Source organism: Globicephala melas, chromosome 10, assembly GCF_963455315.2.
Source record: "Globicephala melas chromosome 10, mGloMel1.2, whole genome shotgun sequence".
NCBI classification, from domain to species: domain Eukaryota; kingdom Metazoa; phylum Chordata; class Mammalia; order Artiodactyla; family Delphinidae; genus Globicephala; species Globicephala melas.
The window spans coordinates 48,979,123-49,101,340 of NC_083323.1; the positions used below are offsets into that span (position 1 = coordinate 48,979,123).

The following is a 122,218-nucleotide window of genomic DNA, read 5'->3' on the forward strand; positions in this document are numbered from 1 at the left end:
ATCATACTAACCAGACTTCCAATCTTTGCCCTGTGATTGAGAAGACTAGGCTAGAGTGTGTGTCACATTAATGTCAAAGCACAAACAATAAAAAAGCCTCCCCCCACATCACTTGGGAGGGAGATTTAATTTCTGCTTTCAAACATGGTATCAGATGAGTGGCAAGACATGCAAACATAATCAGCGTGTGTCTTCCTGATTCCACTCCCAGCCTGAGCTGCAGTGACAGGGCTGAACAGCTGCTGTTCCATGGCATGATTGGAAAGTCCCAGCAGAACCTTCTACTCCTAAAACAGCTCCCTTTCTTTTCTGCCTCAGAGTGCTCTTCCCTGCTGACTCCCTGTTAGGGGTTGAATTGTGTGCCCCCAAAATTCATATGTTGAAGTCCTAACCCCTGGAACCTCAGAATGTGTCCTTATTTGACAATGGGGTTGTTGTAGATGTAATGAAGTTAACATGAAGTCATACTGGAGTAGGATGGGCCCCTAATCCAATATGACTGGTGTCCTTATAGAAAGGGAAATTTGGACATAGACAAGCACATAGGAAGAACACCAAGTGAAGAGAGATCAGGGTGATGCTTCTACAAGCCAAGGAATGCCAAAGACTGTCAGCAAACCACCAGAAGCTATGAGGGAGGCCTGGAACATATCTCCCTCACAGACCCCAGAGGGAACCAGCCCTGCCAACACCTTGATCTCAGACTTCTAGCCTCCAGAAGTGTGAGACAATAAATTTTTGTCATCTAAGCTACCCAGTCTGTGATAATTTGTTAGAGCAGCCCTAAAAAATTAACACGTTCCCTCAGTCTAAATCAGAGTCCCAGTTCTTTTTCATACCACTTCTTTCATGGTACTTATTAAATCTGTATATTTTTATTCCCATGTGTCTGTTTGGGTAATGTTCATGTCCCATTTTTCTCCAAGCTCAATGAGCTGTTTTGTCCACCACTGTATACCCAACATCCAGAAATGAAGAGTTACTCCATAAACATGTTTTAATGACTACATGGGCTGTCCTTCCATTGGAACCAGAAATGCAGCTCTTACAGGACCACACACATGACTCCTTAGGAAGAAAAGTCGGGATGCCTGAGGACACACGCTAACAGGCTGTCTCAGCAGCCCCCCTAACCAGGTAAAATGTGACATTTACCATGACCTCTTCAGCACAGTCTAGTCTCAGATTAGTGGGATGGTGTCTGGCAGGGATCAGGAGCCTGAGATAAGTTCTAGAAATAGAGCCACTGCCCTGGAGACAGCAGGCTAGAGGAAGCATCATAGCATGCATGCATTTTTGAAGAGGCTGAGGGGGGATGTTGCCCTAGGACCACAGCAACAAGTAAGCAAAGGCCACCAAGCCCTTGGCAGTGGGAGGGGAGCCAACTAAAGAGAGACAAGCTGCAATGATCACATTAAATAGATTCACCAGTTAGCCTTATTCCCATTTTACAGGACAAAACTGAAGTTGAGGGAGTTTAATAATTTGCCCAAGGTCACAAAGTTAATGAGTGATAAGCCAGAATTTAAAACCAGGGATTTGCTGTTAGTATACTTTCCCAGCAACCAGGTCTTGCATACAGCTGGCCTGGATGACTTTCTTTCAGTGCTGTGATCATGACAAGCTGAAAAATTCATGTATTTTAGAAAGCATTATTTACCAATTTTTGTTTTCTTGTCTGTCTCCATCTACTAGACAGCACACATCTTGAGAGAGCAGGACCGTCTGTCTCCTTTATATCTGCATACCCAAACTTAATTAGGTTCTGCATTCCTATTACCTAACACAGGACCCAGCATCCAATAGGAACTCAAAAATGTTTGCATATGAATTAAATAAGCACTTGTTGATCACCTAAATGTACTTTTTTATTGAAATATAGTTGACGTGCAAAATTATGTTAGTTTCAGGTGTACTACATAGGGGATCTGACATTTGCATACATTATGAAATGATCACCATGGTAAGTCACCTGTCCCTATATGAAATTATTACAATATTATTGCCCATGTTCCATATGCTGTGTATTATATCCCTGTGACTTATGTAACTGGAGGTTTGTAACTCAATCCCCTTCACCTATTTCCAGCCCCACCCTAACTGCCTTCTGGCTACCACCCTTTGCTCTCTGTATCTATGAGTCTTGTTTCATTTTGTTATTTGTTTGCTTTGTTTCTTAGATTCCACGTGTGAGATCATGCGGTGTTTGTCTCTCTCTGTCGGACTCATTTTGCTTGGCATAATATCCTCTAGATCCAATTTGTGTTGTCATAAATACCAAGAGTCCTTTTTTTTTTTTTTTTTACAGCTGAATAATATCCCATTGTATGTATATATACCATATCTTCTTTATCCATTTATCTATCAATGGACACTTAGGTTTCTTTAATATCTTGGTTATTGTAAATAATGCTGCAATGAACATTGGAGTTCATATATCTTTCTGAATTAGTGTTTTCACATTCTTTGGGTAAATACCCAGAAGTGAAATTGCTGGATCACATGGCAGTTCTATTTTTAATTTTTTGAGGAAACTCCATACTGTTTTGCATAGTGACTGCACCAATTTACAATCCCGCCAACAGTACATGAGGGTTTTCTTTTCTGCACATCCTCACCAACACTTGTTATTCCTTGCTTTTTTGATAATAGGCATTTTAACAGGTGTGACGTGGTAGTTCACTGTGGTTTTAATTTTTCCCTGATGATTAGTGATGTTGAGCATCTTTTCATGTGTCTGTGGGCCATCTGTATGTCTTTGGAAAACTGCCAAGGAAATGGAAAATTTTTTAATAAAATGGAAAAAAAATTTAATCAGGTTTTTTTTTGGTTTTCATGTTGAATCATATGAGTTCTTAGTATATTTTGAGTATCAACTCTTATTGGATATATTGTTTGCAAATATCTTCCCCCATTCAGTAGCACACCTTTTCATTTTGTTGATAGTTTCCTTCACTGTGCAAAAGCTTTGTAGTTTGATATAGTTCCATTTGTTTATTTTTGCTTTTGGTTCCCTTGCCTGAGGAGACAGATCCAAAATACATTGCTAGACTGATGTCAAAAAGTATACTACCTATGTTTTCTTCTAGGAGTTTTATAGTTTCAGATCTTACATTCAAATCTTTGATCCATTTGAGTTTATTTTTTTGTATGGTGTGAGAAAGTAGTCCAGTTTGATTCTTTTACATGTAGCTGTCCAGTTTTTCCAACACCATTTATTTGTTTATTTTAATAAATTTATTTTATTTATTTATTTATTTTTGGCTGCGTTTGGTCTTCATTGCTGTGCATGGGCTTTCTCTAGTTGCTGCAAGCGGGAGCTACTCTTCATTGTGGTGCACAGGCTTCTCATTGAGGTGGCTTCTCTTGTTGAAGAGCACAGGATCTAGGTGCATGGGCTTCAGTAGTTGTGGCACATGGGCTCAGTAGTTGTGGCTTGCGGGCTTTGTTGCTCCACAGCATGTGGGATCTTTCTGGACCAGGGCTCAAACCCATGTACCCTGTATTGGCAGGCGATTCTTAAGCACTGCACCACCAGGGAAGTCCCCAGCACCATTTATCGAAGAGGCTGGCTTTCAACATGGTATTTTTTTGCCTCCTATGTCATAGATTAATTGACCATATGAGCATGGGTTTATTTCTGGGCTCTCTGTTCTGTTCCATTGATCTATGTGTTTGTTTTTGTGACAGCATCATACTGTTTTGATTTCTGTAGCTTTGCAGTACAGTTCAAAATCAGGGAGTGTGATACTTCTAGTTTTGTTCTTCTTTCTCAAGATGGATCTTGCTATTAGGGCTCTTTTTGTGTTTTCACACAAAGTTTAGAATTATGTCTTCTAGTTCTGTGAAAAATGCCATTGGTATTTTGATAAGGATTACACTGAATATGTAGGTTGCCCTGAGTAGTATGGTCATTTTTAACAGTATTAACTCTTCCAATCCCTGAGCAATGTATACCTTTCCATCTGTTTGTGTCATCTTCAGTGTCTTATAGTTTTCAGAGTACAAGTCATTTACCTCTTTGGTTAGATTTATTCCTAGGTATTTTATTCTTTTTGATGCAATTGTAAATGGGATTGTTTTCTTAATTTTACTTTATGATAGTTCATTGTTAGTATGTGAAAATGCAACACAATTTCTGTATATTAAATTGGTATCATTACTGGAACATTACTGAATTCATTTGTTAGTTCTAATATTTTTGGTAGCATCTTTGGGTTTTTCTACTGTTGACTTTTAAAAAAGGCACAATGTGAGAGTTGCCCCAAAGTTTTATTTGGGGCAAAATGTGGACTGCAGCCTGGGAGACAGCGTTTCAGATAGCTCTGAGAAAACTGCTCTGAGGAAGCAAGGGGAGGAGCCAGGATATGCAGGAGATTTGCAACAAAGGGCAGGTAGTCAGGAAAGTCAAAGGATTATTGTTAATTAAAGAAAACCAGATATCTCAAGTTAAGGAAGTTAGCGCTTTTCTATGTATGGGAAGATGCAAGAGTCTGGGCTCACTGAAATCATTCCTTTGATATGCACCTCAGCTATCTGGGACCAGTATCCTGTGTTTTCACATCTTGAGTTTCCTCAGGGCTCACCGGCTCTTGTTGGAGGGCTGCAATTGTTGATGACTGCAACATCTTTGTTTACTGATAGGGCAGGAAATATTCCATTTATAAATATTCCATTCCAATTTATAAATATTCCATTCATCACTATGTATAATATGTCAACTGGAAACAGTGACAGTTTTACTTCTTCATTTCCTATTTGAATTCCTTTTATTTATTTATTTTTTCTTGTCTGATTGGTGTATCTAGGACTTATAGTACTATGGTGAATAAAAGCAGTGAGCGGGGCATCCTTGTCTTATCCTTGATCTCTGATCTTAGAGGAAGTGCTTTCAGCTTTTCACCATTGAGTATGATGTTGGCTGTGGGCTTGTCACTTATGGCCTTTATTATTTTGAAGTATGTTCCCTCTATACCCACTTTGCTGAGAATTTTTAACATAACTGTTGAATTTTTTCAAAAGCCTTTTCTGTATCTCTTGAGATCGTCATACAATTTTTACTCTTCAGTTTGTTAATGTGGTATATCACATTGATTGATTTGTGGATACTGACCCATCCTTGCGTCCCTGGGATAAATCCCACATGATCATGGTATATGACCCTTTTAATGTATTGTTGAATTCTGTTTGCTATTATTTTGTTGAGGATTTTTTCATATATGTTCACTAGTGATTTTGGCCTGTAATTTTCTACTACTTTTACTGTATGTTTGCCTTTACCAGTGACATTTTTTCCTTTTATAATTTTCATATTTCTAGTTGTGACTTTTTCTTCTCTGCTTAGAGAAGTTTCTTTAGCATTTCTCATAAAGCTGGTTTGGTGGTGCTGAACTCTTTTAGCTTTTTCTTGTCTATAAAACTCTTTATCTTTTCTTCAAATATGAATGATAGCTTTGCTGAGTAGAGTATTCTTGGTTGTAGGTATTTTCCTTTCATCACTTTGAATATATCATGCCTCTCCCTTCTGGCCTGCAAAGTTTCTTCTGAGAAGTCAGTTGATAGTCTTATGGGAGTTCCTATAACTAGTTGCTTTTCTCTTTCTGCTTTTAAGATTTTCTCTGTATCTTTAATTTTTCCATTTTAATTATAATGTTTCTTGGTATGAACATCTTTGGGTTGATCCTGTTTAGGACTCTCTTTGCTTCCTGGACCTGGATGTCTGTTTCTTTCCCCAGGTTAGGGAAGTTTTCAGCTATTATTTCTTCAACTAAGTTTTCTGCCCCTTTTATCCTTCTGGGCCCTCTGTAATGCAAATATTTTTTTGCTTGATGTTGTCCCATAGGTCCCTTAAGTTACCTTAAATTTTTAAAATTCCTTTTTCTTTTTGCTCCTCTGTTTGGGTGAGTTTCACTGCCCTGTCTTCCCAGTCATTGATTTGTTCTTCTACTCCATCCAGTCTGCTATTGAGCCCTTCTACTGTATTTTTCAATTTCGTTATTGTATTCTTCAGCTCTGTTTGGTTTCTCTTTATATTTTCTTACTCTTTGTTAAAATTCTCACTGTGTTCATCCATTCTTCTTCTGAATTTGGTGAGCATCTTTATGATGATTACCTTGAACTCTTTATTGGGTAGATTGCTTATCTATTTTGAGGTTAACCTCAAAAAAGGAATATGTTCCTTCATTTGGCCTGATTCTCTGTGTTTATGTCTATTTGTTAGTTAGATCAGTTATGTTTCCTGCTCTTGGCCTTATGTAGGAGACGTCCTATGGGGCCCAGCAGCATGCTCCCTTGGTCAGCAGAGCTGTATGCTCTAGGGGTACCCCCTATGTGGGCTCTTCTGTTGTGACAGGGCTGGCTACTGTGAGCATACTGGCAGGGAAGGCTGGTCCTCAGCCAAGTTGGCTAAGAGGTCATGACTCATGCAGTAACTGCAGGCCCACTGGAAGGTGGGGTAGGCTTCCCAAGTGGCTGTCTATGCAGTTTGGGCAGGGTGTGCAGCTCAGGGCTGGTCCCAGCTCACTCTTGGTTGGGGCCAGGTCCTCAGTGCTTATAGGCTAGAGGGAGGGTTCCAAACTGGTGCTGCCAGTGCCAGTGTTATAGTGGTAGAGTAAGCTCTCCCAAATAGTTGATGCCAGTGTCTCCATCCCTAGAGGTGGTCCCAGTTGCTTCCTGCCTCTCTGGAAGGCTCTCCAAGATCAGCAAGTGGGTCTGACCCAGACTTCTTTCAAACTACTGCCTCTGTGCTGGGATTCAGAGCATAAGAGATTTTGCAGATACCGTTTAAGAGCAGAGTCTCTTTTTCCTATAGTCCTTCAGCTCTCCCAAAGATGAGCCCTACTGGTTTTCAAAGCCAAATGTTTTGGGGGCTCATCTGCCTGATGCAAGACCCCCAGGTGGGGTGCCCAATATGGGGTTCAGACCCTTGCTCCTTGGGGAGAACCTCTATGGTCGTGATATTCCTCCCATTTATGGATCACCAACCCAGGGGTGTGGATCCTGACTATATCACATCTCCACCCCTTCTACCTGTCTTGTTGCAGTTCCTTCTTTATGTCTTTAGTTGTAGATCTTTTCTGCTAGTCTTTAGTTTATTCTCATAGATAGTTGCTCTGTAAGTAGTTGTAATTTTGGTGTGCCCATGGGAGGAGGTGCGTTCAGGGTCTTTCTACTCCACTTTCTTGGCTGCCACTCTACCTATACATATTTTAAAAGAAATCAATATTAAAAATTTCATCAGTGTAAAAGTTTCAGTGAAAGAACATCTACAAAAGCACTGGCCTGGAGTTAAGCATTTCTCTTTTCCACTTTGCAATTGTGGAGTACTGGAGTATAGTTATATTTTTTGTGAATAAAAAAGTATTCAGTGCCACCCTATGGAAATTTCCCATTCTGGGCTGCCAAGCTGCCCTTCTCTAGATATGCATTCTCTCTCTTATTCTAGCTCCTTACGCACAACTCTCCATTGAGTTCCCTTTTGCATACCAATTCTAATTTTGTTTGGAATTGTTTTTGCTAAATCAAGAACTTTTTATTGTAGCAAAATCTCCAAGGTAATCAAACAATGGATATTTTCAAATTAGATTACTGTGAAAGGTAGCTAATTTTAGACAGGCAGCTATTGGTGACAACTTGGGGATAACATCTTCTTTCTCCTTATAAGGATACCAGAAGTCAACTGGTAGATAGACAAGCAGAATACGAAAATTTTCCATTATCCAACCAAGGTCATGTGAAATTGTTCCTTGGCAAACATCTTTTTGTTTCCTTTACTTGCCCTCAAATGGGGGAAGGAGGACTGCCAAATACCATCTTGAAGAACACTACCCAAAATGCTAAACATAAAGAGTGAGGAATACCAGGAGTATTGTAAAAATTTGTTTCTAATAGGGCCTGTTGTATCTTCATATTTCTATGCTGCCATTTCACTGCTGCCATATTGGTTTACTACAAAAGCAATCATTCTAGGTTCAAAAGCCCCACTCACAACAGAGCTAGTAAAACCCAGCACCTTTCAACTGGAGGCCATCCTATTTGTTTTCTCCACTCAAAAACACAAACTCTGAAAATGAGAAGATGTGGAAAAAGAAGTGAGCACCTGAGCTGAAAGTATTTCTGTCCTCTCTTTACATATGACATTGAAATTAAATATTGCAGTGAAATAGCTCACACATAACTCAAATCCTGAATAGTAATCCACACTGGTCATAGGCCAGACAATGGAAGACCTCAAGGGGCAAAACTCTTGCAGATTGTAATTTGATATTTATGGTGTTCTATCGCCATCTCCTGGAAGAAAAGACCAAGAACAGAAAAAGGGGTGCTAGGATTTCAGGTTTTAATGGAGATAATTTTCTTTAATTCTCAAGAAAGGTAAAGACTCTGCAGTCACTGAAGATACATACTTGCATCCCCTTCCAAATGAATTAACGTAATGTTAAGCAACCGAGAAAGCTCAAAGGTAAATTTTCAGAACTCTAGTGTCAGTTATTTGAGAACAAGAGATAACATCAAACCAACGAGTAATGAGCCTTCAGACTTGTCAGTCCCCAGAGAAGATCTGAATTCTCATTAGTAAAGAGACATGAGATCCAATTTTGCAAGAGTCAGTAGTGCTGCAGGAACACAGAGAGACACTAAATGAATAATTTCCACACTCAGCTTTGAAAGTCATCATCCTTATTGCTTCTTAAGTCTTAGAATTTGACGAAAGAATTCTAAGGGTTTTAAAACATTATTAACGAGATTAAGCATTTTTTCCAGATTAACTCTTATTCCCCAGGCTAGCTTGTGTTGGAGTTATTTACACATATGGCACAAACACAACCAAATGAATTGGCATGATTGACTTTCTCTACACTGGGTCCCGTCAGTATTTATTTCTCAAGGTTTGGTTTACATAACAACAAAGGATCGTTGTGCAACATTTAAAAATATTATTTTAAAACACTTTTATTTTGATCATTATGTCTTCTCCATCAATATCCTCATGCAATGAGTGAAAAAAAAAAAAAAAACCCACAACACTTTAACGTAGAAAGTATTTTAGTCCAACCACTTCACAGTCCCAAACCACAAGCTATATTCAAAGTGAGGGCAAAATCCTAAGGTCAACTCCCACTAATCATCATGAAGGACAATTTAAACCATCTGTTCTTTCTAAACATTTGGCCCCCATCCTGCCCCACTGTCCTGACTTTGCGGGAACTTTACAGCTTATACAACGTACCAGTGTCCTGAAGTAACCAGAGATTGCTGATTTCCTTTCTGAATACTGATTATGCTTATTCATAAAACACAGAAAATGGAACACAGATTTAGTATTTTAGAGCTGGAAGAGACTTTTTTTAAGTGATACCTGGTGGCCTATTTTGGAAGATGGCAGGTTTGAACTAAGCACTGAAATATGTCAGGCTTTTTTTTTTTTTTTCTTAATTCAGCTTCTCTTGAGGGCCTCTCCTGTAAAAAGCACTGTGAGGAACATAGATATAGATATAACTTAGATATAACTTAGATAACTTAGATAACTTAGTTATATCTAAGTTAGATATAACTTCTATTTCCAAAAAGCTGACTATGTTGTCTGCTTCTATGTTCCCAAGCTACCCATAAACTGAAAGGAAACTGAAAGGAAAAGTACCATGGTTCAATAGAAAAGTTGATGTCTTACAAAGAAGCGTCATCCTACCCTGCAGCTCCGCCTCTTTACAATGTATCTCATGTAACATGATACTTACTAGGGTTACTTGATAGAGTTAATCACCACATGGCAATTCTTTCCAAAACTGATGGCTAAGAGGAGAAATAACACTTGTTACTGCCAAACATCTTTGGGCAGGAACTCTGCCCACATAACATCAACAATAAAATTACAGCATCCCAACCTCCCAGTGAATCTACATTTGGGGTCAGAAGTCCAGTCTTCATAAATATCCAGAAATTGGAAATGCTTCATGGCCCACAACCAAATCTTGGGATCTTTTAAGTCCATCCTTTCCTCCTCTTCATTCCTCTTCCTCCCTCACTGTTGGAGTCTTGGTTGCTTTGATGTTCAAGCAGTTTGGGATACCTTCGTGTTTATCTTTCTGCTATTTTTCCAGCTGGACACTTGTATAGTTTGTGTTCAATGACAAATCTGTAGAGCTCCAACACTTGATCAAGATATACAAGGTTTTGATTCTATCAGTTCAGCAGTTATCTTTCAATGTCCTGCAATCTCTCATCAAAATGAGATAGCCATGCTCTAACTTGTAAGATGATACCAAATGAAACTGAGAGGCTGGTCACCTTCATAAAATTCTTTTCAAAATTTCAAAAATACGTCTCAACTGCCACTGATCTTTCCCTGTAGATTTTACCAGTCTCTAATGAGTTGATTTTAGGCAATTTCTCATCTCCCACTCTCCCACCACAAACTCAACTTTCAGAATGCAGAACTACTTGTAAGTTTCCCTAAACGCACCAAGCTCCCTCGAGTGACCAGCCTTCATATATGCTTCTATTCCATATGCCTTCCCTTTGACAGTCTGGATAATACCTACTTATCCTTTAAACTTCAGCCTAGGAGTTGTCTTCTCCTATCCCCTCCAGGTAGTCTGGATTCCCTGACAATTCTGTGCTCCTCAAAGACCCTGTTTATACCTCCATCACAGCATCATCACATGTTAGTAAAATTATTTCCCCCTATACATTCATTCTGGGAAGTGATTAAGAGTTTGACACTGTACCCAGCACTCAGGGTTGAGTCTAACACATAGCAAGCACTCCACAAATGTTTGCCAGATGGATGGCCATTCCTGATGGTTGAGACACTAAGGAAGGGGCTGATTTCCAGTAGCACACAGCACTGCAGACAGACAGGAGAGTGGCTTCCTGGCCAGTTCAGACAGGCAGAAAGACATGAGCACTTCCTTTCTTCCCTCCCCCTCTTGTCATCTGTCTCGTGTTCTAAACAGCTCCATTTCCCATTAGCCAAAATTTCAGATCCATCAAGAATAAACCTTTAAGTGAACTGGGTACAAAAGTGGTCTAGGCTGCTGACATGTGGCTTGCGGTCAGTGCTTCACTCATGGTAAAAAAATACCTCTCTAGTAAGGCGGCTACAAGAATTAAAAGGGTCATTTTGGTAATCTTCAGCAAACACCTTGTTCTCCGAAACTGATATAGAAAGAAGAGAGAAGAGAAAAAACAAACAAACACTGGAACCTACCAAAACAAGATACCCTACATCCAAAGACAAAGGAGAAGCCACAGTGAGATGGTAGAAGGGGTGCAATCACAATAAAATCAAATCCCTACCCACTGGGTGGGCAACCCACAAACTGGAAAACAATTATACCACAGAAGTTCTCCCACTGGAGAGAAAGTTCTGAGCCCCACATCAGGCTTCCTAGCCTGGGGGTCCAGCAATGGGAGGAGGAGTCCCCAGAGAGTCTGGCTTTGAGGGCCAGTGGGGTTTGATTGCAGGACTTCCAGAGGACTGGGGAAAACAGAAACTCCACTCTTGGAGGGCACACTCCACTCTTGTATGCACCAGGACCCAGAGGAAAAAAAGCAGTGAACCCATAAGAGAATGGGCCAGACCTAGATGCTAGTATTGGAGGGTCTCCTGCAGAGGCAGGGGGCAGCTGTGGCTCACTAAAGGGACAAAGATACTGGCAGCAGCCATTCTGGGAAGTACTCATTGGTGTGAGCCCTCCCAGAGGCCACCATTAACCCCACCAAACAGCCAGTTGGCTCCAGTGTTGGGTCGCCTCAGGCCAAACAACCAACAGGGAGAGAACACAGCCCCACTCATCAGCAGACAAGCAGATTAAAGTTTTACTGAGAATGGTCCTACCTAACAGAGGGACAACACCCAGCTCTACCCAGCACCAGTCCCTCCCATCAGGGAGCTTGCACAAGGCCTCTTAGATGGCCTCATCTGCCATCTGCCAGCAGAAGCAAGAAGAACTACAACCCTGCAGCCTACAGAATGAAAACCACAATCACAGAAAGTTAGACAAAATGAAATGGCAGAAGATTATGTCCCAGATGAAGGAACAAGATAAAACCCCAGAAAAACAACTAAACGAAGTAGAGATAGGCAACCTTCCAGAAAAATAATTCAGAATAATGATAGTGAAGATGATCCAGGACCTCAGAAAAGGAATGGAAGCAAAGATCAAGAAGATGCAAGAAATGTTTAACAAACACCTGGAAGAACTAAAGAACAAACAAACAGAGAAGAATGATATAATAACGGAAATGAAAAATACACTAGAAGGAATCAATAGCAGAATAACTGAGGCAGAAGAACGGATAAGTGACCTGGAAGACAGAATGCTGGAAATCACTGCTGGAGAACAGAATAAAGAAAAAAGAATGAAAAGAAATGAACACAGTCTAAGAGACCTCTGAGACAACATTAAATGCATTAACATTCACATTATAGGGGTCCCAGAAGGAGAAGAGAGAGAGAAAGGACCCTAGAAAATATTTGAAGAGATTATAGTCAAAAACTTCCCTAACATGGGAAAAGAAATAGCCACCTAAGTCCAGGAAGTCCAGAGAGTCCCAGGCAGGATAAACCCACAGAGAAACATGCCAAGACACATAGTAATGAAATTGGCAAAAATTAAAGACAAATAAAAATTATTCAAAGCAACATGGGAAAAATGACAAATAACATACAAGAGAACTCCCATAAGGTTATCAGCTAATTTCTCAACAGAAACTCTGCAGGCCAGAAGAGAGTGGCACGATATACTTAAAGTGATGAAAGGGAGGAACCCACAACCAAGAATACTCTACCCAGCAAGGCTGTCATTCAGATTTGATGAAGGAATCAAAAGCTTTACAGGCAAGCAAAAGCTAAGAGAATTCAGCACCACCAGACCAGCTTTGCAACAAATGCGAAAGGAACTCCTCTGGGCGGGAAAGAGACCCACAACTTAAAACAATCTTGTACGTAAATAGAGTGCTATATCAAAACTTCATGGGAACAGCAAACCCAAAAACTACAATAGATACAAACACAAAAAAGAAAAAGTAACGAAAACACAACACTAAAGATTTTCATCAAACCACAAGAGAAGAGAACAAAAGAGGAAAGGAAGAAAAAAGACCTACAAAAACAAACCCAAAAGAATTAGGAAAATGGCAATAGGAACATACATATCGATAATTACCTTAAATGTAAGTGGGTTAAATGCTCCAACCAAAAGACACAGACTGAATGGATACAAAAACAAGACCCCCATATACACTGTCTACAAGAGATCCACTTCAGACCTAGCAACACATACAGACTGAAGGTGAGGGGATGGAGGAAGGTATTCCATGCGAGTGGAAATCAAAAGAAAGCTGGAGTAGCAGTATTCATATCAGACAAAATAGACTTTAAAATAAAGACTGTTGTGAGAGACAAAGAAGGACACTACATAATGATCAAGGGATCAATCCAAGAAGAAGATATAACAACTGTAAATATATATGCACCCAACATAGGAGAACCTCAATATATAAGGCAAATACTAACAGCCATAAAAGGAGAAATTGACAGTAATACAATAATAGTGGGGACTTCAACACCCCACTTTTATCAATGAACAGATCATTCAGACAGAAAATCAATAAGGAAACACAGGCCTTAAATGACATTAGACCAGATGGACTGAATTGATATTTATAGAGCATTCCATCCAAAAGCAGCAGAATACACATTCTCTCAAGTGCACATGGAACATTCTCCAGGATTGACCACATGCTGGGCCACAAAGTGAGCCTTGGTAAACTTAAGAAAATTGAAATCATATCAAGCATCTTTTCCAACCACAATGCTAGGAGATTAGAAATAAACTACAAGAAAAAAACAAACATGTAAAAAACACAAACACATGGAGGCTAAACAATATGCTACTGAACAACCAGTGGATCACTGAAGAAATCAAAGAGGAAATCAAAAAATACCTAGAGACAAATAAGAATGAAAGCACAACAATCCAAAACCTATGGCATGCAGCAGAAGCAGTTCTAAGAGGGAAGTTTATAGCAATAAAATCTTACCTCAGGAAACAAGAAAAATCTCAAAATACCTAACCTTACACCTAAAGCAACTAGAGAAAGAAGAACAAACAAAATCTAAAGTTAGTAGAAGGAAAGAAATCATAAATATCAGAGCAGAAATAAATGAAATAGAGACAAAGAAAACAATAGCAAAGATCAATGGAACTAAAAGCTGGTTCTTTGAAAACATAAACAAAATTGATAAAACTTTAGACAGATTCATCAAGAAAAAAGGGAGAGGACTCAAATCAATAAAATTAGAAATGGAAAAGGAGAAGTTACAACTGACACCACAGAAATACAAAGGATCATAAGAGACTACTACAAGCAACTGTATGAAAATAACATGGACAACCTGGAAGAAATGGACAAATTCTTAGAAAGGCACAATCTCCCAAGACTGACCCCGGAAGAAATAGAAAATATGAGCAGACCAATTACAAACACTGAAATTGAAACTGTGATTAAAATAATCCCAACAAACAAAAGTCCAGGACCTGATGGGTTCACAGGCAAATTCTATCAAACATTTAGAGAAGAGCTAACACCTATCCTTGTGAAACTGTTCCAAAAAATTGCAGAGGAAGGAAAACTCCCAAACTCATTCTATAAGGCCACCATCACCACGATACCCAAACCAGACAAATATACAACAAAAAAAGAAAATTACAGGCCAATATCACTAATGAACATAGACACAAAAATCCTCAACAAAATACTAGCAATCCAAATCCAACAATACATTAGAAGGATCGTACACCATGATCAAGTGGGATTTATCCCAGGGATGCAAACATTTTTCAATATTCACAAATCAATCAGTGTGATACACCACATCAACAAGTTGAAAAATTAAAACCATATGATCATCCCAATAGATGCAGAAAAAGCTTTTGACAAAATTCAGCACCCATTTATGATTAAAAGCTCTCCAGAAAGTGGGCATAGAGGGAACATACCTCAACATAATAAAGGCCATATATGACAAACCTACAGCTAAAGTCATATTCAATGGTGAAAAGATGAAAGCATTTCCTCTAAGATCAGGAACAAGACAAGGATGTCCACTCTCACCACTTTTATTCAACATAGTTTTGGAAGTCCTAGCTATGACAATCAGAGAAGAAAAAGAAATAAAAGGAATCCAAATTGGAAAAGAAGAAGTTAAATTGTCACTGTTTGCAGTTGATACTATACATAGAAAATTCTAAAGATGCTACCAGAAAACTACTAGAGCTCATCAATGAATTTGGTAAAGTTGCAGGTTACATAATTAATACACAGAAATCTGTTGCATTTCTATACACTAACAATGAACAATCAGAAAGAGAAATTAAAGAAACAATCCCATTTACCATAGCATCAAAAAGAATAAAATACCTAGGAATAAACCTACCTAAGGAGACAAAATACCTGTATGCAGAAAACTATAAGACACTGATGAAAGAACTCAAAGACAACACAAACAAATGGAAAGACATACCATGTTCTTGGATTGGAAGAATCAATATTGTCAAAATGACTATAGTACCCAAGACAATCTACAGATTCAGTACAATCCCTATCAAATTAACAAGGGCATTTTTCACAGAACTAGAACAAAAAAAATCTTAAAATTGGTATGGAGACACAAAAGACCCCAAATAGCTAAAGCAATCTTGAGAAAGGAAAACAGAGCTGGAGGAGTCAGGCTCCCTGACTTCAGACTCTAGTACAAAGCTATAGTCATCAGAACAGTATGGTACTGGCACAAAAATAGAAATATAGATCAATGGAACAGGATAGGAAGCCCAGAAATAAACTCACACATCTATGGTCAATTAATCTACAACAAAGGAGCCAAAAATATACAATGGTGGGGTGGATATACAGTATCTTCAATAAATCGTGCTGGGAAAACTGGACAGCTACTTGTAAAAAAATGAAGTTAGAACATTCTTTAACACCATATAAAAAAACAAGCTCAAAATGGATTAAAGACCTAAATGTAAGACTGGACACTATAAAACTCTGAGAGGAAAACATAAGCAGAACACTCTCTGACATAAGTCGCAGCAATATCTTTTTCTATCTGTCTCCCAGAGTAATGGAAATAAAAACAAAAATAAACAAATGGGACCTCATTAAACTCAAAAGCTTTTGCACAGGAAAGGAAACCATAAACAAAATGAAAAGACAACCCACAGATTGAGAGAAAATATTTGCAAATAATGTGACCGACAAGGGATTAGTATCCAAAATTTGCTAACAGCCCATGTGGCTCAATATCATCAAAATAAACAACCCAATCAAAAAATAGGCAGAATACCTAAATAGACATTTCTCCAAAGAAGTCATACATATGGCCAAGAGACACATGAAAAGATGTTAAACATTGCTAATTATTAGAGAAATGCAAATCAAAACTACAATGAGATATCAGTTCACACCAGTCAAAATGGCTATTTTCAAAGTATCCACAAGCAATAAATGCTGGAGCGGGTGTGGAGAGAAGGGAACCCTCATGCATTGTTGGTGGTAGCATAAATTGGTACAGCCTCTATGGAAAACAGTATGGAGGTTCCTTAAAAAACTAAAAGTAGAGCTACTATATGATCCTACAATCCCAATCCTGGGCATAAATCTGGACAAAAATATGGTCTGAAAGGATACATGCACCCCAATGTTCATTGCAGCACTATTTACGATAGTCAAGACATGGAAACCACCTAAATGTCCAACAACAGAGGAATGGAGAAAGAAGATGTAGTACATATATACAATGGAATATTACTCAGCCATTAAAAAGAATGAAATAATGCCATTTGCGGCAACATGGATGGACCTAGAGATTGTCATACTGAGTGAAGTAAGTCAGACAGAGAAAAAGAAATATTGTATATCACTTATATGCAGAATCTAAAAGAAATGATACAAATGAACTTATTTACAAAACAGAAACAGAGTCACAGACTTAGAGAGTGAACTTATGGTTACCAGGGGGGGAGGGTGGTGGGGAAGGGATAGCCAGGGAGTTTGGGATTGATGTGTACACACTGCTATATTTAAAATGGATAACCAACAAGGACCTACTGTACTGCACAGGGAACTCTGCTCAATATTATGTAACAACCTAAGTGGGAAAAGAATTTGAAAAAGAATAGATACATGTATATATGAAAAAATAAAATAGAAATTTTAAATAAAAATAAATAAACCTTTAATTGAAGCAGGTTACAACTCCTCAGCTTTCCCAGGCCTCCCTGGAGAACTCTATGAAGTCCAGCAACAAATGCGCCACCTGGACCCACATGACCAGTCTCCCCAAACATGTGGTCATGTAGCACTGTGCCAGGCGAACAATTGACACTTGGATATTGTATGGGTCTGAATTTTTCAGTCATGGCCTCAGCATGGTTGTCAGAACTTGCCCTTTTCTCCAAACTCAACTTAAAAACCTTTATAAGGCTTTGTTATTTTTTCTCCTGAAGTCATCTTTGTTATAAAGGGAGTTCTGTTTGTTTCCAGGCTAGCAATTAATCAATCACTTGATATTTTAAATTTCTCGCTGATTCTATGAAGGCGCCATTATTTTGTCCAAGGAAAAAGAATACTCAGGCAGATCCCTTAACTTCTGAAGACCATGTAACAGAGAGCAACTCCATCTTCTAAATAAGGTGCTTTGGTATCAATGTCAGAAAGAATATTGGGCTGGTTAGAATAAGGACTTGATATATAGTTTCCAATATTACTTATGGTCTCAATATTCTAGATTAGGAAGTATCCGCTTACTCCTTTGACCAATTTTGACGATCTGCAGAGACATGACATATATAAAGATCAGAAGGTGTATATGTATCGTACTTTAAAATGTTAATTTCTGTCTATTCATCACTAACACTTGGTTCAAATATCCCCTCTTTCAGAAAAGTCTTTTTTAAGTCCCCAACTAATTATTTTACTTTGTAGTCTCTTAATATTATACTTTTGCTGTATTATATAATTATTGAGTAATATTTTAATATCAAACTATATATTTTTTCATTTCCTCTCGTCCCCACCACTGCTCCCAATCTCACATGCCAACACTCAAGCAGCAGCTGGAGTTTTCTGTATGTACTGCCCTTAGTCGTAAAAACCATGCCTTCCAATTATAAAGGCCAGGAAATTGAGGAAGAATGGCTTTGTGTTTTGGTTTTCTGGAGGAGGGGAGTTGATTTTTTGGTCTTTTTTTTTTTTTAGTTCTAAGAAACTGAGCCTTAACTATCACAAGCTGAATCCTGGCAGACCTAGGGCACAGACTTTACAGTAAACCCTACAGTGTGACGATAGGAGTTGCTATCTTGCTCCCCAAATAAAATAAGAGTTTGACTAAAGAGTAGAAAAGGGAGAATCAGAGAGGCTGAGACAGCATAAATAAGCTGGAAGATCCCTGAGAACAGGTCTGGCCCTCGAGGTCACAGATCTGGGAGTCCTGGGAGCACAGGGGCAGCTAGACTATAGAACCTGCAATAGTGACCCCAGGAAAGTTGGAGGGGATCCCAGAGTAGAAGGGACAGTGCCCAGCTTCTCCGAGTATTGTCCAGAAATGTACCAATCTTACGGAGACATTCACATTTAATCTGCAGCAATATATACAGAAGATGTGTAGGCTGTTGGCCTGAGGGAAGTACCACAAAGTCTCATTCTCTGCATTCCCAAGCTTCCCGAGAAGTGTGCAGAGTGGCTGAGAACCAGCCAGCAGCTGCTGAGAGCCTGTGCAGAGTGAAGGGAGTGGTTGTGATGACCCGTTGCCTCAGCGGGATCACTGTTAAGGGAAGGAATGGCTGTTAAGAGCTGAAGTCCAAGGGCCAGGCAGAGAGTGCCACACTTCTATGAGGCCACAGAAGGGACTGACTTCCAATGCCGGCAGGATGTATGATCCCTGCCATAATCTCTTCAGTCTGCTATAATAAAATGCCATAGACTAGGCAGCTTATAAACAACAGAAATTTATTTCTCACAGTTCTGGAGGTTGGGAAGTCCAAGGTCAAGGCTCCAGCAGATTTGGTGTCTGGTGAGGACTCACTTCCTGATGGATGGCTGTCTTCTCACTATGTCCTCACGTGGCAGAATGGGTGAGAGAGCTTTCTGGGGTCTCTTTTTTTTTTTTTTTTTTTTTTGCAGTACGCGGGCCTCTCACTGTTGTGGCCTTTCCCGCTGCGGAGCACAGGCTCCGGACGCGCAGGCTCAGCGTCCATGGCTCATGGGCCCAGCCACTCCGCGGCATGTGGGATCTTCCTGGACCGGGGCACGAACCCGTGTCCCCTGCATCGGCAGGCGGACTCTCAACCACTGCGCCACCAGGGAAGCCCTGGGGTCTCTTTTATAAGGAGACTAATCCCATTCCATGAGTGCTCCATCCTTATGACCTAATCGCTTCCCAAAGACCCCACCTCCTAACACCATGCATTGGAGATTAGGTTTCAACATATGATTTTTGTGGAGACACAAACACTCAATATATTGCAGGCCCCTAGGTACGTGGGCCCCCTGAGCTACCTCTGAGGAAATGGGTAGAGAATTCTGAATGAGATGGAGACTTAAACCTGAACAGACTAAGATACTTTGAATTAGAAGGACTGAGTTTACCATTACCCAGTGGACATGAAGGCTTACAAGCTGCATTAATTTTTTGTTTGTTTTGTTTTGTTTTTTGTTGCTTTCGGCCATGCTGCGGGGCATGTGGGATCTTAGTTCCCCAACCAGGGATCGAACCCATGCCCCCTGCAATGGAAACACGGAGTCCTGACCACTGGACCACCAGGGAAGTGCCTAAGCTACATTAATTTTAATGAAAGAAATTTATACTTTTTCAAGAACATATTTAAAAGTATATTTATAATTTTCTAAGTCCTTATTCTATAAAAATGAAAACCTAATGCATTAACATCATTTATTCATTCAAATAAAAATCGAATGTTTATTCCAAGCGCTACGCTGAAAACTGGAGATACAAAGATAAATAAGCTGTCTGTAAGAAAGTTATGGTTTAGTGCAGGAGACCCTACGGTCACATGTGATAAGTACTATTGGAAAGATATATGTATTTGTTTTCTGAGGCTGCTGTAACAAATTACCATAAACTTTGTGACTTAAAACTACAGGAATTTATTCTCTCACAGCTCTGGAGACCAGAAGTCCAAAATCAAAATTGTAGTAAAAACAATATGTGTTAAATTAAGAAATCCATGGAGCACTCACATGTAATTCACATATAATATGTAAATCTGTCCAAAATACACTTCCATAATCTGCCAATGAAAGTAGAGTGACTTTTACATACGCTATATAACTACAGTCATACCTCAGAGCTATTGTGGGTTCAGTTCCAGACCACTGCAATAAAGTGAATATCGCAGTAAGGGAGTCACACAATTTTTTTTATTTCCTTGTGAATATAAAAGTTATATTTACACTATACTGTAGCCTCTTAAGTGTGCAATAGCATTATATTTTAAAAAAACAATGTACATACCTTAATTTAAAAATACTTTATTGCTGAAAAATGCTAACCATCACCTGAGCCTTCAGTGAGTCATAATCTTTTTGCAATAGTAACATCGAAGACCACTGATCAGAGATGACCCTGACAAATATATTAATAATGAAAATGTTTGAAATATTGTGAAATCACCAAAATGTGACACAGAGACATAAAGTGAGCAAATGCTCTTAGAAAAATGGTGATGACACAGAGTTGCCACAAACCTTCAACTTGTAAAATATGCAGTATCTGCAAAGCACAATAAAGTGAAGCACAGTAGATGAGCTCTGCCTGTTTACGTAATTAAAAAACTGAACTAGAAAACTGTTGTGATGAAGCTGGTGTTGAATAAAAATAGTATTTCAGCGTGGCACTGTTTTCTCTGTTTGCTGCTTGTTATCAGTTGAATTTTTTAAATGCTCTTCTCTTTACATAAGTCACTTTTTAAATCAACTTGAGCAGCCGACAATGGTATTAGATGTTTTTGTAAACAAATTCTCTACATTTTGGTTGCATTTTACTCTAAAATATTAGAATCAAGGCATTTGACAAATGGAAGGCCATAAAAACTTCAGCTTGTGAAACGCTTTAGGGAATTCAAGTTTTTTAAAACAAACTCTATAAACAGAGAAGCAATGATATTTGTCCCTACAAAAGCAAGGAAGTTAACAAATGTAGCAATAAGAATTTAAACGGTATACAGGATTTAATTTTAAAAGTCCATAATTGCAATTTGGAAAATCTCAATTTGGGGAAGATTTTTAATGGGGTCCCTACTTTTAATTGGATAAACTGGCATTCTGTTTCAGAATAGAATGGAATAGAGTTGAGAAGCCTACACTTTTGCAACATTTAAATTTGGTAAAACGTTTCAAATAAAGACAACCTTTTTGACAAGTTTTGTCTTATAAAAATTCATGTCAAAAAAAGATACTCTAGATTGAAGCAAAAATATCTGGGCCAAAATTTTTACTCATTTTAATATATAAAAAAAAGAATTAAGGACATCCTCCCTTTAGCAGAATTTGCTCAGACCTTACTTCGTACTTCAACTCTGCAGAGAGAATAAATATATTCTCATTAAAAATAGGGTCTTCAGAGAAAAGTCAATTAAAGGTGTCAAAAATCTCCAATTTACACATCAGAAAATCCAATTTTGAATATAATAAGCAATTTTATTAAAAAATTTAGGACCGTATTGGGAAAAATGCATTATTTATTCAAAGAAAAAGAAGGAGCAAGAGAGGAGGAGAAACAAAATGTCATAGAGTTAAGAACGGAGCCAAATAAGAAACTACAATGGGCTCTCAATATCCAAGAGTTGTGCATCTGTGGATTCAACCAACTGAAATTTCAAAATTTTGAGCCAATGGTTCATTGAATCTACAGATGCAAAACCCATGGATAAGGAGGGCAGCCAGTACTATCACCATTCATCGGACTTGACTATCCCTGGATTTTGGTATCCACGGGGCCTCCTGGAACCAATCCCCACGTGGATACCGAGGGAACAACTGTAATTAAAGTATAGTAATATGGTTCAAGAATAATTATCATGCTCATATTTTTTTAACATTCAGATAATCAATATATCTGCTTTAGTATTTTTAGACTTTTAAAGTTTATTTTATTGAAGTATAGTTATTTACAATGTTGTGTTAATTTCTGCTGTACAGCAAAGTGATTCAGTTCTAAATATATATATACATTCTTTTTATATTCTTTTCCATTATGGTTTATCATAAGATATTGAATATAGTTCCCTATGCTATACAGTAGGGCCTTGTTGTTTATCCATTAGGGAGACTTTTAAAAAGAATTTTTAATGGAATTGTTTTATGTCCAAAAATAACATAAACCAGTTTGTTCATTAACAAGTATATATTTAAAATTCATATGATTTTAGTTATTTTTAACAAGTCTTACTTCAAAAATAGTTGGGTTGATAAACTAGATTCTCATCTAAGTTCAGCCAAAGTGCAGACTGTGTGGCAACATACGAGGGTGGAACAGGGGCCTTTAAGGCCACACTGAGGGGTACTGATTCCATCCAGAGGGTTCAGAGGATGGGACAGCGTGTACGAGGAGAGAGGTGGGTGCAGCCAGGCAGGCAGGCTGTCGGGTTCCCACCCCCACTCCATCCAGAGCAGCTCAGCTTGTATCTGTCTTACCTATTGGTTTTCCATGTAAGCTCTAATTTGAAGGAATGGTTCTCTGGCTAAAAATAAGCTTGAAAACACTGCTGTAGGCAATGGAGTGTCAGGGATGAATTTTAAGCAGTGGAGTAACACGATCAGGTTTACGTTTTTAAAAGTCACTCTGGCAACGGAGAGGGAGGATGGACGCTAATGAAAAGTCAACACTGGGATTTATGCTAAATCCACATTTCCAAGTGTGTATTTTTCATAAGTGTCCATTCTCCCTCTTACAAATGACTAGAAAATCATGTTTCCAAAGCCCCTCCTGTGAGGATCTGCACAATGAGTTATGATTATAATTCCATGAAAAGGTCTGTTCCTTTTACTTTCTTTTTTTGGAAAGAGGTCAAAGTAACTGTATTTTTAATAATATTTTGAAATGGTAAAACAATTTTACATTACAGTCCAAGGGTGGTAAGGTGAGGACGAGGGGCCATGGGACAGTCCAACAAATAAAAAGGGAAACTGAGAAACACATGGCGAAAAGTTCTGTTTCTTTCGACAACCTAATATGATTTAAATTACAAATCAACAAGAACTACATTACATAATCTTTTTTTTGATCTAGCTGCCTGGATGCTCAGAACTAAATTAAATGTTTGACTGTAGCAACTGATTCTAGCTACTTGCAGAACAAAATTTTCCTCTGCTTTATTTCCTTATTTTGTTTTGCTTTTTTCTAAATTGCTATTTCGAGTACCATTTGGAGGTACTGGATCTAAATCATAAATAATAACTGTAATGACTGCTAACATTATACAGGCCCACAATGTTCTAGACTCTTTATATATATTAACTCATTTAATCCTTGCTGAAACTGAATATGGAACTCTCTCTGGCTTTGGAATTAGTGAACTTATTTATAAAACATTGGTAACATCAAAGGACATCTGTCTCCTTTTGTCACTGGTGTAAGCTTACTCATCATTTCTGTGCTTAAAATCCATCAAAGCATTGAAATAGCCAATTTCAAAAAATAATTCTAATGCACTAAAAATCAAATCATTAGAAATCACCTCTCTGAGCCTCAACTCTCTCTTACATAAAACGAGTCTAAAAATAATGATACATAACAAGCTTGTAGGCAGTTCTAATGCAAAAATTCATGTAAAATCATGTAGAACATTTTGATATGGTAAACAAATGTTAGTTATTGTTATTCTGAAAAAGAGACAAGGAGGAGTTCTTTGTTATCATCTTACACCTCTCGTGCATTCCACTGGCAAGTCACTCTTCACAATAAGGCCAGAATTTGACCACTTCTCAGCACCTCTGCCCTGGTGCAGGTCACCATCATCTCTCACTAGGACCATTGCCACAGCTTCCCAGTGGGTCTCCCACCTCACATTTTTTCCTCCTCCACACAGCAGGCAGAGTGACTCTTTTACAATACAATGCAGCTCATACCACTTCCCTGCTCCAAACCCTCTGAGGTAGGCAGAATACTGACCTTGCAAAAATATCTGTGAATATGTTCCCTCATGAATATGTTCCCTTACAGGGCCAAAGGGTCTTTGCAGATGTGATTAAGTAAAGGATCTTGAGGTGGAGGAAGATTATTCCTGATTTCCCAGATGTAATCACAAGGGTCCTTATAAGAAGGAGGCAGCAGTCAGAGATGTGACAACAGAAGGAGAGGTTGGAGGGGTGCCGTTGCTGGAAGGGGGCAATAAGCCAAGGAATGTGGGCAGCCTCTAGAAGGTGGAAAATTCAAGGAACGGACTCTCCCCTAAGGTCCCCAGAAGGAAAGCAGCCCTGCTTGCCATCACTTTGATTTTAGCCCCATGTTACAGATTGAATTGGGTCTCCCCGTCAAAATATTTTGTACTCCAGAATGTGCCCTATTTAGACAAAGGGTCCTTACAGAGGTAATCAACTTAAACTGAGGTCATTAGGAGAGGTCCTATTCCAGTATGACTTGTACGTCTATAAAAAGGAGAAATTCGGACACAGACATGCACGCAAGGAGAACACCAGGTAAAGAAGAAGGCAGATATCAGGGTGGTGCTTCTACAAACCGAGGAATGCCAAAGATTGCCAGCAAACCACCAGAAGCTAGGGGAGAGGCTTGGAACAATTCTTCCTCGCAGCACTCAGAAGAAACAAGCCTGCTGACACCTTGATCTCAGACTTTTAGCCTCCAGAAGTGTAAGACAATACACTTCTATTGTTTAAGGCACCTCGTTGCGGTACTTTGTTTTGGCAGCCCCAGCGAGCTAGTTGACCCCGTAAGACCCACTTGGGATGTCTGACATCTAGAACTGTAAAATAATTAATTTGTATTGCTCTAATCCACTAAGTTTGTGGTAATGTGTCATAGCAGCAATAGGGAACTAATACATTCTCCAAAGTCTCCCCATCAGAAGTCCTAAAATCTGAAGTCCTCGCCATAGCTTAGCATCTTCCAACCTGACACTTCCTCTCTGACTTAATCTCCCACTATTCTTCCCTCGTTCCTTCTGTCCCACCCCCACTGGTTTCCTTGCTGTTCTTTGAACACCCTTGCTCACTCACCCCAGGGCCTTTGCATTTGCTGCTTCCTCTGACTGAAATGCTCTTCCTCCTCCCATGCCCTTACTTCTTTCAGGTCCCTGATCGTAAATCACCTTATCAGAGAAGCCTTCCCTCAATATCCTATGTAAAATAGCACTATCTCCCCTCTCTGCTTTATTTTTCTTTGCACTTACCCCCCTTTACACTTGCTAATTTGTGATCATCATCTCCTCTTGCCCCCATTAAAACAGAAGCACCTTGAGGGCAGGGAGTTGTTTGGGTCATTCCTGTGTCCCCACTACCTATAGGGGCCAGGCAAATAGGAAACACTCAAGACATCTTTCTTGACTGAATTCAAAATTTCTGCTATATTCTGCCTCTAAATTTATTTCCACTCAAACTATTTTCAGTATCTTTGTCTTGGAGCATATAAACAATGAAACCATAGGCTCTGGGTTCATAAATCCAATATCCCATGTGACCCTCATCAAAAAAAATGGGAAGGAGATGAGCTCACCAGGAAGGCAGTGGCACAGATTTCCTGCAGAACTTCAAAACCTTTCAAACCAGAGAGTCAAAAGCACAAGGTACACTGCTCCTGACCAGAGAAACCAGTCAAAATGTTATGACAGCTCTGGACTTCAATTAATCTCAAAAGGCTAGCTGGGCAATTTAGCCTGGGTTTGGAACCAGATATTAAAATATTTTTAATGCAGTAATAAAATGGACTAGGCTTTAGTTGTTTATAAGGAACTCAAAACTAATCCTAGTTTCCAAAATCTCTTCCATTTCCAACTTTAAACTTTAATAGGATGTGACTATGGGTGACAACATAGGCGGCCTCACAACAGAAGTTATGACATGGGAAAACAGGCTAGAGAGTGCAGTTGAAATGAAACTGTTTCTCAGTCCCTTGCTCTGATGATTATTCCCTTCAACTTAGAAGTCAGATCGTGCTCCACACCTGAATACAGGTAAGGCTATAAGGGCTTTCATTTTCACCTTTGTTTCACCATCCAATCATTATCCTTTGTTTATTTGTATCACCCTGCCCATAGGCTTAGGACTTGTAAAGCCAAAGGTACGCAAAGGAAAGAATGATTGTGTCCATTCTTAAACAAGCTTAAACAAAGTGTCTTCAGCTAATTATCACTGCTGGACATACACTAATGTGATAAATAGTATAGAATAAATTCAACTCACATCTTGGGAGATGCTTCTAGACTCTTCAAATCCCCAAATCTGTAATTGCCATTGTCAGAGGAGGAATACTTAAATGCCCTTCCTAGATACTCTTAAGAGAGGAGGAAGGGTAATCCGATGAGTCAGAATCCAAGATACTCAGTGGGACATGTTTATTAACAGGTGTTAACTATCAACCTGCCCTGTACTAATCCTTAGCCCCTGTTCATTCTCTACAGCAGGAATCATTGAGTCAGGGCTGCCCCTGGAACCCAGCAGCCTCGTTCCTTCCCATCACACACCCCAACCTGTTGGTCACTGATGAAAGTTCCTCCACCAGGAGGCCAAGCACAAGTGGTAAAAGATTCCAGACTTTGGATGTACGTTTGAAGGCAGCTAGGCAGTTCCATTTAGGCCTCAAACTGAAGCCAAGAGCTCCCTCCATTCATAGCTAGTCCCCCCTCTCCCCAGTCAGGAAATGATCTTTTGTTTCCCATCGGCTATTTGTCCTTATGTGTATCTCCCTCAGACTTTTCTGGGTCCCTCCTGCCAAATACTATTAAAACTCTGTCTTTTACTTCATTAATCATATAATTTCACCCTACAGTATAAAAGCAAACATATAAACTCTGAAACAATCCCTTATGAGCGTCAGAGCACACATTACCCGTGGCTGAGAACCACTTGGCCGTCAGCTGGGTACCCTTACCAATTACCCACTCTCCACATTTAAATGATATGAAACTACATTACGACAAAATCACGTGAACCTGCAGCACTGCTTGCGAGCAGTCAAAACTGCATATGGTTGTCCCTCAGTCTGTAGATTGGTTCTCCAATCCCCGAGGATACCATACCAAAGTCCAGGGATGCTCGAGTCCCTTACAGTCAGCCCTCCTATCCATGGGTTAAGCACCCTCAGACACAGAGGGCCGACTGTATGTCAACATGAGATGCTTAGGGTCCAGTGTTTTATTTTCAGTGATGTGACGTTCTGTAAATTCCTGCAGGCAGTATAACTTAGTCGTTAAATACACAGGCTGAGCAGTTAGGCAGCCTGGGATAGAATTCTGGATTGGCCATTCACAAGGTATGTGACCTTGAACAAATTTCTTAGGACTTTATTTCCTCAACTTTAAGAGGGGAATAATAACACAATTGACCCACAGCGGGAGGCAGGGTGGTTAGGGGCACTGACCCTTGTCCTAGTGGAAAATCCACGTGCAGTGTCCCTCCAAATTTGAGGTTCTTCCATATCTGTGGATTCAACCAACTGCAGGCCATATAGTACTCTAGTATTTACTATTGAAAAAAATCTGCGTACAAGTGGCCTCCTGCCGGTCAAACCCATGTTATTCAAGAGCCAACTGTACTTACCTGATCGGGTTTTTGTGAAGACTAAATAAAAAGCATTTTGCACAATGCTTGCATGTAGCATGCACTCAGCAAACATTAGGAGTGATTGATATTGTTGTTGCTGTTATTATTTCATTACCAAATGAATTAGTCTCAGCAAATACAGAAAGGATAAAGACTTGATAATGGTCTTTAAATTATTATCGTAATTTAGAAACATGTAAAAGGAAAGCAACCTAATAGTTTCACGTGCAGATATAGCATAGATGCTAAATAAAATAACCAACCCATCATCAGGGCTGTGCCCTACCAGACCCCACATCATATCCAAGTCTCAGAGAAAAAAAAGGAAAAAAAAAATTTAATATCCATTTAACTCAGTGCAAAAGAACACAAAGCATGGCCAACCTATTAGTTTTCTATTGCTGCACAATGAATTACAAAAATTTACTGGCTTAGCACAACACAGATTATTACATCACAGTTTTTATGGGTTAGGTGTCCAGGTACAGGTGAGTAGGGTACTCCCCTCAGGGTCTCACCAGCCTGAAACATCAGCCATGACTGCAGTCTCCTCCGAGGCCTGGGTCCCTTGACAAGCTCACAAGTTGGTGGTAGAATCGGTTCCTTGTGATTGTAGTACTAAGTACCCATTTTTCTTGCTGACTGTTGGGTGGGAATTGCGCTCAGTTATCTGTCCAAAAGTGGTGAGGTAACTGTTTTGGGGAAGATAATGGGAAGGAAAGTGGGGGACAAGGGTGGCCTAAAAAAGCTCAATCCACATCTTCCCTAATAAGAAATTGGTGAAGAACTGGATAATCAGGCGGTTGCAGTTTAAGTGCATTAATGAGAAATCTGGAAGTAAATATTAAAAGAAAGAGAGAAGAGTACAGAAAGTTATTGCCCCTGAAGATTCAGATGCTGCCAAGGGTTGACATTTTTATTATAAGCTTTAAGTACTCTTTGCCTTTTTAAAACTATGTACATATTACTTTAATAAAAAATATAAATGATTTTTAAATATCTGAGACAAAAAGAGAAAACAGAAAATATGAGAGCACCGCCTCAGGTGAAAATATAGAGAAATCCACCTCTTGCATTGTATTATATTTGAGCATCTCAAAGAAAATTATAGCAGGGAAGGATGGGGTCTCCTTTTGTTGCTAAAGTAATAGACATGTTATTATGTGTTCACCTGCCATGTGCCAGGCATCATGAATATGAAGATGAATGAGAAGCTGGCTTTGTCCTCAAAAGAACTTACAGTATAACTGGAGAAGTAAACACACAGAATTGCAGTTAAATGAAATAGGCATAAAATTTTATATATTTGTTTAATTCCTAAGATATTCTCCTTACTTTTTTTTTTCCTGTTTATCATATAAAGCTGCTTAATTCTTTGCTATCTCAAACAGAATCCTCTGACATCTAATCTCTCTGTCCTTTCTTTTTTAAAAAGATTTTAATTGAGGTATAGTTGATGTACAATAGTATATAAGTTTCAGGTGTACAACATAGTGGTTTCTCCTCTTTTTAGGCCTAGTTTTGACTAGTTTTTATAGGGTAGTCTACACTTCCTATTTCCATTTTTGCTTTTATCACATTTACCTTTTACACCCATAACTAAAACTATTCACTGTATCACCAAAGCTCTGAGTGCTTTTCAGTCCCCTATTCTTTTTTTTTTTTTTTTGATAGTTCTGCCACCATTTGAAAAAGTCAAACAGTTATCTGTTCTTGAAACTCACTTCCCTTGTGGCTTCAATGTCCAAAGCTTTTGAAAGGTTTGCCTTTGAAATCTCTAGCCACTAAATCTTCTTCCACCAGTTCATGAAATGCTGGGGTTCCAACTCACTCTGTACCCCTCTCCGGTATCTCCATTGCAAGCCCACAACTTTAAATAACTCCATGGTGACATCTAATATTTTCTCTCCTAGTCCCTGCAAACACATCAAGTACAGTGTGTGTTTACTTATAAAGTCTGCTCCTCTTTGAATTATGGTTTTCTCAGGGTGTATGCCCAGTAGTGGGATTGTTGGGTCATATGGTAGTTCTATTTTTAATTTTTTTAAGGAACCTCCATACTGTTCTCCATAGTGGCTGTACCAATTCACATTCCCACCAACAGTGCAAGAGTGTTCCCTTTTCTCCACACCTTCTCCAGCATTTATTGTTTCTAGGTTTTTTGATGATGGCCATTCTGACTTGTGTGAGATGATATCTCATTGTAGTTTTGATTTGCGTTTCTCTAATGATTAGTGATGTTGAGCATTTTTTCATGTGTTTGTTGGCAATCTGTATATCTTCTTTGGAGAAATGTCTATTTAGGTCTTCTGCCCATTTTTGGATTGGGCTGTTTGTTTTTTTAATATTAAGCTGCATGAGCTGCTTGTAAATTTTGGAGATTAATCCTTTGTCAGTTGCTTCATTTGCAAATATTTTCCCCCATTCTGAGGGTTGTCTTTTGGTCTTGTTTATGGTTTCCCTTGCTGTGCAAAAGCTTTGAAGTTTCATTAGGTCCTGTTTGTTTATTTTTATTTCCATATCTCTAGGAGGTGGGTCAAAAAGGATCTTGCTGTGATTTATGTCATAGAGTGTTCTGCCTACGTTATCCTCTAAGAGTTTTATAGCGTCTGGCGTTACATTTAGGTCTTTAATCCATTTTGAGTTTATTTTTGTGTATGGAGTTAAGGAGTGTTCTAATTTCATACTTTTACATGTATCTGTCCAGTTTTCCCAGCACCACTTATTGAAGAGGCTGTCCTTTCTCCACTTTATATTCTTGCCTCCTTTATCAAAGATAAGGTGACCATATGTGCATGAGTTTATCTCTGGGCTTTCTATCCTGTTCCATTGATCTATATTTCTGTTTTTGTGCTAGTACCATACTGTCTTGATTACTGTAGCTTTGTAGTATAGTCTGAAGTCAGGCAGCCTGATTCCTCCAGCTCCAATTTTTGTTCTCAAGATTGCTTTGGCTATTCGGGGTCTTTTGTGTTTCCATACAAATTGTGAAATTTTTTGTTCTAGTTCTGTGAAAAATGCCAGTGGTAGTTTGATAGGGATTGCATTGAATCTGTAGATTGCTTTGGGTAGTAGAGTCATTTTCACAATGTTGATTCTTCCAATCCAAGAACATGGTATATCTCTCCATCTATTTGTATCATCTTTAATTTCTTTCATCAGTGTCTTATAATTTTCTGCATACAGGTCTTTTGTCTCCTTAGGTAGATTTATTCCTAGATATTTTATTCTTTTTGTTGCAATGGTAAATGGGAGTGTTTTCTTGATTTCACTTTCAGATTTTTCATCATTAGTGTATAGGAATGCCAGAGATTTCTGTGCATTAATTTTGTATCCTGCTACTTTACCAAATTCATTGATTAGCTCTAGTAGTTTTCTGGTAGCATCTTTAGGATTCTCTATGTGTAGTATCATGTCATCTGCAAACAGTGACAACTTTACTTCTTCTTTTCCAATTTGGATTCCTTTTATTTCTTTTTCTTCTCTGATTGCTGTGGCTAAAAATTCCAAAACTATGTTGAATAATTCAAAAAGAGTCATATACGAAAATGTTCATTGCAGCTCTATTTACAATAGCCAGGACATGGAAGCAACCTAAGTGTCCATCAACAGATTAATGGATAAAGAAGATGTGGCACATATATACAATGGAGTATTACTCAGCCATAAAGAGAAACGAAATTGAGTTATTTGTAGTGAGTTGGATGGACCTAGAGTCTGTCATACAGAGTGAAGCAAGTCAGAAAGAGAAAAACAAATACCGTATGCTAACACATATATATGGAATCTAAGAAGAAAAAAAAAAGGTCATGAAGAACCTAGGGGCAAGACGGGAATAAAGACACAGACCTCCTAGAGAATGGACTTGAGGGTATGGGGAGGGGGAAGGGTAAGCTGTGACAAAGTGAGAGAGTGGCATGGACGTATATACACTACCAAATGTAAAATGAATAGCTAGTGGGAAGCAGCCACATAGCATAGGGAGATCAGCTTGGTGCTTTGTGACCACCTAGAGGGGTGGGATAGGGAGGGTGGGAGGGAGGGAGATGCAAGAGGGAAGAGGCATGGGAGCATATGTATGTGTATAACTGATTCACTTTGTTATAAAGCAGAAACTAACACACCATTGTAAAGCAATTACACTCCAATAAAGATGTTAAAAAAAAAAGTCTGCTCCTCCCCCTGCATTCTCCTCCAAGATACTACCGTCCCTCTATTCATTCCTGCTGGAAACCTGAGGATCAACCTCTAAAACAATTCTCACCCAATTTAAACTGGTGCAGCCACTATGGAGAACAGTATGGAAGTTCCTCATAAAACTAAAAATAGAATTACCATATGATCCGGCAATCCCACTCCTGGGTATGTATCTGGACAAAACTATAATTCAAAAAGATACACACATCCCTATGTTCATAGCAGCACTATTTACAATAGCCAAGACATGGAAACAATCTAAATGTCCATCGACAGATGAATGGATTAAGAAGATGTGGCATATATGTACAGGGGAATATTACTCAGCCATAAGAAAGAATGAAATAGTGTCATTTGCAGCAACATGGATGGACCTAGAGATTATCATACTAAGTGAAATAAGTCAGAAAGAGCAAGACAAATACCATATAAAATCACTTACATGTGGAATCTAAAATATGACACAAATGAACTTATCTATGAAACAGAAACAGACTCACAGACATAGAGAACAGACTTGTAGTTGCCAAGGGGGTGGGGAGGGATGGACTGGGAGTTTGGGATTAGCAGATGCAAACTATTATACATAGAATGAATAAACAACAAGGTTCTACAGCATAGCACAGGGAACTATATTTAATATCCTGTGATAAGCCATAATGGAAAAGAATGTGGAAAAGGATGTATGTATATGTATAAATGAATCACTTTGCTGTACAGCAGAAATTAACACAACAAATTAAATCAACTATACTTCAATAAAATAAATTTAAAAATAAAAGAATTCTCACCTATTTCCCTATAGGGCACTAAGTTCCATAAGGTCCACCTCCTAAATATTTCTCACATATCTCCTTCCATCTCCATCCCTACTAACATAACTCTAGTTCAGGGCCGTATCTTTTTGTTTTTTAAGACTTTTTTAGATCAATTTTGAGTTCATTGCAAAAGTGACAGGAAGGTATAGAGATTCCCCATACATACCCTGCCCCCAACACATGCAGAGCCTCCCATATTATGAACATCCACCAGTGTGATACATTTGTCTCAACTGATGAACCTACATTGACCATCATAATCACCGTAAGTTCATAGGTCACATTAGAGTTCACTCTTAGTGTTGTACATGCTATGAGTTTGGACAAATATATAATGACACGTATTCAACATTATGGTATCATAAAGAGTATTTTCACTGCCCTAAAAATCCTCTGTGCTCTGCCTATTCATCATTCCCCCACGACCCCTAGCAAACACTCATCTTTCTCCTGTCCAAATAATTTTGCCTTTCCCAGAATATCATAAAGTTGGAATCATACAGTTTATAGACTTTTCAGATTGACTCCTTTAACTTAGTAATATGCATTTAAGTTTCCTTTATGTCCCTTCATGGTTTGATAGCTCAGTCCTTTTTAGCACTGAATAATATTTCATTGTCTGGATGTACCACAGTTTACTTATCCATTCACTGACTTAAGGACATCTTGGTTGCTTACAAATTTTGGTAATTATGAATAAAGTTGCTATAAGCATCCATGCGCAGGTTTTTGTGTGGACATAAGTTTTCAACATCTTCGGGTAAATACCAAAGAGCATGATTGCTAGATTGCATGGTAAGGTATGTTTAGTTTTTTAAGAAACCACCAAACTGTCTTCCAAAGTGGCTGTACCTTTTCCTCTGGAACCACAGACTCAAATATCCAAATTTCCACCCTGTGAGCACCCAGCCTTGGTGACACCAGAGGAATCCTCATACACAGGGAATGTAAAAATGTATAATTTTGGAGGTTAATTTGGCCATACTACCAAATCTAAAATTGTGCATAGTACTTGAACCTAACTTTCCACTTTTAAGTATCTTTTCTATAAAATATTCCATTAACATGAGACAACTAAAGTAATCAAACTGGGGGTGGGGGAGGGATAAATTAGGAGTTTAGGATTAGCACATACACATATATATCTATATATAAAATAGATAAACAACAAGGTCCTACTGTATAGTACAGGGAACTATATTCAATATCCTGTAATAAACCATAATGGAAAAGAATATGAAAAAGAATATATATATATATATTTAACTGAATCACAATGCTGTACACCAGAAACTAACACAACATTGTAAATCAACTCTACTTCAATTAGAAAAAATAATCAGCTCAGTGTTTGTGACCACCTAGAGGGGTGGGATAGGGAGGGTGGGAGGGAGGGAGATGCAAGAGGGAAGAGGCATGGGAACATATGTATGTGTATAACTGATTCACTTTGTTATAAAGCAGAAACTAACACACCATTGTAAAGGAATTACACTCCAATATAGATGTTAAATAAATAAATAAATAAAAGCAAAACAAAACAAAGTGGCCATACCATTTTGTATTCCCACCAGCAGTGAATGAGAGTTCCTGTTGCTCCACATCCTCACCCGCATTTGGTGTTGTCAGTGTTCCGGATTTTGGCCGTTCTAATAGATAGTAGTGGTATCTCATCATTGTTTTAATTTGCATTTCCCTGATGATATTTGATGTGGGGCATCTTTTTATGTGCTTACTTACCATTTGTAGATCTTCTTTGGTCAGATGCCTGTTAGGTCTTTGCCAATTTTTAAAATCACATTGTTTAATTTTGCAGGGTATAAATTCTAGGTCAGTGGTTTTCTCAATACTTAGATTATTTCACTCCACTCTCTTTTTGTTTGCAGGGTTTTTGAGCAGAAGTCAGATATAATTCTTATATTTGTTCTTCTATATGTAAGATATTTTTTTCCTCTGGCATTCTTCAGGATTTTTTCTTTATCTTTGCTTTCTTTAGTTTGAAAATGATATGCCTAGATACAGTGTTTTGTTTGTTTGTTTGTTTGAGGGGAGGGGAAAGGAGGGAGCGTTTATCCTGCTTGATGTTTTCTGAGCTTTCTCGAGCTGTAACTTGGTGCCTCACATTAATTTGGGGAAATTCTTGGTTATTACTATTTCAAATATTTGTCCTGTTCCTTTCTCTCTTTCTTCTCCTTCTGTTCCCATTATGCATATGTTACACTTTTTGTAGTTGTCCCACAGTCCTTGGATATTCTCCTCGGTTCTTTTCAGTCTTTGTTCTCTTAGCTTTTCAGTTTTGGAGGTTTCTGTGATCTATCCTCAAGCACAGAGATTCTTTCCTCAGCTGTGTCCACTCTACTAATAAGCCCATCAGAGGCATTCTTCATTTCTGTTACAATGTTTTTGATCTCTAACATTTGTTTTGGGTTCTTTCTTAGTATTTCCATCTCTCTGCTTTCATTGACCCTCTGTTCTTGCATGCTGTCTACTTATCCATTAAGAGCGCCTAGCATATTAATCACAGCTGTTTTAAATTCTCTGACAATTCTAAGACCCATGCCATGTCAGGTTCTGAGGCTTGCTCTGTCTTAAAATTGTGTGTTTTGCCTTTTGATATGCCTTGTCACTTTTTTCTTCCTGGCTGGACATGATGGACCAGGAATATTGAACTGCTATAAATAGGCCTTTAGTAATGTGGTTGTGAGGTGAGGTGAAGTGGGGGGGGAGCACTCTACAGTCCTATGATTAGATCTCAGCCTTTTAGTGAGCCTATGTTTCTACGACTTCACACGCGTTTCTCAGTGTTTTCTCCCCCTCAGGTGGGACAGGATGGATAGAGTGGGCTGAAGTCAGGTATTTTTCTTCTCCCACCTGAAAGGCTAGAGACAGCTGGAGTTGAGTAGATCCCTTCCCCCAGGTCAGTTAGTCTCTGATAATAATACCCAGCAGATTAGGCTTTAGTTAATTAGTTTCCCCTGAGAACAGGCCTTATTAAGAAGAACAGAATGCTCTGCCGTATTTCAAAATGGCTCCTTTCCCCCTCGCCTTGCTGGAAGCAGTAGGAGATTCTTCTCAAACATCTACTGTGAGAACCTGGTGGAGCTCCACAAAAGTGGGAGTCACCTCTGGGTTCTCCTGGAGATTTTAATTCTCAGGCTTGTCCACGCTGAGTCTCTGGCAATTCGTCAGTTACAGTTCCGGCTTTCCTCCCCGAGCGCTGGTTCCTGCAGGCGGTTTCCACTCGTCTCTGCTCCGGTAAGCCGTGACTCCCTGTATTCGCCTGTCACTACAGTCCTAGGGGCAGTGGCTTGCCCAGTGTCCTCACCTCTGTTACAGATCCCAGAAAAATTGTTGATTCTTCAGTCTGTTTAGCTTTTTACTTCCGGCCCTTGTCAATTTTCATTTAGTCCGTTTCCCCCATTTTGTCTCTTTCCTATGCTGCCTTGCGCATCCTGTAATTCAGCTTTCTCTTTTATTCCTCCATTGCCCCCGCATATGCTATTTTCATTTTACATCACTTTCATTATCCACCTGAAAAATATTGTTGTATAAGTTAAGATTCTATTGATTACAAGCAGGAGAAAAGACCACTCAAGCTGGCTTACGTGTATAAAGAGCATGCGTTGGCTTATGGAGCTGAATTTCCAGGGTAAACTGGCTTCAGGAATAACTGGATTCATGGCTCCAAACTTGTCATTGGGACTCTGTTTTTCTCCGTCTCTCTGCTTATCTCTGCTTTTTGACATGTGTTGACTTAATTTTCAGTGTCATTGCACTGCCAAGTGGCTGTGATAATTCCAACCTCATATTCTTTTTTTTTAAGAAGAGGTTGGGGGTAGGAGTTAATTAATTAATTAATTTTTGCTGTGTTGGGTCTTCGTTTCTGTGCGAGGGCTTTCTCTAGCTGTGGCAAGCGGGGGCCACTCTTCATCGCGGTAACCTCGTATTCTTGAGGTTCAAGTCCAGCTAGGATGAGAGAATATCTCTTTCCAGGCATCTAAGCAGTTCTGATTGACTTAAGTCACATGGCCACCCGACCCAGTTGCTGTGCCCAGAGAAACAGAAGGCATTTATTGGCTTAGATCTTGGTTACAACACTATTTGTCACCCATGGTCCTATCCCATTATTCTCCCAGACCACAAGGACCAAGAATGGCAGAGGGATGGATCCCCTGATGAAAACCAGGGACTATTACCCTAAGTAAGGCAAATGGCTACTGGATGACTAAAACACGTTTATCCACTATATTATTTTTTTAAGATTCAGTTTAAGCATCCTCACGAGACAGATCTTTGAGGTCAGGGGCCATATCTTTTTTATTTTAGTACCTTAATGCCTTAAACATATTGAGCACTTAATAGCATGTATTGGATGAAGAACATGCCTATAGGAAAACAGTAGAGGCAGCAACTAACTGCTTGGGGAAGTTGGGGGAGGTTTCCAGGAGGAGGCAGCTCTTCAGATAGGTCTGGCAATGAGTGTGAGTGCACCAGGAGCAGGGTAAATAGCAGGAAGGACATCCGAAAGAAGTAATAGCCTATGAAAACAATAGGCCAGCATGGAACGTTTAAGCCTAAATCATCTAGATTAGGAGAAGCAGGAGATAATTAGCAGGAGATGGAACAGGACAAGGAGATTGCGGGCAGCTTGTTAAAGGCAAACAAACAAATAAATAAATAATGTAAACCTAAAGATTTGTATGTACCTCTAGGCAACAGAGAATCTGCATGATTTTGAATGAGGGTTAATATAATTGAGTATCTTACTTTAAAAGACAACACTGATTTCTTTCCTCTTCCAATCTATCCTCCCCACTGCTGTAAGTGTCAAGAAACCAATTAGGAGACTGATACCTAATCGGTTCAGAGAATATAAGGGAAATCATGAAGTATTTCTAGGGCTTCCCTGGTGGCGCAGTGGTTGCGAGTCCGCCTACCGATGCAGGGGACGCGGGTTCCTGCCCCAGTCCGGGAGGGTCCCGCGTGCCGCGGAGCGGCTGGGCCCGTGAGCCGTGGTCGCTGGGCCTGCACGTCCGGAGCCTGTGCTCCGCAGCAGGAGAGGCAGCAGCGGTGAGAGGCCCGCATACCGCAAAAAAAAAAAAAAAAAAAAAAAAGTATTTCTAGGAAGTAAAATTAAGAACTGATAGTGATCACATGCACTTAGAGATGGACACATGAGAGAATGTAGGAGAGTATCAGATTGTCTGACAAGGTAGATGGCAGTACCAGCAGCAAAGATAAGGAAGGCATTCTGAAATATGCCTCTTTTTCCTTCTTTTTGCTTTGCTTTTTCAAGTCAAGGAAACATTTAACACCTCCTATGTGCAACATGGTTATGTAAGATCTCCCCCAAATTGATAACTATCTTGCCAAGGCTCCAAGGATAAATATGGAATGAGGTTTCTAGACACCTGTAAAGAAGGGTTCTGGCATAAATTCACCTGTATAGAGGCATAATTTTCCCCAGGAGAGCACAACTGGAAATAGGAAGTTTGAGAAATCTAACCATAAGACCAAGTCATTGCAATGGAGGAGATGACAGCAGCCAGGATGAGTTCTAATCCTGCATTAGCTGACAATAACTGACTTTTGTTCGAGTATTGTATTGTAGGATTCTCATCTGACAGGGCACTCTGGGTGCTCTATTGATGGGAGGGATTTTATTTTGCTTTTATTGAGGCATAGTTGATTTACAATTTATTCATTTCAGATGTACAATGTGGTGATTCAGTGTTTTTAGATTATACTCCATTTAAAGTTATAAAATACTGACTGTATTCCCCGTGTTGTACAATATATCCTTGTAGCTTATTTATTTTATACAAAGTAGTTTCTACCTCTTATTCCCCTCCCCCTATCTTACCCCTACCCTTTCCCTCCCTGCACTGGCAGCCACTAGTTTGTTCTCTGTATCTGTGAGTCTGTTTCTGCTTCGTTATATTCACTCATTTATTTTACTTTTTATCCTTTTTCTTTCTTTTTCTTTCTTTCTTTTTTTTTTTTGCCACACCACACTGCTTGTGGTATCTTAGTTCCCCAACCAGGGATTGAACCCAGGCCATAGCAGTGAAAACACCGAGTCCTAACCACTGGACCACCAGGGAACTCCCTGTTTTACTTTTTAGATTCCACATACAAGTGATAACATACAGTATTTGTCTTACTCTATCTGACTCATTTCACTTAGCATAATGCCCTCCAGGTCCATCCATGTTGCTGCAAATAGTAAAATTTCATTCTTTTCTATGGCTGAGTAGTATTCCATTGTATGTATGTGTATATACACATATATATGTGTGTGTATAAGTATATAATACCACATCTTTCTCCATTCATCTGTTGATGGACACTTAGGTTTCTTCCATATCTTGGCTATTGTAAACAATGCTGCTATGAATGTTGGGGTGCATGTATCTTTTCAATTAATGTTTTCATTTTTTTCAGATATATTGTATATCCAGGGGTGGAATTGCAGGATCATATGGTAGTTCTATTTTTACTTTTTTGAGGAACCTCCATACCATTTCTACAGTGGCTGAACTAATTTACATTCCCACCGACTGTGTATAAGGGTTCCCTTTTCTCCACATCCTCACCAACATTTGTTCTTTTTGTTCTTTTTGACAATAGCCATTCTGACAGGTGTGAGGTGATATCTCATTGTAGTTTTGATTTGCATGTCTCTGATTAGGGATGTTGAGCATCTTTTCATGTGCCTCATGGCCATCTGTATACCTTCTTTGGATAAATGTCCATTCAGGTCTTCTGCCCCTTTCTTTGACCGAGTTGTTTGTTTTTTTGATATTGAGTTGTATAGGTTGTTTATATATTTTGAATATTAACCCCTTATCAGTCATATCATTTGCAGATATTTTCTCCCATTCAGTAGGTTGTCTTTTCTTTTTCTTGATGGTTTCTTTTGCTGTGCAAATCAAATTTTTAAAAGTTTAATTAGGTCCCATTTGTTTGTTTTTGCTTTTATTTCCTTTGTCTTAGGAGACAGATTCAAAAAAATATTACTACAATTTGTGTCCAAAATTGTTCTGCCTATGTTTTCTTCTAGGAGTTTTATGGTTTCTGGTTTTACATTTAGGTCTTTAATCCATTTTGAGTTTATTTTTGTATATGGTGTGAAAAAATGTTCTAATTTCATTTGCTTACATGTAGCTATTCAGTTTTCCCAGCACTACTGAAGAGACTTTCTCCCCATTGTATATTATTGCCTACTTTATCATAGATTAATTGGCCATAAGTGTGTGGATTTAGTTCCGGGCTCTCCATTCTGTCCATTGACCAATGTGTCTGTTTTTGTGCCAGTACCATACTGTTTTTTACTGTAAAAAATATAATATAGTCTGAAGTCGGGGAGTGTGATTCCTCCAGCTCTGTTCTTCTTTCTCAAGGTTGTTTTGGCTATTTGGGGTCTCTTGTGTTTCCATACAAATTTTAAAATTACTTTTTTTAGTTCTGTGAAAAATGCCATTGGTATACTGATAGGAATTGCATTGAATCTGTACATTGCTCTGGGTAGTATGGTCACTTTAACAATATTAGTTCTTCAATTCATGAGCATGGTATGTCTTTCCATCTGTTTGTGTCATCTTCAATTTCTTTCATCAGTGTCTTATAGTTGTCCAAGTACAGATGTTTTACCTCCTTAGTTAGATTTATTCCTAGGTATTTTATTCTTTTTGATGCAATTGTAAATGGGATTGTTTCCTTAATTTCTCTTTCTGATAATTCATTGTTAAGAGTATAGAAATGCAGCAGATTTCTGTATATTAACTTTGTATCCTGCAACTTCACGGAAATTATTGATGAGCTCTAGTTTTTTAGTGTCTTCTTTAGGGTTTTCTCTGTACAGTATCATGTCATCTACAAACACTGAGAGTTTTACTTCCTCCTTCCTCATCATACTACTGAGTACAGTAAGTCCCCTACATACGAATGAGTTCCATTCCAAGAGCGTGTTTGTAAGTCCAACAAAGTTAGCCTAGGTACCCAACTAACACAATTGGCCATATAGTACTGTACTGTAATAGGTTTAAAATATTACTTTTCACACAAATACTACATAAAAAAAGGAACACAAAATATAAAGAAAACATTTTTAAGCTTACATTATAGTACCTTGAAAAGTACGGTAGTACAGTACAACAGCGGGCATACAGGGGCCAGTAGCAGTACTAGCTACATCACCACTGCTTTTATGCTTGCTTCTGGACATCCTGAGCTTGAAATAAAGATACTGTACTCTATACAGTACTGTACAGTAAGGTACACAAAAGCATAACCACTTGTAGAGGATGCACTCATGTGACAATGTACACCAGACGTGAACTAACTTACGTGATTGGACATGTGAACACAGGTTTGCATCTTTGAAAGTTTGCAACCTGAAGGTTTGTATGTAGGGGACTTACTGTATGATGTTAGCTGTGGGTTTATCATATATGGCCTTTATTATACCCACTTTGTGGAGAGTTTTTATCATAAAATGATACTGAATTTTGTCAAAAATTTTTCTTCATCTATTGAGATCATCATATGATTTTTATTACTTAAGTGTTAATGTGGTATATCATATTGATTTGCAGATATTGAAACTTTGTATTTCTGTGGTGTCAGTTGTAAATTTTCATTTCTAATTTTATTGATGTGGGCCTTCTTTTTTTTCTTGATTAGTCTAGCTAAAGGTTTATCACTTCTGTTTTATCTTTTCAAAGAACTACCTCTTAGTTTCATCTTTTCTATTTTTTTTTTTAGTCTCTATTTCATTTATGTTTGTTCTGATCTTTATGATTTCTTTCCTTCTACTAACTTTGGGTTTTATTTGTTCTTTCTCTAGTTTCTTTAGGTATAAGGCTAGATTGTTTATTTCAGATTTTTTTTTTTTGGTTTCTGAGTTAGGTTTGTATCATTATAAACTTCCCTCTTAGAACTGCTTTTGCTGCCTCCCATAGATTTTGGATGGCCATGTTTTTGTTTTCATTTGTCTCTAGGTACTTTTTAAATTTCCTTTTTAATTTCTTCAGTGATCCATTGGTTGTTTAGTAACATATTCTTTAGCCTTCACATGTTTGTGGTTTTTGCATGTTTTTTCCTTATACTTGATTTCTAGTCTCATAGCATTGTGGCTGGAAAAGATACTTGATATGATTTCAGTTTTCTTAAATTTACTGAGACTTGTTTTGTGGCCTCCTATGTGACCTGTCCTGGAGAATGTTCCTTGTGCTCTTTTTTTTTTAACTTGAAGTATAGTTGATTTACAATGTTATGTTAATTTTAGGTGTACACCAAAGTGATTCAGTTATGCATATATATGTATTTTTCACATTCTTTTCCATTGTAGTTCATTAAAATGCATTGAATATAGTTGTAATTCCCTGTACTATACAGTAGGACCTTGTTGTTTATCCATTCTATATATAATAGTTTGCATCTGCTAACCCCAAACTCCTAATTTATCCCTTCCCCCACCCTTTTCCCCTTTGGTAACCATAAGTTTGTTTTCTGCGTCTGAATTTGTTTCTGTTTTGTAAATAAGTTCCTTTGTATCATTTTTTTAGATTCAGCATATAAGCGGTATCATATAATGTTTGTCTTTCTCTGTCTGATTTACTTCACTTAGTATGATAATCTCCAGGCTCATCCATGTTGCTGCAAATGGCATTCTTTCATTTTTTTTTACAGCTGAGTAGTATTCCACTGTGTATATATTGATTCCTTCTAGTGTATTTTTCATTTCATGTATTGTATTCTTCATCTCTGTTTGGTTCTTCTTTATATTTCTAACTCTTCGTTGAAAACTTCAACTTCTCACTCTGTACATCCATTCTGCTCCTGAATTCTTTGATCATCTTTACAATCATTACCTTGAACTCTGTATTGGGTAGATTGCCTATCTCCACTTCACTTAGTTCTTCTGGGGTTTTATCTTGTTCCTTCGTTTGGAACATGTTCCTCTGTCACCTAAATTTGCCTCATTTACTGCTTTTATTTCTACATCTGGTAGGTTGGTTATATTCCCCAGCCTTAGAGAAGTGGCCTTTTGTAGGAGATATCCTGTGTGTCCCAGTAGTGTACTCCCCTCTGGTCACCAGAGCTGTATGCTCTACAGGGGCCCCCTCTGTGGATTGCATGGGTCCTTCTGTTGTTGTGGGCAGACTATGGTGCATCATCTGGAAGGCATGGCTGGCCCCCAGTTCAGTTGGTTGCCAGGCCCTGCCTTGTGCCAAGGCTGCCAATTACTGATTGGCAGGCCTGGGTCACAAGGCAGTTGGCTGCAGACTGGTGGGTCCTGGGACTAGTTCTTGTTCTCTAGTGGGCAGAGCTGGGTTCTGGGGTGGGTCATTGCATGGCCAGGGTTCTCCGATCTAGTGCCAGCCTAGTGGTGGGTGTGGCTGGTTCCTGGTTTTGGTGTGTCCCAAAGCTGGTGCTGATGAGTGGGACTGTATTCCAGGGTCGTTGGCTGAGGAGTCCAAGGTATCTCAGAGCTGGTATTTGCCTGCTGGTGGGTAGGGCAGGCCTGGGGTGGGCGTGTTTTCTGGGTCCTGACAATGCAGGATGCAGGATTGCAATGGTCCTGGGGCTGGTGTCCAACCCCTGGGGGTGAAGCCAGATCTTGGGGCTAGTGCCAGCCTACTCACCGGCAGAGCCAGCTCCTAGGGGGGTCTCTGGCTGCAGGTCCCATGGGTCCCAGAGCTGGTGTCAAACTGTGGGTGGGGCTAGTTCCTGACACACCTGGTTGAAGGGCCCATGGTGTCTCAGAGCTGGTGTTGACCTGCTGTGGGTGGGCTGGGTCCTGCCAGGGTAGCTGCAGGGTTGCATTTGTCCTGGGGCTGATATCCATCTGAGGGTGAGTAGGACCAGGACCCAGAGTGTCCTGGGGCTGGTGCCTGTTCACTGCGGGGTGAGGCTGGTCCCAAGGCTAGAGATGGCTTGCTGGTGGGCAGAGTCAGGGCCCAGGGGGTTCTGGGGCTGGTGCCTGCCCATGAGTTGGTAGAGCTGGGTCCTAGCATCTCTGGCTGCAGGGCCCTGGGGGTCCCAGGTCTAGTGCCTGCACACTGGTTTGTGAGACCAGGTCCTGGGCCTTCTGGTGGACAGGGCTATATCCAGGCATGCCTGAGGGCTTAGGGGGTCTTAAGACAACCTGCCTCTGGTGGGTAAGGCCATGTTCCACCCAGTTAGTTGCTTGGTCTGAGGCATTCTAGTACTGGTGTCTACAGGCTGGTGGGCAGGGACCGGGCTGGGTCCCAAGGCTTATAAGAGGACTCCAAAATGGCAGCACCAGTATCCACGTGGTAGAACTAGCTCCCCAAATGGCTGCCACCAGTGTCTGTGTCCCCAGGGTAAGCTCCAATTGCTCCTGCCTTTCTGGAAGAATCTTCAAGATCAGTAGGTAGGCCTGACCCAGGCTCTTCTCAAATTATTGCTTCTGTCCTGGGTCCTAGATCATGTGAGATTTTGTGTGTGCCCTATAAGAGTGGAGTCTATTTCCCACAGCTCTCTAGATCTCCCAAGATTAAGCCCTGCTGGCCTTCAAAGCCAAATGTTCTGGGGGCTCCTCTTCCTGGTGCCAGACCCCCAGACTGGGGAGCTTGATGTGGGGCTCAGACTCCTCGGTTCTTGGGGAGAACCTCTGCGATTGTAATTATCCTCCTGTTTGTGGATCACCCAGCCAGGGGTATGGGTCTTGACTATATGGTGACTCAGCCCCTTCTACCCATCTCATTGTGGTTCCTTCTTTATATCTTTGTAGAAGATCTTTTCTGGTAGTCTAGTCTTTCTCATCAGTAGCTGCTGTGCAAACAGTGGCAATTTTGGTGAGCCTGTGAGAGGAGGTGAGCTCAGGGTCTTTCTACTCTGCCATCTTGACCAACTGCTGATGGGAGGGATTTTAAAACACTTTTATTGGAAGGATTAACTTCCTCTTTGGAGTTGATGGAAACCAATCCCCTGTATATACGTGGGAATCACACTCCTGGTAGAACACTATTAAATGTTATCCTGGCATCAAGATTTGCCTTTTCAAGCAATTTATACCTAATAGCATCCTGTTATTCAGGAGTTATTCATGATAATACCCAATGTTAGTGGGAGTGGAGGGAAATGGATACTCTCCAGATTGCAGGTTCAAGTGCAAATTTGTTGAGCCTTTGTGGCCATTTTGACCATATGTGTTAGGAAGCCTTCATATGTACATACTCTTTTCTCTAGCAATTCCACTTTCAGGGACTGTGCAAATGCGCAAAGATTTATTACATGCACATCCAAGGGTATTTATCATAAAGGAATACTGGAAATAACCTAAATATCCAACAATAAAAACATGTAGATTATTTTCAGTGTAGTAGACTTCACTCAGATAACCAATTTCAATAAAGATATTACAGTGAAAATAGAGATGTATATGTGTTAATGACAAGGAATTTTTGACATTTTAGGAAAGATACGACACATTAGGAACAGAGGTACTGAGCTTCCCTGGTGGCACAGTGGTTGAGCGTCCGCCTGCCGATGCAGGGGACACGGGTTCGTGCCCTGGTCCGGGAGGATCCCACATGCCGCGGAGCGGCTGGGCCTGTGAGCCATGGCCACTGGGCCTGCGCGTCCGAAGCCTGTGCTCCGCAGTGGGAGAGGCCACAGCAGTGAGAGGCCCGCGTACCGCAAAAAAAAAAAAAAAAAAAAAAAAGAACAGAGGTACAGTCTAGTGCTATTTTCTTGAATAAAAAGTGAAGTAGAATACTGATTGGAAATATCAATTACCCACCCCTGTGACTATCTCCCACTCAGTCTAAAATGCTGGGCCATCAATACACAAGAAGTTTTAGAAATAGACTAAGAAAGAAACCACCCCCCCCAAATAAATTTAAAAAGACAAGAAAATGTTCTAAGCTCAAATAGGAAAGTTTTAGGAATGAGAAAGTGAAGATTTGGAAATGGATATGAGGTGGGCAAAGCAGCTTTTTTCCTGTCCCTTCAAGAAAAGCCTTCGGGCTGAAAGGAAGAAGAGAGGATTCAGGAAAGATGGAACGTGGATTCCACTGCCAGCTGCCCATCCTCCGTGGGCTGAATACTGCAGGGAGACTCTCTCTTACATCGGGGGATCTGAGAGTAGGGTGATGGGGCCCATCTTCCCATCTGAATTTTGGCAGTCCTCGGTGTCGCAGTTCTGCCCCACAAAGGCAAAGGAAGGACCATTTGCCACAAGAGGGAAAAAACCTCCTCCCACGTTTCCCTCATTACAGGAACACTCTGGGTGGCACTCAAGGACTGATGTGAGAGTATCGTTGTCAAGCCCCAGGAGAGAGGAGGGAAAGAATTAGTGGGTCTGCCCAGGGTCTTGCCCCCAGGATGAAGGACCACTAAGCAGAGAGGTGTGGGGTGAGTGCACAACTGCAACTACTCAGATTTCTCATGGAAGATGGAGAAAGGGGCCAAGGGAAGGCATATCTGCCTCTTATAAAGCCAAAGAGGCCCAAAGGGCCCAAAGGGCTCACTTTCTCCTGGCAAGAACTCATCCACAGCCACACCCGGATGAAGACAGGACTGAAATGTAGTACATGGCAACTGCTTCCCAATGTCACTTCCACAGTGTCGAAGGAGGAGCACAAATGTTTGGTCTCTGCTACAGGATTAGCTCTGGTCCCTTTGAAAAGCTTCCAAGATTTAGAAAGTATAAAATTTTCTAGAAACAATGAAAGTGATTTAGTGGGTAAAATATCAAAATCTCCCTTATTCATAAGAAAGCAATAATAGCAAACGAATACCAGTTTTTTTTGTAGGATAACACAGTCATCTTTATTCTTTGCACTGAAATGAAGACAAATATTTGAAATTGATATATGGATCATAAAACTGAAGATACAGTCTTTGCTTATGAATTTGGTCTCTACAAGCCAAATTTAGAAGCATTTTGATCTATAGTCGGTATCACTGTGTGGTTGCTGGTGGTATAAACTATTAAACCATTTTGACCCAGTAATTTTATGGAAGTTTATTCTAACGGCAAAACCTGAAACATGCACATTATAACCATAACTAGATAGAGTGATGACAGATTTTTTTCATGTATACAAGAGTAAATTGAAACAATATAATTAACCAAACTAAGAGAATCAGTAAGTAAACAGTGGGACATCCATTCCATGATCTACTAAAATTAAATTAAAAAATAGGTTTTAATGAATGGGAAAATTATTACTATATAATGGTAAATGTAAAAAGTACAGTTTAAAATTGTTTACACTGTTGACAATTGTATAAGAAACCTATTCATAGAAAATTCTGGACAGATTCACCACAATAACTTATTTTAAGGGATCAAATTAAAATTATTTTTTTGTTTGTATTTTTAAAATTTCAGTGACATTAGTATATTTAGAATAAAAACATTATTTTAGACTACAGTTGCCTCGAACCATTAAATAAAAGCTTCTGAGCATTGTGGTTTGTTATATTAAAACATTTAATAGTGTTATCAAATAAAAACAATGAACTTTCACAGCAACTTTTTTAAACTAAGGTATAGTTCATTTACAATATTAGTTTCAGGTGTACAACATAGTGATTCAACATTTTTATAGATTACACTCCATTTAAAGTTATTATAAAGTATTGGCTACATTCCCTGTGCTGTACAGTGTATTCTTATAGCTTATTTTATGCATAGTAGTTTGTGCTTCTTAATCCCCTACCCCTGTCTTGCCCATCCCTGCTTCTCTCTCCCCACTGGCAACCACTAGTTTGTTCTCTGTATCTGTGTGTCTGTTTCTGCTTTGTTATGTTCATTCATTTGTTTTATTTTTTAGATTCCACATGTAAGTGATAACATAATGTATTTGCCTTTCTCTGTCTGACCTATTTCACTAAGCATAATGCCCTCCAGGTTAATGCGTGTTGTTGCAAATGGCAAGATTTTGCTCTTTTTTATGGTTGAGTAGTATTCTATCGTGTGTGTGTGTATATATGTATGTGTTATTTATACCACATCTTTCTCCATGCATCTGTTCATGGACACTTAGGTTGTTTCCATACCTTGGCTATTGTAAATAATGCTGCTATGAACATTGGGGTGCATGTATGTTTTTGAATTAATGTTTTTGTTTCTTCAAATATATACCCAGGGGTGGAATTGCTGGGTCGTATGGTAGTTCTATTTTTAGTTTTTTGATGAACCTCCTTACTGTTTTCCACAATGGCTGTACCAACTTACATTCTCACCTACAGTGTACAAGGGTTCCCTTTTTTCCACATCATTTGTTATTTGTGCTCTTTTTGATGATAGTCATTCTGACAGGTGTGAGGTGACATCTCATTGTGGTTTTAACTTGCATTTCTCTGATTAGTGATGTTCAGTATCTTTTTAAGTGCCTGATGGCCATCTGTATGTCTTCTTTGGAAAAATGTCTGTTCAGTTTTCTGCCTTTTTTTAAAAAATAAATTTATTTATTTTGTTTGGGGTTTTTTTTGGCCGTGTTGGGTCTTCGTTGCTGTGCATGGGCTTTCTCTAGTTGAGGCAAGCAAGGGCTACTCTTTGTTGCGGTGCACGGGCCTATCACTGTCGTGGCTTCTCTTGTTGCAGAACACGGGCTCTAGAGCGCAGGCTCAGTAGTTGTGGCACACAGGCTTAGTTGCTCTGCAGCATGTGGGATCTTCCCTGGCCAGGGATCGAAATCGTGTCCCCCGCACTGGCAGGTGGATTCTTAACCACTGCACCACCAGGAAAGCCCTTCTGCCCATTTTTTAATTGGGTTGTTTGTTTTGGTTTTGGTTTTGGCTTTCTTTTTTGATATTTAGTTGTATGAGATGTTTATATATTTTGAATATTAATCCTTATCAGTCATTTGCAGATATTTTCTCCCATTCAGTAGGTTCTTTTTGTTTTGTTGACAGTTTCTTTTGTGCAAAAGCTTTAAGTCTAATTAGGTCCCATTTGTTTATTTTTGCTTTAATTTCCTTTGCCTTAGGAGACCCCAAAAATTATTGCTACGATTTGTGTCAAAGAGTGTTCTGCCTATGTTTTCTTCTAGGAGTTTTATGGTTTCTGGTCTTACATTGGTCTTTAACCCATTTTGAGTTTATTTTTGTATATGGGGTGAGAAAACGTTCTAATTTCATTCTTTTACATGTAGATGTTTATGGCAACTTCTAATCAAAAGTTGATAAATAATTTTCAAATGTCATTTAAATGGTTTAATGAAATAAATAACATAGGATATCATCCTCCTCGGCATACTTTCGTTTCAGTTAGATATTTTTAGCCCTACTTATCTTATGGAACTATAGAATTTTAAATATAAGCAACATTGTAAGTCATTTCTTTTCCTATAAGTATTTTAAAGCCTAATATTAAATATACATTTTCAGGGCTTCCCTGGTGGCACAGTGGTTAAGAATCTGCCTGCCAATGCAGGGGACATGGGTTCGAGCCCTGGTCCGGGAAGATCCCACATGCCACGGAGCAACTAAGCCCGTGCGCCACAACTACTGAGCCTGCACTCTAGAGCCCACGAGCCACAAGTACTGAGCCCATGTGCCACAACTAGAGAAAGCCCACTCGCAGCAACAAAGACCCAATGCAGCCAAAAATAAATAAATGTATAAAATATGCATATATATATTTATACATTTTCACTATCATTTCCTTAAAGGAAAAATTAACCTCAATAAGCAAAAACTTATTGTTAAAGATCTCTAAAATAAATTTAAGAAGTCTGTAAGCATTCTGAAATAGCCTTAAGATTTTCCAGGTTTTGAAACATTATACCAATATCATATAATTATCATGTTCTAGAATTCCTTTAATCTAGAAAAATACTTCATTTTAACTTTTAAATATCACATAATAAACAATATTCTTTTTCCATTTTTCATTACTGTGTTAAACATATGAATTCCAAGAGTTTAATATCACATTGGGTGGCATAAACTATTTCTGATGTTTATTTCTAGAGAAAACTCCTTTCTATCCCCATTAATCACTTCAGTTCCTCCATAGTTAATTAGAATTGTTTAGTTATTCTCATATCCCTACACCTAAAGCTGTTATTGCAGTCACCAAAATAAACTGCTGACAAACCAGTCCATTTTGCCACACCCGATTCAAAGTAGCCCCATCAAAAACATAAATCTCTGGGTTTTCAAAAATAATAATATGCAAAACAGGCATAGCTGACTTTTTACTGCATGTATTAACTCAACCCTGACTATAGGAGACTTTTATTTTCCTTCAGTCTCTATTGTCTGGATACTTTTTACAGTATGTGTCATTACCGTTATAAAGTATATATTATATTTTAGGTCTGTTAAAGCTGAGTTAGCCTCCAAGGATGCCACAGTTCTTTCCCATAACACAGTTTTAAAAGAGTTTGTGAATCTTAACTATAAAGCAGGTTTATAGCTTAGAGAAACAAGGCATCTCTTAGAAATCTGAGGATTGCCTGTGCCATCCAGACTTGAGAATAAGGGATCATATTGTGCTCCAGAGGTCCAGCCCCCAACTTCTCACCCTCAGGGTGTAAGAAGTTCAACAGTAATATAATCATGACTCCTAGAACCTAGAATCCAGCATCATGATTTTCAGATTATAAACAGAATGTTTCATTAAGCAGTGACGCATTAGTAAAAATGCACACTAGTTAGTTTAAAAGAGAACTAAGGTAATTTGCAAAAAGTTCAAGATAAAAGAATGTGCAGACAGTTTGCCTAGAATGGTGGATGACAGTGCAGTAACCACCTGGTTATACAGCTCGCCTGAAGGATAGCTCCCTGCTGAGGCAGAGTAGACCATTTGAGCACTGGGGGGCAGATGGACCATAGTAAGGAAGGAGTTTAAATAGTAACAGGGAAATCACAGAGACCATCTGACCCATACTGATCCTGATTCAAACCCTAGAGATGGTAGCTGACGAGGAGTTAAGGCTAAATATCTTGTACTTATCATGGGAACATTTTAATGTGGTCAAAACAAACCAAAAAGGAAAGAAAAGAACATCTCATTTACAAATTACAAAAAAAAAAAAAAAAAAACAGTTCACCCATTTCTCCCACTCCCCAACCTCTAGCAACCACAAATCTGTTTTCTATATCTACGTGCCTGGTTTATTTTATCTTGTTTTGTTTTATTTTATTTTATATATCAGAGATAATATACAGCATTTGTCTTTCTCTCTCTGACTTATTGCACTTAGCATAATGCTCTTGAGGTCCATCCATGGTGTTACAAATGGCAAGATTTCATTCTTCTTATTTATGTACGTATGTATGTATGTATGTGTGTATGTATGTATGTTTGGCTGCGTTCCGTCTTCATTGCTGCACGGGCTTTCTCTAGTTGCAGCGAGCAGGGGCTACTCTTCGTTGCAGTGCGCGGGCTTCTCATTGCAGTGCCTTCTCTTGTTGCAGAGCATGGGCTCTAGGCGTGAAGGCTTCAGTAGTTGTGGCATGTGGGCTCAGTAGTTGTGGCACACAGGCTTAGTTGCTCCGCGGCATATGGGATCTTCCCAGACCAGGACTTAAACCTGTGTCCCCTGCATTGGCAGGCAGATTCTTAACCACTGTGCTACCAGGGAAGTCCTTCATTCTTTTTAATGGCAGAATAATATTTCTCTCTGTGTGTGTATTTGTGTGTATATTTCATCCATCAGTGGACACTTAAGTTGTTCCATATCTTGACTGTTATAAATAATGCTGCATTCAACATGGGGGTACATATATTTTGTTTAGTGTTTTCATTTTCTTCTGAGAAATACCCAGAAATAGTATTGCTGGATCACATGGTAGTTCTATTTTTAATTTTCTGAGGAACCTCCATACTGCTTTCCATAGTGGCTGTACCAATTTACATTCCCACCAACAGTGCAGAGGGATTCCGTTTTCTCCACATCCTTGTCAACACTTATTTCTTATCTTTTTGATAATAGCCATTCTAACAGGTGTGAGGTGATATCTCATTGTGGTTTTGATTTGAATTTCCCTGATGATTAGTGACATTGAGCATCTCTTCATGTGCCTGTTGGCCATCTGTATGTCTTCTATGAAAAAATGTCTATTCACATCTTGTGCCTTTTTTTTTTTTAATTTTTTTAAAATTTTTGGCTGCGTTGGGTCTTCATTGCTGAACGCGGGCTTTTCTCTGGTTGTGGCGAGCAGGGGCTACTCTTCGCTGTGGTGCGCAGTTTTCTCATTGCGGAGGCTTCTCTTGTTGCGGAGCATGGGCTCTAGGCACACGGGCTTCAGTAGTTGTGGCTCGCAGGCTCTAGAGTGCAGGCTCAGTAGTTGTGGCACACAGGCTTAGTTGCTCCGCGGCATGTGGGATCTTCCTGGACCAGGCCTTGAACCCATCTCCTGCACTGGCAGGCAGATTCTTAACGTCTGCACCACCAGGGAAGCCCTCTTCTGCCTATTTTTAATCAGATTTTTTTTAACTGTAGATTTATATGAGTTCTTTATACATTTTGGATATTAACCCCTTGTCATATATGATTTGCAAATATTTTCTCCCATTCTGTGGGTTACTTTCTCATTTTGTTGATGGATTCTTGGCTGTGCAGAAGCCTTTTAATTTGATGTGGTACCACTTGTTCGTTTTTTTGTTTTCTTTTGTTGCCTTTCCTTTGCTTTTTTAGGTTCAAAAAATCATCACAAAGACCTATGTCAAGGAGCTTACTGCCTATGGTTTTTTTTTTTTTTTTTTTTTTTTTGGCTGCATTGGATCTTTGCTGTTATGCACAGACTTTCTCTAGTTGCGGTGAGCGGGGGCTACTCTTCGTTGCTGTGCGTGGGCTTCTCATTGCAGTGCCTTCTCTTGTTGCGGAGCACAGGAGAAGGCATGTGGGCTTCAGTAGTTGCAGCACATGGGCTCTCTAGAGCACAGGCTCAGTAGTTGTGCGCCCGGGCTTAGTTTCTCTGCAGCATGTGGGATTTTCCTGGAACAGGGCTTGAACCTGTGTCCCCTGCATTGGCAGGCAGATTCTTAACCACTGCACCACCAGGAAGTCCACTGCCTATGTTTTGTTCTAGGAGTTTTATGGTTTCAGGTCTTGCATTCACGTCTTTAATCCATTTTGAGTTAATTTTTGTGTCTGGTGTAAAATAGTGGTCCAGTTTCATTCTTTTGCATGTGGTTGTCTAATTTTCCCAGCATCATTTGTTGAAGAGACTGTCTTTTCTCCGTTATATATTCTTGGCTACTTTGTCAAATATTAATTGATATATATGTGTGGGTTTATTTCTGGGTTCTCTATTCTGTTTCAAGATCTATGTATCTGTTTTTATGTCAGTACCTCACAGTTTTAAATATAGTTTGAATATAGTTTGAAATCAGGGGGCATAATGCCTCCAGTTTTATTCTTCTTTCTCAAGATTGTTTTGCTTATTCAGAGTTTTGGCTATGGTTCCAGACAAATTTTAGGATTATTTGTTCGATTTATGTGAAAAATACCATTGGAATTTTGATAAGGATTACATTGAATCTATAGTTTGCTTTGGATATTATGGACATTTTAACAATATTAATTCTTCCAATCCATGAGCATAGAATATCTTCCCATTTATTTGTGTCTTCCTCAATTTCTTTCCTTAATGTCTTGTACTTTTCGATATATACAGGTCTTTTACCTCCTTGGTTAAATTCATTCCTAGGTATTTTATTGTTTTCGATGCAACTGTAAAAAATATTGTTTTCTTAATTTGTCTTCCTGATAGTTTGTTATTAGTATATAAAGATGTAACTTATTTAAGTGTTGATTTTTATATTCTGCAATTTTATTGAATATGTTTATTCTAACAGTTTTTTGGTGGAGTCTTTATGGTTTCTACATATAATATCGTGTCATCTGCAAATAGTGCAGTTTTACTTTTTCCTTTCCAATTTGGATGCTTTTTATTTTTTGTGCCTAATTGCTCTGGATAGGAATTCTAATACTGTGTTGAGTAAAAGTGGAGAGAGTGAGCATCCTTGCCTTGTTCCTGATCTTAGAGGAAAAGCTTTCAGCTTTTTGTTGCTGAATATGATGTTAGCTATGGGCTTATTATATATGGCCTTTATTATGTTGAGGTACATTCCCTCTACACCCGTTTTGTTGAGAGTTTTTATCATAAATGGATGTTGAATTTTGTTAAATACGTTTTCTGCATCTATTGAGATGATCATCTGACTTTTATCTTTCATTTTGTTAATGTGGCGTATCACATTGACTGATTTGCTGATGTAGAACCATTGTTGTATCCCTGGGATAAATCTCAGTTGATCATGGTGTATGATCCTTTTAATGTACTGTCAAATTTGGTTTGCTAATATTTTGCTGAGAGTTTTTAAATCTATGTTCATCAGGAATATTGGCCTGTAATTTTCTTTCCTTGAGGCATCCTTGTCTGGTTTTGGATCCAGGGTAATTCTGGCCTCATAAAATGAGTTTGGAAGAGTTCCCTCTTCTTTTTTTGGTGGGGGGGAAGAGTTTGAGAAGGATTTGTATTAATTCTTTGAATGTTTTGTAGAATTTACCAGGGAAGCTATCTGGTCCTGGACTTGTGTTTACTGGTAGGTTTTTGATTACTCATTCAGTCTCCTTACTATCAGTTGATTCAGATTTCCTATTTCATCATGATTTAGTCTTTAGACATTGTATGTTTCTGGGAATTTATTTCTCCTGGGTTGTCCAATTTATTGGTATATAATTGTTCATAGTAGTCTCTTATGGTTCTTTGTATTTCTGTGGTATCCATTGTAACATCTCTTTCAATTCTGATTTTGAGTTCTTTTTTTCTTGGTTAGTCTAGCTAAAGATTTGTCGGTTTTGTTTTTCTATTTTCAAAGAAACAGCTCTTAGTTTCACTGAGCCTTTCTATTGTCTTTTTAGTCTCTATGTCATTTATTTCTGCTCTAAGCTTTATTTCCTTCCTTCTACTAACTTTGGGCTTCATTGTTCTTCTTTTTCTAGTTTCTTGAGGTGTAAAACTATGTTGTTTGAGACTTGTTTCTTGAGGTAGACATATATTGCTATGAACTTCCCTCTTAGAACTGCTTTTGCTGTATCCCATAAATTTTGGTATGTTTTAGTTCCATTTTCATTTGCCTTAAAGTATTTTTTAAATTTCTTATTTCTTCCTTGACCCATTGGTTGTTCAAGAGCATGTAGTTTAATCTCTACTTATTTGTTAATTTTCTAGTTTCCTTTGTGTACTTTCTACTTTCATACTGTTGTGGTTGAAAAAGATGTCTGATATTATTTCAATATTCTTAAATTTATTTAGACTTTTTGTGGCTTAACATATAATCTATCTTGGAAAATATTCCATGTGCACTTGAGAAAAATGCGTATTCTGCTGCTTTGGGGTGGGATTTTCTATGTATGGCAAGAAAATACATACAAAGAAACCTGGTCTAACCTGGTCACCTGGTCTAATATGTCATTTCAGGCTGATGTTTCCTTATGATTTTATAGCTCGATGATCTATCCATTGATATAAATGGAATATTAAAGTTCCCTACCATTATTGTCTTTTTCTCTCTTTAGGTCTGTTAATATTTGCTTCATATATTTAGGTGCTTCTAGGTTGGGTGCATAAATATTCCAAATTTTATATCCTCTTGCTGGATTGACACTTTATCATTATGTAATGCCCTTCTTTGTCTCTTATTAGAGTCTTTGTTTTAAAGTCTATTTTGTCTGATAATTATAGCTACCTCAGCTTTCTTTTGGTTTCCGTTTGCATGGAACACCTTTTCCTATTTCTTCACTTTCAGTCTGTGTATGTTGTTAAATCTGAAGTGAATCTATTGGAGGCAGCATGTAGACAGGTTTTTAAAAAATCTTTTGCGTATCTGCCATAGGTTTTTGCTTTGTGATTACATGAGGCTTACATATAACCTGTATTTAAAACAGTCTATTTTAAGTTTGAATGCATTCTAAAGCTCTACATTTTTATTCCCCCTCCACATTTTGTTTTCAATGTTACGTTTTACATTATTTTATCTTGTGTATTCCTTATCTGATTTTGTAATTATAGTTATTTTACTACTTTTGTCTTTTAACCTTCATGCTAGCTTTATATATTTATTTACCTTTATCAGTGAAATTTATACTGTCATATGTTTGCTTGTTACTAATTAGTGCTCTTCAGCCTAAAGTCCCTTTAACATTTATGATAAGGTTGGTTTAGTGGTGATGAATTCCTTTGCCCTTACTTTTCTGAAAAACTCTTTCCTTCACTTCTGAATTATAACTTTGTGGGATAGAGTATTCTTGCTTAGAAGGATTTTTTTTCTTTAAGCACTTTGACTTTTTCATGTCAATCAATCCCTTATGGCCTACAAAGTTTCTGGTGAAAAATCTGCTCATTGTTATGAGGGGTCCCTTGTATGTAACAAGTAGTTTTTCCCTTGCAGTTTAATATTTTCTCCTTGTCGTTAACTCTTGACATTTTAATTATAATGTGTCTTGATGTGAGTTTCTTTGGGTTCATCTTATTTGGAACTCTCTGGGCTTCCTGGATCTAGATGTCTGTTTCCTTCTCCAGGTCAGGGAAGCTTTCAGCATTATTTTTTCAAATAAGTTTTCTGTCCTTTTCTCTCTTCTCATTCTGGGGCCGTTATAATATGAATATTAGTCCATTTAATGTTGTCCCATAAGTTCCTTAAGCTATCTTCACTTTTTCATTCTTTTTTCCTTCTGGTACTGTGATTAGGTTAATTCCAATGCCCTGGTTTCAAATTGACTAATCCTTTCCTCTGCTTCAGCTAGCCTGTATTGGACCCCTCTAGCATATTTTTCAGTTCAGTTATTGTATTCTTCAGCTCTGTGACTTCTCTTTGATACTTATTTTCTGTCTTTTGCTGAATTTCTCACTGTGTTCATCCATTTTTCTCCCATGTTCAGTGAGCATATTTATGACCATTCTTTAAACTCTTTATCAGGTAAATTAGTTATCTCTGTATCATAAGGGTTCCCCCCCCCAGGTTTTATCTTATTTCATTTAGAACATATTCCTCTATGTCCTCATTTTTCTTGAGTCTCTGTGTTGGTTTCTATGTATTAGCTGAAACAGCCATCTCTCCCAATCTTGAAGGAGTGGTCATATGTATTAGTTGAACTTATTCAACCTCACCTTAGCTCTTGGTTGTCTCTAGAACCTTTGTGATTGTCCAAGCAGTCTATTTTATTGTTAGTCACTGCCACTTGTGGATGTGCTAAAAGGGTAGGGCTCTCAGTCAGCACCTAGATTCAGGCTGACTGGAAGCCAGACACTCAGGCAGCAGCTTTTAAAGTATGCAAATAAATACAGTCCTGTGAGACCACAAGTGTAAGCCCTCCTGGCCACAAGACCAGGCAATCTGGAAGTGTGCCCTGGGCTTCAGTTGCCTAAATTGGGGCCCCAGGTGAGTAGATAAGCTTCTTTCTGAGAGATACTGGTGAGCTGTAGCAAGGCAGAGGGAGAGTGCAAAGATGGCATCCCCCACCCTACGTTCCCTGAGAGCACCTCTGTAGACCTCTAGATGTCTGTCAAACCTGAAGTCTGCCCCTCAGGTCAAAAGTCTAGGACAAGCCAATAGGCGCCTTTCACAGAAATCCTAGGGGTGTGTTTCAGTCTGCCATCTGTGCAGTGCTCTGACAAGCACTATCTCTCTGATTGTAGAGTCCACATGAGACCCAGGAATACAAACCCCCTTGCCCACCAGATCCAGCTGTTCAAAGGGTGGCTCCTGGGCGGCAGCCACACGAACCAGGCCCCTGCCATAAAAACCAGGGCATCAGACACGTGTGAGAACTCCCCTCCAAGAGATGCTTGTGCTCTGGAGCCGGGCAGAGGGAGAGTACGAAGATAGCGTCACCTTCCAAAGTCTCAGGAAAGCTTTACAGTCAGCCCTTTGATTTGTGTTTAATTAGAAGCCTGCCCCTTGGGCCGCAGTCATGATGATTAGCTTATCGGCCTCCTTCACAGAAAGACTGAACCCCTGGATCCTTTGCTTCATGCTGTGCTGTGAGGATGGTAGCTTTTGAAGAATTCTCTTTGTTACCGTCCCATGGGACCTACGAGCATAAGCCCTGCTGGCCACCAGAGCCGGGCCATGCAGAGGTGTCCCAGGGCAGCAGCTGCAAAAATGAGGGCACCAGATAAGGGTCTAAGCTGAATTTTGGGAGCTGAAGCAAGGCCAAGGTAAAGCACAAAGATTGGGTCTACCAGCCCCTGTTCCCTGAGAGCACCTCTTTGGCCTCTAGAAGTGTCAGCCCAGAAGCCTGCCCCTTGGGCCTCTTAGAAAGACAGGGTGTTTTTCAGTCTGCAGAGTGCCCTGGGGATGGTAGTTTTCCAAGAACTGTCTCTTCGATTGTCACAGTCTCATGGGACTCAGGAATGCAAGCCCCACCCTGACCTCCAGAGCCAGGTGATCAGGGGCATTCTCTGGGTTCCAGCCACAAAAACTGGGGCACCAGACATGTGTGAAGGCTCCCTTCTGGGAGATACTGGTGCCGTGGAGCAGGCCAGAGGGAGAAGGCGAGGGTGGCACCCACTGAGGAAAAAGAAAAAAAAAGGCACCTGCCAGGGCCTCTGTCCCTGGAAAAGTATCCCTGCAGGCCCCTGTCCCTCTGGTGGTTGCTTTAAGATTAGCTAATGATTCTCTTTCACATCAAGTTTAGGCACTTTCAAACAGCTGCTTTTTCGCTGGGCCCCGGGGCGAGTGATTCTGTTCACGACAGCCCTGTGTCTCTCGTGAAGCCCCTTTGGTTTTCAAAGCCAGGTGTTTTGGGGGCTTGTCTCAGGTGCAAGTCTTTAAAAGTTGGGGTGCCTGATGTGGGGTGGCCCAGGGAAGAGCTCCAGGTTTGAGTTCCCTCCGCACTGTAGGTCACCATACCAGGGTTAGGGTTGACAGCTCGACTACGTCTCAGCCTCTCCTACCCACCTCAACACGACCCTTTTCTCATTTGCCCATGTGAAGGAGCTGCTCTGCTAGTTTTCAGGTCTTTTTCAGAGGAAATTGTTCCACAGATAGCTGTAGACTTGGCTGTCAGTGGGAGGAGCTAAGTCCATGATTTTCTTGTGTTGTCATCTTGGACTGCCCTCCTATACCGCTTCTAATTCATGTCATTCATTACCTTTTGTTTTGTTTTTTGAAAACTTCCAAGACATGGTATATAATAATGCTGGCATTCTAGCATCTGGCTTTAAATCAAATTAGCTTAATGTTTCACCATTTAGGATACTATTTATTGGTTTTTGATAACCCTTCTTCATAGTTTTACTATTTTAGTTTACTAAGTTTATGCTGATAGTTTCTAACATTGAGTCATCCTAGCATTCTCAAAATATAGGGTAAAAAGTTTCTCTCAATGTACATTTCATAACATCCCTCTCTCCCCTCTAGAAAAAGCCAAATTAATCATCGAGAATAACATAAGAAAAATCTGAGTGGACTATTAAGCTCCTATAGTCAGTCATTCATGAATTAATATATTTTTCCAGATATATTTGAGTGCTTACTATGTACCATCCTCTTTATTGTGTGTATGTGTGTGTGTGTGTTAACCTTCTTAATTCTTTGAGGCTGGTACATATAACTGTATTTTACAGATGAGAGAACAGATCTAAAGACATTAACAATTTGCCCAAAGTCCCACAACTGAGAAGTGGTAGGATTGAACCCAAGTTTAGAGCCTGAACTCTTAACAACCATATTATAATGTTTCTCATTAAAGCATTAGAGAAGATCAAAAAATAACAGAAGCTTCAAGATGGCAGACAAATTTAGTGTGCTATTTATTCAGTCTCCAAATTTTACTGAAATGACAGTAAACATCTATTAATGGAAATAAATCCAAAATAATATAGAGAGCAGAAGGGAAGGCCCACGTAGTTCAAAAATTCTGACAAATTCCTAGAAGACAAGAAGCAGGAGGCATTAGAGAAGTCACAAACCAGAAAAGCAGGGATCCTTTTAGTCCAGCCAAGCCCCAGAAAGGACTCCAACCTGTGAGACATTAGGTACAGAGAGGGACAGGGTTGCTGGCAGTACTCAGTTTTACTTAAAGGGCTGTCTGTGAACAGTTGGACCAGTCAGCTCTTCCCACCTACCCTCCCCCACTCAGCAATATCTGTACAATGTTAACAGAGAGGTGCTTTTTAAAGAAATTGGACTATATTACATGCATGAAAAGGGGTCAGGCTTTAAAGATGGGAGTTGGCCCCTAGATTATGTCCTCCTTGTCACCTGGCATCATGGGAGGCTTTTGAAATCCTTGACTCAGCTTACAAAGTAGCAGCCAGCTACATAAAGGGAAGAAAAAGCAAGATATTCCAGACACAAGGTATAACCTGAGCAAAGGTGTAAAGGTTAGGAGCAGCATGGTGGCTGAGGGAAATATTTCACTCTCGCCTGAGGATAACGGTCAGTCTTAGGTGTGACAGATGCTGAGGCTAGAGGAGCAAACAGTAGCCAGATCTAGAGCTTGTACTTGCCCTATAAGGCAAAAAGGAGCGATTGAAGGATGTAGTGCAAGAATATGAAATGGTCAAGACCATCGTTTTGGCAGTTGAGAGGACCTGGGAATGCATGCTCTCTGGGTATCCTAAGGCAGCGGGTCCCAAAGTGTGGTCTGGGAAGGCATCAGGACCTGGGAACGTTAAAAAAAAAAACAAAAAAACAAAAAAGCGATTACTGGGCCCCGCACACGCATTTGAAAACAACTCTTCTACGGTAGAATACCTCTTATCTCAAGACATTTCACCTCTTCCACGAACCTTCCCTGCCCCACCAATGTAGAATGGGTCATATACTCCACTGGCACCTACTCTGTCTCCTGAATACACTTCTCGTACAGTAGAGCTCTATGGTGCTTCCTATGTCAGGTCTCTCCTGGTAACCAGCACACTTCTTTATGTCAGGTATGGCCTCTCACCTGGCTCTGCAGGTCTGGCAGGACCTAGCAAAGTACTTAATAAATTAGCTTCCTGGATGAATGAACCTAAATGCTAGTTAGGAGGCATTTGTAGTAGTCCAATCAATAGGCAAGGAAATGAGGTCTTGAACCAGAAGAGTACTGGAGATGGACGTGAGAAATATTTAGGAAATAAAATGGGCAGAATGTTAACAAGAGCTAACAATTATGTAGCACAAACTATGTACCAGGCAGTTTTAAGTGCTTTACAAGTGTTCCTATTTAATCCTCACAATTATCCTGAGGTAGCTACTACGTTTATCCCCATGTTTTAGATGAAGAAACTGAGGCTAAGTAATTTACCCAAGTCAAACAGCTAATATTGAGTCGAGATTCAAACCCAGACGATGTCTGGCAGCAGACGTGTCTATGTTGTTATTTACACTTTCTGCCTCCAAATTTGTGTTAAGATTTCCAGCTTGAGTGACTGGGTAAATGGGCGGCCATCAGCAAAGACATAGAGACAGGGAAAAGCCAGGGGAAGATGCTGAGTTCAGCTCTACCTGTGCTGTGTTTGGGATATATTTATGGTGTGTCCAGCAAGTGGTTTGATACAATAGTCTGAAATACACGACTGAGCTGGGTATACAGATATAGAAATCAACATGTAAACCATGAGAAATGGATGAGATGATCCAGGAAGGATTATAAATGAGAAGACATGTGAACTGAAGGCCCTGGTGAACAATATTTAAGGGAAACTAAGATGCAGTGGTCTCACAGGTATAATGAAAGCCCTAGACGGTAACATCCTAGAAGCCAAGGGAACAGGTAGTCTCATGGAGGGAGTGATCAGCAGTATTGATATCAATGAGTTCAAGTAAGAGAAAGACTGAAGGCCATTCTGGCATAAAGGACTTCACTGAAATTGGTTTGCTATGACCACCTACAGAGGGATGAAAGCCAGATTAGAACATGTTAAGAAGTGAAAAGAAGGCAAGAAATTGGGAAAGCATATCTAATTCTCTACAGAGAGATGACATCTTGTGGAAGATGCAATAAAAAAATTTTTTTTTTGTCTTTTTAGACAAGACTTCAGTGTATTTCTGAGGGTCCAGCAGATGGAACTAGGGAAAGTGGTATTGAGGATAAAGGGAAGAGATGGAGGACCAATTTAACCGAAACCTGGGAGAGGCTAGTGGAAGCTGGGCTCTGGGAGAAAGGTTGGACTTGAGCAAAGAACAACCAACTCAGCCTCTGAGGATGGGAATGGATATGAGATTCTTAGGTGGAGGGACAAGAATAATGGCCTTAATTTTATTGACAAAATTATGTTAATGGTAGGTAGTCCATTGAGTATGGAGGCAGGGTTAAGCGTAACACTTAAAGGAAGATTTAGGGAGTGGGAGAGGGGGCATCCCTAGATGCAGTAAAAGGACAAGTAATTTTATGAATAAATCATTTACAAAAACCAGGAGATCCAGATTAGATAATGACAGAAGGCTAAAAGAAACTGAGAGAAAATGGTGGGAAAAATCAATCACAGGACTCTGTGAGGTCAAAAATCAGTTTACAGCAAGTGAGGGCAGAGCTTGATGTTATAGTTAGAGTAGGATACTAGAATTTCAAACAGCTCTGGATGAAAATATCTTAGCTTGTAGCCTTCAGAGTTGTTGGTCGAAATAGAAGAGATAAAGATTGATAAAAGCAAGAATTATAGGGTTGGAATATTGAGTGATACCTACATAAGTACATTTCAGAAAACATCAAAATTGCTGGCACTTTTAGGAGACTGCTGTTTTTGTCTGGAAAAATACAGCTGAACTCTGGGTGGGGGGAAATGCCTGAGGTAGATGGGCCACTTCCCATGGCCCTGGGTGCCACAGCTTAAAAAGTCGCTAACAATTTGATTGCTACTGTGGAAGGTGTGAGGATGGTTGTAGGAGGGCATGGAAGAAAGAAGAGATGAAAGGAGAGGAGGCAGACAGTGAGTGGAGAAGGAGCTTAGGAGAAACTCAGTGGCAGGGTGGTTGAAAAGAACTTGTAAGAATCGGTGGGAACGTCTAATTTTGAGTTGTTTGCAGTGGGGTGTGCAATGTGACCTAACTCTTCTGCCCACATTTCGCCTCTTAAAAAAGGACCGCTCCACAGCTCAACAGAGCTGACTGTTCTTACCAATGCCTGGTGAATGAGTGTTCAGCTGTTAGGTATGACCGTAAGACTTCTTGGTCACCAAAATGTGATCAGCAGTGGTGTGTGTCATTGTCAAGCGAAAGCACTGTGTGACAGATGTGACTCACTTCTCACTTTCCCTCTGCCACAGTAACTGACCACATTCCCAGTGGCAGCTTCGTTATCCAGGGTCCCAGTGAGGTGGGAAGCAGACCCCCATGCTATCCACCATAGCTATGCAGGATAATGTATTCTAAACCACCTGTTTGGGGGACTGTATGTATTGCAGCCTAACTGTCCATATTTCCAACATCCAATCAGTTGTTGTCCTGTCAGTTTTATCTCGAACACCCTGACTTCCCCTCCAAATCTACACTGGTTCAGCACAACATTCCCTTTCACATATATTATTCCATTAACATCCTAACTCACCAAGTGTCTTTCCTTCCTTCCAGTCCATTCTCTATACGGCAGCTAATCTTTCAAAATTACAAATCTGATCACATGACTGGCTTTTAAGTATTTCTAGGCTTGCCATCATCCCTGAAATTAAATCCAAAACGTTTACAAGGCCCTCTATAATCTGCCCTTCCTAGCTTCTTACTGTTCTCCCTCATATTCCAGACTACAGCCATCTCCAGCTTCTGAATACAGCAGGACCTCTTGTCTCTATGCTGTTGCTAATTCTATTCCCACTACATGGAGTACACGGCACCCTTGGCTTAGGCTTGTCCCGATCCCCAGACCAGGAATCTGTGCCACAGATCATACAGAGCCCTAACGGCATTTCCCCTGTTGAAACACTACTTAACAGTAACTATGTAGTGTTTCCCCCATACTGTCCCCAGGGTTAAGCACATAGTACTAAAGAGTAGAGAGGCACCAAAGGAAGGAGGGAGAAAGGTAATTAGCTTTGCCTTCGATCCGTTTACAAGGATGGAGGCGTGGCAGTAAGTTTTACGTAAAGCTTGACAGGTAGAGCACGGCGAGCAGGGGCTACAGCAATGCAGATCAGCAGTGGGGCCTCTCTTACACACATGGTCATCTGACAGTGCTTGACTCTGCTTCAGAGGGCAACTGATGCTGAAACAAATTTCAAAAGTCTTTTAAATGCAGGTTTTAAAGACTAGATTTTCCAAGGTTTCCAAACTCAGCATTCTGAACTTACTAAAACTGCTGACCAATCAGCCTCATTTAATACTTCAAAAAACATCATGTAAAAGGAAATTAACTTTTATTTTTGTTTATGCCAATTCTGCTAAGTGGGACTAAAATGGTTCAGAAGCTTGAAAGATGACTCATTCAATGGTCTTATTTCAAAGAGTAAGCAATTTGATTTGTGATAAGTTTTCCTGCCACTTGCCTACCACCATTCAGTCTTTAAAATCTCATGGGTGGTTATCAAGATTCATAAGAAGGATTTTCTTGTCTCTAAGCATCAACTAATCCTAGAAAAATAGCAAAAATCTGCTAGAGTCACCTTTACTTTTACAATTTACTTTCAAAGCTCAAATATATAGTTTTGAAATAATACCTAATACCCCCCATCACTGTTTGGCATGTCTTTAAATATTACAGCTAAACAGGAAATTACCTGTACTGAAAGCAAGTCTTTAGTTCAAGAAAGTAGTGAACAAACTGTTCTCTTGAAGAGAATGTAAATGAGTAATTTTGAAAATCCACTTATTCTTTTTCAAGAATTCAAGTAAAATGTACTAGTTGCCTTTTTATACAGCACCCCAATTGCAAAGCACTCACATTGCCTCATATTCCCCTGCGTAGTAGAAGCCCCCTTTATACTCATATTTCTTTAAGTAAGAGAAAGCATTTTATAGCCAGAAAAAAAAAAAAAGTATGTTAAGGGATTTAATACAGACCATCCATTTAAATCAGAGGAGGTAATATATAGAATAGAAACCTATTTTCACTAAATCATGATAGTTCTAATTAATTGGTGGAAGAAAATAGGTTAAAAACAGTACTTAAATTTAGTTAGGAAGATGAAGAACTGACACTAAGAATGTCTGAAAACTTCTGCATGTATAGAATCTCAGTTGGTTTTACCTACTAACAAGAAACAAAAGCTCTCTAGAGTAGTGGTTCTTAACTGGGGCAATTTTGCACTCTCTCCCTCTTCCCCTACTCCACTGGGGACATTTGGCAATATCTGGAGACAATTTTGGTTGTCACAACTGGGGGTGGTGATGGTACTACTGGTATCTAAGTGGGTAGAGGCGAGGGATGTTGTTATCTTACAATGCACAGGGCAGCTGCCATGACACAGAATTACTCAGTCCAAAATGTCATAGTGCTAGGTTGAGAAATCCTGATCTAAAAAGAACATGCATTTTTCTACTTAAGTATCAAGTCTGGAGGAAAGCATGGGTTTTATTTCTAGAACAAGAAACTAGGTGTTTATTTCCAGACCTTTTAGGAAAGCCTAATTTAGTTCATGGATGGTAAGGATTCCAAGTAAAGTACACATTTGGTGTCTTAAAAATACTACATTAGGATTACAGTAAAATACCACCACACACATTTAGCTGCTCTTACCTAAGTAAGCAGTTGGGTTTATATTAAAAGTGAAATGTCTATGAAACAAGTAAAATAGTTTTTCAAAGTAACAGGATTATTACGGGCTACTAAATCATGAGGTTATCGTGGTTATCATACATTAACCAGTTCTAAAATACAATTCTTCAGATTTTTCTTGTGAGAGAGCATTCTAGAATAAAATCACTCAGTGTGCATCAGCCATTATTTACTGATAATGGCTAAATACACTAATTCCAATACATCCTAATCTAGAAAGAATTTCAGTTCACAGATAGCTTTTTCTCATCTAAGACTTAAGTGAAACAATTCAATTTGCCAAAATCACTGACAATCACTTAACATCAGAACTAAAGTACAAAGCGGTCAGGGTATTAAGACTCCCTCTACTAAAAAAAGCATACTGACACATTAACATTACAGAGTCTAACAAAGTAAAATTATCTGCAATACTCCCCTTAGTTTTAATTGAAGTTGGTTTTTATGAAAAGTGCTAACTTTCAAAGTTGTTACAAAGAGCCAAAAACATGTTGCTGGTAACTCTTGTCCTAAATTACAGTGTAGGTGTTCACAAAGTCCTATTTTTCTAGTATTAATAGGAAAATAAGCAACTTACTGTATTGTAAAGGGAAAATATGTAATTTCATTGTACATGTTTCTTAAGAAAATGGCCATATCTGGTGAGATTTTGGCAGCTTGCCACGTAATACTTCCAATGTGTTGCATTTTGCAGCCAAAGGCATCAGAGGAGTTTTACTTAATTAACTGGAAAAAAATCAGCTAAAACCAGAATATCCTTTTCCCAAACAGTAAAATGAACTGTTGTCGTTATTGTCCATTTTCCATTTCACAGAGAATTAATTAAGATTTCAAAAACAGATGTGAATCTGGGGTGGCAGTAGTTTGAAAATTGGGATTCAATATTTAAGATAGAGCTAGAATCAACATTTACTGAAATTTTTAAGCTCTTTAATATCAAAATATTTACTAAGCATAATATATCTAGAGATTGGCAGTTAATTTTAACAACTGAAGTTTTTGGTAAAATTTTTGATTTGGGCAGGAAATGTTATTTCAACTTCTAAAAAATTGTCAAGTATTTGACATGTGGCTAAACACACCTTACAAGGTTTATTAGTTAACCAGTTAACTGAATTTTTCAGTGACTGAGGATTTTGTATATTTCATCATTTTAAACTTCAATCATGCCTATATAATCATATTCATATATCTGAGACTGAGCTAGATATAAAGATATCCCTTAAAACTGGTTAAATGAGATATGCCCATATGTTATTTCTTTACCATTTACCCAACAAAAGTGTAAAAAAACAAAAAACAAAAAAACATGATTTGGTTACTTATGGTTACATAAAAATTATATAAATATTCAAACATTTGTTGAAGTCTCCATACTCCAATATTTTAAGAATTCTAATTCCCAGGGGTTAAGCAGATTTAGATATCATTAATGAATACATGACCACATTTAAAAAATCATTCAGTGCTAATGATTTAAAATTTTTAGTTTAGTCTTTGCCATAGCAAATTTCCTTTCTGCCTTAGTTTCATAAAATAACCTAACCTAAAAACACAACCCCATACTGAGCTTTCTTTAAAAAGAAATTGGGGGGCTTCCCTGGTGGCGCAGTGGTTGAGAGTCTGCCTGCCGATGCAGGGGACACGGGTTTGTGCCCTGGTCCAGAAGGATCCCACGTGCCGCGGAGCGGCCGAGCCCATGGGCCATGGCCGCTGGGCCTGCTCGTCTGGAGCCTGTGCTCCGCGACGGGAGAGGCCACAGCAGTGAGAGGCCCGCGTACCACAAAAAAATAAAAAATAATAAAAAAATAAAAATAAAAAGAAATTGGGTAGATCTTAACAATTTAAACGTTCTCAAGAAAATCAGAGAGCAGCTGTTCTCTTACTATTGTAGATCTCCTGAGGAACCTACATATGCAGAATTGCTAAGCAGAACTTCCTAATATTTAAAAGACCAGTAAGCAGTATAAGTGGCAGATTATGACTGAACGCCACACCTTGCAACTTCCATTCCAGTATCAGGACATTACCACTAGAAGTATGAAGTTAATTAGTATGACTCAGCATTTAAAATCTGAGTATTCTACTTTTACTAATTTTGTTATATATGTGAGTATATACATATAATATATATTATATATATATAAACACTAAAACCATATCTACTACTAGAAAAGAGCAGAATCTTTCGTTAGAAGATAGAATTTCAGCTATATTAGAAAAGTTAGCCATTTTGCAAGACTCAAAAAAACAAAAAAAAAACTGTAAGCATTTTAGAAGTTAAAGAATGGAGAAATCCAATACATGAAAAGTATATGGATTTAACTTCAGACACTTAACTAAGACATTCACACAACATATGCATGTCAGTCTCCTATATGGTCCTAGAGCCTGCAGTATTGTAATTTATTGTGAAACCATGTAACCAAATACTTAAATATATCCACAACATCTATATCACGGTAATGCATAGTACATAATATACCAACAGCTCAAAATAAATTTCTATTACAGTTTTATGCAAATTATGGTATGATTATCACCTGCCACATTCTGAAATGGCACCAACTTCATGTAATGGTCCATGTCCTAATCAAAATCCTTACTGGTAATGATGTCTTATGCATTATCATCTGAATATCTCAAGTCAAGCTGTTAATCTAATAACCACAGTATGTTACCAATTAAAATCACCGCATATTTGGATGTTAAAGCAGGTTAAGTAATACAGCAGGAAAAATACTTCTAATTCACAGTTTCAAAAATAAAGGGTGCAGTTTTCAAATATCTGAATGCTTAAAATTGGTCACTCAATTTAACAACTGCCTCCTTCAATACATGTAAACTATGTTTGCACAGCATTAGGAGATGTCTTTTATTTCAGAAATTAGTTCTTACTGTTACAGGAGCACCACAAATTTGAAGGAAGAGGCTACAGTGTGAAATGAGCTCACTGAAGGATATGTTAAATAAAATCTTAACTACAATATAAGGTACTGTTTCCCCCAAGCACAGACCCTTTAATCAGGAAAAGTAGTCAACGCTTACCGAATACAATATGTAAATTAGCTCTCCAAGAAAGGGGGAAAATCTAACTCAACTAAAAGAAAATACTATTATTAGCTAACAAACCTGTGATAGCCAGCTTCAGAATTTTCCTAAAAGTAAAATTCAAAAGCATATAGTTATTTGACTCTTTCGATAAGGAATGTAGAGATACAAAGGAAATGAAAGAAAAATCTGGCTTTAAGAATTTCTAAGTGGAAACACACGCACACAAATGGGTAACTGAGAAAAACTGAGTACTTAAATATTCAAATTTTAAATGTATACGAAATTTATAATAGAAAAAGAAGTGGCGAATTGTTATCATGACTTGATTTGCTGAAAACATCTGCAAATTCACACTGGCATTAAGAAAACCAAAGTTTCAAAAATTTACTCCTCTCTCTTTCTCTCCAGATATGTTTTCTGTGCAAAAATAAATATCTGAAAATTGCACTAATACAATAATACTTATTTTTACTTTTGTATTATGAATAATCTGCACATGCTGCTTTACAGACAATACATATTTGTAAACTTGCTCATGCAAAATTAGTGTGCGCAACAGGGATACTGTTAATCCCCATACCTAAAAAAATGGTATCATCTCTTTTAAACTGCCAACCCCTCCGAAATGTAACAAATCTTACACAGATATTCTTGTCTGCCACAGCTAAAAATCAATTTGTGTTGCTGAAACAAAAAGTTATACAAGAAGAAGAAACATGGTTTTTGTCTTGCAGAATTTTTGATTTTTAAATAAGAGAAAATTTATAAAAGAAAGAAAATTCATGGTCACAAAATTTTAACATTTTAATCCTAAACATTACAGGGTAAATAGATACTGGACCCTATCTCCATCAATCCTAACTTTTAGATGTCATTTTAAATGTTGCCCTAACCACTAAAACATTAGTGGTTTTACAACCTCTGGATTATGGAAATACGTATTTCTGAAATAAATGCTACAAAAACAACAATGGAAGAAAGTCAAACTGTCTCCACGAAGGAAAAAAAAAAAGTGGAACATTTTGAAGCTTTACTTCTCTTTCCATGTCTTATGATTAACCTGTCAATTCAGTGCATCATATGGTCAATGTAATGGTCCCCAGGTTGAACCAACATCTAACTAGTGTCCATTGATTCCAAGTTAGTGGATGATGAATCTTTTTGGATACTTTCAAAGATGGCTGCCAGCTCAGGGTTAGAACTGATCTGTGACTGGAATTCACTCATCAGTGGACTCTTCTCTGCTTCTGGAATGGTTAGCAGTGCTGCTACTGCTCTCATGGCAGATCGCTTTAGTTCATCTTGCTTTTCAAACTCCTGCTTTACTGAGTTTGCTTTTACCTGTAACAGTGAGTAAATTTATATTACATGCTATAAAAGGCAGTTCTTATACAAACAAAATTTAAGCACATATAAATAAAGCAAAGCTACTCTTTCATAGATCCAAAAGGCACATTATTCTTCAAGCAGAGTTGCTCTGAAACTTCTTTTTAGTAGTAGCTATGTATCTCCTTTTAAGGGAATATTCTATACGAGGCCCATTATAAAAACCAAGAGTGGGATCTGCTTATTAGCAAGTCCTACTTTGTCCTCTATCAAGAAACTACCCCTCTAGCTACCTTGTTTATTCATTATTCTTCAAACATGTCATGTACTGACATCTCTGTGCCTTAATTCATATAATTATTTTTGTATGAAAAGTCCTGTTTCACCTTCTGGACCTAAAACAATCCTGACTTCTCAAGGTGCATTTTAAACGCTGTCACGTGCATATGAAGCCTTCTGTGACCCCCACCCCCTCCTCCACCAGAATTAAACATTTCCTCCTCTTTTGTGGCCCTATCACACTTTAACCCATATCAGTACTTTAAAAATATGTGTCAGATTGTTATAACAAGCTTTTAAGAATAGCATTTAACAGTGCTAAGCTTTCTAAAACATCCACATTTGAAGGAAGTGAGGAATAGGAATAATAAGTTAACTTTTGAAACAAACTGCTATATAAGGGTGCTAGCATAGTTAAATTTGGAAAACCACAGTATAGAATCAACTAGGGATCCTGAACATACTAAGTCTGGCCTAAATCAATGACATCAACATTACCTTAGTTGTACATGTAGCACGTAATGGCTCAACAAGTCGGTCCAACCTCTGCAGTACTGCACTTGGACAAAGGGTAGAGAGTCTCACCAACATTAAAAATGTTAGCATCTATTATGAATAAAAGAGACAAAATTTAGATTTTGCATTATTTTCTAAAGACAAATCCCAAATTCTGACAAAGCTTTTGAAAGGAAAATGACTAACCTGTACCATTAAGTTTCATTTTAATGTAATCTGCCATTGGAATCACACAGAATTGCCTCAAATCTTGTCTAAGGAATTTTACCTACAAGTACTAGAGTTACCTTATCTATCATGATAGATGGTCACGATCCTAGAGTACAGAACTAAAAGAGTGGTTCTCAATCCTGACCACACATTACAGCTGGGGAGCTTAACAAATATACCTATTTTTACTTCAGTCATCGGGATAGGGCCACAGACTCAGTATTTTTTAAAAAGCTCATGTGTACCAGATGGAACAATCAGTGAATAAGAAAATAATTGAACCAGAAGAAAAGCTTTATAAGAAGTTTCTACTGTCTTTGCAAATTTCACTAAAAAACAAAACAAAAAGCCTGCTTATTCAGATTAATCCATATAAAGTCCAGTAACCCATAATCTTTTCTCTTAGACCATAAACTGTAGAAATAAAAGGATCCTATTCTTTCAGGGCTCTTTTCACTGAGTTCCGGAGGGGTCAGGTTATTCCATATTACATTATGGAAACGTGAAAGCTGGAGTTCTGATAGTATGGATGAGTTACTGCTCAACTACCACTTTTGCCCTGCTTGACCAAAGGTCCTGACTAGAAGAAAAAGATTTTTCAAATCACCCTTTTATAGTTCACATTTTAAACGGACTTAAGCAAACAGGAAAACAAAAAGCAGTTATGAGCAAAGTTCATGCTCTAAACCTAAGTAGCATGAAGTATAATTTCTCTATGGTTGCTTCTACAGATTGCTTTGTGTATCTGAAAACAGTTCTTCCTCTTATCCTTTAACAAACCTCTTGATATTGACTTCCTCTTCCAATGAAAAGGTTTCTGGATTTTTCCTGTATGTCAACTGATGTCACATTGCATCGCTATTTTGCATATTAGTTCATAACACACTAAAATCATGACAAGCAAACCAATCTTTCTCACTTCATAACGAGTAGATTACAAAGGTGAAAGTCACTAGCAAAGTCTTCTTCTAAAACATTCTATAAACAGGCACAAACATCTTACCTTAATATCATAATGGTCCTTCAAACCATCTTCAACATGATTTAGAAATTCAAAGATATCAAGTCTATCCAGACAACTGTCTAGAAGTGTGTACATACACTCAAAAGCTGCCTTTCTAATATCCAGGCCGTCATCAACTGTATGCTTAAATGGACCCATTTCTACCTGTTGAAATAAAACAGAATATGTAGATATACTAGAAAGTAAAAGACAAGCTTAGGTAAACAGTGCAATCTAACTTACCTCTCTTATAAGCTCCTTTCTAACTTTTGTTTCATTATAAAGATGTGGAAGAACAGTATCTAGAAGATCCCTTATTAATGATGGCTTATTATGTGCTGCTGAGTTGAATGTGACCAAGGCCACTCTTCTTACATTCAAATCTGGGTCTTCCAAAGTTTTTAGGAAATCACCTGAAAAATTGAAAGAGAAGCAACAGTTATGGTAAGCTTAAAATATGCATTATATTATTTTCCTAAATTGATAGTTTATTATTGTTACTTCTTCAATGTGGGTCATGGAATATGATGAAATCCTAAGTGAGCTATATAATTTCTTTTGACAACAGGTAAACTATTATGTCTGAGTGTGAGTGGACTTAATTGATAAACCTATTCTCAGCACCTTTAAACGCAAAAGGTAAGGAGTGAGAGCCCCAAAAGCTCCCCATTACTTTTATAGATAGTTGATATAACAGGTGGGTGACATAGAAAAGTGACGGAGCCAGCAACCACAAGGACTAGTAACTTGAATGAGTCTCCTTAAAATTCAAAATTAGTACTCGCACTAAAAAAGCACCAACAAAAATGGAATTTTTTTTTTCACTCATTCAAAAAACATTTATTGAGCATTTATGGCATGAAGCAGTGGGGATACAGCTGTGGACAAGTCAAATAAATTTATGCTCAGATGAAGTTTACATTATATTTACTTTAAATTTTAAATTCCAAAAGTGAAATTTAAAAACCTGAGTTCAAAAGATAAGCAAGGTGGGGACAGATCCACTGCTTGATAAAGATGGAATACTGTTAACAAGTATATAATTTATCAGATGACGGAGAAATGTGCCTCCCAAAGCCTATTTTTATCTTTAACAAGAAATAGATAAGAGGTCTAAGAATACAAAAAGGAAGAAACTGAAACCTACCACAGGACAAAAAGCTAAAGAAAGCACCTAGCCACTTTAAACACAGATATAAGTCTGGTTTTTCTTCCACACGGGGGACAGAAATTATAGTGCAAAGATCTTTGGAGTCATACAGACGGTGATCCACACTGCTTCACTTGTCAACTGTATGACCGACTTCTGGCAAGTTACTGTAGGCAAGAGCTTCAGTTTCCCAGTTTATAAAATGAGAATTTTATACGTACATTACTGAACACAGTGTCTGGTACACATGTGATATTCACACAGAGCTACTCATCATTATGTCATCTCAACCCTACCATAAGCAATCTTTTAGAATACACAGGGGAAAAAAGGTATGAGAAGACTTAAATGTATCACAACAGCAATTTGAAGAAATGGGAGGGGGAAAAAAATACTTCAGACACCATAGATTGGTAAACTCAAGGTTGACCACCCAGGAAAGTTCTGACTACAAAAAAGGTTAAGAGGTAGCTTGGGTTCAAAAAGAATTTAAATGTACCAGACTAAACCTCCTCACCTCTGTTTGCTCAGAATTACTATCATGGTGAATTGCTTTCAGTAAAGCACAAAAAGTATTGCTATTATGATAGACAAATGGTGACGTGGTCTAGGATCAGTGGTCCCCAACAACTTGGTCTAGGAATTTCAATTTTAAACAAACAGAATGATAATCATCTGACTGAATAACTATACCAATGATGCACACTGGTTGACTGTTGTCAACCTAGAAAGATGTCTCCAAAGATCTGGCACAGGTCTCTTCCTTTGCTGTATCTTGTACAATGACAAAAATGTGAGTAAATATATCAAAGCAAAAAGAGGCGAGGGGAACAAAGGCAAGAATCTTCTGATAGAGACTTCCTTTGAATTAATTCTAGGTCTCAGCGTTGGCACCCATTTATCCCCCATGTCCCCCTTGCTCTGAATTGGTAATCCCTTTCGGTAGTTCTTTTCTTTTAGACTGTGTTTTTTAAATGGCATGAAACTGCAAAGCTTCTTTGCCATATCCCTCTATCCTCTCTGCTGGTATCCCCATTCTTGTCTTCAAGAAAACACCAGAGAGTTTAGTTACTAAAAGCTCTAGGAAAACTGATGATGAAAACAACACAGGGAAGTTATAAAATCATGAAAAATAACACTAAAAGCTAATTCTTGTCTTCATAGAAAGAGATGGCCCTTTTCTTTCTTGGATAGCTCCTCTTAGGTTGGTAGAACTAATTACCACAGAATTATCTTTTTTATTCTTAAATTTCTACCTTAAATTTAAAAGCCTCCAAAGAGCCCCTTGGGAGCTGGAGAGATACAAGTAATAGCGAAGACCTGGGGCCATCACAAGCTCAAATGTGATTCATTTACAACTGGGAAGAACTTCAGATTAGTCAGATAGATCATATATCTTTTTCCTTTACCCATTAGTTTACTTTAGGTCATTCCCAAAATATGATTATCAACTGTGTAGTTGACTTTAAAGACATCCTAGCATATTTACTACATTTCAGCTATTTGCAAAATTATTTTTTTTATGAAAGAATTACCAGACCCTTAAAAGCATTTTAGTTCCTTGGTGATATATTTAGCTATTGAAATGATTCGTTTTTTGACAGTTAACTATCAACTAGTTATTCAGTATATTCATCTTCATTTCCACTTACCTATGCAGTTCTTTAATAGTGGGTCAATAGGCTGTGGATGATCAGAAATAGTAAACTTCACAGCTGTAACCACTGAGCTTCGGGCATATGATGAGCCTAATTAAAAATAAATTTTAAGTCTATTGGTATTTAAGTCAACTAAAATCCATGGACACCTTTATCATTTTCAAACCACTTCAAATAACACCAGGGTCTTTAATTCCTTAAAACTCTCTTTGGTTGGGCTCCCCTGGTGGCGCAGTGCTTAAGAACCTGCCTGCCAACGCAGAGGACACGGGTTCGAGCCCTGGTCCGGGAAGATCCCACATGCCACAGAGCAACCAAGCCCGTGCGCCACAACTACTGAGCCTGTGCTCTAAAGCCCGTGAGCCACAGCTACTGAGCCCATGTGCCACAACTACTGAAGCCCGCGCCTAGAGCCCGTGCTCCGCAACAAGACAAGCCGCCACAGTGAGAAGCCCGCACACCACAACGAAGACCCAACACAGCCAAAAATAATAAAAAACAAAAAAAACCTTTCTTTGGTCAAGAGGGGTATTTCTTATTACTTCCAGGATACTAATGAAGCAAAGTTTACTCATCTTATGAAACGTAATTCCACTAGATTTCAAAAGGAACAATCTCTACCAGGAAGGAGGCAGCCTGCGTGACCAGCAGTGGAGGCTCTATCCCTCACAAAAGGGAACTGGTTAAACCACTATATGACTGTCAAGATTTTTATTAAAAATGAAAGCAATTTCTAAGAATGAATGGCCTTTATTATCTTCTCCTGGGACAACAGGGGTTGACACTGGTAATCTGAAAACTCTTCTAGAATCTTTCATTTGAACCAGGTTAGTTCACCAATTTCAGTACTGTAATTAATTCTAGCAAGCTCCTCTGGCTATATTAATTCAAGAGACATCTGTCCCACATTAAGACAAGAGTAACATTAAAATACATTAAACACTAGAAACTACAACAGATTTATTTAATCATTATCTAACTACACTCTCTTTATCCTTTTAAACAACAAGGTGTCATCTGAATATGGCGCCATATCAATAACATAAGGCAATAGGTTCTACATATAACAAGATACAGAAATGTTTTAACTTCGGCATTAGCCATCTTTCCAGGCAACAACTGCTAATAAACAAAAATTTTTTAGATAAGAAAATCTAGGTACCCACCTGATATTAAATACCCCTTAAGCCGTGGAAGGAGAGTTTCTGGATCAATTAGAGTGAGTTTGCCTAGACATTCAGCAACAACATTTCTGGTTCCTTCTTCTGCACACTCACAGTGCTTTAGCAATAAGGCCCAGATGTTTTCAACATATGGTTTAAGGCCCACCACTGATGCAGAGCTAATAATTTCCTTCAAGGAATGAAGCAGTAGATACTGCCTTTTGGGTTGACTGGTTATTTCTTGTAAGACAAATGGTAGATATTCAGGAAGGTTGCCCACACTAATGCTGCCTAATGCATAGGATGCAGCTGATTTGACTTCTTCGCTAGGAGATGAGAAGGCTTCTAATATGACAGATTTTAGTTCCAGCTGCCCACTTAAGTCAATATGATGCCCAACTTCTCCAAGAGAAAGTAGAGCTAAGAGGCGAATAGAATCTGTAGACCTTGAGTTCTTGACATCTTGAATAAACTGACCCACTACAGCTGGTCCTTCTTTAGGGCATGCTCGAGTAAGAGCAGCTACACATTTGGCAATGGAATAATAAGACTGCTTATGAGTAAGAGCTGTGCTCTGAGAATAAACTGGACCAGTCAGCATGCGCAACAAATCCATGTATCCTAGGTTATTTGTTCCAGTGACAACCAGAGCTTGGAAAAAGTCTAGCATGGCGCTAAGAGCTCCCCCTTGCAATAAAGGTGATCTAACAAGTCCAATAAGTTCATTGAGAATGGATCCACTTATCTTTGAAAGGGAGGAGGGATACACTTTTGCCAGTGTGGTAAGAAAACTGATAGCCATCTGTGAAACATGCATATCACTTTCGCTGATAAGAGGTGGGAGCTCATCTAGAACTGCATCAATCATGGCAGCTGTCAGGCTATCACTATAGTTTTTAATTAGAATATCTAGAGCAGAAAGGGTACCCAGTTTCAAAGCTCTCTGGTTTTTCCTGAGAAATGAAGCAAGGATAGGAACCCCTTCTCCCAGGACGGGCCTCAAATCTATCTTCAAAGGCGACCCAGCAATCAGTGTCAACGCCTTCACTGTAGTTAACCGCGTAATCTCATTCTTCAGTCTCTCCAAGAAAATCTGAAGGGTATTAGGCAAGTCAGAGCCCAAATTGTCTCCAAGGTTGCAAATAATTTGTCCCATACAGGAAATAGCCCTTTCCTTGACTTCCTGATCAATGTCAGCTGCTTTTAACCTCTTAATGGTACAGGTAAATAGATCTTTGATGTAAGGAGTCGCATCAAACGAGGAAGGCTGATCTAAAGGACGAATTACTTTGACAAGCTGTTGAGTAACAAGAAGCGCTTCAGATGTAATCTTGTAAAATGGATCTCCAACACAAGCCACCACTGGAGGGACCAAAGCTTGAACATGAGGATGGAAGACTTGAGGAGAGTGGTTACAGAGGATTACATATAGACAGGACAAAGCATCAATCTTCAAATTTGATGAGCTTGATTTATCATTCAGTGAGAAAATGATTCCTAAAACCCAACCAAAAAAGAAAAATCCAGTATTTTTATCCATGGCACCTTTATGAATTTAAAGCTAGTTTTAAAATTTAAAACGAATCCCTAAAAGATTGCTAAAGTTCCCACTATATATTATCTCTAAAGCAGTCGAAATTCCACAAGCTATGATAAATATTAAAGTAAAAAATTTTAGGGTACGATTTTAAACTTTTAATTTTAGGTATTCAATGGTTCTGTAAAAAAGTTAATTACATGTGCAAAGTTGTCACAAATTATCCTTTTCAAGGAAACAATTATTTAAGCTTATCTAAGTCTTAATAAAGTCTATAATAAGTCCCAAAAGTGATTTACTATTTCTTTCATACCTGGTACAAGTACAGGAATGTGTTGTGTTAGGGCCCCAGGTAATACATTTACCAGTTCAGTTAACATGTTAAAACAACACTGTCGGGTCTTCACACTTTTTTCTTTCATCTGTTTGTGCAGAGCTTTAACAATGTTGGGAACCTGTAATTATCAAGTGCTCATTAGCTGGTTCAGCTACTGGTACTTCCTCAATACACTTAACACAAATTACAGGGGCTGGGGACAAATGGAAGAATTTTTTTGGTCAAATTCCTAATTCCACTAACTGTCAACAATTTGTACAATACAAACTTTGTTGCATCTACTATATATGTTCTCTTGAAACTATATTTGCTTGATACTGATAAATAAGAGAGCAGAGAAAAGCTATCATTAGCTTTCTACAGAGCAACAAAAGTCTTCCTTGATTAATTTTACTTACGAAATGCACAAGACTAAATAGAGATCTAAACAATAAAATAATTTTCAACCAAAACTTTAGGAGCATAATTTATAAATGGTTTTTGAAACTGAAATAGCACATACAAGCAATTAAAGAAAAAAGACAAATTATAGAAAAGAAACCATTAAATGGGTCCTTGTGTTTGCTTTTCGTTGGCTGTTACAATGAAATCAACCTCACTTCAAATGTAGTTACAAGCGGCAGGAATAAGATTCAAAGACATCTGCTTCTAAACTTCCTCATGTCAGTCAGTAAATCCTAAACAGGGAATTTACCAATAAATCTTATGGATGCCAGGAAACAGACACATACCATATCGAACAATGATGTGAGAGAACTAGAGGCAAAAGAAAATATCTATCTAATTAATTCACCACAGCATCATCAAAATTTCCTGTGATTTTTATCTGCTTTCCATATACTTAGTCAATTGCTTATGTCCTCCATACACTTTATCTTTTCCTTCTACAATTAATCTTCAGTGTTCACCTTTAAGTTCACCACAAACTTTTAAAATTTTTACTACTTGAAAACAAGATAGATATGGCATGTACATCCCCTCCTCTGGTTTAGTTGTTCAGTCCCTCTCAACATCTGTTTTGTAATCTACAAAAATGGACAAATATGTACCCCATAGGGCTGCTGTAGAGACTGCATATAAGATAGGAAAATACCTAGCATGTACTAAATATTCAACAAATGGGGGCTATACAGAGCTAACATTTAGGATCTTAGAAAAGATGTCCTCAAGTGAAAAAAATATGTATTTTATCAATAACAATAGCTGGTATATATAAATACTATGTAGCAGGCTTCACTGTATGTTTACATAGATCATATCATCTCTACCTTGGGTAGACAGTTCTAAGTAAACCCTTACTACAAATGAGAAAAGTGAGGCTTAATAAAATGTCTAAATAACTTGTCCAAGATCACACAGCTAAATTAGGAGGGAAGGAAGCTATGAACACAAGTTGTCTAATTCCACCGCCCTAAGATTTCTCCATTGATCAAAGATAAAGACTACTTCACTGAATCTTAAAGCTAATATTGTTTAGCCAGGAAAAATCAAGAAAACTTCAATCAGAATAAATTATTTACAAGTAATGTAATATGAGCATCCATAAACTACTATACAAACACATCCCAGAACTGTTTCTCTAAAGCTATTCTGGAACTCATATTTCCATATAAAAACACCACTTTAAAAGATCACATTTATTAGCATGACTTTTAAAACACACTTTTAAACTGACCTGACTCTGAAGCATTGTTAAAGGTGTTTCTCCCTGTTCCATTGCATCAGGGTCACACAGCCAACTTTGCACAGGACGAGTTTGCTTCAAAAGAGAAAGGTATGCATGAAAAACATCTGCCTTTACATTCTCTTCACGTTCTTTAAATCTGGATATCAGTGCAGGAGAGACGGTCTTGTAGAATTCTGGAAGCATTTCATGCCTTGTGCTAACTACAGCATCCAAGCACTTAGCAGCTGCACGTCTCACTTTCCAACTCATGTCATCATCGTCACTGTATTCATCATCACTCCCTAAAGAGAAGTTTTAATGTTAACAGGCTATTAATCATAAGAAAAGTTTAATATAGAAAGTGAACTGATATTCATAACTAAGATAGTTTTCTAACTTTCCACTAAGATATACAGCAATAGATAGGTTTAAAAAGAACTAGTACTTAAATCGGAGGCAGAATTTACTTATAAAAATTTACACATAAACAAACCTCTAAAGAAAAATTATCTGATTGTGTTTTTAATTTGTTAAACATTTTCTCATTTATGGGTAATGAGCTGCTTATTAACTCTTTAAAATCATTTATTAATACATTAAACTTCTTCAGATTATAAATATTTGTAAAATCATAAATGTCCCAGCCTTTTAAAATAATGTGAATGGAAGTTCAATTCAAAAGATTCACTTGACACTACAGGAAAATCAAACAAACAACTGGGGAGTTTATAAGATAAACTATAAAATAGATTTGTGATATAGATGATGTGATAAAAAGAATGATCACCAATCCCAGGTCATGCTGCGAAACTAATTTTTCAGGGGAGAAAAAGAATCCTGACAGCAGCTTTCTTTGTGACTACAAGGCTTTTCATTAAATTTGTTGATGGGCTATTAGGAACGAATATGCATATTCTCAACCTTTCAAGATATTATCTTAATACAGCTTAAATAAACTATACTTTCTCAATTATAACAAGAAAATTCTGCCCACATAACAGAGCACCAGCTTCTCCAAACTCGTGTTAAACATTAAAGCAACATTCCAAGCATAAGCATTAACAATTCTCTCTCACTTACTATTCTTGCTAACTTTTGTGTGTGTGAAATCTCTGAAAATTATTTCCTTCTAACAACATCAAGCCGAATCAGTTGGGTAACGTGAAGTCAGGAGGATGGCCTACATATTAGCAGTTCTCAGGACAGTCTAAAATTACTAACAATAATTTCGTTATTCTTAGATATAAGAACTATAGTCCTGAAATGATTCCTCAGTGGGAGAAAAAAAGATACCATCACTTCTTTGGCTTATATTCCAATTAGCTTAGTGACAGCTAAATGTAGCCAACTATGCCTTGGAAAATTTTCCAATCTCCAGAAGGCTTACTTAATTTCGTCTTAGCAGTTTATAGTAAAACCCAACCAAATACTGCTAAACTAAGGCATTTGATTTATTCACCAATACCTATTTGAAGAAAAATTATAGGGTACTACCAAATAGATTACTTTAAAGCACATAAATAAATGAAAAATTTCCAATGGCAACCCAACTATAGGAATTACTTTACAGAAATATACTTAAAGGTTATAAAAAATTAAACAGCTTAATCACGAAAATTATGTTGGTTTTATAAGTTACAATAACACTATGATAAAAAGATATTTATTAGGTATAATCCATGTACCTGATAAAGCAGCCGAAGGACCTGGTTTGTTATTCAGCATCAGTACTTACCACACTAAAAAAGCCAACAATCAAAAAATCTGGAACATAAAATGCTACTCCTTTTTTTCAAAGGATATTCCTATTATAAGCTAAGGTTTCCCTTCGTTAATATAACACATTTACTGAGTGTCTAATGTGTGTCAAGCACTGTCCTAGGCACTGGGATAAAGCAATTGATAAAGAAAGACTAAAATAAAATCTCTTCCTTCATGAAGCTTACATCCTGGTACGGTAGAAAATAATTTCAGTGTATCAGAAAATGATTAGGTGTAATGAAGAAAATAAAAATGCTGCAAAGGGAGATAGATATGAGTATGAAGTAAGGGGAAAGCCCTGAGATGGGAGACTGGACGAGGAGGGTGTGTAAAAGAAGCGATCAGGTATAACCCCAAAGTTTTTGGCCTGAAAAACTAAGAAGAATGGAGGTGCCATTCTGAGATGGAGAAGTCTAAAGAAGAAACAGGGTCGGGCAGGCAGTGGGGGAAGGGTGGAGAGAAGATATTTTAGACATCTAAGCAGTAAATCAGTTAAGCAGTTGCATATATGAACCTGGAATTCACAGGAAAGGTCTGGTACAAAGGTAAAATTTGGCTTTTCAGCATATTGATATTAAAGCTAAGAGACTAGATGAAATCAACAAGATCATAAGAACATAACAGAGAAGTCAAGGACTAAGCCCGGAAATACTCCAAAGTATAGTGGTCAGGGTGATGAAGAGGAACCAGCACAGAGACTGAAAAGGAGTAATCACAAAGATAGGAGGGTGTGGTATCCTGGAAGTTAAATACAGAAATGCTGCTGAGAACTGAGGAATAGGCAGACTCAAACATCTGAGGTCACTGGCAATCACCAGAAGACTGGATTTAAGAGAAAAGAGGAAAAAAGGAGTTGGAGAGCATTCATTCTTTTGAAGAGTTCTGTTGTAGGGTAGAGAAACTGGGCAGTATCTGCTTGACTCTAAAATGGGATTAAGAGAGGTTTTTTCCACCCTTTTTTTAAAAAAAAAGATGGATGAAATTACAGACTTTAGAGCAAAGTCATTACCTAAATTCATTCAAAGAATCAAACTTAAAAGTATAACTAACAGGAAATCCACCGATGCATATACCCAATAACTTAAACATTTCTATTATGATTCTTTTAATACTAGCAGAAACAACTAAACATGAGCAACCCTGTGTCCTTGAAGTGCTACTCCTTTCCAGAGTAAATACCACAAATCACAGCACAATGACATCAATCATACGAGCCTCAGAAATGCTTAAATTATTCATGAAAGTTAAATGGAGCCTCAAACAATATTTAGGATTTCTCATTAAAGTAACTATGTATGAAACCAACCAAACTGCTATGAATGTTATCTATAGGTACAATTTTTAAAATAACATTCATTTCCCTCCTTACAAAAACACTTTGTAGAAAATTTGAAAAATAAAGAACAAAAGTCACTTATAATTGCTTGCCAAGAGAAAAACACTAGTAACATTTTTTTCACCATATTTAAAAAAATAAAACTGGGACAGTAATTTTTGCTACCCACTTTTCATTCAACTTATTAACTGCTTTAACAAGAACATGATTTTGAACATGTTGCATAGCAGTTCAATACATGGATGCCCCATAATTTTTTTTATCAATTTGCTCTTGTTGAATATTGTGGTTATTTCCGCTTTCACTATCATAAGCAAACAAACAAACACAGTACAATCTGGGTAAGAATCACCTCCATCTATAACACTGGGTCTTTCATGAAAATGTAACAAATTCCTTCTATTTAATTTGAAATACCTTGGTCATCATCATCACCACCATCTGCATCCATGGCATTTTCATCTTCATCTTCATCATCATAATTATAATTTGGATCATAAGTAAGATACTTAAGACATATATTTATAATGGTAGAAACATGAGGATATACTTCCTTAGGACATCTGAAGAAAAAAACAAAAGCTGCCTTGAATAATTATACTTTTTTCCTTGATTCAGTATCTGCCAATTTTGCTTTATTACCAGATATTTTTCCCTTCCCTTTACCATAGTATAGGAAAGTGGTTTCCAGCCCTCAACACCAATGATCCTTCATCTTTCCCTCCCACTGACTTCATGTTTTAAAAAAGATTTACTTTTCAAATTACTCTTATTAAATCAATTTTAAGATGAACTCCACACCCCCACACACACTTTAACATCTCTGAAGTCAGATGATTCTTATAATAAATGGTATGACGTAGTTAGTGTGGGGTCATACAGAGAAATCTGTATACGCTCTATCTTCTCAACACACGGCTAGAACACCAAGCCCAGATAAATGTATCTTCAGTAACTAGGATTATTGGTGAAAATGCCAGTGTACATTCATCTAGGCTTGGTCTTCTAACTTTATGTTGAGAAAAGACAGAACATATAATAAATGCCCAACAATAAAGAAATAATTTGTATTTCTCAATTAAAAGGACAGAAATGCATCCCACAATTTCTGATTTTAACAATTTGATATGACTATAAAAGCTCCTTATCAAAAACCATGAGTGGCAAATAACTACTTATAATTACTGCAAATAACAACAGTGAAGTCTCAAGACACTGTGCTACTACACTGTCAATTCTAGCCAAAAGCAAAAAAAAACACCCCAAATCTCACTACTTAGCCAGTATAGCCTTCTTGTACATAAATACAGTTTTTATTATTAGAACCAAGGTTCCAAAACTGAGAATCACTGCCCTAGCAAAATGGCTGTAACACATCTCAAAAACTGTTGAAGAGAGATGAAATTCACTAGTATACATTTCTGACCAGATAATTAATTTATCCTGGTACTCTCTCAGGATAAAGACTACATCATTAAAGTAAACTGAAAGACAATTATAAATACCTTTCCCAAGTTCTTTAAGGAAAGTCCTAACAATAAGAAGGAAACATTTCAAAATAAATGTAAGGATTGTATTTTAAAATAAAGATGATATTCACTTCAAATACTGTATTGGTTATCAGTTATTATTTAATAAAAACTTAATTAAAACACATTTGAAATCCAAAACTCAATCCCAGCTGTCATTAAAACCCATTTCTCTTCACCCACCTAATCTACATCTTAATTATTACTCTATTCTTAAGAAAAATTTTTATTTGAAAAATATAGATCTTAAAAACTTGCCTTCTCACAAATGATTCAAAGGCTTGAATGCAGTACTCTCTTAATTCATCGTCATCTACATTACAAAATTTTACCACCAAAGGAATTATCTTCTCAAGGTATTCACCTAAGAAAAGCATATTAGTTCTTATAAACATTCGTTAATATTTTTTAAAGAAAACTTTTCAATACATAAATATTTCTTACCTATTCTATGACCAGCTTGCCTACTAATAGCAGCAATACATTGTATGTAGGTTCTTGTTGTTGACATGGAATCATTTTTGGACAACTCTGACAAAAGATGTTCAATAAGATCAACAAAAACTATATTTCCACAGCTCATAACCAGATGGCCAAGAGCAATAATGGTTCTTTTCCTCACTGCAAGTCTAGGGCTGGTCAACTGGGGGAGCAGACAGGTCAGAATTGAAGGATGGAAATTAACAAGAAGTCCTCCTTGCCTTAAAATAAAATAAAAAGAAAACAAATAAATACAAAATGTCCAAGTACTACTGAAATGTCTGCCCTCTGACCATCTCTTGATTACCCCTTCTCCCTATTGTCTTTCCTCTACAAATCTACACACTAAGTTTCAACGATCTCGTTGGTCCAACCCTCTCTTTCAAATCATTTCACATGTGCAGTTCAATGACTCAATAGCAGTCAAACGTCTGTGTCCTGCCAGGACAGTGCTAGTGATCAAGTCACACGCAGGACAAAAGGTCTAACTGAGGGGCTTCCCTGGTGACGCAGTGGTTGAGGGTCTGCCTGCCAAGGCAGGGGACACGGGTTCGTGCCCCAGTCCAGGAACATCCCACATGCCGCGAAGCGGCTGGGCCCGTGAGCCATGGCCGCTGAGCCTGCGCGTCCGGAGCCTGTGCTCCGCAATGGGAGAGGCCACAACGGTGAGAGGCCCATGTATCGCAAAAAAAAAAAAAAAAAAAGGTCTAACTGAATTTTCACTACTTATCAAATTAAGCATAAATTCCTCACCCTCCTCAACAAGACTCCAATGTATCAAAATGATCTCCTACCACTTTTCTATTCATTCTATATTCTGGAAAATTAGAATACAATGTTTCCCAACTCAAGACTACTTACATATTCTGATATATTCTATGTTTAAGCATAGACACCTGTGCCCTACCCACTTTTCAAAACTAAATTCAAATGCCACTGTTTCCATAACAAACTTTCTTGGATCCTTCCATTTTAAACCCCCAAATACACTATACTCTCCGTTAATATTTAGTCCAATTCTGCCTTACATTATAGCCATTTGTGTTCTTACCTCCTATCGCAAAGTATAAGCTCTTTGTGGGCTAGGATGATAGCTCTTCACTTTTACTATATATTTGTACCACATGAAGGCACTTGATTATTTTCAAGTTCAAGTGAATTAGCCACAAATAACAGACAAATAATGATGACGTATAATGATTGTAAGAATCAGGGACAAACTGAAACTGACAGGTCTTTTAAGGTTACTTCCCTGTTGGAGTTACTTAGATCTCTTTCTATATTCCCAAGTTTGACTTCCAGAGGAAAAGTAGAAAAGCAACAAATATATAAAGCCAAGTTCCTTTCACCCTCACAACACATGCTCTAAAAAAACATGGCTGCTGAAGAATACCAGCATTATTTTAACTGGAAAACTTGCCACTCCTACCAGCACATTTCCTTATCCAAGTAGATCATTGTATTCAAGAACATCAAAGAGTAAAACAAAATATAAAAACTCTGCTGAAATGTTTAAGTCACAAATTTTATTATTTTTCAAAACTACAAGAAATATGCTTGCTATGCAGTATTACATAATATAATTAGCTTTTTTCTTCCCTCACTCCTAACCACACACATTTATAAAACAGACACAATTTAAACATGAATAATTTTAGACCAAGTTTTATTATATTTATCCGAAAGGGTTCTTAATAAATGCACAAATATTTGTATTATAAGTAATACAAACAAGTCATGTTTACCTGCTCAACATATCAGCCATAATATCCAAGGCTTCTAGCTGAACAGAGACATCTTCCTGCTTTGCTATTGCACTGGTAAGACGCCCAGTAATCTTTTTACATACATTAGCAGCTAATGCAGAGCCTGCATGAATAAGAAACCGATTATGATTTCAAGGCAAGTATGTTGAATTCCACCTTATATTCATGCTAGTTAGCAAATACTCAGCAAACTCTAAACTTGATTTTAAAACTGACTCAGGAGATCCATGTCAGAAAAATATGTTTCAAGGGACTTCCCTGGCGGTCCAGTGGTTAAGACTTCGCCTTCCAACGCAGGTGGCGCGGGTTCGATTCCTGGTTGGAGAGCTAAGATCCCACATGCCTCGAGGCCAAAAAACCAAAACATAAAACAGAAGCAATATTGTAAAAAATTCAATAAAAACTTTAAAAATGGTCCACATCAAAAAAAATCTTAAAGAAGAAAAATATGTTTCAAAACAGGTTTTTCAATCAAATAATTTATTAGACATAAGTAAGAATTAGACCCCGCTGCAGGAGTACACAAAACAGGGAAAACAGTATCGATTCAGTAGAGTCTACTGGACAACTATTTCTGTGCACTGGCATGAATGCCAGCTATGGAGCTAACAGTAACTGTAGTGCTTACACCTCTAGATTGGAAAGCAGTGATGACATTTTTCTCTATTTAAGTCCTCTTTACTAGTAACCTAATAAGATCCTTTCCAATCCAAACAAAGTAGAAATGTTGTTCCAGGAGACTCATCAATAAAGATTATGACTATTTTAAAGTAGATCTGTGTTGTTACTGACCAGGGAGAAAAAAAAAGGAAACAAAAAACTGTGAAAGTAAAAATCTGAATGGTTAATAGAATTCTTGTTAGAGCCAGAAATCAGCTAAAAACAAACATGTTTCAATGAGAGGGAAAAAAATAAGGAAAATATCAATGTAGCTAATACAACTATAAATAACATACTTCAGAGTTGGTGAAATAAAGTAACATTGGCATGATACAGTGAAAAAAAACCATCATCTTTGGATTAAAAGATAATGGGTATGAATCTTCGTCCAACCAGGTAATCAAAACTTTGGATGAATTAACTTAATCTCTGAATTTCAGTTCCCTTATCAACAATCTACATTTAAGACCTCCCATATGACTGACATTTTTAGACAGTGAAATAATATACACGCACTATCTAGCATGATACCTAGCATAGAGAATAATATTTATTAAGTAAATGAGTGAAAACTACATACTAAGACTACATTATTACCAATATACCTCTTTCCATGAAAGAGAGTAATTTCACCCCATTTGCAGATGAGACAGTAACTTTAGCCTGAAATTTTAGCCTGTAGCTTAGCAGTCAAGACAAATTCTAAAACTTACATTACATGAACATCTGTCAGAGGTCAAAAGCTAATTACTTGACAAATTCGTTAATTGTAGTTTTAAATTTTAAAAAAATTATAAGTAGCTATAAAAGGCTCAGCCTTAATTAAAGATACTAGTAAACTGAACTCTTTCACAGCTGTCTTAATGGTGCTAAGTTTTACATCATAAATTCTAAAGCAAAGCAAAATTAACATTGAAAATAGAAAGCTAATCAGAAATAACTCATGATTTTGGTTATCTTTTCTCTCATTGCATAGGCTGGCTTAACTCTATTCTGCAAGTCACATTTAATACAATATAAAATCTTATTCCAACATAAAAATCCTTCAGAACTGGTATTCCAAAGAGATACTTAAATTCAATCAAAATAATATTTTTAAGCAAAAATAAGACTCCGGACTTTTTTTTACAAAGATCTTTTAGGGATAGATACCTCTCTCCCTCCCTGGTCAGGAGGGAAAAAAAAAAAAAAACGGTGGAGGAGAAATACCTCCATTTATAAAAGGGAAATAGGAGAAAAAAGCATTCTTGCTTACCACTGGAAGCTGGAGGGAGTTCTCCAATTACTGTTTTAAGGCCAATACTCGAAATATCTCGAAGTTGCTCCTTATCAGAAAGCATGTTAGTGCAGAGGGTATCTACAATTGTCTCTACTTGGTATTCTTTCACTTTACTCACTAAAGGGCCAAGACTGTAACATAAGGAAGAAAAAACATTTTTTAAATCTAGATAAACAAAAACAGAAAAACAGATGAGTGAAAACATTAACTTTTCTGCCTAGCAACTGTCAACACGAAATAAATGCTATGCCTGTAACATAGATAGTATATGAATAAGAGTGTCAAAAAATTCTTAATAAGCTCTTTGCAGTTTCCAATTTTTTCCCACTTATTTTCATCACAGTATCATGAAACTCGAAGATGCTTTCACCTTCTCCCGACAAACCCTTCAAATACACACAACATCCTTTAATAATAAGAAGGCTAATTAGGAGTCTGCTCCTAACAAGGATCCTATGATTTACCTGCAATAGAAATTCCATCCAGTGTATCACATTTTCCCAACTGTGACCCTTCCTTCCTACCATCTATCATCAACTCCAACTCATGAACCAAAAAATTTATATTCTTTTTATTTTCTTGTTTAAATTTTTAAAGTATCAAGTAACTGGGAAAAGCTCTTCCACCGTGTCCTTGCCACAGAATTTAGCACATCGGAGATAATGTTTATTGCATGACTATTCATTGAGGAGCCATTGTATTCAAGACTGTATTGAATAACAAAAGTATGGCCCCTATCTTCAAAACTTTACCATCTGGTTGGTGAGGTAAAGGAACTCACATAACTACTTTAGAAATGATGCAGGCATTCACTACTCTGCACAATTAAAAAAAAGAAAACAACTTTTAATTTCAATGTTAGTATTTATTTACAGACAGGAGACTGCACCTTGGAGACAGATTTTTAGGTACTTGTATTTATGGAGTATAGTTAGAAAAAAGAGCACTTCAAATGAGAGACTAGGATGAATAGAATACATGCTGAAAGAAATGAGAAGTCAAAAGAATTGCTTGATGCAAAAGGCAGATGAAACACAAAATAGGAAAGGCAAACACCTGGGATATTAAGGAGAATCTTTAAAGTTAGGCCAATGAATTTAAATGTGATGTGGTAAAGTTGGGAGCCAATGCATTTTCACATACAGATTCTCAATAAATAACAGCTGACTGACTGCCTGACTAGAAAAGTAGTAGGCAGTATGATCTGGGGAATTAGAGGGAACTTTCCTCAACATAATAAAGGCCATATATGACAAACCCACAGCCAACATCGTCCTCAATGGTGAAAAACTGAAACCATTTCCACTAAGATCAGGAACAAGACAAGGTTGCCCACTCTCACCACTCTTATTCAACAAAGTTTTGGAAGTTTTAGCCACAGCAATCAGAGAAGAAAAGGAAATAAAAGGAATCCAAATCGGAAAAGAAGAAGTAAAGGTGTCACTGTTTGCAGATGACATGATACTATACATAGAGAATCCTAAAGATGCTACCAGAAAACTACTAGAGCTAATCAATGAATTTGGGAAAGTAGCAGGATACAAAATTAATGCACAGAAATCTCTGGCATTCCTATACACTAAGGATGAAAAATCTGAAAGTGAAATCAAGAAAACACTCCCATTTACCACTGCAACAAAAAGAATAAAATATCTAGGAATAAACCTACCTAAGGAGACAAAAGACCTGTATGCAGAAAAGACACTGATGAAAGAAATTAAAGATGATACAAATAGATGGAGAGATATACTATGTTCTTGGATTGGAAGAATCAACATTGTGAAAATGACTCAACTACCCAAAGCAATCTACAGATTCAATGCAATCCCTATCAAACTACCAGTGGCATTTTTCACAGAACTAGAACAAAAAATTTCACAATTTGTAGGGAAACACAAAAGACCCCGAATAGCCAAAGCAATCTTGAGAACGAAAAACGGAGCTGGAGGAATCAGGCTCCCTGACTTCAGACTATACTACAAAGCTACAGTAATCAAGACAGTATGCTACTAGCACAAAAACAGAAAGACAGATCAATGGAACAGGATAGAAAGCCCAGAGATAAACCCACGCACATATGGTCACCTTATCTTTGATAAAGGAGGCAGGAATGTACAGTGGAGAAAGGACAGCCTCTTCAATAAGTGGTGCTGGGAAAACTGGACAGGTACACGTAAAAGTATGAGATTTGATCACTCCCTAACACCATACACAAAAATAAGCTCAAAATGGAGTAAAGACCTAAATGTAAGGCCAGAAACTATCAAACTCTTAGAGGAAAACACAGGCAGAACACTCTATGACATAAATCACAGCAAGACCCTTTTTGACCCACCTCCTAGAGAAATGGTAATAAAAACAAAACTAAACAAATGGGACCTAATGAATCTTCAAAGCTTTCGCACAGCAAAGGAAACCATAAACAAGACCAAAAGACAACCCTCAGAATGGGAGAAAATATTTGCAAATGAAGCAACTGACGAAGGATTAGTTTCCAAAATTTATAAGCAGCTCATGCAGCTCAGTAACGAAAAAACAAACAACCCAATCCAAAAATGGGCAGAAGACCTAAATAGACATTTCTCCAAAGAAGACATACAGATTGCCAACAAACACATGAAAGAATGCTCAACATCATTAATCGTTAGAGAAATGCAAATCAAAACTACAATGAGATATCATCTCACACCAGTCAGAATGGCCATCATCAAAAAATCTAGAAACAATAAATGCTGGAGAGGGTGTGGAGAAAAGGGAACCCTCTTGCTGGTGGGAATGTGAATTGGTACAGCCACTATGGAGAACAGTATGGAGGTTCCTTAAAAAGCTACAAATAGAACTACCATATGACCCAGCAATCCCACTACTGGGCATATACCCTGAGAAAACCATAATTCAAAAAGAGTCATGTACCAAAATGGTCATTGCAGCTCTATTTACAATAGCCCAGATATGGAAACAACCTAAGTGTCCATCATCGGATGAATGGGTAAAGAAGATGTGGCACATATATACAATGGAATATTACTCAGCCATAAAAAGAAACAAAATCGAGCTATTTGTAATGAGGTGGATAGACCTAGAGTCTGTCATACAGAGTGAAGTAAGTCCGTAAGAGAAAGACAAATACCGTATGCTAACACATATATATGGAATTTAAGGGAAAAGAATGTCATGAAGAACCTAGGGTTAACACAGGAATAAAGACACAGACCTACTACAGAATGGACTTGAGGATATGGGGAGGGGGAAGGGTAAGCTGTGACAAAGTGAGAGAGAGGCATGGACATATATACACTACCAAATGTAAGGTAGATAGCTAGTGGGAAGCAGCCGCATACCACAGGGAGATCAGCTCGGTGCTTTGTGACCGCCTAGAGGGGTGTGATAGGGAGGGTGGGAGGGAGGGCGACGCAAGAGGGAAGAGATATGGGAACATATGTATATGTATAACTGATTCACTTTGTTATAAAGCAGAAACTAACACACAATTGTAAAGCAATTATACTCTAATAAAGATGTAAATAAAGATGTAAATAAATAAAAAATAAATTTAAAAAAAGAAAGAAGAAAAATAAACAGAAATGTTGGAGAAATCCAAGAACAGCGCAATCCAAATGGATGGAAATGGTAATAAGAGACATGGCATATATGCAGAGACCTAATGTGAAACAATACAAATTGGGATTTGAAATAAAAGGAATTCCAAAAATGAATTTAAAGACTTGTAGCTTCTAAAATGGCAAAATAGCTTTGTTGGACTAAACCTCCTGCAGATAACAATTACAAAATCTCTAAAACTCTATTTTAGAAAACAATTTGAATGCATAATGATGGAACTAAAAACAGATGGGAAAAAGTGTCTACCTAGAATTGAATATTCCGTGAAATCACCCTTTAAAAATGTAGAATAATAAAAATTTATATTAAAAACAACTTCAGATAAAAGCTGAGACTACATGGCAACCAGACCTATACTACAGAAATTGCCAAGGGAAGTTCTTTAGGCTAAAGGTAAATTAAACCAAATGATAACTCAGATTTACAGAAAGGAATAAAGATCACCAGAAATGGTAAATGTGTGTATACCTAAAAGGCTACATTTAAGAGACTATATATTTTTTCTCACAAGTATCAATAATACTGTATTATGGACACACACACACAAATTTAAAAAATAATAGTAGCCGATAGCCAGGAGGAAGGTAAATGGAAAAATGTTATTTCAAGGTTTATATAATTTATATCAAGTGGTACAATATTAACTTTTAAGACTGTGGTAAATTTAAGATGCAATTTATAATCCATAGCCTAGAGTGACAATTTTTAAAATAACACAAAGATGATGTATCTGAAAAGTCAACAGACGAAATCAAAATTAAATATTATAAAACAAGACACTTCCCAACTTTTGGTTTCAGGAACCCTTTTAACAGTTTGAAAATCAATGAAGACCCCAAAGAATTTTTCTTTATGTGGGCTGTATGTATCTGTCAATGCTTACCACATTAAAAATTAAAAGTAACAATAATAAAGGCACATGTTAACATAAATTTAACATTTTAAAGGAATAACTATATTTTCCAAAAAACAAAAAATGAGAAAAACAGCTGTTTCACATTTTTGCAAATTAATGTTTGGGCTTAAAATAACTGGATTCTCACATCTGCTTTTGCATTCAATTTTTTGTGATATAATGTGTCATGTAGCCTGTGGAAATTATACCGTATACTTATGGGAAAATGAGCAAATTATACCGTATACTTATGGGAAAATGAGCATCAAAGGGTGAATAACACCTTAGTATCATTCATATTACAGTTTTGAACTTTCGTGGTCACAGATGTCCCAGGGACCCCCAAATCAAACTTTGAGAACTGCTGCTATAAAATATTTGATTAACCCAAAAGAAGGCATGAAAAAAAAACAATTAAAAACAAACTCCCCCCAAAAAAACACACAACAAAAAAAAAACAAATGGAAAAAAAAAAAAGTAAAATGGCACACCTAAATCTAACTATATCAATACTTAACAATAAACAACAATGGACTAAAACACTCATATCAAAGGGAAGAAATTATGAAACTGAATAGAAGAAAAAAAAGCAAGACCTAACCATCTGCTGTCTACAAGACGCATAATTTTAAAACACAGGACTTCCCTGGTGGCACAAAGGTTAAGAATCCTCCTGCCAATGCAGGGGACACGGGTTCGATCCCTGGTCCGGGAAGATCCCACATGCCACGGAGCAACTAAACCCGTGCGCCACAACCACCGAGCCTGCGCTCTACAGCCCGTGAGCCACAGCTACGGAGCCCGCGTGCCACAACTACTGAAGCCCGCACACCTAGAGCCGGTGCTCCACAACAAGGGAAGCCACCACAATAAGAAGCCGGTGCACAACAATGAAGAGTAGCCCCCACTCGCCTCAACTAGAGAAAGCCCACGCGAGCAGCAACAAAGACCCAATGCAGCCAAAAAATAAACAAATACAAATAAAAACAGATTAAAAACTGAAATAGAGAAAGATACACTAATCTTAAAAAAAACTGGAGCAGCTATATGAACATAAGAAAAAATATATTCCAAGAAAAAATATATTTCAAATGTATTTACAAAGAAACATTTTATACTCATAAAAACATCAAACATTAGGAAGACATAATTATAAATGCGTATGCCCTAATCATACTTTAAAATACATGAAGCAAAAATTGGCATTAAAGAGAAAAACAGATAAATTGACAATTATAGGTGGAAATTTTAACACTCCTTTCTCAGTATTTAATATCAAGAAAAGAAAAAACAATCACAAAGGATATAAATCTGAACAACACTATCAGCTACCCTGACCTAACATTTATAATATACCATACCCAACTACTGTAGAATACGCTTTCAAGTGGACAGGGAACATCCTCATCCACCAAGACCTATCATATGCTGAACCATAAAACCAATCTCAATGAGGAGACAAAAGAAACCAAAACAAATAAACCTCCCTGAAACCTTAAAGAGTATGGTTCTCTGACCATATGCAATTAAATTAGAAACCATTAAAAATAAAAATAAAGATCTAGATAGTCTCCAAATATTTGAAAATTGCTTCTAATCACAATGGAGATTAAAAATATTTCAAACTGAATAATAAAAATACCACAATTTACTTAGAGAATATATACCTTTAAATGTTTAAGAATTAGAAAGGAAAAAAATGAGTGGAAAGAAAGGAATAATAAAAGAGAAGCAATCAGTTAAATAAGGCAACAGACAATAGGGAAAATAACAAACCCTAAAGTCAGTTCTTTGATAAGATTAGTAAAGTTGGTAAATCCCTGATTAAATGAATTGAGGGGGGGAAAAAAGAGAAATCACAAATTACCAAAATCAGGATCGAAAGAGGGGGATATTCACTGATGACGATTGTTTAGACAGACTATCCCCAGGAATCAACAAAAATTACTGTAATAATTAAGAGATAGTACGGTTTGCAGTTACGAGATTCAGTATTGTTAATTGTTGATTCTCTCCAAATATTTCTATAGCTTCAACACAATCTCAATCAAAATTTGAGCAAGCTTACTTTTAAAACAGAAATTAACATTCTAAAATTTACATGGAAATACAGAGAACTTAAAAAATCAAAATACTCTTGAGAAAAGAATGAAGCTAGAGAACTTACACTACCTTACTTCAGACTTCTATAGATCTACACCAGTGTTTCTCAACCAGGGGTGACTTCTGCCCTTCCACAGACATTTGGCAAAGTCTGGAGACATTTTTGGTTGTTCCTACTGGAGGATGAAGGAATGCTACTGGCAAAAATAGTGGGTAAAGGCTCAGATACTGCTAAACATCCAACAACACACGCAATACACAAGATACCTCGCCATAACAAAGAATTATCTGGCCCCAAAACTCAACAGTGCTAAGCCTGAAAAAGCCTGAGCTATGCTAATAAAACTGTATGGTACTGGCATTAGAACAGACAAATAGATCGGTGGAACAGAATAGTCTAGAAATAGACTTACACTTTTATAGTCAACTGACTTTGACAGAGATGTCAAAGCAATTCAGTACCGAAACGAAGATGTTTTCAATAAATTGGTACTTCAACAACTGTATTTCCATATAGAAAAAAAAACAGCTCAATTCCTACTTCACAAAAATTAATTCTAGATCACAGGACTAAAAATAAAAGCTGAAACTACAAAGCTTTTAGATGAAAACACAAGAGAAAAATCTTTGCAACATAAAATATTTCTTCAGCACAGAAAGCAATAACCATGAAAGTTGAAATTAATTTATAAATTAAATCAAACTAAACTAAATTTTAAAATAAATTAAAAACTTAAGATCATCAAATTGGGAGAAAATACTATAAGACATATATGTGCCAAAGGACCTATATCCAGAATATATGAACTCCTATAATTCAATAGTAAAAAGACAGCCTCAATTTTAAAAACAGGGAAAAGTCCACAAAAAAATAAATAAATGGCCAATAGACAAAATGACATTAGACATCATTAGTCATCAGGGTAATGTAAATTAAAACTACACCTATACACCAACTGTAATAGCTAAAATTAAGGAGTGACACAACCGGGATTTTCTTGGTGGTCCAGTGGTTAAGACTACAGGCTTCCACGCCTGGTAGGGGAACTAAGATCCTGCATGCCGCGGCCCAAAAAAAAAAAGAAGAGTGACACAACCAACTGCTGATGATAATGTGGAACAACTGGTACTTTCACGTAAAATGGTAAAAATACTTTGGCAAACAATTCCACAGTTTCTTAAAAATCTAAATGGACAAAAGCAATTTCATTCTTCCTAAGAAATAAAGACACATGTCCTGAAAAGGACTCACACAAGAATGTTCACTGTCTCTTTATTCACAATAGCCTAATACATCCAACATAAAACCAATTAAAGGTGAACAATGTTGACCTTAAGTAGGGAAGTTGTGAGGTAAGGACACAATTTTATCTTTTTCAAATGGTTATCCAGTGTTTTGAAAAAAGGTCCAGCTTTTCTCATGATGCCACCAACTGCATCATGTAACGAATATTTTCCATTCTGTTTTACACTACTGGTCTATTAATGCCTCACTACCTCACTGCTTTCATTTTAGATAAACGTAATAGTATGTTTTCGTATCTAGTAGGGCTAGCCAACACACCTCCAACTCCAGAAATTTTCAGGGACTTTTTTGTCTATCTTGAGCAAATACCCTGTCCCTCTTCTCCCTTCCACGAAAATATACTTTAGAATCAACTTGTCTAGCTTGTGGGAAAAACTTACTGATTTTTAGAATTAAGTTAGCATTAAAATAACCCGGAGAGAACTGACAACCCTGTTGAGTTATCCTATCCAAGGACCTGAGATGTCTTTCCATTGGTTCCAAGTACATTTTTCTGAGAGTATGTTTTTGTTATTGGTCAAGAGTAAAGTTTTTCTTCTATAAAAGAAAGTTTTTAAAAAGAAAATTGTAACCTTACCTTAAACCATGCAACACCCCCACCCAAGGTCACCACTGTAACATTTCTTGTCACATTTATTGCTAGGCATTTTGTCTTTCTGTTACTATAATAAATGGACATTTGTTTCCATATCTTCTAACTGGTTATTTGCTTATGTGAAGGCTACTTATTTCTGTTCATTAATTTTACATCCAGTTCCTTCATTGAATTCTTACTGTTTACATTATTCTTTTCTTCCTCTGATCTATTAACATGATGGAATAAAAATATTAATAAAGCACATAATATTAAACTGTCCTTATACTCTTGGGATGAATGAACCTCACTTGGTCAAAGTATATTATACTTAATGTATTGTTGGATTTTATTTTGAACATTTAAATGAAACTGGTGTGTAGTTTTCTTTTTTAGTGTTGTATTTAGTCAGAATTTATCATCAGTATTTGGTTTAAAAATAAGACTGGAAAGTTTTCATACTTTATGTTCTGAAATAGTTCAAAAACTATCTATACTGGAATTATCTGCTCTTCGAGGTTTCAAAGAGTTGTGTGAAAGATTTCTGGGCATGAGTTTCTTTTGGGTGATGAGTTCTTTGATAAATTTTCCAATTTCTATCTATTAGGATTTTCCCTCCTCCAAGAATCAGTTCTTGGGTTTTATCACCTAATATATTACTTTTGTTAATATCTTAATTCCTTTCTTATTTTCCTGAATATACATCATTTTCCCCCCAACCTGTTAAATTTTAAGTATAAAAGATCATCAAAAGCTCAAACGATCAGGTTTCTAACAAGTTTCATACTCAAGTGAATAAAGACCTGTGTACCTCTCACCTCTCAATCTGGGACAAAGCCTACATTTTATTATCATTTTTAAAGGCTGCTTATTGCTCAGCACATAATTTGAACCAAACAATTTTGTTTATTAATAAGCACATGGCAAAAGAAACAAAAGATGAAAAATAATTATTTAAGTAAAACTAGACTCATTCGCATTATTCTGCAATTTACCATTTTTTGAAGACCCATCTGATTTTAAACTTGCTAATGTTCCAAGTTAAAGCAAGTTGTACTACATGTCTAGAAATTCTATGCTGACCAATGATTTCTCATACTTTTGCCTCTTTTTACAGAGGATATGTAAAAGCTTAGCCTAAAATAAATGTAAAACCTTTATAAGAAAATCCAACAAAGGTAATGAGACAATACTTTATTTAAATTGATACCAGATATTATATGCCATACAAAATGACATAAAATTCTATAATTTAATTTTTATATGAAACCAGAAGTTATACTTACTAATAACTTACTTATAAATTTTTAAGGGTTTCTAATGTTTGGTATGCATAAATTAAATAGATGCACTAATACAATTTACCAAGAACTCAAATTCTGTACCTTTAACTAAGAATAAGAGTCCAGTGGTCAATATCACACCTAACAAGATGCTGTCAATGCACCATACACACAAAGGTAACTGGAATTCTCAATTTTTAGGAGATTCTTTGTAACTACTGTATCATCAGTGTCAATTAAACTATGGTTTTAACTGTTGTTATCCTTTATCAAGTCTTATTTTTTACTTCCTTGTCATTGGTTCTTAAAACCACCCCTCCTCCCCGGAATACAGAGATGGATAGGCCTTTTAACCTAGCTAAAAAACCTGGCCAAACAAGTAAGAGAATTACTCTTTCTGGAGTTTCCTACATGTATTTCATAAAAATTAAAATAACATGTCCAGCCAATACAGAAACTACATATAAGGAAATGTGTCTCATGTACCAAGTACAAATACTAAACCAAATCACCTACAAATTCTAAAGAAAAACTCCAGAAAGACATAGTACAAGACTAAGATAATCTACCAGTTATTACACTGAATTTTTTAAAGGAAAGTGAAGGCGGTAGGAAGCAAGTAAAAAACAACTTACCATTTGACAGCTAAATTCTGTACCTCTCCATTTTTATCTTCCAGTAACTTCAAAATCATTTTCACTACCTTCCTTTCACTATCATCATCCAACTTGATGGAATCTTTCTGCAGTTCTGTCATCAAATCATTTGTAGCCATAAACCTGTCAAAAAATTAAAATTTGTTGGTAATTAAAATTTTTTAAGCACTAATAAAAAAAAATCACAGTTTTCAAATCCAATGCTATCATTCATATCTAAGTCCTGATCTAGTCTTCTAAACAAGGTATCATTGGCTAAAATTATTTTCCCCGGGTTAGTGTTGATTTCAAATTTACTGACCGGACCTTCAATGAATACTCTTTCATTCTAATAAAGTTGACCACTGAACAACGTGGCGGTCAAGGGGGTCACCCTCCCCCCACCTCGCTAAAAATCCATGTATAACTTTACAGTCACCGTCCACATCTGCACTTCTGCATCTGCAGATTCAACTGACCACAGATCGTGTAGTACATGTAGTACATATTTATTGAAAAAATTTCCCATATAAGTGAACCCGTGCAGATCAAACCCATTGTTCAGGGGTCAGCTGTAATTGCATCACTGCTTTTAGGGGAAGAAAAGCTCCTCTTTACTTTTTCGTTGCATGTGATTTGAATTTTATCTAGGAAGTCTTTAACTAACATTAAGAATACCTTCCTGTGTAATACTGTTGTGTTGTTGGATTGGGAGTTACATATTACAAATCACTGGGAAAATTCCAAAACGCAAATTCTCACCTCCACCCCAAATCCCACAACCAGGATCAAATGTATTTTCAAAACGATGAAGAGGTGATTCCAAAAGTTATTCCAACAGACATACAGCCCCCTTTCCTTAAGAACCACTACCAAAGGACAAAGTTTTAAACTATGCGCAAGCACAATTCTTATCAAGTCTTATTAAACTGCTTATAAAGAAAAGCATATGTTCAAATTGGGATAAGACAAGGTAAATTAAGCATGGGCCTTTTAAAAATTAACATCGTTCTTCTAATTGGAAGCCCCTCCCCATTTTATATGATGACAAAATGAAATTAAAACCACACAATACTCTAGAAAGTTAAAAGAACAACTGAATAGAACACTAATGCAGGCACTTCTACACACAAAGCATGAAAAGCACCTTAAGTATTTTACTTAGATAAAATCCATTAAACAACCATACCAGTTAGGACCTCTAAGAACCCCTGAAATGTTAATCATCTGGTTGAAGAGAAAACATAGTGATCATCAATTTAAGTAAAAAAGCATGTAATCCCAATACAAAAAAAAGTTACTTTATAGTTCTGAAGAAACTATACTGGTACACAGATTCCTTCCTTTATTTACCATTTATTTATTCACTGCCTGTTATGATGCTACAAAGGCTGGACTATGAGCAAAGAACAGATAAGACGTAAGTCTTGACTCCTAGCCTCAGAGAGCTTATACTCTAATAAACAAGTCTACTGATTTTCAAAAATCAATAGTTAACGGTTAAACATTTTTTGAAAGTTGAAATGAGCACCGGCAAAATTAGCAATAGATAATATTTTTTAAACTCAGAAAACCTGGATTGAGATAGTATGAGGTTATAAGAAGAACTACTTTTTAATTGTGACCCTGAAACCAGAAAGTTCCTTCTGTTCATGTGTTAAAAGGTTTGCACTATAAATTTTATAAGGAAATTGTTTGACCAGTTTGAAAGCTGTCTATGGAAGATTCAAAAGTCAATTTGTAAAACGTCTCTTAGGCATTTACTGCTTTAGGTATGGGGCTAAGGGCTGAGATGATAAATTTATACTCAGTCCCCTCTTAACTTATTCATCTAACACAGCAGACAGGTAAATGGAATAATCTCACACAAATTTTCTAAAACACTCAAGGGTGTTTGGCAAGGATCACACCAAAGAACCGATAGTTAGTTTGGATCTCAAAGGATTACCAGGGCTTGCATGAGGAAAGCTGGTTCGGGATTTTAAATGTATTTGTGTGCATGGTGGTGGTGGTGGTGAGGGGCATAATACCTCAGAGTGAAGCAATTCAGTGTGTCTGAGGCACAGGGAAATAGAAACCTAACAGGAAGATGGAAATGTAGGCTGAGGTCAAGATGGGAAAGGTTGTATATACTCATTCACTATGTACTGAGAACCTTTTATTTGTCAGTTACTGTGCTAGGTACTATGGATACAAGGGCTGGCAAAAGCAAACACAGTTGTTTCCTGCTATCTTGGAACTTACATAACAGCTGAATAGAGGCATACTGATTTTTTAAAACTACATACATGAGTACTTACATATGTAGTTATGAACTGAGATAAATGCTATGAAGGAAAGGAATATGGCATAAAGAAAAGATAATGGGATAACAAAGTAACATGACCTAGACTGGAATGAAAGTTGTGTATCAGGGAAGACTGAGATCCTAAGCATGAGAAGGAAACTGTGTGTGGGGGGTGGGGAGGTTATGGCCAAGTAGGCAGGGGCCAAAAGATTAAAGAGATTTGAAGATCTTACTAGGATTCTAGTCTTTATTCTAAAAGTGATGGGAGGATGGTTCTGAAGAACCTAGGGACAGGACAAGAATAAAGACGCAGCCGCAGAGAATGGACTTGAGGACACAGGGAGGGGGAAGGGTAAGCTGGGACGAAGTGAGAGAGTAGCATTGACATATATACACTACCAAATGCAAAACAGCTAGTGGGAAGCAGCCACATAGCACAGGGAGATCAGCTTGGTGCTTTGTGACCCCCTAGAGGGGTGGGATAGGAAGGGCGGGAGGGAGACGCAAGAGGAAGGGGATATGGGGATATATGTATAGCTGATTCACTTTGTTATAAAGCAGAAACTAACACATCACTGTAAAGCAATTATACTCCAATAAAGATGTTTTAAAATAAATAAATAAATAAAAGTGATGGGAGGAACTTCCCTGGCAGTCCAGTGGTTAACACTCCATGCTTCCAATGCAGAGGGAGCAGGTTCGATCCCTGGTCTGGGATCTAAGATCTCACACGCTGCACAGCGTGGCCAGACAATTTTTTAAAATTAAAAAATAATAATGATAAAATAAAAGTGATGGAAAGCTACTCATCTGAGGTAGAGATGGGGAGTAAATGGAATGATCAGATTTACATTTCAGAAGTATTACTCCATCTACACTGTGGAAAACAGTTTGAGAGAACCAAACTTCATTTAGCAGACTGGATAGAGAACAGTTACGAGAGCTATGCAGCAGTCTACGTGAGAAATGATGGTAGCCAGAATTAGGGTTATGACAATAAATGGAGACGGAAAAAATGTACACACAGTCAGTTCTCATTATTAGCAGAGTAAAATTTGTTGTAACCCCCAAATCAATTCTCCAGCGCTTTCAAGACATTTGCAGACATGCGAAGAACCAGGAAATATTTGAAGCACCCAAAGCACACATTCTGCACACACTCCCAGCTGACACTGCACCAGGTGACACTCTGCCTATTTCAGCTCTCATACTGTAAACAAGCATCCTCTTCTCAGTCTATCTGGAGCCACGTGTTTTTTTTCGTTTTTTTTTTTTTTGCATGTTTGTGCTTTCTGTTGGTAATTTTGCTGTTTAAAATGACGCCCAAGCATGGTGCTGAAGTGCTATCTAGTGTTCCTAAATACAAGAAGGCCATGATGTGTCTTCCAGAAAAAGTACATGTTAGATAAGTAACTACTGTGAATAATATAATGAGAACAAACCCTATTTGAGATTTACAAGGTTAAAGTTTGTAGGTCTTTGAAATGGATTAGATATGGGGATGGTAAAGGATAAGTTAGGAAAAGGACAAAGAAGTAGAAGGGAAACCACAGGACTTGGGTGTTATAGTCAGTATACATTCTGTCCAGTCTTAGTGTTATTGAATAACCACTGTCACACATTAGACAGTTCAACCATTCATCTTACAACACAGGAAGAGAGATTTAACAAGCCCGGTTCAACTACAGACTATACTGAATGGCCACTCCTCTGATCCTAATCAGCAAAATCCCAACCAAATTGAAGACATCAACAACGTGACTTACTGCCCTTCAGACCAACTTTGTCTGCCCTTGGCCAAAAGTAAGGACTGCCGGGGGGCGGGGGGCGGGGGTGACCCAGCAGCCCCTACAGTCCAGGAACTGTTCTAAGGCTCATACCTAAACTTCAATGATAACATCCAAATGAATAACCCAAACAGATCTGATGCTTTCAGGGAAAGCATATGTTTTTCCTGGGCATAAACACACAGAACATCCATTTCAGGTAAGTTCACTTAGCAACATAAAATACCAAACATCCTCCTAACTAAATGAGTGACTGCTACTTCTTTACCAATTATAGCTTTCCCTCTGCTTTACTATGCCCTCCTTATAACATTTATTAAGATGTCAAATGACAGAATTACCCCTTTCTGACATTCACAAAAAGATAGACAAGATGAAAAGGCAGAGGGCTATGTACCAGATGAAGGAACAAGATAAAAACCCCAGAAAAACAACTAAATGAAGTGGAGATAGAAAGAAAGAGAATTCAGAATGATAGTGAAGATGATCCAGGACTTTGGAAAAACAATGGAGGCAAAGATCGAGAAGATGCAAGAAATATTTAACAAAGACCTAGAAGAATTAAACGAACAAACAGAGATGAACAACACAATAACTGAAGTGAAAACTACACTAGAAGGAATCAATAGCAGAATAACTGAGGCAGAAGAACGGATAAGTGACCTGGAAGACAGAATGGTGGAATTCACTGCTGCAGAACAAAATAAAGAAAAAAGAATGAAAAGAAATGAAGACAGCCTAAGAGACCTCTGGGACAACATTAAATGCAACAACATTCACATTATAGGGTTCCCAGAAGGAGAAAAGAGAGAGAAAGGACCTGAGAAAATATTTAAAGAGATTACAGTCGAAAACTTCCCTAACATGGGAAAGGAAATAGCCACCCAACTCCAGGAAGCACAGTGAGTCCCATACAGGAGAAACACACAGACACACATAGTAATCAAACTGGCAAAAATTAAAGACAACGAAAAATTACTTAAAGCAGCAAGGGGAAAACGACAAACAACATACAAGGGAACTCCCATAAGGTTAACAGCTGATTTCTCAGCAGAAACTCTACAAGCCAGAGGGAGTGGCATGATATACTTAAAGTGATGAAAGGGAAGAACCTACAACCAAGATTACTCTACGAAGCAAGGATTTCATTCAGATTTGATGAAGAAATCAAAAGCTGTACAGACACGCAAAAGCTAAGAGAATTCAGCACCACCAAACCAGCTCTACAACAAATACTAAAGGAACGTCTCTAAGTGGGAAATACAAGAGAAGAAAAGGACCTACAAAAACAAACCCAAAACAATTAGGAAAATGGTCATAGGAACATACATATTGATAATTACCTTAAATGTGAATGGATTAAATGCTCCAACCAAAATACACAGGCTTGCTGAATGGATACAAAAACAAGACCCATATATATGCTGTCTAAAAGAGACCCACTTCAGACCTAGGGACACACACAGACTGAAAGTGAGGGGATGGAAAAAGACATTCCATGCAAATGGAAATCAAAAGAAAGCTGGAGTAGCTATACTCACATAAGAAAAAATAGACTTTAAAATAAAGAATGTTACAAGAGACAAAGAAGGACACTACATAATGATCAAGGGATCAATCCAAGAAGAAGACATAACAATTATAAATATATATGCACCCAACACAGGAGCACCTCAATACATAAGGCAACTGCTAACAGCTATAAAAGAGGAAATTGACAGTAACACAATAATAGTGGGAGACTTTAACACCTCACTTACACCAATGGACAGATCATCCAAAATGAAAATAAATAAGCAAATACAAGCTTTAAATAACACGTTGAACAAGATGGATTTAATTGATATTTATAGGTCATTCCATCCAAAAACAGCAGATTACACTTTCTTCTCAAGTGCACACGGAACATTCTCCAGGATAGATCACATCTTGGGTCACAAAACAAGCCTCAGTAAATTTAAGAATATTGAAATCATATCAAGCATCTTTTCTGACCACAACACTATGAGATTAGAAATGAACTACAGGGAAAAAAACATTAAAAACACAAACACATGGAGGCTAAACAATACATTACTAAATAACCAAGAGATCACTGAAGAAATCAAAGAGGAAGTCAAAAAATACCTAGAGACAAATGACGATGAAAACACGACGATCCAACTGGGATGCAGCAAAAGGAGTTCTAAGAGGGAAGTTTATAGCTATACAAGCCTACCTCAAGAAACAAGAAATATCTCAAATAAAAAATCTAACCTTACACCTAAAGGAACTAGAGAAAGAAGAACAAACAAAACCAAAAGTTAGCAGAAGGAAAGAAATCAAAGATCAGAGCAGAAATAAATGAAATACAAAGAAAACAATAGCAAAGATCAAAAAAACTAAAAGCTGGTTCTTTGAGAATATAAACAAAATTGATAAACCATTAGCTAGACTCATCAAGAAAATAAGGGAGAAGACTCAAATCAATAAAATTAGAAATGAAAAAGGAGAAGTTACAACAGACACCGCAGAAATACAAAGCATCCTATGAGACTACTACAAGCAGCTCCATGCCAATAAAATGGACAACCTGGAAGAAATGGACAAATTCTTAGAAAGGTATAACATTCCAAGACTGAACCAGGAAGAAATAGAGAATATGAACAGACCAATCACAGGTAATGAAATTGAAACTGTGATTAAAAGTCTTCCAACAAACAAAAGTCCAGGACCAGATGGCTTCACAGGGGAATTCTATCAAACATTTAGAGAAGAGCTAACACCTATCCTTCTCAAACTCCTCCAAAAAATTGCAGAGGAAGGAATACTCCCAAACTCATTCTATGAGGCCACCATCACCCTAACACCAAAACCAGACAAAGATACCACAAAAAAAGAAAATTACAGACCAATATCACTGATGAATATAGATGCAAAAATCCTCAACAAGGGCTTCTCTAGTGGCGCAGTGGTTGAGAGTCCGCTTGCCGATACAAGGGACACGGGTTGTGCCCCGGTCTGGGAAGATCCCACATGCCGCAGAGTGGCTGAGCCCGTGAGCCATGGCCGCTGAGCCTGCGCATCCGGAGGCTGTGCGCCGCAACAGGAGAGGCCACGACAGTGAGAGGCCCGCGCATTGCAAAAAACAAAACAAAACAAAAAAGCCAAAATCCTCAACAAAATACTAGCAAACAGAATCCAACAACACATTAAAAGGATCATACACCATGATCAAGTGGGATTTATACCAGGGATGCAAGGATTCTTCAATATACACAAATCAATCAATGTGATACACCATATTAACATTTTGAAGAATAAAAACCATATGATCATCTCAAAAGATGCAGAAAAAGCTTTTAACAAAATTCAACACCCATTTATGATAAAAACTCTCCAGAAAGTGGGCATAGAGGGAACCTACCTCAACATAGCAAAAGCCATATACAACAAACCCACAGCAAACATTCTCAATGGAGAAAAACTGAAAGCATTTCCTCTAAGATCAGGAATAAGACAAGGATGTCCACTCTCACCACTATTATTCAACATAGTCTTGGAAGTCCTAGCCACAGCAATCAAAGAAGAAAAAGAAATAAAAGGAATACAAATTGGAAAAGAAAAAGTAAAACTGTCACTGTTTGCAGATGACATGATACTATAAATAGAGAATCCTAAAACTGCCACCAGAAAACTACTACAGCTAATCAATGAATTTGGTAAAGTTGCAGGATACAAAATTAATGCACAGAAATCTCTGGCATTCCTATACACTAAGGATGAAAAATCTGAAAGAGAAATTAAGCAAACACTCCCATTTACCATTGCAACAAAAAGAATAAAATACCTAGGAATAAACGTACCTAGGAGACAAAAGACCTGTATGCAGAAAACTATAAGACAGCGATGAAAGAAATTAAAGATGATACAAATAGATGGAGAGATATACCATGTTCTTGGATTGGAAGAATCAACATTGTGAAAATGACTCTACTACCCAAAGCAATCTACAGATTCAATGCAATCCCTATCAAACTACCACTGGCATTTTTCACAGAACTAGAACAAAAAATTTCACAATTTGTATGGAAACACAAAAGACCCCAAATAGCCAAAGCAGTCTTGAGGGAATAAAACGGACCTGGAGGAATCAGACTCCCTGACTTCAGACTATATTACAAAGCTACAGTAATCAAGACAATATGATACTGGCACAAAAAGAGAAACACAGATCAGTGGAACAAGATAGAAAGCCCAGATATAAACCCACACACCTATGGTCAACTAATGTATGACAAAGGAGGCAAGGATATACAATGGAGAAAAGACAGCCTCTTCAATAAGTAGTGCTGGGAAAACTGGACAGCTACATGTAAATGAATGAAATTAGAACACTCCCTAACACCATACACAAAATAAACTCAAAATGGATTCCAGACCTCAATGTAAGACCAAACACTATAAAACCCTTAGAGGAAAACATAGGAAGAACACTCTGACATAAATCACAGCAAGATCTTTTTTGATCCACCTCCTAGAGTAATGGAAATGAAAACAAAAATAAACAAATGGGACCTAAATGAAACTTCAAAGCTTTTGCACAGCAAAGAAAACCATAAACAAGACCAAAAGACAACCCTTAGAATGGGAGAAAATATTTGCAAATGAAGCAACTGACAAAGGATTAATCTCCAAAATTTATAAGCAGCTCATGCAGCTCAATATTAAAGAAACAACCCAATCCAAAAATGGGCAGAAGACCTAAATAGACATTTCTCCAAAGAAGACATACAGATGGCCAAGAAGCACATGGAAAGCTAGCTGCTCAACATCACTAATTATTAGAGAAATGCAAATCAAAACTACAATGAGGTATCACCTCACACCAGTAAGAATGGCCATCATTTCAAAATCTATAAACAATAAATGCTGGAGAGGGTGTGGAGAAAAGGGAACCCTCTTGCACTGTTGGTGGGAATGTAAATTGATACAGCCACTATGGAGAACAGTATGGAGGTTCTTTAAAAAACTAAAAATAGAATTACCATATGATCCAGCAATCTCACTAGTGGGCATATACCCAGAGAAAACCATAATTCAAAAAGACACTCGCACCCCAATGTTCACTGCAGCGCTATTTACAATAGCCAGGTCATGGAAGCAACCTAAATGCCCATCGACAGATGAATGGATAAAAAAGATGTGGTACATATATACAATGGAATATTACTCAGCCATAAAAAGGAACGAAATTGAGTCATTTGTTGTGAAATGGATGGACCTATAGACTGTCATACAGAGTGAAGTAAGTCAGAAAGAGAAAAACAAATATCATATATTAACGCATGTACCTGGAACCTAGAAAAATGGTACAGATGAACCGGTTTGCAGGGCAGAAGTTGAGACACAGATGTAGAGCACAAACATATGGACACCAAGGGGGGGAAACCCTGGCGGGGTGGGGATGGTGGTGTACTGAACTGGGCGATTGGGATTGACATGTATACACTGATGTGTATAAAACTGATGACTAATAAGAATCTGCTATATAAAAAGTAATAATAAAAAAAAATAAAAAGAATTGCCCCTTTCTGACAACATCCAATCTAAAGCAAACCTCTGCTTCCTTCCAAAAATTACCCAAATAGGTCCTAACACCCTCTTACTGAGATATCCCATAGTATGTGTTCTCCCTCACTACATGGTAAGAAACCAAACCTGTGAGGGACATCTATACATATAAGAGAATATCAAGAAGAAAAAAGTGGTAAACAGTGCTTACATTACATATCAAATAGAAGAGCAAAGAAAACACCCACTAAATTAGTTACCTGGAGATTGTGAGGGATTTGAGGGAGAGTAATTTCAGTAAGCCTAGGAGGGCAACCTCTAAGTTTAGAGTTTATCTCGTAGTCTATGGGAATTAGTGCAAAAGGCAACGATCAGCTGTGATATTTACAAAGAAAATTCTAATGGAAGAATTACCAAAAGATTGGATTAAAAAGAGGCCTGAGAGAGACTAATTTGAGAAATACTCACCAGGGAACTAAGGTAAAGCGGAAAGGGTGACATCAAGCTTTCCAACTGGGACATTTGGTGGATGGTAATATAACACAACAAAATAAGAATAAAAAAGGTTTAAGGTGGGAGAGGAGGAAGTTAAGATGTTAACTTTCAGACTTTTATGGGAGTCCCAGGTGGATTAACCTACAGGCAGTGCCATCTCATTGATTTATTCAAGTATTTGGGGGGTACCATCATTAGAAACTGTGCCAGGCTCTGCAAAAACTTATGAGCAAGACAGTCAGACTGCAACACACACACTTGGCGACTGAAAGTTCACTGAGGACAGAACTTATTCATCTTTAGTAAATCCAATTAGAGAAGCAAAAATAATGGTAAAATGAGCGAAGATGGCGGAAGAGTAAGTCGCGGAGATCACCTTCCTCCCCACAGATACACCAGAAATACATCTACACATGGAACAACTCCTACAGAACACGTACTGAACACTGGCAGAAGACCTCAGACTTCCCAAAAGGCAAGAAACCCCCCACATACCTGGGTAGGGCAAAAGAAAAAAGAATAAACAGAGACAAAAGGATAGGGACGGGACCTGCACCAGTGGGAGGGAGCTGTGAAGGAGGAAAGGTTTCCACACACTAGGAAGCCCCTTCACGGGCAGGGACTGCGGGTGGCACAGTGGGAAAGCTTCGGAGCCGCGGAGGAGAGCACAGCAACAGGGGTGCGGGGGACAAAGCGGAGAGATTCCCGCACAGAGGATCGGTGCCGACCGGCACTCACCAGCCCGAGAGGCTTGTCTGCTCCCCCGCCGGGGCGGGCGGGGCTGCGAGCTAAGACTCGGGCTTGGGTCGGAGCGCAGGAGACGGCTGGGATTGGCGGCGTGAACACATCCTGCAGGGGGTTAGTGCGCCACGGCTGGCCGGGAGGGAGTCCGGGGAAAAGTCTGTACCTGCCAAAGAGGCAAGAGACTTTTTCTTACCTCTTTGTTTCCTGGTGCACGAGGAGAGGGGATTAAGAGCGCTGCTTAAAGGAGCTCCAGAGACGGCGCGAGCCGCGGCTAAAAGCATGGACCCCAGAGACGGGCATGAGACGCTAAGGCTGCTGCTGCCGCCACCAAAAAGCCTGTGTGCGAGCACAGGTCACTATCCACACCCCCTTCCAGGGAGCCTGTGCAGCCCGCCTGTGCAGGGTCCCGGGATTCAGGGACACTCCCCCGGGAGAACGCACGGCACGCCTCAGGCTGGTGCAACGTCACGGTGGCCTCTGCTGCCGCAGGCTCGCCCCACACTCCATGCCCCCCGCCCCCCCGCCTGAGTGAGCCAGAGCCCTGGAATCAGCTGCTCCTTTAACCCCATCCTGTCTGAGCGGAAAAACAGAGGCCCTCCAGCGACCTACACGCAGAGGCGGGGCCAAATCCAAAGCTGAGCCCCTGGGAGCTGTGAGAACAAAGAAGAGAAAGGGAAATCTCTCCTAGCAGCCTCAGAAGCAGCGGATTAAAGCTCCACAATCAATTTGATGTACCCTGCATCTGTGGAATACATGAATAGACAACGAATCATACCAAATTAAGGAGGTGGACTTTGAGAGCAAGATTTATGATTTTTTCCCCTTTTCTTTTTTTTGTGAGTGTGTATGTGTATGCTTCTATGTGAGATTTTGTCTGTATAGCTTTGATTCCACCATTTGTCCTAGGGTTCTATCCGTCCGTATTTTGTTTTTTGAAAAATTTTTTTCTTAATAATTACTTTTTATTTTAATAACTATTTTATTTTACTTTATCTTCATTCTTTCTTTCCTTCCTTCCCTCCTTTAGACAACGAATCATCACCAATTGAGGAGGTGGACTTTGAGAGCAAGATTTATTATTTTTTTCCCCTTTCCCTCTTTTTGTGAGTGTGTATGTGTATGCTTCTATGTGAGATTTTGTCTGTGTAGCTTTGCTTCCACCATTTGTCCTAGGGCTCTATCCGTCCTTTTTTGTTTTGTTTTTTCTCTTAATAATTATTTTTCATTTTAATAACTTCATATTTTATCTTACTTTGTTTTATATTACTTTATCTTCTTTCTTTTTTCCTTCCTTCCCTCCTCCCTCCCTCCCTCCTTCCTTTCTTTCTTTCTTTCTTCTAATTCTTTCTTTCTACTTTTTCTCCCTTTTATTCTGAGCCGTGTGGATGAAAGGCTCTTGGTGCTGCAGTCAGGAGTCAATGCTGTGCCTCTGAGGTGGGAGAGCCAACTTCAGGACACTGGTCCACAAGAGACCTCCCAGCTCCACATAATATCAAATGGCGAAAATCGCCCAGAGATCTCCATCTCAAAACCAGCACGCAGCTTCACTCAACGACCAGCAAGCTACAGTGCTGGACATCCTATGCCAAACAACTAGCAAGACAGGAACACAACCCCACCCATTAGCAGAGAGGCTGGCTAAAATCATAATAAGTCCACAGACACCCCAAAACACACCACCAGAGGTGGACCTGCCCACCAGAAGGACAAGATCCAGCTTCATCCACCAGAACACAGGCACTAGACTCCTGCACCAGGAAGCCTACACAACCCACTGAACCAACCTTAGCCACTGGGGACAGACACCAAAAACAACGGGAACTACGAACCTGCAGCCTGCAAAAAGGAGACCCCAAACACAGTAAGATAAGCAAAATGAGAACACAGAAAAACACACAGCAGAAGAAGGAGCAAGATAAAAACCCGCCAGACCTAACAAATGAAGAGGAAATAGGCAGTCTACCTGAAAAATAATTCAGAATAATGATAGTAAAGATGATCCAAAATCTTGGAAATAGAATAGACAAAATGCAAAAAACATTTAACAAGGACCTAGAAGAACTAAAGATGAAACAAACAACGATGAACAACACAATAAATGAAATGAAAAATACTCTAGATGGGATCAATAGCAGAATAACTGAAGCAGAAGAATGGATAAGTGACCTGGAAGATAAAATAGTGGAAATAACTACTGCAGAGCAGAATAAAGAAAAAAGAATGAAAAGAACTGAGGACAGTCTCAGAGACCTCTGGGACAACATTAAACGCACCATCATTCGAATTATAGGGGTTCCAGAAGAAGAAGAGAAAAAGAAAGGGACTGAGAAAATATTTGAAGAGATTATAGTTGAAAACTTCCCTAATATGGGAAAGGAAATAGTTAATCAAGTCCAGGAAGCACAGAAAGTCCCATACAGGATAAATCCAAGGAGAAATAAGCCAAGACACATATTAATCAAACTGTCAAAAATTAAATACAAAGAAAACATATTAAAAGCAGCAAGGGAAAAATACACACAAGGGAATCCCCATAAGGCTAACAGCTGATCTTTCAGCAGAAACTCTGCAAGCCAGAAGGGACTGGCAGGACATATTTAAAGTGATGAAGGAGAAAAACCTGCAACTAAAATTATTCTACACAGCAAGGATCTCATTCAGATTTGATGGAGAAATTAAAACCTTTACAGACAAGCAAAAGCTGAGAGAGTTCAGCACCACCAAACCAGCTCTACAACAACTGCTAAAGGAACTTCTCTAGACAAGAAACACAAGAGAAGGAAAAGACCTACAATAACGAGCCCAAAACAATTAAGAAAATGGGAATAGGAACATACATATCAATAATTACCTTAAATGTAAATGGACTAAATGCTCCCACCAAAAGACACAGATTGGCTGAATGGATACAAAAACAAGACCCATATATTTGCTGTCTACAAGAGACCCACTTCAGACCTAGAGACACATACAGACTGAAAGTAAGGGGATGGAAAAAGATATTTCATGCAAATAGAAACCAAAAGAAAGCTGGAGTAGCAATTCTCATATCAGACAAAATAGAATTTAAAATAAAGACTATTAGAAGAGACAAAGAAGGACACTACATAATGATCAAGGGATCGATCCAGGAAGAAGATATAACAATTATAAGTATTTATGCACCCAACACAGGAGCACCTCAATACATAAGGCAAATACTAACAGCCATAAAAGGGGAAATGGACAGTAACACATTCATAGTAGGGGACTTTAACACCCCACTTTCACCAATAGACAGATCATCCAAAATGAAAATAAATAAGGAAACACAAGCTTTAAATAATACATTGAACAAGATGAACTTAATTGATATTTATAGGACATTCCATCCAGAAACAACAGAATACACATTTTTCTCTAGTGCTCATGGAACATTCTCCAGGAGAGATAATATCTTGGGTCACAAATCAAGCCTTGGTATATTTAAGAAAACTGAAATTGTATCAAGTATCTTTTCCGACCACAACGCCATGAGACTAGGTATCAATTACAAGAAAAGATCTGTAAAAAATACAAACACATGGAGGCTAAACAATACACTACTTAATAACGAAGTGATCACTGAAGAAATCAAAAAGCAAATAAAAAAATACCTAGAAACAAATGACAATGGAGACACAACGACCCAAAATCTATGGGATGCAGCAAAAGCAGTTCTAAGAGGGAAGTTTATAGCAATACAGTCCTACCTTAAGAAACAGGAAACATCTCGAATAAACAACCTAACCTTGCACCTAAAGCAATTGGAGAAAGAAGAACAAAAAAACCCCAAAGTTAGCAGAAGGAAAGAAATCATAAAAGTCAGATCAGAAATAAATGAAAAAGAAATGAAGAAAACGATAGCAAAGATCAATAAAACTAAAAGCTGGTTCTTTGAGAAGATAAACAAAATTGATAAACCATTAGCCAGACTCATCAAGAAAATAAGGGAGAAGACTCAAATCAACAGAATTAGAAATGAAAAAGGAGAAGTAACAACTGACACTGCAGAAATACAAAAGATCATGAGAGATTACTACAAGCAACTCTATGCCAATAAAATGGACAACCTGGAAGAAATGGACAAATTCTTAGATATGCACAACCTGCCAAGACTGAACCAGGAAGAAATAGAAAATATGAACAGACCAATCACAAGCACTGAAATTGAAACTGTGATTAAAAATGTTCCAACAAACAAAAGCCCAGGACCAGACGGCTTCACAGGGGAATTCTTTCAAACATTTAGAGAAGAGCTAACACCTATCCTTCTCAAACTCCTCCAAAATATAGCAGAGGGAGGAACACTCCCAAGCTCATTCTACGAGGCCACCATCACCCTGATACCAAAACCAGACAAGGATGTCACAAACAAAGAAAACTACAGGCCAATATCACTGATGAACACAGATGCAAAAATCCTCAACAAAATACTAGCAAACAGAATCCAACATCACATTAAACGGATCATACACCATGATCAAATGGGGTTTATTCCAGGAATGCAAGGATTCTTCAATATACGCAAATCAATCAATGTGATAAACCATATAAACAAACTGAAGGAGAAAAACCATATGATCATCTCAATAGATGCAGAGAAAGCTTTCGACAAAATTCAACACCGATTTATGATTAAAAACCCTACAGAAAGTAGGCATAGAGGGAACTTTCCTCAACATAATAAAGGCCATATATGACAAACCCACAGCCAACATCATCCTCAGTGGTGAAAAACTGAAACCATTTCCACTAAGATCAGGAACAAGACAAGATTGCCCACTCTCACCACTCTTATTCAACATAGTCTTGGAAGTTTTAGCCACAGCAATCAAAGAAGAAAAGGAAATAAAAGGAATCCAAATCAGAAAAGAAGTAAAGGTGTCACTGTTTGCAGATGACATGACACTATACATAGAGAATCCTGAAGATGCTACCAGAAAACTACTAGAACTAATCAATGAATTTGGCAAAGTAGCAGGATACAAAATTAATACACAGAAATCTCTGGCATTCCTATACACTAAGGATGAAAACTCTGAAAGTGAAATCAAGAAAACACTCCCATTTACCACTGCAACAAAAAGAATAAAATATCTAGGAATAAACCTACCTAAGCAGACAAAAGACCTGTATGCAGAAAATTATAAGACACTGATGAAAGAAATTAAAGATGATACAAATAGATGGAGAGATATACCATGTTCTTGGATTGGAAGAATCAACATTGTGAAAATGACTCAACTACCCAAAGCAATCTACAGATTCAATGCAATCCCTATCAAACTACCAGTGGCATTTTTCACAGAACTAGGACAAAAAATTTCACAATTTGTATGGAAACACAAAAGACCCCAAATAGCCAAAGCAATCTTGAGAATGAAAAACGGAGCTGGAGGAATCAGGCTCTCTGACTTCAGACTATACTACAAAGCTACAGTAACCAAGACAGTATGGTTCTGGCACAAAAACAGAAATACAGATCAATGGAACAGGATAGAAAGCCCAGAGATAAACCCACGCACATATGGTCACCTTATCTTTGATAAAGGAGGCAGGAATGTACAGTGGAGAAAGGACAGCCTCTTCAATAAATGGTGCTGGGAAAACTGGACAGGTACACATAAAAGTATGAGATTTGATCACTCCCTAACACCATACACAAAAATAAGCTCAAAATGGAGTAAAGACCTAAATGTAAGGCCAGAAACTATCAAACTCTTATAGGAAAATATAGGCAGGACACTCTATGACATAAATCACAGCAAGATCCTTTTTGACCCATCTCCTAGAGAAATGGAAATAAAAACAAAAATAAACAAATGGGACCTAATGAAACTTCAAAGCTTTTGCACAGCAAAGGAAACCATAAACAAGACCAAAAGACAACCCTCAGAATGGGAGAAAATATTTGCAAATGAAGCAACTGACAAAGGATTAATCTCCAAAATTTATAAGCAGCTCATGCAGCTTAATAACAAAAAAACAAACAACCCAATCCAAAAATGGGCAGACCTAAATAGACATTTCTCCAAAGAAGATATACAGACTGCCAACAAACACATGAAAGAATGTTCAACATCACTAATCATTAGAGAAATGCAAATCAAAACTACAATGAGATATCATCTCACACCAGTCAGAATAGCCATCATCAAAAAATCTAGAAACAATAAATGCTGGAGAGGGTGTGGAGAAAAGGGAACCCTCTTGCACTGTTGGTGGGAATGTAAATTGATACAGTCACTGTGGAGAACAGTATGGAGGTTCCTTAAAAAACTACAAATAGAACTCCCATATGACCCAGCAATCCCACTCCTGGGCATATACCCTGAGAAAAACATAATTCAAAAAGAGTCATGTACCAAAATGTTCATTGCAGCTCTATTTACAATAGCCCGGAGATGGAAACAACCTAAGTGTCCATCATCAGATGTACGGATAAAGAAGATGTGGCACATATATACAATGGAATATTACTCAGCCATAAAAAGAAACGAAATTGAACTATTTGTAATGAGGTGGATAGACCTAGAGTCTGTCATACAGAGCGAAGTAAGTCAGAAAGAGAGAGACACACAAATACCGTATGCTAACACATATATATGGAATTTAAGGAAAAAAAATGTCATGAAGAACCTAGGGGTAGGACAGGAATAAAGACACAGACTTACTAAAGAATGGACTTGAGGATATGGGGAGGGCGAAGGGTAAGCTGTGACAAAGCGAGGGAGAGGCATGGACATATATACACTACCAAACGTAAGGTAGATAGCTAGTGGGAAGCAGCCGCATAGCACAGGGAGATCAGCTGCGTGCTTTGTGACCACCTGGAGGGGTGGGATAGGGAGGGTGGGAGGGAGGGAGACGCAAGAGGGAAGAGATATGGGAACTTATGTATATATATAACTGATTCATTTTGTTGTAAAGCAGAAACTAACACACCATTGTAAAGCAATCATACTCCAATCAAGATGTTAAAAAAAAAAATAATGGTAGAAATAGATCCTTTGTACTGCACAATGAGTGGTTTCCAAAACCCTTCCCTTAATATATAAACACAATTTTACCCTTGTTTCCAACAAATCTAAATGCTATGGGCCAACTGCATCACTCAGTGAACCAATTATCTTTCATATATCTTGTACAAACCACACTGCTGTTCTCATTTTTTCTCATTTATTCTGTTAGAGTTATGAATTAACTTGGGACAGTCTTAATATCGTTCTCGTAAATAAAACTAATTATTAGTCATCTTTCTTCTTCAGTTTCCTCAATGAGGTCCCTTTCTCCTCTTTTTCAGTAGTGAGCCCTAATCATTGCTGATAATAAGCGTTAGCAGTACTATACCTGTATCCCTCCCCACCAAATCACAAGTGAAATCGTGTAACTTAATGCCATCAATGTACAAAGAACTTAGAAAATGCTCAGAAATCACCTTCTTAATCTCTGCAAATCTATTTCTTCAGATTAAACTTACTTTTCTTCAAGCACAAGCAGTCCAGATAATGTAGTCTTTCCTGTTACATTATTGTAAATGCCCACACAGTACTTTCAGCTATGTTATGGGATCTCTAAGCTCCCTTCCAACTCTGAAAACTGATGATTCTGTAACAGGCCCAAGATTTTTATTAGCATTTTAAACAGTTTCCAAGGGCATATGCCTTCCAATAGGCAAAACACATAAATATATTTGGTGACATAAACCATAATCAAGCTAGGAAATTCTACAATGCAGTGAATTATTTTAAGATTGTATCAAATGGTATTTAAAAATAATAGATTGGTAGATTTTACAATGACTTCTTAAACTTCTCCAATCCTTACATGCTTTTTTTACTCTGGAATTAAAATCAAATTCAACTAAAACAAGTTATCTATTGAAAACTCACATGGCCAAGGCACTAAATAAAGTGGAGGATCCAGTTCAGTAAGACAAGGTCCCTACCCGTTCCTATCCCCACCCCAAGAGTGCTGTTTGTATTGTGTGCTTTCACACCTACCTAGAACTTCAAGACCTAGCTCAGATCACTCCTTGAACATGAATGAATCTCCTTGCTTTCATCTTCTCTGCCACTTAAGCCTGAACACTACATACTGCCCTGGGTTATTTATGTTTTTACAAATGCCTTAATCACTCAACAAGCATGCAGAGAATACTGAAGGCAAGCACTATCTTCAACTTTTTGTCGTCCCTCTCAGGGAATTATTTAATCTTCTAGCACAAAATACTCCCTAAGCCTAACTTAGAGGGAACTGAAATTTAAGGTCTTACTCTTAATGTCCCCTAGTCAAAATCTTGCAGAAGTAGAATATGGTAATTTAGAGTTCATGCTCTGGGGGTATCTGGAAATCCCTGATCTACTACTGTTTAACTGGCCTTGGGCAAGCACTCAGCATCACCAGATTGAAGTTTCCTCAGCTGAAACAGAGATTGCTACTAGTATCCACTTTACTAAAGTTGTAAGGATCAAGTGTATAAAGTCCACAGTAAGCATTAACAATTATGTACAGAGAAATAAAAGAACGGTAAAAAAATTTTTTTAGCTCTTGATTCCTTGGAATACTGGAATTCAGCTGGTAATGAAGCATATGAAAATAAAAGCTGGTGATGAAGCATATGAAAATAAAAGCAGAACCTCATTAGTTACCTCAACCTACTGAATATTCAGTATTAATATTTATAGGTGCAGCATTCACTTTGTTTATACACATTAAAATTTTCATTCTGTTATCTACAGAATCACTACTTACTGCCACTAAACCATAGTATCCTACCTTCGAAGAACACTAAAACATGAAAGAAAAAAGGACACTAGGGTTTTTTCCCCCCAATAAATTGCGCCTATAATTTAAGTCCTACCAAAAAAAAAAAAATCTTTAAAAACGTTGACATTCCAAAATTTTGAAGTCTGCATCCATTTCTTTACCTTCTTTACATTAAAAAAACTATTTAGTTATTCAGAGACCTGAAAATTTGGGCCTATAAGGGACCTTTTGTAATTACCCATGTACAAGTCTCTCAAAAGTGAATTTAATCCCAAACTAAGTAGCCTGTCCAAGATATCAGATAGTACACAGCAAAGAATCCTACAGGACTAGAACCCATATTTGTAACTGGTAGGTCATATTCCCTTTGGATTCCACCATGAGAAAAAATGGTTTTTTCTTCCTTTTGGATGTAATATCTTCTTCTCCCCTTAGCACAAGGTAGAGTGGTCTGCACATGTTAGATTTTCTATAATGTTAATCTTGTCCTCAAGATCCTTTTAGCACTAGGTATTTTAAAACATGTAACAATAACTATGATATTTACAGCAAAATAAACAAGTAAATAAATTTCTAGTGAGAAATTAGAAAGCATCATTTAAAAATAGAACACATGTACTCAAATACGGAAAAATCTTCAAAACACTTGACCGCAAACGTTATTTTAATTAATCTCTTAAGTGTCAGTAATCTAATATATATAGTGCTTTGGTTCCCAAGACTTGTCTATTACTGAATGGTCTGAGCGTATTAAGTCTTAAAAACTTAGTTGTTAAAAATATCTTAATGACAAATTACTGTAAGTCATTTACTGTTCTTAGGCATATCTTCTATAATATTCACCAACTATTAAAAATATTATCAGTATCACATTTTTAGGAGTAATCCTCCAAGCAATGTTTTAACTTATTCAAGCCCAAATTGGTAGATAATCCTTATCAAGTTCAACACTAGTATATCTTAACATCAGAGCATTACTCTTCCATATAATTAGAAAAAACAAAAACAAAAAATTCCTCAGGCATGTACGTATTACCTTTCCTTTAGAGGAAATGTAAGAAAGAAAGCTTCAGTCAATAATCACATATGCAGTATTATCACATGACTTGACTTCTTTATTCTAAACATATTATCCACACACAAGTCTGACTAGTGGAACAAAACTGTACTATTATAGGGAAAGTCCTATCTTTAGACTAAAACTGAACACAATCAGAATGAAAGTCAGTACTTTTACAGAATGAGCCAAACTGACAGAAATGGGAGGGGGTAAAAATCACACCACACATTCTACCTACTTAAAGTTTTTTATGTATGTTCCATTCAAATGTTTATTTAAATTTTAATGGCTTGCATTGGGAGCAAGCAAAGCTCCAAAGGGAAGTAAACAGCATTCTAATCCTTTAAAAAACAAACAAAACCTTTTATTTATTTTAATCTTGATTTTGACCCTAGAACTCACAAATCTAAAAATATTAATGCCCAAAATAAACACGTCTCTTCCAAAAACGAACACTCGAACCTTTATTATTAGCAAACTAATTTTAAAACTTTTGAATACAATACTTAAAAACTCCCTAGATAGCAAAACTTTTTGAGAATCATTTCTGGCTATGAAGTCACAGAACCAAAATGTCATTGGCTATTTTAATATGCCAGCATATTAACTTAATTAGGAACAGATTATTACATTTTTCTTGGTTCTCCTTTCACAAATCAAAAATTATTTCCCCAGTACATAAGGTTTGGGCGTGTTTTCAGGTGTTAAAACGTACCGTTCATACAAAAAAAACAAATAAGCCCGTCAGCCACAATTTAAATTGAAGACTATTTTTTCTTCCCTTTAAAATGCACAGAAAATAAAACCACTAGAGAACAAAACAAGTATCCAAGCTATAAAAAGCTAATTAGATCGGGAGTTGATTGATTTTGTGATGGGATAGAAGGCGGGAAGGAAAGAATGTAACAATTTCTGTAGTGCAAAAAAAAAAAAGAGGGAGAGAAACCAAGATTACCCGTGAAAATATAACAATTCTTCAATATGCATGTGACCAAGGTTTGGAACCAACCGTACAAGTCTCCTGGAACAGAACTTTATAACAAACCTTCACATTCACCATCCCCATATTAGAAAACTCCTTTCAATAAGACCCATTTGCTTGTTGCACCTTTTTGTTTCAGGTTCAGTAATTCACCTTTCTGGCAGTAATTTTGGATCTAAGGAAATGAGACTGAAACCCCGAGATCCTGCTTGGGTTTTTGCCTGACGAGGGAAAATGACAAGAAATGCTGGCGGGAAAACCCTACGAGTCAAGTTTCCACCCTCCTGGCTCCCCCTCCACCTTCTTCCCACCTTGACGAAAGGAATAATCCAAAGAAAGTTTATAGCCCAATCCCCGAAGGGCTGGAAAAGAAAGCAAATCGTTCGAGCTGAATGCACCTAGGCCCGCTCACATCTGCGAGAAAGGAGGCGGCAGCTGGGACCCCGAGTGGGCAGCAGCAGCAGCTCTGGCCCCGGGAGCAGGGCGGCCTAGCGCCTCGGGCAGGCCGGCGGGTAGGCCTGGCCTCCGGGTCTCCAAGCGTAGAGCGACTCCCTTGCTCACAATGGTGCGTGATCTCGCTCCTTCACGCTACCTGGGACGCGAAAGTCACGTCCTGGGAGGGCAGAGCATGCGGTGGGGGACGCAGAAGAGGCCTAGGACCAGAGACGGGCAACGGCCTAGAGGAAAGAATGGGGGAAGGGGGTTAGAAGGTGGGCGAGGAAAGGGACCTGCCAGGATCGGGGAGCGGAGGGTGGCCTGGAGACCTCCGCAAAGCCGAGCAACCAGTTAAGGCCAAAGGGGTGGGGCAAGGCCTGTGTGAGGGCCAGGGCCGCGGATGGGGGACCCCGAGGGGAGCTGAGGGTCGGATTTCGGCCTCACCTGAAGTCCTTGTCGCTGGATGTCATTTTTTCCAGCAAATTGGAAATGTGGTACGAGGCGCTCGCCATGTTGCCGGCCTCGATCCCGCCCGCCGGCGCTGCTCGTGCTGCTGCCCGCCGCCGCCGCCGCTGGGGCTCCTCCTCTCGCTCGCCGCGGCTCCCGCTTCCAGGGTCGCAGCGCGACGCAGACGCTGACAAGGGAGGCGCCTGGACGGGCTGCCCCCTCCCCGGCGAGGCGTGGGCCTGTCCCGGGGGAAGCAGAGGCTACGGGGCCGGCCTAACGACGGCGCTGCTCGCCGGAAAACGAGTTCATGAGCAGCGAGGAGTACAGCAGGCTCTCTCCGGAGAGGCAGCCACTTCCACTCGGGGCAGTCCCACTCCCACTCCCTCCGCACTCGCTCCCTAAGGCAAGAGGCCAAAACCCGCCTCCTTCGCTCCGGGGGAGAGCGCGGCAGACGCGGGACGCTACGGAAAGCTGAGGTCAGGGTTCAAGGAAGTCTCCCCACGCACGCTGTGGAGACGCTAGGTAAAGGACAATCCTGTTGGCTGAAGCCTGTGTCAATCTTCGCGTACCCGCCCTTCAGGAGGCATGACAACGGCCAAAAGGGGCTGTTCTCGCGAGACTTGAAAGCGGCGGTTAAAGGATTGGGGGCCAGTGGGAGGAGGAGACCTTCATCCGAAAATAACTTGTTTTTCCTGTACGACAGTAAGAGAAAAAGCTTACGATTTTTAAGGCGCATAAGGCCTAGGAGTAAAGTTAATTAACAGGTTAGACTCGGGGCGAACAGAAGAGTTATTAGAAGGAGCTTTCGTTCTGAATCGGACGCCTGGCCTGCATTGCCTTAACCACGATGGTGCAAGTTGCCACGTGAAAACCACAAATCCCAGAATTCAGTCCGCATGTTACACTGGGTCAAGATATGATTGGCTGAAGGAACTTGTAGCTTCCTCATTGGCTCCTTGGGAGGCCTGAATGCTGGGATTTGTAGTCTGGCGAGGCAGCTGTGTTGAGTAAATCCTTCGGAGTACGGTGGATTAGATTTCTGCAGCAGATTCG

The 122,218-nt window shown here is 38.2% G+C and overlaps 1 protein-coding gene across 1 annotated transcript; it reads right to left on the bottom strand.

Annotated features, from left to right (window-relative positions):
* Nucleotides 1-59,552: 59,552 nt before the first annotated feature.
* Nucleotides 59,553-121,608, bottom strand: CAND1 (cullin associated and neddylation dissociated 1). Its single transcript, XM_030866355.2, has 15 exons — nt 121,163-121,608; nt 98,586-98,729; nt 88,145-88,299; nt 86,209-86,332; nt 84,428-84,684; nt 84,242-84,347; nt 82,872-83,017; nt 79,367-79,659; nt 77,668-77,809; nt 75,821-77,314; nt 74,649-74,744; nt 72,090-72,259; nt 71,847-72,011; nt 70,616-70,723; nt 59,553-69,853 (listed from the first exon to the last, which is right to left on the bottom strand). The coding sequence occupies exons 1-15, from the start codon at nt 121,228-121,230 to the stop codon at nt 69,629-69,631; spliced, it is 3,693 nt and encodes a 1,230-aa protein (XP_030722215.1). The 5' UTR covers nt 121,231-121,608; the 3' UTR covers nt 59,553-69,628.
* Between the last annotated feature and the right edge of the window lie 610 nt (nt 121,609-122,218).

What these genes read in the sequence shown, in the direction of transcription:
- CAND1 (XM_030866355.2), bottom strand. Translation starts at nt 121,230, where the DNA reads ATGGCGAGCGCCTCGTACCACATTTCCAATTTGCTGGAAAAAATGACA. An exon ending in ACTATTAAAGAACTGCATAG is followed by an intron (nt 72,260 to 74,648) that starts GTAAGTGGAAAT and finishes TCAATTTTTCAG; the next exon opens with GTGATTTCCTAAAAACTTTG. An exon ending in GTGCTACATGTACAACTAAG is followed by an intron (nt 69,854 to 70,615) that starts GTAATGTTGATG and finishes TCACTGTTACAG; the next exon opens with GTAAAAGCAAACTCAGTAAA.